Here is a 136,380-nt window from a genome sequence, read left to right on the forward strand (position 1 = left end):
CCTGAAAAACTTGTCTGCCCTCCCCCCCCCCACCCCGCACCGCCCCCCAGGCTAGAAAGCCCAAGGGGCAGGTTGGACAAGATTCCTGTCCAGCCCCTCCCGCCACAGGACAAAACCGGCAGCCCCAGGGGCAAGGCATCACTTGCCTCTGGAAGGGAAGCCCCAGCCGCCAGCATCCATTCCAGCTCCCAGCCCAGCTATGGCATCCCTGCTACCCAGCCGGACCTTGCCCTTGACCCTGGTCCTGATGGTTGTCCTGGCCCCCGGGGCTGCAGGTCTCTGCCATTTGGGGGGAGGGGGTCTGGGCCTGGACGGGGGTGGTGCCCCCCTGTGCCTTCCAGACTCAGAAAGAGGGGCTCATCTGGTCAGTCGGGGGTGGGGACTGGCGATGGCAGTGACTGGTCATCGGTCATTGAAGCCATCGGCCACTGAGCCCAGTGCACACTCCTGTCCTTGTCCTGGCCCAGGAGGCAGAGCGGCCTCGGGAAGGCTCCGAGGCTGGGTAGGGGTGAGGCTGGGCCCACTGGATCTGCAGGTTTGTAGGGTAGCCAGCTTCTGCAGCCCGCGCCTGCCACCTGGCGGTCGGACCAGCAAACGTCCGTGTTCTGCCAATGTCCCGCAGGGTGGGAGAGGCAACTAAGGGGGGGGGCAGGTCTGACAGTGGGGGCCAACTAACTTCCTCCTGGTACCCCAGCAGTCTTCAACATCTCAAGCCTCTCCGGCCTGCTGTCCCCGGCGCTAGCGGAGAGCCTGCTGGTTTCCCTGCCCCCCTGCCACCTCACAGGGGGGAACGCCACCCTGATCGTCCGGAGAGCCAATGACAGCACAGGTCTGCCCCCCTGTCCCTGGCGCCCCCCCGCATGCCTGCTCCCGCACGCGCCTTCCCTCGACCCACCCCGCTGCTGGGCCCACACTGTCAACTGCCCCTTCTCCTCGGGGCCTCCAGAAGCCTGACCGCCTTTCACCCCGATTCCCCCGCAGTGGTGACATCCGGCTTTGTGGTGCCCCCCTGCCGTGGGCGAAGGGAGCTGGTGAGTGTGGTGGACAGCGGGGCTGGCTTCACGGTCACCCGGCTCAGGGCATACCAGGTGACAAACCTGGCGCCAGGAACCAAATACTAGTAGGTGCCATGTCCAGGCCTGCGCCCTTGGGGGAGCGAGGGGTGCCGGGTCCTGGCAGGTGGCGGTCGTGGTGGGATGTGGTCACCCTGGGGATGTGGTCATAGCTAAAGGCTCATGAACGGGCCTCTCCAGCCAATCAGTGATTCTCTCTTATGGATGTTTCTCTCTCCCTCTGCCTTCCTCTCTGAAATCAATAAAAATATATTTAAAGAATAAAAAAGAGCAGGCCTCTCCCAGAGGAGGCACCGTGGAGGCAAATGGGGAGACCTGGCTGATGTCCCTCTTCTCCCAAGTCCCAGACGCCCCCTGAGGATCCTCTCTCCTTTCTCTCCTAACCCTCCCCCCAAAAGCGTCTCCTACCGGGTGCAGAAGGGGACAGCCACTGAGTCCAGCCGAGAGGTCCCCATGTCCACCCTTCCGCGTGAGTAACCCACTCCCTCTCAGCTCCAGCCGCAGACCCCCCTGGCCCTTCCCAGCACCGCCAGCCCCCCTGGGGCTCCCATGGCGCCTTTGCCCCCCTCTATCCTAGCACCGAGCCCTGGGCATTTTATTTTATTTATTTATTTTTAATTGATTGATGAGCGAGAGAGAGAGAGAGGCATTGATCTGTTGTTCCACTGATTTATGCACTCATTGGTTGCTTCTTGTATGTGCCCTGACTGGGGATCAAACCCGCACCCTTGGCGCATTGGGGCAGCGCTCTAACCAACTGAGCCACCCGGCCAGGGCCAGCCCTGGACATTTTCACTGTGTTGACTCATCTTCCCGCTGAACTGAAGGTTCTCTGGAGGGGGACCGGGTGCGATTGATTTCTGTAGCCTCCGTGAGTGACGTGAGTGGCGCAGGAGTTGCTCCCTAGACGGTTACTGGGTGGATGTCTGGATCCCTGGGATGGCCATTGGACGCTGGCTGAATAGGCAGATGAAAGGGCGCCTGGCGGAATGGCTGGAGGAGGCAGCAAGCTGAGTGCCCTCAGACCTCCCGGCTTCCCCCCGCAGGACGCAAGGGGGCCTCCATTGGGCTGGGGATGGCCCGCACGGGGGGCATGGTGGTCATCACGGTGCTGCTGTCCGTCGCCATGTTCCTGCTGGTCGTGGGCTTCATCGTGGCCCTGGCACTGGGCGCCCGGAAGTGAGGAGGCCGAGTGGGCACAGGGGGCTCGGCCAGCAGGTCAGCACTGGCCAGCTCTCCAGTCCAGAGCGGGGCCTTTGCTCGAGACAAGCCGCCTGTTCCGTCCTCACCACTGGTCTGGCTCCTCGGTGCCTTCGCGCCCCTCGTCCCCCTCCCTTTGCTCCACCCCTTGTCTCCAGGCCTCCCTTTCCCAGCTCTCCCTGGCCTCTTCCTCACCCTGCTCCTGTCAGAACGGAGTTTCCTCCCCTTTCACTTCCTTAATTGCCTCCAACAACAATTCCGCCCCCCACCCAGTGCACTGAGCTCCGACAATAAAGTGGCTCAGTTGGTTGGGCATCCTGTGCCCCAAAGTCCCAGTCAGGGCACATGCCCAAGTTACGGGCTTGATCCCCAACAGGGGGTGTACATGAGGCAGCTGATCCATATTTTGCTCTCACCTCTCTCTCTTCCTTTCCCTTTCTCTCTGAAATTAATAAAAAATATGTTTAAAAAATAAATTAATTAAATTGGCTGCTGCCTCTGCTGCACATGTTTCCCGTCTGCGGCCCCCACTTTGGCCTGAGGCGACAGATTCTGCGTCCAGGCTGCTCGGCGCTTCCAGGCCCCTCCCTGCCCCATAGCTCAGCTCCTGAGGAGACAGGAAGGGGCCAGAGGAGGGAACTCAGTAGTCAGAGTCCTCAGACCCACACCTAGCTGTGGGGCTGTGCACCCTCCGCAGCGAGCCCCCAGCCAGGGGCTGGTGCGCCATGAGGGGACCTGTGGGTGGGTGGCACGGGTGCCAGCTGGCAGGGACAGGGGAAGCGATTGGAGGCTCTTACTAGGGAGAGACAGAGGGCCACCAGGAGGCCAGTCCTGGAAGTGGGGGATGGGAGAAGAGGCTGGAGTGGCTCTAGACCAGTGATGGCGAACCTATGACACGCGTGTCAGAGGTGACACGCGAACTCATTTTTTTGGTTGATTTTTCTTTGTTAAATGGCATTTAAATATATAAAATAAATATCAAAAATATCTTTGTTTTACTATGGTTGCAAATATCAAAAAATTTCTATATGTGACACGGCACCAGGGTTAAGTTAGGGTTTTTCAAAATGCTGACACGCCGAGCTCAAAAGGTTCGCCATCACTGCTCCAGAAGGAGGGAGCAGACGTATAACCTGGGGGACAGAGACAAGAGCAGGACAGTGTGGTAACTGAGGGAAAAGAGCAGTTACCTCATTCACTTAAAAACATTTTTTAATCCTCTCCGGAGGATATTTTCCCATCGATGTTAGAGAGAGTGGAAGAGAGAGGGAGAGACAGAGAGAGACATCGATGTGAGAGAGACACATCCATGGGTTGCCCCCTGTATGCTTGTCGACCAGCTCCAGGGCCGGGGAGGAGCCTACAACAGAGGTACCTGCCCTTGATCAGAATCGAACCTAACCCTTTCGTCTGCAGGCCAACGCTCTATCCAGTGAGCCACACCTGAAAAGGAAAATGGGGTGGGGGTGGGGGGTATACCCTAGTTCAGCATCTGGTTAAAACTGTAGTCTTACTCCCCCACTCTGACTGACCTGGGTGGAGCTACAGAGCCTAACCCCAGGGCCCGCCACAGCTGACGTGGGTGGACTGCGGGGATCCTCAGGGGCCGCCACAGGAGGCGATATACAGATCAGAGCCTCCCAACCAGTCCAGTTCAGGCTGTGGATCCAGAATTCCCCTGGACCTGCAAAGTAAAGGTTAAACTTTCCTCCCTCAGAGCTGGCTCATCATTCTCCTGTGCATTCTGCCACCACACCCTGACCAGGAATCGAACTGTGGCTTCCTGGTTCATAGGTGAATGCTCAACCACTGAGCTACACCGGCCAGGCCAGAAAACAAATTTCTCAATTGATTTTTATAGAAATAGAGGGAGGGAAGGAGGGTAGGAGCGAAGACATAGATTTGTTCATTTATTTATGCAATCAGTGGTTGCATTACTGTATGTGCCCTGACATGGGATGGAACCTGCCACCTTGGTGCACTGGGAGGACAGTTCAACCACTGAGCTACTCGGCCAGAGTCAAAACCAAATTTATATAAAGGATATCACTGGGCCCTGGCTGGCTTGCTCAATGGATAGAGTGTTGGCCTTCGGACCAAAGGGTCCTGGGTTCGATTCCACTCAGGGGCACGTACCTTGGTTGCAAACTCCTCCCTGGCCCGGGCGCTGATCAGGCTCACACAGGAGGCAACCAGTCGGTGTGTTTCTCTCACACTGAGGTTTTCTCTCTGTCTTTCCCTCTCTTCCACTCTCTCTAAAAACGAATGGAAAAACACCCTCGGGGAAAGATTAACAACAACAAGAAAAGGATATTATTGCGACAATGTTCTCATTTCTGATTTCCTGGTTATGTAAGCCAATATCCTTGTTTTTAGGAAATACACACGGAAGTCTTTAATGGTAAAGAGGCATGATATCTACAAATACTCTTTTTTTAAAAAAAATATTTTATTGATATTTTACAGAGAGGAAGGGAGAGAGATAGAGAGCCAGAAACATCGACGAGAGAGAAACATCCATCAGCTGCCTCCTGCACATTCCCCACTGGGGCTGTGCCCGCAACCAAGGTACATGCCCTTGACCAGAATCGAACCTGGGACCCTTGAGTCCGCAGGCAGACGCTCTACCCACTGAGCCAAACCGGTTAGGGCTACAAATACTCTTAAACAGCTCAGAAAAAATACTATATATATATATATGTATATATATGGAAAGAAAATTAAATGTGATTAAATGTCAGTAGTGTAATTGCTAAATTACAATATTTAGGTATACAAGAGTTTTTATAGTATTCTTAGGATTTTTCTATAAATTTTAAGTTATTAAAAACAAAATTTAAGCCTGGCCAGCGTGGCTCAGTGGTTGAGTGTGGACCTATGAACCAGGAGGTCAGGGTTCGATTCCGGTCAGGGCACAGCCTGGGCTGTGGGCTGGATCCCCAGTGGGGGGCCTGCAGGAGGCAGCCGATCTCTGATTCCCTCTCATCATTGATGTTTCTCTCTCTCTCCCTCTCCCTTCCTCTCTGAAATCCATAAATTTAAAAAAGCACCATTTAATCCCATCTCCACGATGTTCTACAGACTCGATCTCGGATAAGCCTTAAAACCAACCGGAACTTGTAGGAAGTTAATACTGTCTCGGAGTCATTCTTAGACGAACTCAGCAGAGGGAGGTTTGTGCAAACGCAGCGGGAAGGGGCGAGCGCAGCGGCCGCAGCGCAGGTGCCGTGGGTCCGGGGGCGCGGGCCGAGGCCGCCCCGACCCAATCACGCGCGATTGGAGGCAGCTGCGCGGGCCTCGGCCTCTTCCCGCCCACGGGCCGGGCTGCTCCGAAGGTGGACCTGCGGCTGCAGCGCCTGGACCTCTGGGCCGGCCTCCACGGCCAGGTCCCGGGGCTGCGGGACTGGGACATGGGCAACGAGTGCTTCCTGGCCAGCACCACCGCGCACCTGCCCCCCGCCGAGCAGAACCGTGAGCCTGCGGGGGTCCGGGCGGTGGGGGGTGGGGCAGGCCAGGGGGCCCGCTGTGGGTCCGTCGGGCGAGCCCACACTGCCTGGCGTGGGGGCCGCGCCCTTAGCTGGAGGCCCCCTGCCCGGAGCCGCCCCGGGCGCCTGCGCTCGGCCCGCCCGACGGGACCTTCCAGGCCGCCCCCGCCCTGCCCCCGGGCGCACATGGTTGGCCGCGCTTCTCCCGTGAGAGACCGTGAGGACGGTCCCGCCGTGGCTGGGTCCCGCCTGGGCCCACGGTCTGGCGCTTAGAGGGCTCCCCACTGGCCGAGGGCAGGCCGGCGTCGGGGTGCAGGGAGTTGAGGCGACCACCTCCCGGCCCGGTGCGCCCTGGCCACCTGTCGGGGCCAAGGACTGGGACTCACCGGCCCCCCGGGGTCACCGCCCCACCTGCCCTGCCCGCCCTGTGTTTGCCCAGCCGAGGCGGTGGTGTTAGGCCCCGTCTCTGGACCAGCTGTTCAGCATTCCTTGTTACCCTCATTTACATAATGCTCATCGCCCCCTTACCATCTTGTGTCCTTTCTGTTTTCTGTGAAGACTCGTCCTGGTCCTCTTCTTGCTGTGTCCTCATGTGGTAGAGAGAGGGGTTTCTTTTATTTTTAATCTATTTTTATTGATTTCAGAGAGGAAGGGAGAGGGAGAGAGAGAAGCATCAATCAATGATGAGCGAGAATCAGCCGCCTCCTGCACGCCCCACTGAGGATGGAGCCCACAGCCCGGGCCTGTGCCCTGACGGGGAATTGAACCGTGACCTCCTGGCTCATAGCTGAGCCGCGGGCCGGGGGATATCACATGTCTTTGGAGAGCTATTCAGGTTGCTGACTAGACCTGGTCCCCTGTGTGTGACGGTTGTGCAGTAGCCTACCCTCTGCAGATGCTCACTCTGCACTTGAGGAAGGAGACCGATCGCCTCCAGCTCTTCGCCACCATAGAGCAGTGCCGATGGCCGTTCCCTGTGGTCACTGATCCGAGGAATATTCAGCGAGCGCCTCCGATTTGCTAGGCACAGCTCCTGATCCATAATGAAAGAAAGGGACCCGCTGCCATGGAGCTTCCGTTCCCCTGGAACAGACAACCCACTGGCTATGTGCTCACTCGTGTGTTAAGAGGTGATGCCTGGGAGAGGGGAAAGGACACGGTAAGAAGGGCTCGGAGTGGGGGGCAGGGAGGTGGTGGCAGCTGCAGTGTAAGCAGGGCACCAGGTTGGCTTCATTGGGAACATATTTGCGCATCGAGTGGAAGGAGGTGAGACGGAGCCAAGAGAACCACATTTAGAGGGAGTTTCCCAGGCAGGAGGAATCGCCAGTACAAAAGCCACTAGGAAGGAATATGCCTGGAGGGTGTGAGGAGCAGTGAGGAGGCCCGTGCTGCTGGGTGAAGGAAATGAAGAGGAGGCTACGGGTGTGGCCTGGAGACTAGGAAGAGCTGCCTTCCCCTTTAAGGACATCGGGTCGACTGTGAGTGAGGTGTGGCATGTTTGGAAGGTTTGAGCAGAGGAGACAGTCACCAGCTCATGAGCGTGTGACCTGTGTGGTTGCATAGGATGACTATACTTAATTCAGTGTGCTGCTGTAACTGTCGAGATTTTTAATAAATTTTTTACAAGGAGCTCTGCAAGTTATGTAGCTGATCTGGCATGGTCTATAGTCTGAGAAGATCACTGTGGCTGCTGTGCTGTGGGTACACTGTACACATAAAGAAACTGGGCGTTCGCTGGTGTGGCTCAGTAGATAGAGCATTGGCCTACAGCAGCCATGGGCAAACTACGGCCCGCGGGCCGGATCCAGCCCGTTTGAAATGAATAAAACTAAAAAAAAAAAAGACCGTACCCTTTTATGTAATGATGTTTACTTTGAATTTATATTAGTTCACACAAACACTCCATCCATGCTTTTGTTCCAGCCCTCCGGTCCAGTTTAAGAACCCATTGTGGCCCTCGAGTCAAAAAGTTTGCCCACCCCTGGCCTACAGATTGAAGGTCCCGGGTTCAATTCTGGTCAAGGACACATACCTCAGTTACAGGCTAGATTCCCAGCTCTGGTAGCAACCATTCGATGTGTCTCTCTCACATCGATGTTTCTCTCTATCTCTCCCCATCCTTTCCACTCTCTAAAAATCACTGGAGCCCAGCTGGTGTGGCTCAGTGGTTGACTTTCTACCTATGAACCAGGAGGTAAGGGTTCAATTCTCGGGCAGGGCACATGCCCTGGTTGCAGGCTCTATCCCCAGTGTGGGGCATGCAGGAGGCAGCCAATCAATGATTCTCTCACCATTAATGTTTCTCTCTCCCCCTCCCCCTGCTTTGAAATCATTAAAAATACTTAAAAAAAAATAAACTAAATGGGAATATGCCCTCAGGTGAGGATTAACACACACAAAAAGAAAACAAATTATAGGATCGTAGAAACCAGGAGACTAGTTACTGGAAAGCTATTATTTTATTCAAACAATAGATGATGCTAGACTGGACAACCAGGATGGTAGTAGAGGATGTGATGAGAAGGTAGACCAGCTAGGTCTAGGGTAGAGGGGATGTGTGGTGTGAGAGAGGTTAGAGGGTGCTTCCTCCCAAGTGTTTGGCTAAGTAAGTGGAAGAATGGAGTTGCTTTCTACTGAGAGAAGCTTCGGTAGAACAGGCTTAGGGAGAAACTAGGAATTCTGTTCTGGACAGGCTGAGCCGAAATGCTTTTTCCATATCCAAGTAGAAATGTTGAGTAAGAGGTAACTATATGTCTGGAGTTCTGGAGGTGTGGACTGCAGGTATGGATTTTGAAAGTCTGGTATAGAGGTGAGAAGAGAGAAGGAACAAGGATGAGCCCTGGGGCCATCACATTGTAAAGAGATTGGAGAGAAGAGAGATAACCAGCAAACCCCGAGGAAACGACCATGGAAAATCCAAACGGAGACCTTGGGAAACCACTCACACCGGAAGTGAGTGTTCCGAGGAAGGCGTGGCTAGCTGAGAGGAATGCTGCTGGGGCCTGCTGAGCGGTGGGCTGACAATTGGATCTAGCACAACAGAGCCCGGCCCATGTGGTTCGGGGAAGCGGTGGAGAAGCCTGATGGTGTCAACCTGAAAACATTCCAACATGGAAAGAATTTTGTGAGTTTATTTGAGCCAAACTGTCAACAACTGCCGGGAAGCAGGATCGTTCTCCGGAGAGGGCGGGTTACACCTGCATGTACACATTGCAAGCAAAGGAGGCAGGAAGGTGGGTGACATGAAATCCATTGGCAGTAGGCTAGGGAGGCGGGAGAAAGGAAAGCGGGAAACTTCTGTGATTGAATAAAAAGTAAAGGGTAGCTAACAACAATTAACATGATAACAGTGCTGGGCGTACAGCACATTAGGTTGTGCCCCAAGGGGTCCGGAAAAAGGGAAGTTACAAGTTACCCAGACACTTCAAGGGTGTGTTATCACAGAGGCAAAAAGACAGGCTCAGTGAAGGGAACGGCTGGCCTGGTCAGTGAAGATACCGGCCTAGGAGGTGACTGCCCACCATCACTGCCTTTAGTTCAAGTGTAATTTCAGACCGTCCTTTGTGGTGACTTTAGGTCCGAGTTTGCCAGCCCGCCAGGCGGCCTCCCCTGAGCTGTCAGGTCAGCACGTGGCTCCTTTCGTCCATAATAGCAATGAACCGTGTAAACAGGAAGAAGAAAGAGTGTTTCTGGCTAAAGAAACAGCTTGTAGGAAGGCCTGGGATCGAGAGTGTGGTCTGTGGGAGATGGTGGAGGACCTGGGAAGAATGTTGGACATTCTCAAGGAGTATCTTTAGACTTGGCCCGAAGGCAATGGAAAGCCATTTCAAAGCTTTACCGCAGGCTGACAAGATTGGGTTCCCATGTTCAGGCAATCATTCAAACTGTCATACGATCAGTTAAAGAAAAGAGGATAAACTGATAGACGGGCCCTTTGGGTCATGGCCTGGACTAGGATGCTCAGACTTGACCGTTGATTTGCTGTGGCTGTCCGGGACAGAGAAGCGCCAGAGCGATTTCCAAGTGCCTGGCCTGAAAGGCTGGGTAAGAGGTGGGGCCACGTGCTGAAACAGGAACCCAGGAGGAAGATGGAGTTTAGTTTTATTTATTTATTTTTAAATTGGAGTTTAGCCCTAACCGGTTTGGCTCAGTGGATAGAGCGGTGGCCTGCGGACGGAAGGTCCCAGGTTCGATTCTGGTCAAGGGCATGTACCTTGGTTGTGGGCACATCCCCAGTAGGGGAGTGTGCAGGAGGCAGCTGATCGATGTTTCTAACTCTCTATCCCTCTCCCTTCCTCTCTGTAAAATATCAATAAAAAAATTTTTTTTAAAAAAAACAGCTTCTAAAAATTAATAAATAAAAAATAAATTGGAGTTTAGTTTTAGAAATGATGTCAGACCTAGCAGCTTTGGCTCAATGGATTGAGTGTCCACCTGCAGACTGAAGGGTCCTGGGTTTGATTCCAGTCAGGGCATGTGCTGGGGTTACAGCGCGGGCTCGATCCCCAGGGGGGCGTCCAGGAGGCAGCCAATCAGTGATTCTCTCTCATCATTGATGTTTCTATCTCTCTCCCTCTCCCTTCCTCTCTGACATCAATTTTAAAATATTTTTTTAAAACAAAGAGCTAGTAGAGAAGTCTGGATAAAGATTTGAGTTTGTAGAAGGTGACCGAAGCCACAGGCGCTCATCAGGCCCTTCCGGGACAGGGCACACGGTGTGAGAAGAGAAGAACGCAAATGTGCACGAGGTCCGAGAAGGAAGGAAAGCTAGTAGAATATGGGGGCACAGCTCCCCACGCAGGGCTGACGGCCCCCCACAAGCCGCAGAGCCCAGGGCCCTGGGACCACAGTGGAAGTCCCGGCACATTTTGACCCTCTTCCGTCTGTCGTTTGCCAGTTGCCAGATACAGACTCCGTGTGGTTGAGCCACCACGACTGCCTGTGAGGAAAAGCCCCGCCCCTGATGAAGATGGTGAGTGTGGCAGTGAGTGCTCTGGCGTGGTGGCTCCAAGGCCTGGGGTGGACCCCCAACGCCGTGAGCTAAGGCGCCCAAACTGCTTTCTCTCTGCACAGGTCCAGACACTGAGCCCAACCTGTGGCTGTGGGTGAACCCCAACATCGTGTTTCCCCCTGGAAAGCTGGAGGTCTCACAGCCCAGGAAGGGGGAGGGCTTGACCAGCATACTCCCCTCCCCTCCGCTGCCCCCGAAAGAGGAAGACTGTGCCCACTGCTCAAAGGTCGATGCCGTGGAGCTGCTGCCTGCGTCCTCCAGGGAGCAATCTCCCCCTCGGCAGCAACTCCCTTCTTCCCCCAGCAGCTCGGAGGTGGGGGTCTCTGGGGTTGCAGGCGGGATGGGCAAAGGGATGATGCATCGCAGAGTTCTGGTGTTCAGGGACCACAGGGTTCATGGGCTCAGAAACCAGCTGTGCCCTTGGGTTGGGGACCAGTCCAGATGATGGCCTGCACCACGGCCCCTTCCCGCCATTGCACCCGAGGACAGGCCATGGAGTCAAGACCAGTTCCTGCTCTGTACTCCTCCAGGTCACAGAAGAGGAGGCTAAGGACCAGCACGACCGCTCCTCTGTGGCTCTCCTGTCCCCGCACAAAAGGGCCCCCCTCCAGAGTCGGAGGCTCCGGCAAGCCACCAGCCAGGAGGGGAGGCCCTGGCCCCGGCCCCCCCTCAATTACTTCCACCTCATAGCACTGGCACTAAGAAACAATCCCCCCTGCGGCCTCAACGTGCAGCAGATCTACAGTTTCACCCGGTATGTGCCGTGCGGGGCCGTGAGGAGGGGGAGGGGTGGGGCCCCTGGTCTGCAGCCTTCCAGTCCACCCAGCCCTTGGCTGCTGCAGACCCAAGAGGACAGGTGTGTTCTCAGCTCCTCCCCCAGGCACTGGTTCTGGGTTGTCCCTAGATGTGTGTCCACATATCACACGTAGGGAAGACATCCACCTCCATCCGCTCTCACATTCGAAAACTCGATTCTTTTTACATCTTAGTTCTTTTTTTTAAAATATATTTTTATTGATTCCCCCTCCGAGCTGCTGGGGGAGGAAGGGAGAGAGAGAGAGAGATAGAAAGAGATAGAAACATCAATGATGAGAGAGAATCATTGACTGGCTGCCTCCTGCACGCCCCACACTGGGGATCGAGCCCACAACCCAGACCTGTGCCCTGATCAGGAATCAAACCATGACCTCCTGGTCGATGCTCAACCACTGAGTTCTTTAAAACATAAATTCCCCTGGGTGACAAATTCTCCCACCTCCCTCTAAAGATCATCTAGTATAAAGTCTGGGTTCCCCAACAGTCTCCCCCATGCTTTCGCTGTGGACAGTACTGCTGGGACAGCTCCCCGTACCCCGGGGCACATCACGGAGAAGGGACTCACCTAGAGCTTTGGTGGTCATGCACACACGCGTGTGGGGCCTCTCAGACCCCTTCCTAGAGCAGAAGAGCCTCAGAATATTCATCCTCGAGTGGTATCCCTCCTTGACCAGGCTGCCTCCTCCAGGAGTTGGTTGGCCTAATTTACACTCGGTTGCTGTTGCACGTCAAGGTCCCCAGTTCTCAGAGGGAGGGAGGCTAGGGAGCCTAGGGAGCCTAGGGTCGGGGCAGGAAAGGGCCTCATTGAAAAGACAGGGTCTGTACCCACCCTATGCCAGGTGGAGGTTTTGCCACGGGCACAACCAGCAAAGAGCCTTCCCCTGGAGGGGGGGCTGAGGGTCCTGGCCCCTGGGGAGACATGCTCAAGGACAGGGCGGGCCTAGGAAAGCGCCTGTCCTCACGGGCCTTGTCCTCAGACAGCATTTCCCCTTCTTCCGGACGGCGCCTGAGGGCTGGAAGAACACCATCCGCCACAACCTCTGCTTCCGAGCCAGCTTTGAGAAAGTGCGGGCCAGCACGCCGGCCGGGGCCTGCCTCTGGAAGCTGACGGAGGAGGGCCGTCGCCGCTTCCAGGAGGAGGCCGGGGCCTTGTCCTCCGCGCAGCTGGAGCGGATCCAGCAGTGCATGAGCCAGCCAGGTGCGCGGCCCGCCTCACGGTGTGTGTGGGCGGCGGGGGGGGGGGGGGGGGGGGCGGGGGCTGAAGATCCTGGCCCGAGGCTGCATGTGCAAGGAAGGAAACACGCCACGGCAGGAAGGGGAGAGGATAGCAGGTCTGAGGTGGGGTGGGGGGCGGGTGCTGCCTTAGGTGGGACCAGTCTCCCTGGGACTTGGGTCCAGGGAGTTGATGGGGAAACAGCTCAGATGCCATTGGTGCTACTCACAGGCCAGCAGCCTGGGGACATGGTGGCCAGTGTCGGGCCTGGCATGAGAGATGGTGTGCAAAAGGGGCTTTTTCTCTGCTGGACACCAGGATGCAGATTCTGAGGCTCTTGAGCTCCTCACACTCAGAGAGAGACCACCTGTGAGGCTCCGGGCTCGGGGCAGCGGGCTCCTCTGACTTCTTCTCTTACAGGTGTGATGCCCTTCCTCTTTGACCTGTAAGTCCAAGGCGGAGAGGCAGCGTGTGCCGTATTAAAGTTCCCTGCAGCAGCCGTGTGTGTGTGGTCTCTGAGGAGGTGGGGGGGAGGGGAGGGGAGCTCTGAGGTTGGGAATGGGGTGCCCTCCGAGCTGATGGATGCCCCAGAGGCAATGGGCCAGTGGTCTGGTGTGCAGCAAAGGGGTCCCATACTCTTCCTCTCCTCAAAGGAAAAAAATACTTATCGTCTTTGGGATCCTGGTGCAATTCCCACCTTTCCTTTCTAAATATTTTTTTATTAACTTCAGAGAGGAAGGAAAAGGGAGAAATGGAAACATCAATTATGAGAGTCACTGATCAGCTGCCTCCTGCAGGCCCACCACTGGGGATCAAGCCCACAGTGCCCTGAGCGGGTTCATAGGTCGTCACTCAACCACTGAGCCCGAGGCTGCATGTGCAAGGAAGGAAACACGATCAGGCCTCGGTCGGGCACCATTCCCACATTTCTGGGTGATGAGGACCATCGTGGGAGATGCTAGCTCGTAGCAGGCATCCCTGTAAAAGACCCCCAAAGGCACCACCCCCTCAGGAGCAGCGAGAAAGATGAGAGGAAACACTTTCTTGGAAAAAGGAGTAGTCAGGCTCCTTTCCCCCTGAAACACTGAGGGTCCTCACCACACCCTCAGCAAAAGCCAGAGCACGCGTGGGTTCCAGTCCTTAGCAGCTGCAGACCCAGCCAAGTGTGACTTTCCTGGGCATGGGAGGCCATGCTCAGGGCTGGGCCGGCTACCGGCCTCAGGTCTGAGGGGAATAAGGGGCAAGTAAGACAGGAACGTGGTCAGCCCAGCCACGTGGCTCGGGGGTTGAGCGTCAACTTATGAACCGGGAGGTCACAGTTCCATTCCCGGTCAGGGCACAGGCCCGGGTTGCGGGGTCGACCCCCAGTGTGGCGCGTGCAGGAGGCGGCCGATCCATGACTCGCTCTCATCATTGATGTTTCTGTTCTCTCTCGCTCTCCCTTCTCTGAAATCAATAAAAAATATTTTTTAAAAAAGAAAGAGCCGAAACCGGTTTGGCTCAGTGGATAGAGCGCCGGCCTGCGGACTGAGGGGTCCCAGGTTCGATTCCGGTCAAGGGCATGTACCTGGGTTGCGGGCACATCCCCAGTGGGAGATGTCCAGGAGGCGGCTGATCGATGTTTCTCTCCCATCGATGTTTCTGACTCTCTGTCTCTCTCCCTTCCTCTCTGTAAAAAATCAATAAAATATATTTTAAAATAAATAAATATTCATTAAAAAAAAAAAGAAAGAAAGAAAGAAAGGAAAGAGGCTCGGAGCTGTATCTGGACGCCACAGACATTAGCACGGTGCCTGAAGGTAATGGGTTTCCCCAGGGCTGAGCTGACCGGTCCCATTCCCTCCTGCTTTCCCCTCGTTGCTGATAGGCCTGCACAGAAACACGGCTCTCCCTCAGACACCCATCCAGGGGCCTGGGCATCTCACCTCCTAGAGGTAGCAGGGGTGGTGCTTGAATTGAGAGAATGGCTCCCCTGGTCAAGGGCCTCCCCGGACCTGCAGGCGGCTGGGGCTGAGGCCATCTCCCCCTCGTCCCTGTGTGCCGGCCACAGCTCTGGGTCTGTTCGGAAGGACCCACCTCAGGCAGCCACTCCCTCAGCGGGCGACATACCAAGTCCCGCCCTGGCCACCTCTCCTCTACCACCTCCAGCTCCGGTCAGGAAGATGAGCTCACGATGCCTCTTTCTTCGTGCCGGAGTGGAAAACCAGGGGATGGAGCACAGCTTCATGCTGAGCCTGGCTCACAGTGGAAGCGAAATAAACAGTCCCTACTCTCCCTCCGCTTATTGCGTCATCTCGTCAGGACCCTCCCTGTTCCAGGAGGCTGGTGGGCTGACCATGGTCTGGATGACTCTGAGCATTTGACAGCTCTCAGTGGTCACCTGCACCTCAACGTGCTGGCCGTCTACCTGTGACTCCCGGCTCAGCAGGTGGCTGGCCTCCTGCACGGCATCTTCTTCACGTTTTCTCAGTTTTTCTGAACTTTGTATCTGTTTCTAAAAAGAATATATATATCTCGGAAAGAAATGGAAAGGGAGAGATAGAAACATCCATGATGAGATCCCTACTGGGATGGAGCCTGCAACTCAGGCATGTGCCTGACTGGGAATCGAACCGTGACCTCCTGATTCATAGGTCGATGCTCAACCCCTGAGCCACGCCGGCCAGACTGAACTTTGGCATCTTTTGTATGCAAAATGAGGATACTAAAAATGCAGATTTGATTTAAGATCTAAATAGAATAAGGGAAAGTGGAAGTCCTATGTCCAGCATATTAACATCGAGGACTTACAACACACTAGACATCATTGACTTACATTTCCAGGTTTAATCTGTAAAGCCGCCTTCAGGAGTATATACAATTTTTATTGTCATGTCTGTGAGTGTGATAGTCATTATAATCCTATTTAAGGAGTAACCTTCATTTCCTGTCCACTAATTCCCCCCAATCCTTTGCAGTCTGCCTCACTGTGAAACCTGACTGCCACTCCCTGGTCTCTGAAACGTGGGGTTCCTGGAAAGGCAGGGCTGTGCCCTCCCAGACCAGCATCCCTGCCTTTGAAGAAAGGCCGTTTGCTGGATTTGCACAGTCTGGCGACATACCACGTCCCACCCTGGCCACCTCCGCCTCCGCGCCAAGCTCCTGTGTTAACTCCCAGACACATGCCAGAAGTGGACACGTGCTGGGCCAGGGGCAGGGGTGGGAGTGGGGGATATGGCTGCCCAGAGGGTTTGGGGGTGTTGTGGACATTGGAAGTTAAACCCAGGAATGTCAGATGGCCTCAGGTAGGAGGCAATTTCTCACCCTGAAGAACCAACCCCCATAACTCAGGCCATTTATACTGACCTGAGCCAAGCACCTAAGCAGAAAGGATTGCATCGTTTTAATATACACGGGATTTCCCAGGAATGCAACTATTGTGTAAAATGAAGACTGTACTGTTTGGTTTGGAATTTTACCAAGAGTTGTCTGCCATGGAAAAATCACTGATAGCAAAGCAGCCCTCGCATTTAGGTCACAAGCACGACAGGCCTGTGTTGGTGAAGCTGTTTGGGTCTGTTGTACTCAGGGATTCTACATGTATTGTTGAGTGTTTCCCTCCATGTCCCGTGTGGTTCAGGGTTCAGGATCTGGAAGAGGGCCGCACGCAAATGAAAGAGACAAGACAAGAAATAATAATTTGGAAATATTGGGGGACCAGGCGGGCAGGTCCAACTCAAGGGGAAGGACTTCCACTGGTGCTCAGGCCTTGCCAACCTTTTATTGATCTGGGATACACCCATAGCTAGCCCTTAGGCCGGCAATTCCAGCAACAGGCAGACTAGCCCATCAGCAAGGATTTACATAATAATAAATGGGGAAGTTGCTTCAGCTCCCATCGTCTGGACTAACAGTGGGTGCACAGCTCTGACCTTTGCCAGGGCTTCAAGGGTCACCAGCCTTCCGGGTTCCTTGTCCACACCTCTCTGGTAGAGAAGACAATGGATGATTTCCCACAATGTATGGATAAATAAATAGTTATTATTTCAAGGTAGCCAGTATAAAGAAAAAGTATTTTCAATAGCCATTTAAAAAAATACCTCTTAAATCTAAGCTATCACTAGAAGTATGGTCCAATTTCCAACTCATGCTTTCAAATCTAGTTTATCCATTGGATATTGTAAGTTTTTCTCCCTTCATTTTTCTGTTCTATTACAATGAGAGCATTATACTGCTCCATTTATTTTACTTTTAAAAGAATCATCATATTTTCCATTATTTTTAATTTTAAATACTAGAGGCCCGGTGCACAAAAATTTGTGCACTCGGGGGGGAAGGGGGGGGCCCTCAGTCCGGCCTGTGCCCTCTAGCAGTCTGGGACCCCTCGGGAGATAACGACCTGCTGGCAGAGGGCAGGCCCAATCCCTAGGTGCAACCCCTGGTCGGGCTCAGAGCAGGGCCGATTGGGGGGTTGGGGCACCACCCCCTGTCACACTCAAGGCAGGGTCGATGGGGAGGTTGCGGCGCGACCCCCTGTCATGCACAGAGCAGGGCCCATCACGGGGGTTGGGGCTCCATACCCTGTCATGCACAGAGCAGGGCCCATCAGGGGGTTGGGGAGCTCCCTCCTGTCACGCACAGAGCAGGGCCCATCAGGGGGTTGAGGAGCTCTCCCCTGTCACTCACAGAGTAGGTCCGATAGGGGAGTTGGGGCACCGTCCCCTGTCACACACAGCAGGGCGGATCAGTGGGTTGGGGCGCCGCCCTCTATCACCCACAGAGCAGGGCTGATCAGGGGGTTGGGGCGCCGCCACTCTCACACTCAGGGCAGGGCCGATGGGGAGGTTATGGCTCTACCCCGTCACACACAGAGCAGGGCCCGGGGGGGGGGGGGGGGGGGAGGGTTGTGGCCCCGCCCCCTGTCACACACAGAGCAGGGTTGATCAGGGTGTTTGGGCGCTGCCCCCTGTCATGCTGATACCGGTGCCGGGAAGCCTCGCGGCTCCGCTGATCCCGGTACTGGGAGGCATATTACCCTTTTACTATACAGAGTAGAGGCCTGGTGCATGGGTGGGTGCCAGCTCGTTTGCCCTGAAGGGTGTCCTGGATCAGGGTGCGGGCCCCCACTGGGGTGCCTGGCCAGCCTGGATGAGGGGATGATGGCTGTTTGCAGCTGGTCACACACCCTTCAGGGTGGGGGTCCCCACTGGGGTGCCTCGCCAGTCTGGGTGAGGGGCTGAGGGCTGTTTTCAGGCTGGGGGTGACTGAACTCCCAAACGCTCCTTTTTTCCTTTCCTTTTTTTTTTTATTCTGGGCCAGCTTCAGCTTGAGGCTTGGCTCCAGCTCTTAGGCCTCCGCTCCTGAAAGTAGGTTTCTGGCCTTTGCATACAATGTTGCGAATCTGCTGGCTGAAGTCCGGCGGTATTTGTTAAAATGTTTCAAACTGCAGGCTCAGAGGCCTGCAGCCACAGGCGGGGAACGTTGGTTTCCTCCGTCACTGAGGCAACCAAGCCTCATGTTAGTTTCAAGCTGCCTGGCTGCCAGCCGCCATCTTGGCTGACAGTTAATTTGCATATCTCGCTGATTAGCCAATGAAAAGGGTAGCGGTCGTACGCCAATTACCATGTTTCTCTTTTATTAGTGTAGATATTTTTATTGATTTCAGAGAGGGAGAGGAAGAGGGAGATAAAAACGTTAATGCTACCCTGGCCGGTTTGGCTCACTGGATAGAGCGTCGGCCTCGGGACTGAAGAGTCTCAGGTTTGGTTCCAGTCAAGGGCATGTACCTTGGTTGCGGGCACTTCTCCAGTGGGGGTGTGCAGGAGGCAGCTGATCGCTGCTTCTCTCTCATCGATGTTTCTAACTCTCTATCCCTCTCCCTTCCTCTCTGTAAAAAATAATAAAATATATTTTTAAAAAAACATACATTAATGCTAACCAAGAATCATTAATTGGCTGCCTCTTCAGGCCCCATGGCATGTGCCCTGATCTGGAATCCAACTGTGACCTCCTGGTTCATAGGTCGAGGCTCAACCACTGAGCCATGCCAGCCAGACTATATTGCTCTTTTTAAAAAATATGTATTTTATTGATTTTTTACAGAGAGGAAGGGAGAGGGAAAGAGAGTAACATTGATGAGAGAGAAACATCGATCAGCTGCCTCCTGCACACTCCCCACTGGGGATATGCCCGCAACCAAGGCACATGCTCTTCACCGGAATCGAACCTGGTTCCCCTCAGTCCACAGGCTGACGCTCTATCCACTGATCCAAACCGGTCAGGGCTGTATTGCTCTTTTTAAAATTATATGTGGCCCGGCTGGCATGGCTCAGTGGTTTAGCATCAACCTATGAACCAGGAGGTCACAGTTCGATTCCTGATCAGGGCACATGCCTGGGTTGTGGGCTCGATCCCCAGTGTGGGGTGTGCAGGAGGCAGCAGATTAATGATTCTCTCTCATCATTGATGTTCCTTTCTCTCTCTCTCTCTCTCCCTTCCTCTCTGAAATCAATAAGGATGTATTTAAAATAATAATAAATAAAAAAATAAAATAATATGTGTAGGTAGGTTATTTTATCAGTAAGATTCATTTCAGGGTGGTAAAGATGGTCTTACAAAATATTGGCTCAGCCTGGCCAGTATGGCTCAGTGATTGAATGTCAACCTATGAACTAGGAGGTCAGGGTTCAATTCCTAATCAGGGCACATGCCTGGATTGCAGGCTTGATCCCCAGTGGGGGTGTGCAAGAGGCAGCTGATCAATGATTTTTTTTTAATTTTTTAAAATATATTTTATTGATCCTTTACAGAGAGGAAGGGAGAGGGATAGAGAGTTAGAAACATCAATGAGAGAGAAGCATCGATCAGCTGCCTCCCGCACACCTCCCACTGGGGATATGCCTGCAACCAAGGTACACACCCTCGTCCGGAATCGAACCCGGGACCCTTCAGTCCCCAGGCCGACGCTCTATCCAGTGAGCCAAACCAACTAGGGCTGATCAGTGATTCTTATCATTGATGTTTCTCTTTCTCTCTTCCTCTCTAAAATTAATGAGTTTCATGCTAAATGAAATAAGCCAATCAGAGAAAGACATGAATCACATGATCTCACTCACATGTGGAATATAAGTAACAAAATAAACTGATGAACAGAGGGGACCCAGAGACATGGGAGCAGGGAACAGAGTGTGGAATTTCGGAGGGAAGGTGGGGGAAGGTGGGTGGGTGGGAGGTGATCAACCAAAGACCTTGTATTAATATATGCATAACCCATGGACACAGACAGTGGGGTGGTGAAGGCCTGGGGTGGGGGTGGGGGTGGATAAAAGGGGACATGTGTAATAATTTCAACACTAAAGATTTTTTTTAATTGGCTCAATTCCTAGGGTGTTGAGGATGATGGGAGAGAGAACCAGGAAACCAAGTCATGTTTTCCACCAAGCCCCTGTTTCAGAGGCACCGCCCGCACTGACGCTGGCACTCAGTGAGAACAAGGCAATGGAGTAAGTCAGGTTTGTGTCCAAACCCCAGAGCCTAGGAAGTAAGAGTGCAGTTTGCTGTGAATTGTCACTCGCAGCTTCTCTAACAGGCAGCAGCTAGCTCTGGAGGAGCGGGGAGGACTCCTCAGGGGAGGGTAGCACTGGGTCTGGTCTCCAGGTCTAGATAACAGCTAGTACTTCAGAAGGGCTCAGAGCCAGCCCTGCCCTGCAGGAGGTAGGGTGGGTGGGACGGGGGGTGGGGGGGGGGGGGAGATGATGCTTCTAAGAGGCACAAGGGCATGTCAAGGAGGTGGGAAAGAGCAGGGAGGGAATGGGAAGAGCAGTGGCTGGTGCCAAGGAAAAGAACAGACACACGCAGACCCCTGTCAGAGCAAGTGGAGAACTATCTTTCCCCAATCTGCCTGCGGACGCTTTGCGCTGATTTTCTCCACCTGGACTGTCCGGGTGCTAAGTTCTTTGTTTTTGGTTAATCCTCACCGGAGGATATTTTTCCCCATTGATTTTTAGAGATAGTGGAAGGGAGAGGGAGAGACAGAAAGAGAGACATCGAGGCAAGAGAGACACATCAATGGGTTCACTCCCCCACGTACCCCCACTGGGACCCGGGATCGAGCCTGCTACCGAGGTACATGCCCTTGACCGGAATCTAACCCGAGGCCCTTCAGTCTGCAGGGCAACGCTCTAACCACTGAGCACACCGGCCAGGGCTGGATGCTAGTTTTATGTGGCATCCCCTGGAAGAATGCGGGGAGGGCCCAGGGCATCAGTGCCGTTCACTCTGGGCCAGAACCCAGCACTCTGCCACCAGAGCCGCTCTCCTACTCCCTGGTCTATCCCACTCCCACGCAGGAGAGGGCATCAGCTGCTCTGTCCACTTCATCTGCACTCTGCACATCCCCATCCCCGTCCACGTTCTGGCCAATGTCTGCTTTAAGTCACAAGTGCATCCAAAAGAGCGACAGTTCCGCAAGAAAGAACCACACAACACAGCCTTTGTGGGGAAGTGATGCTGAGAAAAATCTGCCATCCCCCACTTCACCCCCATCGAATTGTATACTCCTACCCTCACGTCCTGTTTTCGCTCATTCAACAATGATTTGTTTTCAGTTTTCAATGTGCCAGGCCCTTTGCCAGGTGCCAGGGACATGGTGAAACCCAAAATGGGTCCTCCCGCTGTTTTCATCCAGGCTGAAGCTGGGAAGAAAAGGTGTCAAGGACAGTGGGAAATAATTGAAGAAATGATATAACCTGTTTTTATTTTAAAAATCATGCTTAGCCACTTGTCCAGTTGGTTGAAGTATTGTCCTGTGCACCAAAAGGTTTTGGGTTCGATTCCCAGTCCCTGGTCAGGACACATACGGGAGGCGACCAATCGATTTTAAAAATAAGATCCGATCTAGCCACTCACTGACAGTGGCTTGTAGGGTGCCAACACAGGAGCAGGAAGACCTGCGGAGAGTTGCTTGCAGTAGGCCAGGTGTGCCTGGGCAGTGGCAGTGGAAATGGAGAGAAGCATGCTGATTTGATGATGAATCTTGGAGGTAGTATTGACTGGATGCTGGAAGAGAAAAAAATGACTCAGGTTTTTTTGGTTTTGTTTTAATTTGTTTTTATTGATTTTAGAGAGAAAGGAAGGGAGAGGGAGAGAGCGATGGAAACATCAACATCCATTGGCTGCCTCCTGCATGCCTCCCCGCCCCCAGGGGGAAATCAAGCCCGTAACCCAATCGTGTGCCCTGATGGGGAATCAAACCAGTGGCCTCCGGGTGCAAGGATCAAACACTGAACGACACTGGCCAGGCAAGACTCAGATTTTTGGTTTGAGTAATGGGGTGAATGAAGAGAGAAAACCTGTAAGAGCAGCAGGTTTTTAAGCAGTTTTGTTTAGAATCTGAGAAATCGGGGTGGTTATGTCAAGTAGGTAATTGTTACTAGTATAAGTCAGAGTTGAGACGATACAGCTGAGCTGAAGGTATAAATACATTTGAGAGTCATCAGGATATAGATAGTATTTATAGAAAGATATCCACAATACATTTTTGGAGTAAAAAAACAAACAGCAAACAGTATGCTCGATATGGTTTTAAATGTGACAGAAATTACTGTTCATAGTAACTTAATTCAACAAACATGTATAGAAGACCACTTTATGTTAGTTTCAGGGATTCAGACATGAACAAGGCAGGTTCCCACACTTGAAAAGCTTTTCTCTTTGTCTTAAAGAACTTATATTGGCCTACCTAGTTTGGCTCAGTGGAGAGCATTGGACTTTCAGTTCCCGGGTTTGATTCCAGTCAAGGGCATGTACCTTGGTTGCAGGGCTCCTCCCTGGCCCAGGCCCTGGTCAGGGCGCGTGCAGGAGGCAACCAATCTACATGTTTCTCTCACATCGATGTTCCTCTCTGTCTTTCCCTCTCTTCCACTCTCTCTAAAAGATCAATGAAAAAATATCCTCAGGTGAGGATTAACAAAAAAAGAAAGAAGAAGAACTCTTATTGATTTTACTAATAGAAAGGGAGGAAGGGAGAGAGATACATCCATTGGTTGCCTCCTGTATGAGCTGCAGGGATAGAACCCACATTCTAGGTATGTGCCCTGGTTGTTCTGGTACATGGGATGATGCTCCAACCAAGCCACACTGGCCAGGGCTAAACAATTTATCGATTTGAAGTGTATAATTCAATATTTTTAGTATATTCACTGGGTTGTACAATCTTCAACTTAAGTTTATTGGATTTTTTTTCATTTATACTATTTATTATATAAAACCTAAAAGCCTTGGCAGGATTGCTCAGTTGGTTAGAGCCTCACCCCGATACACCAAGGTTAAGGGTTCCACCTCCAGTCAGGGCACATACAAGAAGCAAGCAATGAAAAGCATAAATAAGTGGAACAACAAGTTGATGATTTTCTCTCTCTCTTTTTCTCGCCCCCCACTCTCTAAAATCAATTTAAAAATTTTTAGAAAACACAGAAAGTCTTATTAGAAAAAAATTACATACAGACAACTATATTAATATGTTGGTGTATTTTTCCCAATATTTTTTCTTTTGCACAGTCTTTTAAATGAATATTGTTTTTCTGTATACCTTTTTTCTTTTTTTTCTTTTTTTTTAAATTAAATCTTTATTGTTCAGATTATTACATTAGTTACTCTTTTTTCCCACCATAACTCCCTTCCACCCAGTTCCCACCCCACCCTCCGCCCTCACTCCCCACCCACTGTCCTCATCCATAGGTGCACGATTATTGTCCAATCTCTTCCCTCACCTCACACCCCTTTCCCCCCCAAAGAATAGTCCATTCCCTTTCTATGTCCCTGATTCTATTACAATCGCCAGTTCATACTGTTCATCAGATTATTTATTTTCTTGATTTTTAGATTCACTTGTTAAAAGATGTGTATTTTTTGTTCATAATTTGTATCTTTACCTTTTTCTTCTTCTTCCTCTTCTTAAAGGATACCTTTCAGCATTTCATATAATACTGGTTTGGTGGTGATGAACTCCTTTAGTTTTTTCTTTTTTTTTTGCTTTTTTTATTTTTTATTTTTTATTTTTTTTATTGATTAAGATATTACATATGTGTACCCTCTACCCCCCCCCCCCCGCTCATCCCCTCACCCCCCCGTTGTCCGTGTCCATTGGTTAGGCCTATATGCTTGCATATAAGTCCTTTGGTTGATCCTTCCCCCTTGCCCCCACCCTCCCCTACCTTCCCTCCAAGGCCCGACAGTCCAATCAAAGCCTCTCCGTCTCTGGATCAGTCCTTGTTCATCAGTTTATGTTGTTCATTATATTCCACAAATAAGTGAGATCTTGTGGTATTTATCCGCTCTCCAGTTCCATTGATGCTGTGGCAAATGGTAAGAGTTCCCTTTTCTTCTTCCTCTTCTTAAAGAATACCTTTCAGCATTTCATATAATGCTGGTTTGGTGGTGATGAACTCCTTTAGCTTTTTCTTATCCGTGAAGCTCTTTATCTGACCTTCCATTCTGAATGATAGCTTTGCTGGATAAAGTAATCTTGGTTGCAGGTTCTTGCTATTCATCTCTTTGAATATTTCTTGCCACTCTCTTCTGGCCTGCATGGTTTCTGTTGAGAAATCAGCTGACAGTCGTATGGGTACTCCCTTGTAGGTAACTGACTGTCTTTCTCTTGCTGCTTTTAAGATTCTCTCTTTATCTTTTGCTCTTGGCATTTTAATTATGATGTGTCTTGGTGTGGTCCTCTTTGGATTCCTTTTGTTTGGGGTTCTCTGCGCTTCCTGGACTTGTAAGTCCATTTCTTTCACCAGGTGGGGGAAGTTTTCTGTCATTATTTCTTCAAAAAGGTTTTCAATATCTTGCCCTCTCTCTCCTTCTGGTACCCCTATAATTCTGATGTTGGTACGCTTGAAGTTGTCCCAGAGGTTCCTTACACTATCTTCATATTCTTTGAATCTCTTTTCTTTTTTCTTTTTCGGTTGGGTATTTTTTGTTTCTTTGTATTTCAAATCTTTGACTTGATTCTTGGGATCCTCTTGTCTGCTGTTGGATCTCTGTAAATTATTCTTTATTTCAGTCAGTGTATGCTTAATTTCTAGTTGGTCCTTTTTCATGTCCTCCATGGTCTCACTATACTCCTTGAGGGATTCATTAAATTTATCGGCGGTTTCCATAAAATTCTTGACAAACCTTATAAACGTGGCCTTGAACTCTATGTCCAGTCATCTGCCCTCCTCCGTTTCTGCCAATTGTGACCTGTTTCTTTGTCTCCGCATTTTGGCTGCTTCCCTGTGTTGATAGAGTGGCCCTGCGCGCCAGGTGTCCTGTAGGGCCCAGTGGCTCAGCCTCCCCAGTTACCTGGGGTGGACACTCTTGGTGCACTCTTTTTACCTTGTTTGTTGTAGGATCACTGGGAGGAATTGACCTCCAGGCCAATTGGCTGTGGGAAGCAGCTGTGTCTGAAGTGGGAGAATGGACCCCCTCTGACCACTGGGTACAGTGGCTCCTGGGTCTAAGGAGGTGCTAATTCAGCCCCTGCCTGAGGCCACACAGCTGGAGGAGCCACGAAGAGGCTCAGCTGTGAAGCAATGCAAGCCGCTGCGGGGCCTTGGGCCTTCTCTTGGAAGTTCCGGGTCTGCCTGGCTGGGCTGTAGTTAGGTACATTGACATGCAAAAGCCTCTGCCGCAGCCTGGGTGGGACGGGGTCTCAGGGAGTCAAAAGGGCAGAGAAAGAAGCTATGGCTGATTCTCCACACCCGGAGTCGCGTGTCTCAGTGTCCCGGTAACGGCTGCAAGCACCTCCGAGGGAAATCCGCCCTCAAGTTCGCCCGCTGCCGCCTGACAGAGCAGCCTCTCCCTGTATGAGTCCTGGGTCCCCAGAGACTTCCCGGAACCGGAGTTCAGAGCAGTCGGGAGCTTGTGATTCAAAAAGACAGCCACGTCCTCAGGTGCCACCCCCTTTCTGCTCGCGCGAGCCGCCGCCGTACTTCTGCACTCAGCCTCCGCAGCTCCTCTGGCTCTCAGCGTGCTTTTCTTTTCTTCTAGTTGTAGAAATTACACTCAGCCAGCCTTCCTGTTGTTCTGGACGATGTTTGCTCCGTCCTTTGGGATATTTTTCAAATGTTGTGGGAAGCGACTATTTCCCGGTGTTTATCTATGCCGCCATCTTAGTTTCTCCAAGACCATACCCCCTTTAGTTTTTTCTTATCTGTGAAGCTCTTTATCTGGCCTTCACTTCTGAATGATAGTTTTGCTGGATAAAGTAATCTTGGTTGTAGGTTCTTGGTATTCATCACTTTGAATATTTCTTGCCACTCCCTTCTGGCCTGCAAAGTTTCTGTTGAGAAATCAGCTGACAGTTGTATTGGTACTCCCTTGTAGGTAACTGACTGTCTTTCTCTTGCTGCTTTTAGGATTCTCTCTTTGTCTTTTGCTCTTGGCATTTTAATTTTGATGTGTCTTGGTGTGGTCCTCTTTGGATTCCTTTTGTTTGGGGTTCTCTGCGCTTCCTGGACTTGTAAGTCTATTTCTTTGACCAGGTAGGGGAAGTTTTCTGTCATTATTTCTTCAAATAGGTTTTCAATATCTTGCTCTCTCTCTTCTTCTGGCACCCCTATAATTCGGATGTTGGTACACTTGAAGCTGTCCCAGAGGCTCCTTACACTATCTTCGTATTTTTGGATTCTTTTTTCATTTTGCTTTTCCGGTTGGGTGTTTTTGTTTCTTCATATTTCAAATCTTTGACTTGATTCTTGCGATCCTCTGGTCTGTTGTTGGGAGTCTGTATAATGTTCTTTATTTCAGTCAGTGTATGCTTACTTTCTAGTTGGTCCTTTATCACAACATCGAGGGTCTCATTAGATTTCTTGAGGATCTCACTACATTTATCGGCAGTCTCACCAGTCTTTTTGAAGATCTCACTGCATTTATCGGCGGTCTCACCAGTCTTTTCGAGGGCCTTATTAAGTTTATCAGTGGCTTCTAGACAGTTCTTTAAAGACCTTAAAAGTGTGGTTTTGAACTCTATATCCAGCAGTTTGCTTTCCTCCAATTCTGTCGTTTGTGTCCTGTTTCTTTGTCTCAGCATTTTTTATGCTTTGCTGTGTCGATAGAGTTCCTTTCTGTGCTAAGTGTCCCAATTACCTGAGGTAGACACTCTTGGTGCACCCCCTTGTGGGCTTTGTGCACAGTCTTGTTGTAGTTAAGCCTTGATTGTTGTAGGTATCACTGTGAGGAATTGACCTCCAGGCCAATTGGCTGTGAGAATCAGCTGTGTCTGCAGTGGGAGAACTTCTGTGCTGGAAACACCCCTCTGGGGCTAGACTTGCTTCAATGGGACTTTGGTGCTCACTGAGTCTTCCCCTTGAGTGTGTCTTTTACCGTTCCACAGAGCTGCAAACTGGATGGTCCCACTCTGACCTCTGGGTTTCCTGGCTCCTGGATCTCTAGGGAGGTGCTAATCTAGCCTTTGCCTGAGGCTATCCCGCAAAAATCTCCCTGCAGGGCTTGGGCGGGGCGGGTCCCACGGGATCAACAGGGCGGGGTTAGCAATTATGTCTGCTCTCAGTCTTGCCCTCAGAAGCTCTGCTTCTCAGTGTCCCAGTAATTGCTGCAAGCCCCACGGAGAGAAAGCTGCCCTAGGGTTCTGAGCGATGCCAGACAGTCCTGCTTCTCCCGTATGAGTCTGGGTCCCTAGAGACTCGCCCGGAGCTGGAGCTCAGAGCCTGAGACTCCCTCCCGATTGAAAACAACAACCACGCCCTCAGCCGCCAGCCCGCTCCACATGCACTCCGCACCTTAGTATTTTACTTCAGCACTGCGCCTCCTCTGAGTCTCGGTATGTTTTACTCTTTTCTCCTAGTTGTAGAACTTCCACTCAGCCAGCCTTCCTGTGGTTCTGGATGATGTCCGTTCCGTCTTTTAGTTGTATTTTTGAAGTGGTTGTTCGAGGCAGCAAACTCCGATGTTTACCTATGCCGCCATCTTGGTTTCTCCCCTTTTTTCTAATACCATAGTTTTATATCCCATTTTAAAATTATAAATACTTACCTACATTGCTATAAACATTTTTTATAACTGTTAAAATTTACTGAACACATTACCAGTCAATGATCTATTACCTAAGTGATACTCTGAATAACCTAAGAGATTATTCTCTGTTGCTATTTTTGGACATTCAAGCTATTTCTAATGTTTTGCTATTGTAGATAAAGTTTGATATCTTTTCTCTTTTCTGTCATTTTCTCCTTTAGTATTTTATCTTTAAAATAAATTTCTGAGAATGAGAATCACTCTGTCAAGTGATGTGAAGCTTTTTAAGGCTCTTTATGCAACGCTTTCCCCAGAGGCTGAGCTGAGCCTCGGTCATGAGTACTGAGAGTGCCAATTTCACAGCAGCCTCATGAGAATCATGTTTTTTTTTTTTTTTTTTTTTTTTTTTTTGTGGAAATTTATTGAAGAACAAGTACAGACTCCCAAGTGGGGAAGGGGAAAGAATCTCACAGCACAGACTCCCACCTTGGGAGGGGGAAAGAGTCCCCATGTTTTGTTTTTAAAGTCTTTGTTAATTGTTGCTTTAACTTTACATTTCTCTTATTTCCAGCAATGTTGGGCATTTCGTTATATTTGTGCATCAGTTTTGTTTCTTCTTCTGGGCATAGTCTGACGTCATTAATAGGGGTTTTCTAAAAACAAAGAACCCATTCCAGCTTCTTTTTTTAAAAAAAAAAAATTGAATTATGTAAAGTTGACTGTGTATATACCTGCAGACACTGTAGCCCACCAGGTGAATACTCCGTACTCCTAACAAATCTGAGGGATTTGTGACTCTGGGCCACTTCTGCCTGCTCATCCTTTAAGTCAGGTCTGCGCTAGGCCCCAGGCTTCTGTGGAGGAACTCTGGAGTGGAGGTCAGGACCTGAGGACTTCAGCCTTGAAAAGAAGCAGCTCACCTTTGGCCTACCCTAGGGCTTAGGAGCAGGACAGACAGGATGGCTGCTGATGCTAAGAGAAGGGTTTGCAAAGAATGAATAAAAATTTCACTGGACTGACACGTGTACAGCTTGAAAATTCTGCTCACCCTCAGGAATGATTTTTTTTTAAAAATATATTTTATTGAGTTTTTACAGAGAGGAAAGGAGAGAGATAGAGAGTTAGAAACATCGATGAGAGAGAAACATCGATCAGCCGCCTCCTGCACACTCCCCACTGAGGATGTGCCCGCAACCAAGGTACATGCCCTTAACCGGAATCGAACCTGGGACCTTTCAGTCCGTAGGCTGAAGCTCTTTCCACTGAGCCAAACCGGTTTCGGCCTCAGGAATGATTTTGTAACCTTTACAGTTTCCGCTTCCCAGGAGTGATGCTCACAACGCCCCTGGACATGGCTGTGATCCCGTCTTAGACCAGCCGTGGGCAAACTACGGCCCGCGGGCCGGATCCGGCCCGTTTGAAATGAATAAAACTAAAAAAAAAAAAAGACCGTACCCTTTTATGTAATGATGTTTACTATGAATGTATATTAGTTCACACAAACACTCCATCCATGCTTTTGTTCCGGCCCTCCGGTCCAGTTTAAGAACCCACTGTGGCCCTCGAGTCACAAAGTTTGCCCGCCCCTGTCTTAGATGATGGCCGCCCTTAGCTTGTGCTTGGGCTCAAGGTGCTGCCTCCCGTGCTTAGCACCCCTGCAACCTTACACAGTTCCTTCCTTGCCCAGCCTCAGTTCTCCTGCCTGTAAAATGCCCATAACAATAGTACACCGCAACCCTGGCCCGTAGCTCAGTTGGTTGCGTGTTGATCCCCAGTCAGGGTACACACAAGAAACAACCAATTTCGGTCTCTCTCTCTCTCTCTCTAAAATCCTATATAACAAAACCCTAATATGCAAATCAACTGACCAGCTGATGACACGCACTGACCACCAGGGGGCAGCTGCTCAAGCAGGAGCTGCCCCTAACCAGCTTGAGTGCCCCCACAACCCCCAGAGGGAGATGACACTATGGCTGGGATGGGTGTGTGTGTGTGGGGGGGGGGGGGGGTCATGGGAGGGGAGGACCAGCCAGCAGGTGGTGCCAGGCCACCAGGCCGCCAGCCAAGGCGGGTGCCAGCGGGATACCCCCCACCCCATTGCCCTGCCCGCTGGTCACCCCAAAGATGGCCCTGATCACCAGCCAGGCCTAGGGACCCTATCCTATATATTGGAAACAGTCGCTTAGATTTAAAAATCAAAACCTGGTAAGGCTACTCTAACACTGAGAAACAGGATGATGCAGCGATGCCACGCATGGACTCTGGCTTGCACATGTTGTGGTCAGCCCTGATTCTGTCGTTTATAACTGTGAGACAAAGCCAGTTACCTAACTTCTCTCTGCTTCAGTTTTTCCACCGGTAAGATGGGGGAAATGGTACTACTGCCTCAGAAGGATCATGTTATGTACTACTTTTTATAATCAGGGCCAAAAAATGCAGCTGCCCATACAGCAGCAACATGCCTTTCACCTGCGTGAAAAGTATGGTCACGGGTGCGTGCAGCGTCCCTGATTGCGAGAGGGGGACTGCAAGAGGGACGTCCCAGGCCGGTTTAGGCCCGACATCCCCCGGGGGTCCCGGACTGCGAGGGGCGCAGGCCAGGCTGAGCATTCCACGCACCGGGCCTCTAGTAAGTAAACAGGGCATTCTAAGAAACAGCGGCAGCCATACAGGGTTCCGTGAGGGTCACTGAGGCAGTTCGGGCGGAGCGCTGGACCCACGTGAGCACCGTGCATTACTAGGCCAGGTCTGCTGCGCCGCCCAATAGGGGCGTCAACACCCCGACGTGTGTGTGGTTTCGCCCGCAGTGCCGCCTGCTGGCGAGCTCCTCCCCGCACCCGCACGCCATCCCCTTTCCCCGCCTTTTGTGGCTCCTTTTTCTGGCGGCTTCCGGGCTGGGCGGCACCAGGGGCCATTGACGGCCCACAGCGCATGAGCGGAGGGGAGCCGGGGGGAGGGCCGCGCAGTCGCAGACGGGCCCGCCCCGCCCCCAGGGGTGAGGGGTCACGGGTTGCGTAGGACCCGCAGCGCATCGCTTTCCCACGCCCTGGGCCGATGGCGCCCGCGCAGCGCTGCCCTCTGTGCCGCCAGACCTTCTTCTGCGGCCGCGGGCACGTCTACAGCCGCAAGCACCGGCGGCAGCTGCAGGCGGCTTTGGACCGGCTCCTGCCCCAGGTGCGGGCGGGCGGCTTGGGGACGGGCGGGCAGACCAGTGAGGACCCGACGGGATTGTTGGCGTCTCGCTCGGGGGCCCCACTCGGGCTCCCACTTGGCCTCCTCCGGTCATCCCGCCTCTCCCGCAGGTGGAGGCCGCCCGCAAGGCCGTCCGCTCGGCGCAGGTGGAGCGGTACGTGCCCGAGCACGAGCGGCGCTGCTGGTGCCTGTGCTGCGGCTGTGAGGTGCGCACACACCTCAGCCACGGGAGCCTGACGGTGCTGCACGGGGGGCTGCTGGAGCACCTGGCCAGGTGAGGTCCGGCCGGGGGCCTCCGCGGGCCTGTCCGCCTGCACACGTCGGGGGAGGATCCGACCCGGGGGATGGATGGCCACCCTTAGAGGTAGCCTCCCCTAGGCTAGGGCTGCAGGGTCCCAGCGGTGTGGGCGGTCTCGCTGGGAAAGCCAGCAGGGCGCCAGCTCGAAGTCACCCCCCCCCCTCCCCCCCGTCGCTCACCTCCTCAGGTTCTCGCATTGTTATTTGAGGACGGAGACCGGACATCTAGAAGATGTGACTATTTCCCTGCCAGCCTTGCCAGATGTCAGCTGGCATTACTTACCTAGCGCCTGGCTAATATCTGAGCAATAGTCTATAATCTATCATTGAGATTATCCATATTCTCTATTCCCAGCCCAGAGCATAAGAAAGCAACAAACCGATTCTGGTGGGAGAACAAGGCTGAGTTTCAGATGAAAGAGAAGTTTCTCATCTCCCCTCAAGAGTATGCGCAGTAAGTCGCTGCTTACGAAGGATGAAGTGGCAGAATGTGAATTCTCTGGGCCTGTGCCGAGTACTAGAGCTTCCTCTTAGTAGGAAAGTTTAGTAAAGAATGTGTAAGTGTCTGTTGTCTCCTAGGACTCATTACTCTAGGTACTACATTGGACACAAAAGAAATAAGACACGTCTTTGAGAGGTGTATGATCTAGTTGGGGATGGGATTTAGCAACTAGAGAACAATAGGTAGTAAAGGTTGACTCTAAACAATTAAGTGTGGCACAGTGAATACAAGTGCCCACCCAGTACCCACTCTTTTTTTTTTTATATTTTCTTATTGATTTCAGACCCAGTACCCACTCTTAATAGTTTTAGACTCTCTCAGCCTCTGGGGGACCCTTAGAAACGGAGGTGCAGGAAACTGGTCAGCCCAGAGGGAGTGTGAGTGCTGGCTGCCTCCAGGAGAGGTCACAGGCAGCCGCACCACACCACTTGTATTGGGACCATATTGAGATTATGGACATGGAGCCCTTACAGAAAAACTCATGATACCTCTTGGTATCTATTCCTTTCTACTCAGTGTGGAGGATAATGAGGGAATGATCAGAAATGCTTAAATCCACCCTAGCTGGTTTGGCTCTGTGGATAGAGCGTCCGCCTGAAGGGTCCTGGGTTCAATTCCAGTCAAGGGCACATGCCCAGGTTTTGGGCAGGATCCCCAGTAGGGGATGTGCAGGAGACAGCCAATCAATGATTCTCTCTAATTATTGATGTTTCTCTCTCCCTCTCCCTTCCTCTCTGAAGTCAATTAAAAATATATATTAAATAAATAAATCAATAAAATAAAGACCCAACACTTAAAAAAAAAAGAAAGAAATGCTTAAATCCCACTACCTGCTTTCACACCTGTGGTTCAGACCAGGCGATGGGAATCTGAGGCCAAAAAGCACTCACGTCTCATTACCCAGCCACATAGGGTTTTTGAAGGATAGTTAAGCAGAAAAGTTTATGATTGAGAATTATGAGGACAGACTCTTGGAATTTAAATACTAGAGGCCTGGTGCACAGGATTCATGCACTGGTGAGGGGCATGGCCTGCAGGGATTGGGCACTGTGGGAGCACACTGACCTCCAGGGGGCAGCCCCTGCATTAAGCACCTGCCCCCTGGTGGTCAGTGCATCATAGCAACTGGTCAACTGGTCATTCTGCCATTCAGTAGCTGGGCTTTTATTATATAGGAGGATAGTTTTGACTTTTAACTGTATAAATTTTGTTGTTAATCCTCACTTGATATTTTTTGCATTGCTTTTCAAAGAGGGTGGGAGGGAGGGAGAGAGAAACATGGATGGCATATCACCTGTTGCCTCCCGCACGTGCTCTACCAGAGGGCAGGGCGTGAACCCCCAACCCAGACACATGCCCTTGACTGGGAATACAACCTGCAACTCCAGTGCATGGGCTGATGCTCCAACACTGTACCACACCAGCCAGGGCTAATCTTATACATTTTAAGACCACACATAAGACTAGACAAGGCCGAGCCTGACTGACCAGTAATGATAAAATGAGCCACTTTTAGGTTTAGACAGTTTATTATATAGAGAGCAAAGGGAGTAAGCCCAGAGTGCCAGCCTCCCAGGTCCTTGTCCAGCTTGCCAGAAAGGACCACGCTGAAATAGAAAGGGCTGGGGGACCTCGGCATGAATGTGGGGAGTGGCTGGGAGCCAGGTGTCCGCTGAAGCTGCAGCTGCATGGCTCTCAGGTTGTAGCTCTGCTCTGAGAGGGCAGGGCAGAAAGCCTGGACCTCATCAGAACCTCATCGGAACCTGGGGGTTGGTGAGAAACTCTCATGGCAGCCTCCCAGGGAAGAGAGGCTGGAGATGGCCTCAGTGCCTTCCAGGCCTCCTGAACTCTTGTGTTCTGGGATCACACAGGCATTCAGTCAAGGCTGACAAACTGCAGTTCAAGGCTTTGCCTGTGCGGCTACATGCAGGGCTGCTAGGGCCCCATGGGAGAGCTGTTCCTCCACAAATTAAAATTTCATTTAGAGCCCTGGCCTGTTTTCTCAGTGGTTAGAGCGTTGGCCCGCACACCAAAGAGTCACGGGTTCGATTTTTGGTCAAGGGCACATACCTTGGTTGCATGTTCCTGAGCCCCAGTAGGATATGTTGCGGGGGGGGGGGGGGGCAGTCTGTTAATGTGTCTCTCTCACGTTGATGTTTTTGTCTCCCTCCTCCCTCCCTTCCACTCTAGAAATCAATGGAAAAAATATACTTGGGTGAGGATTTAAAATTTTTTTTTCCAGTTAGAATACAGATCCTAAAGTTGATTGCAAAGACAAATTTCCCTAATTATAAATCAAATTGATAACAATCACAAAAGAATAAGAATTCAAGTAACTTTAAAAAAATACATATTTTTATTGATTTCAGAGAGAAAGGGAGAGGGAGAGATAGAAACATTAATGATGAGAATCATTGATTGGCTCCTCCTGCACACCCCCTACTGAGGATTGAGCCCACAACCTGGGCATATGCCCTTGCTCGGAATCGAACCTGGGACCCTTCAGTCCACAGGTGGGACTATCCACTGAAACAAACCGACTAGGGCTCAAATAACTTTTGTACACAACTTTCTGACTGTACATCTTAGAAGGATATTTTCTAAGGACTAAAGAACTGAAAAGAAATCTTGAGCTGTGCTTAGTAGTTTTACTGTTAATAGTAATATTGGTGTTCTGATACTTTTGTGTGTGTGTTGTAGGATAAAGTAACTTTAAATACAGTTTACCCTTGAACATGGGTTCAGACTGCATGGGTCCACTTATACACGTTTTCAGTGGACCAGCGTAGATCAAACCCATGTTGTTCAAGAGCCAGCTCCCCAGTTGCGAGTGCGTATGCTGAGGCCCAACTGTAGTCATACCTGGATTTCAACTGTGCAGGAGTTGGTGCCCTAACCCCCATGTTGTTCAGTAGTTAACTGTGCATTGATGTTGTTGGGAGCGGGGATTTCAGTATGGCAGCAGGAAGAGACCAGTAGGATGGAGGGATTTGGTTGGGAGGTATCAGTATGAATTTTTATTTAAGGAAATCGGAGCTCTGCCCTCTGAAAGAGCTGACACCTGTGGAGCAGTAAGAACTTGACTAACACTCAGCTCCTTCTTTCTAAATACGACTTTCCCTGTAAGAAACCAGCTCCCATTGGAGAACAGCTGATTTCAGGCTGGAGCAGGGAAAGTACACGGTGAGCCATGGAGTGGTCCAGAGGACAAGAGCTGGTTTGAAGAGGGTCTCAATAGCCACATATGGGATAATTTGAATATCAAAGAGTAATTGATTTTCATGAATGTGGTAATGGTTTCATGGTTCCATAGATGCCCTCAAGAGATGAATGCTGAAGTATGTAGAGTTGTCTCATGATGTCTAAAATCCATTTTTGCTTTGGCAAAAAAATGTGTGTATAAAAGAGAAGTGGAGCCAGTATGAAAAAATGTTAACAGTGAGTCTGGATGAGAAGTGCACAGGTGTTCATTGTACTATTTTCTTTCTGTGAGTTTGAAATTACTAAAAATTTAAAGAAAACATTATCTACTGAGGATCGTTTCACAATTGGCAGGGCCTGAGGTTCTGGGCTGACTTGCCCTTTTTCCTTTTAGATTCAAGAAATCCATGGTAAAAGGTTTGGATTCCTATGAGGAAAAAGAGGACGAGGTGATCAAAGAGGTAAGTTAAAGGGACCCAGCCCCATGGTCTTGTACCCATCTAAGCAACCTTTCTCCCACAGATGGCAGCTCATATTCGAGAGGTGGAGCACAGCCGGCAGGAGGTGGTTCGGTCCATCTTAGAGGTTGGTTTCCCATGGAGAAGCCAGAGCAGTATCCAAATCCACTGATTCCTGGTTCTCCCAGGTCCAGCATTTCACCTATCAGCTCTAAAACTCATGGACTCCATGCTTCACCTGCTCTGGTTGAATTCCCTTACCTGTCCACTAGGGGGCAGGCCTTATCAGTGGAGAAGATGTGGGCAGGGCTGGGAGACGGAGGGGGAGTTTGCAAGATGGGCAGTACCCTCCATATGCCAGTTTGTTTCCTGCTGGAGGGTGGGAGCATGGCCTAGGTAGACTCTTAAGCATCCTAGACACATTTATTTTTCCTGAATCAAACTCAGTCTCAGGCAGTGCCAGACCCAGAAGAGGGCTCTTCGGCACCTGGAAGCTGGAAAGGGACAACCAGGTAAGACTGGAGGGGAATCTTGTTGAGAGTTTGACCTGTTAGAGACTCTATATCACTTTTATATATATATACGTACTAGTAGCCCAGTGCATGAAATTTGTGCGGGGGGGGGGGGGGGGAGAGATGGGGGGCAGATCCCTCAGCCCAGCCTGCACCCTCTGTCATGTTCTGGGACCTCGGCTGCTCCGGGCCTAGGCACAGGCCTACAGGCTTGGGGTGGCCTGGCTCCTGAGGCCCCATTTTTATCAAGAGAACAAAGTTGGAGTTACAGCCCTCACTGAACCCAGTACAGTGCGTCTGTGCATACCACTGCCTCGTTCATGTGCCTGCTTCACCCTACTGAATCACTAACATCTTGAGGACATAGCTCTCTCTTATCCTGTTTTACCTTAAGTGCCTGGCCTGGTGCCAGGGACCTGGGAGTGTTTGCTGAGTGAGTGAATAAATAAGTGAATGAGTGAATGAATAAGTGAATGAGCAAGCGGCTATGGAGTGGGAACCCGGCTGCCTGGCGCCCGCCCCGCTCCCTGCGACCCAGGCCACCAGCCACTCCTTCAGCAGAGGCCGGGGCAGGCAGGAAGCTTGGCTTCCTCCGTGGGTCACCTGGGACAACCCAATGGCCGCCGCCATAGTTGTCGGGTTAATTTGCATATCGCTCCAATTGGCTGGTGGGCATGGCTTGAGTGTAGCGAAGGGATGACTAATTTGCATGTTTCTCTTTTATTATATAGGATTATTGATTTCAGAGAGGGAGAGGGAGAAAGAGGTAGAAACATCAATGATGAGAGAAGATGAGAGAATCGGTGATTGGTTGCCTCCTGCACGATCCCTTCTGTGGATCAAGCCCGCAACCTGGGCATGTGCCCTTGATTGGGATCAAACCTGGGACCCTTCAGCCCACAAGCTGATGCTCTATCATCGAGCCAAACCAGCTAGGGCAGCATTCTGTAACTTCTGGCTGGGATATGGGAACAAATTGCATCTTTGCTGTCCTCATGATCAAGGATCTCGTTTGCCAGCCTGGCTCCTGTTTGTCTTTTTCAGTCAAATAACCTCCACCTCACAGTGGCCCTCATACTCGGACCTGCCACCTGCCCCAGAACTTGACTGGATGGAGACAGGACAACCTCTGACGTTCATTGGTCATCAGGTACAATGGACAAGCAAGCCAGGAAAGCACAGATGCCCCTCAGCTCCCAAGACACCCATCTCTCCCAGGTTTCCTACCTAGTCTGCACTGCAGGGTTTTCTTGCCACATTGTTTTCTAGTAGTGTTTCTCACCCTCCATCCACACCTGTTGTCCCCACCACCACTTAGGAGTACCAACACCCAACTTATATCATCTGGAGAAGCCACTGGTCCAGTTTATTACCTTCCCAGGTGTCCCACAGGCATCTGTAATTAACCCCCTCCTGCATTTCCAATAGGCTTAGATGCAGATCCTCTCCCCTCCATCTTCCAATCCTATCAAGTATGTCCATTTGACTTCAGTACATTGGTCTCCTGAAATAGTTCCTAGCCCTCCCCCCTGCATTCCTGTTTCCGACACACACAAAATCATCGCATCACCTGCTGTCTTGTCTTTTTTTCTAATTTCAGAGAGGAAGGGAGAGGGACAGAGATAGAAACATCAATGATGAGAGAGAATCATGGATCGGCTGGCTGCCTCCTGCACACCCCATACTGGGGATGGAGCCCACAACCCAAGCATGTGCCCTGACTGGGAATCAACCCAGTGACCTGGTCAATGCTCAACCTCTGAGCCACACCAGCCAGGCCTGTCTTTAGTCTTTACTCCAGCTGTACTGTGCTCTTCCTTTTGTGCACATGCAGTTGCTGTTGCCTTAAACATGCTTTCTTTTCCTCATCACCTAGTTACCTCCAGGTTTTAGCTCAAATGTCACACTTCCTGGAAGGCTTATCTGAAATCATCTCTTATAAATGGACGTAGTACCATGTAAAAGTCTGTGAATGTAACTTGTGCTTATTCTCTTTCCCAACATGTATGTTGTGAGAAAAGGGTTTTGTTTACCTGGCATATAGCAGGCACATCTTCTCTATGAAGACCATGAGTCTCTTGTGGACTGGACTTGCAACGGTTTACTGTGCTCTTAGGAATTAGCATCAACAGGGCACAGAATTAGCATTGTGGCACTGGTTCCACCCACCTCCTACAAAGCTTGCCCTTTCTCTAGCTGTGAGTATCCTATTATCTCTTGGCTTTCTATATCTAGGATGTTTGTTTTTTTTTCCACTTCCAACTACAGGACACACCAGGACTTGGTAACATCCACTCAGGTAAGTTTCTCGAACTGTAAGAGGTAATTTTTAAAAAAAGCAAAGTTGAGTGGCTTCTTGGCCTTCTGGCTAAGATCAAGTGTAATAACTGTGTTTTTCTTGAGAAACATCAATTTGTTCCTTATGCATTCATTTGTTGATTCTTTTTTTTTTTTTTTTAAATATATTTTATTGATTTTTCACAGAGAGGAAGGGAGAGAGATAGAGAGTTAGAAACATCGATGAGAGAGGAACATCGATCAGCTGCCTCCCGCACATCTCCCACTGGGGGATGTGCCCGCAACCCAGGTACATGCCCTTGACCAGAATCGAACCTGGGACCTTTCAGTCCGCAAGCCGACGCTCCATCCACTGAGCCAAACCGGTCCCGGCTCATTTGTTGATTCTTATATGTGCCCCAACCGGGATGGAATCCACAACCTAACCAACTGAGCTACCCTGCCAGGGCATAGTATCTATTGTCGACCAGTTTAATAGAGATACATCCTTTATCTGAGGACAATATATCAGATGGACTTTTGGAGCAGGGAGATGGAATAGGAACTTGCTCCATCCACTCCATGCATCAGCCTGGTATTGCACCAGAAACGGTCCACCAGGAGAAATAAAGTTGATTAAGATAAAGGACTAACTGCAATCTAGCTCTCCATCAATAGATAAAGGGAGAAAGATGTGATGTGTGTAGCAGCAATAAAAAAAACGAAAACTTGCCATTTGGACCTAGAGAATATTATGCTGAGTGAAGTAAGTCAGAAAATGACAAAGACCATACAATCTCATTTATATGTGGAACCTGAAAAAAAAACAAGACAGAAGCAGACCCACATAGAACAAGCTGATGATTTCCAAAGGGTAGGGGGTCAGGATCGGAATGAAAAGAAAAAGAAAACCATCTGCTGAAGGGCTTGGATCCTGAATATATCTAGAACTCAAAACTCAGTAAAGGCATATAAAAAGATGTTCTTCAGAATGGCTGCATGAAAGACTGGGCATGTACTGGGAGAACTTACTCATTGCTGGTGCAATGTAAAATGGCACAGCCACTTTGGAAAACAGTCAAGTAATTCCTTAAACATACATTATGATCCAGCCATTCCAAGAGTAAAGAAAGGCTTATACACAAATGGTCATAATAGCCCCAAATTGAAAACAATATGCCTCAACAACAACAAAAGGAACTGTTGGTACATGCAGCACAGGTCATTCTCAAAGTAACTAACAGGTCTTTTCCAGGTGCCACACCGCCCTGGATGGCCCAGGATGAACACAGCTCTGGGAACCAACAAATAGGACCTTCCTATGAAGAATTTCTTAAAGAAAGTGAGCAATCTAACTCAAGAATGGCAGTGGGGGCTCTTTAAATCTTCCTACTCAAATAAAATCATGTACTTATCACTGTAGAGGAAAAACAGAAATTGAAGAAACTCCCTCCAGACAGAGTTGGGGCCAACTTTGACCACAGCTCCAGCACCAGTGCAGGTTGGCTGCCCTCTTTTGGCCGGGTCTGGAACAATGGACGCCGCTGGCAATCCAGGTATGGGTCCAGGGTCAGGACCCCAACCCACCACCACCCCTTTGGAAATGTCATCCTTTTGCCCTGTTAACCCTTCATTTCCTTTCAGGCATCAATTCAAAACTGAAGCTGCAACAAGGAACAAACAGCAGTCAAAGAAAATGGTTTCATAAGGCTTAGAAGCCACGTCAGCAAGTCCAGCCCCGCTACTACCTTTTGTGACTGCCTCACTTAGGAAAAAGACATACCCACTCACTGATTTAATAAAGGTTTATTTTTCAAAATGTACAGCCGATGAGATCTGTAAAAAAAAAAAAAAAAAAAAATTAAAAAGCATCAGTCTACAGCAGCCGTGGGCAAACTGGCCCCTTTGCAATGAATAAAACTAAAAAAAAAGACCGTGCCCTTTTATGTAATGATGTTTACTTTGAATTTATATTAGTTCACACAAACACTCCATCCATGCTTTTGTTCCAGCCCTCCGGTCCAGTTTAAGAACCCATTGTGGCCTTCGAGTCAAAAAGTTTGCCCACCCCTGGTCTATAGCCTTATAAAGAGGACACGTACTTCCTGCACCGTGAGCCCCTGGATTCTTGCTCACCTGTTGTTCATGCATCTTCTCCAGCAGCCGGGGCGTCCCCACCTTTGGTGTTTCTGGTGTAAATCACTTGAGCTCTGTGCTTTGAGACTAGTTTAATAAGTCCTAAGGAGAAAGAAGAAGACTTTCATATAGCAGTGCTGTTATACCCCTTCCTAAAACAGAATTGCTGAATTTGAGCATGAATTTAGTAACAGACATGCCTACATTCTGGGTGATAACCTAATTAGGGACCCACCATCTGCTCAAGATGGCCACCCTCACAGCACTACTTCCATATTAGGCACTACACATAGTGCCACCAAACTGCCTCGAGGGCTAGAGCACAAAAATGACATGTCAGAATCATATTACCACATTATCACCACTGGTTAGCCTAAGCCTTTTTTTTTTTTTTTTTTTTTTACAAATTCCAGTTGAAAGATTTAAGGTGGCTAACATGGTCATGACATTTACTGTGCAACCCAGCTGCTGTGGTTGAGCATCGACCTATAAACCAGGAGGTCACGTTTTAATTCCGGTCAGGGCACCTACCTGGGTTGTGGGCTCCATCCCTAGTGTGGGGTATGCAGGAGGCAGCCCATCAATGATTCTCATCATTGACGTTTCTCTCTCTCCTCTCAAATCAATAAAAATGTATTTTAAAAATAATGTGCAAAACCACTCCAGTGCAATATTCCCCTCTCACCTTTACTAAGGAGCTCCTGAAGGGCTGCCCTGGCCAAGGAGCCCCGAATCTTCAGCCTCTCAGAGACCACAGCTGGGGTTATGAGCTTGTAGTTGGGAACCTCCTTACAGAGCTTGTCATATGTGGCTTTGTCAAACAAGACCAGGTTATTGAGCTTGTCCCGAACTTTGCCTTTGGACCACTTCTGCTCACAAAAACAAAAAGGAAGGAAGGGTAAGTGCTCCTGGTAGAATCCCCCTCGCTTTCCCAGACAACCCCGCCAGAAGCCTCTGTATTGGCAGGGCTGAGAGGGTGACAGGACTGAGGTTCCTGGGCCTGGAAATTCACAATATGCAGAAACTCTACAAAGTTAAGATTCAAATAATTAGCCAGGATATAAGGTAAAAGGGACCCTGGTAACCTTCAATGGCATCACATAAATTAGACTTTGGGGTAGAGGTTGAGTTCCACCGGACTCTTCAGAATGTTACACGCGACGCACCAGAACAAATGTCTTGAAGCACATTTGAACTTCCAAGTAGCATGCACCACACCCCGTTCTTCAAATGAGGAGGAAAAGCGAGGATGGCGGCAGGCGCCTCAGCTCTGGCAGTCTGACTCTACACCCCACAATGCTAAAAGCCATCTGGGACGGGCGCCTGTTTCCCTTACTCTTAAGAGGGCTCACTCCTACCTTCTTTTTGGCCTTGCCCCCGGACTTGTTCACGGGGTCCTTGTCTTTCTTGGCCGACTTTCCAGCATCTTTCTTCTTCTTGTCGTCCTTGGGCGGCTGTTGAAAAAAAATGGGGATACCGCCGGCTCCTAGCGCGGCCCAGACCCCCACTACCGCACCCGATCCGGCCCGGCCCGGTCCCCAGCGGAGCACGTGGTGAGCGGGGCCGCCCGCCCCAGGCTGCAGACCGCAGTCCCAGGGGTCCCTCCCGCGGAGCCTCCACCGCGCGGACACAGCGCCGCCGGCGTCCGGGCCGCAGCGCCGGACTCACCATCGCGGGACTCGGAGAGCAGGGATGCGCTGCTGCCTCGCCAAGATGTCGGCCCGAGAGGAAGCGCTGCTCCCCACCAGGCGCAGAAGCCGTCCCCGCCGGCGAGCGCTTCCGGGGCAAGGGGCAAGGGGCGGGGCCCGCGGAGGGCGCCCGAGGCCCCGCCCCTCAGTGGAGCCGGAAGCGGAAGCGGGCTGAGCCGCTGGGTTCTGATTCCCGTGCATGACCCAGCCAGCCTCGTCGATCTGTGCGGCTGGCTAGGAAGCAGCCGCTGCTCAGCCCTGGCACTAAGAGCTGGAAGGAGCCGGAAAAGCCGTTATCAATCCAGGCAACTAATTTCCGGCGTCGCGCCCCCGCGCGTAGCCTTAAGTGCGCAAGCGCAGCCGGCGGCGGACGGGGAAGTGAGGGCGGGCGGGTCCAGTGACTGCGGTCCCGCCAGGCCGCCCATTGCCCGGCTCGCCGCCGCGGCGCAGCGATGGCCATTTTCAGTGTGTACGTGGTGAACAAAGCCGGCGGCCTGATTTACCATCTGGACAGCTACGCGCCACGAGCCGAGGCTGAGAAAACGTTCAGTTACCCGCTTGATCTGCTGCTCAAGCTACACGACGAGCGAGTGCTAGTTGCCTTCGGCCAGCGCGACGGCATCCGGGGTGATCTGGGCTCAGGAGGGTGGGAGGGTCCCGCGGCGGTGGCCTGGGGCTGGGCTCGGGAGGGGGTCCCGCGGCGGTGGCCTGAGGCTGGGCTCGGGAGGGGGTCCCGCGGCGGTGGCCTGAGGCTGGGCTCGGGAGGGGGTCCCGCGGCGGTGGCCTGAGGCTGGGCTCGGGAGGGGGTCCCGCGGCGGTGGCCTGAGGCTGGGCTCGGGAGGGGGTCCCGCGGCGGTGGCCTGAGGCTGGGCTCAGGAGGGTGGGAGGGTCCCGCGGCGGTGGCCTGGGGCTGGGAGGGGTCCCGCGGCGGTGGCCTGGGGCTGGGAGGGGGTCCCGCGGCGGTGGCCTGGGTCTGGGAGGAGTCCCGCGGCGGTGGCCTGGGGCTGGGGTCGCGCCCCTGTTCCCGTGGCCGAACCCACTGGATGGGGCTTCGTTGACCCTCGCCGCTCCTCTGCAGTGGGCCACGCAGTGCTGGCCATCAATGGCAAGGACGTGAACGGCAAGTACACGGCCGATGGCAAAGAGGTGCTGGAGTACCTCGGCAACCCTGCCAACTACCCCGTGTCCGTGCGATTCGGCCGGCCCCGCCTCACCTCCAATGAGAAGCTCATGTTGGCCTCCATGTTCCATTCGTAAGTCCTCCAGCCCTGCCCAGTGCCTCCTGCCCGCCCTGGGCTCCTAGGCTGGCGGGTTGGTGCTCCGCGGGCAGGCGGTCTCCTGAGCGGCAGCGCTTACCTTTCTCTACTTTTAAGTCGCTGATTCTTGTGTTAGGAAAAGAACCACTGACTCAGTTCGGCCAGGTTTTAGGTAGTACTGGCATTGGTGCGTGTCGCTTAAGTCAGCTTCTCTGAACCTCAATTTCGCCATGTTCATAGTAAGGCAGTTGATCTAAAAGATTTTTAGGATCTTTTTCTGTTCTCAATCACAGTATGAGCTGTGGTGGGTATGCTAGCCTCGGGTAAGTAACATTCCCATTGTTAAGTTTAATTGATTTCAGAGAGGAAGGGAGAGGGAGAGAGAGATACTAGTAGAAACATCAAGGAGAGAGAATCACTGATGGGCTGTCTCCTGCACGCCTCCTACTGGGGATGGAACCCACAACCCCGGCATGTGCTTTGACCTGGAATCGAACCCTGACCTCCTGGATCACAGGTCCACGCTCAACCATTGAGTCACATGGTGGGCCCCAGTGTTAACTCCACCCAAAGTTCTTAATGTAAAATGTTGTATAGCAAAGTATGGATATACAATAAGTCCTCACATAACCTCCTCAGTGGGTTCTGCAGCAGTAAGCAAAAGGAGGTACAGTTGACCTTGAACCACAGGGGTTTAGGGGTGTGAGCCCGACACAAATAACTTTTGACTTCCAAAACAACTACTGGCATCCCTTGGTGTCTGCAGGGGATTGGTCCAGGGCCCCTGCAGACACCAAAATCTGTGAATTTTCTAGTCCCTTGTATAAAATTGGGTAGAACAGGCCCTGGCTGGGTAGCTCACTTGGTTAGAGCATCGCCCAGATGCCAAGATTGAAGGGTCAATCCCCATCAGGGCACATACAAGAATCAACCAGTGATTGCATAAATAACTGGAACAAATCAATGTTTCTTTCTCCATCCCTCCCTCTCTCTAAAAATAAATCAATAAATAAAACAGCATACAACAATGAAGACAGTTGGCCCTCTACATCCAGGAATTCCCTGCTATGGATTGAAAATACTATTTTTGATCCAGAGGTGGTTGAATCCTTGTATTTGAAACCCTGGGATAGGAAGGCCGACTATATATTTTTTGGGAAAAATTGTGCATAAGTGGACCTGCACAGTTCAAACCCATGTTGTTTAAGTGTCAACTGTATCATGAAACCTGTTTTGCCACAGGTCAATTGATATGAACAAAAGTTCCTACAGCATCTCATCAGTTAAAATAAACGATGTTATTTGAGGACTTGCTGTAAAATCCTTGCAGAATTCTAGTGAACTTTAAAGAAATTTTGTTCCCGCTGCCCGTTCTGCCTGCCTCCAGCTGTAATGTGAACTCCTCAGCAGAGAGGATCACTCCAGTGGGAGGTTTGGGGAAGCACTCCTCCCTGACAGCAGTGGGTGCATCCCCAGCTTTGCCTCCTTTGCAAATAGGCTGTTCGCAATCGGCTCCCAGCTGTCTCCTGAACAGGGCAGCTCAGGCATTGAGATGCTGGAGACAGACACATTCAAGCTGCACTGCTTCCAGACCCTGACAGGTATGCATCTCCAGATAGGCCAAGGGGATGCAGTGGGATGGGCTGGGGAAGGGATTGACCAAAGCTTTGGGAAGCAGTGGGATGGGGGTGGCTTTTCCTCGGGCAGTGGCATGGACACATCTGTTTGTTTTGTGAATCCAAAGCTAGTTAATATTTAATCTGACGCTGATTTTGTCCACACCACCCAGCATACTCAGCCCTGGTTATCTTGTGCACACGTAAAACTCACCTTAATGTTATCTCATGTTGCACACATTTTGGAAGGTGTAAGTGTTGTTTCTAAATGAAATTTGAATGCCAAGTGGTGACCTTTGGATCATGAGTTCCATTGCTTCGCTCCCTTTTAATGCAGATAATTGAAAATTGCCTGAGTTTGTCCCCTGCCTGGCACTTTCTGCTGAGGGACCCCCAATTCCAGAAGTAAGTGATAGAGCTAAAACTCAAAGCCTCATCTCAGTCAGCTGAGTGATGCGATAAAGTCACTTCAACTCTTGGTCTCACTTATGGATTTAAAATCTTGCCTTTCTGCTCTGTGGAGCAATTAGGGATAAAACGAAAATGGGCTGATGAAAGTGCTTTGCAAAACTGAAGTGCTGTACAAACACAGGATGACGTTTGTGCCTTCTCTACCCTTTGGTAACCATTCCTGGCCCCTCTCCAGGAATCAAGTTTGTGGTGCTGGCAGACCCTAGGCAAGCTGGAATAGACTCTCTACTCCGAAAGATTTATGAGATTTATTCAGACTTTGCCCTCAAGAATCCATTCTACTCCCTGGAAATGCCCATCAGGTAGGTAGTCCCACTCCCCAGATCAAGTTCTTGCCCCAACCTGTGTGCTCTTCTCCAAAGTCACTTTGAAGTATAATAGGGCTTTTTAAAAATAAAACGAGCGAGTGGCCTTTTACTTATTTAAGAAACCAATGACTTTTCCTTGGAAAGTATGTCCTTCAAGCAGGCACTTCACTGGCTCTGCCTCTGCACCCACAGTGGGGAGAGGGCCTTAGCCTCGCACTGCATCCTTACATGTGCCTCCTGGGCCTGGTGTAGGTGTGAGCTGTTTGAACAGAACCTGAAGTTAGCCCTGGAGGTGGCAGAGAAGGCTGGAACTTTTGGACCTGGGTCATAGGCTGAACCTGCAACGATGCCCCACCCCGCCGCTGCCTTCCTAAATTCTGAGATCCTGTAGCAGGGGTCTTACTGCATCCTCTCCAGTGGGAGTCCCAGGCACCTTGTTAGTACACTTGAAAGGGAGCGGGGGAGGGGGGCTGAGTTCGATGAGGGTACTAATCCCTGAGCCTTCCTACTATTCTCTTTCCCGTACCTGTCATGGTCCTACTTTCCACTACAGATTTTACTTATGGAGGAGGTAGGCCCATAAGTGCTGTAATAAACAATCCTTTGATCTCAGTGTTTGCGATCCTAATTGATGGTTTTGGGGGAAAGGCCCAGGAGGGGAGACAGAAATGATAAGGGAATTCTGGGGAGATATTCTAATAAAAAACAAATGTGTTCATTAAATGAATGAACATGGGGCCTTGGATCTAGTTTCATAATTGCTACTGACTTCCTAGGGTGATGATAGTGGTGGTGATGATGATGGAACATTTTCAAGTGTTTACAGCCAGGCTTTACTGCATTGCTGCTTTCTCATTTAATCCTCACTCAAGCCACAGGGGCTCGGCTCTGTGACAGACGAGAGGTTCAGTAGGTGCTCTGTGCTGGAGTCTCAGAGCCAGTTACCGACAGCTGAGGCTTTCTGACTGCACTCAGCCACTGCCTCCCTCCACCCCTTTAATCTGCGTGAAACCCAGTAGCTCCACCTCTGAAGTGGTCACAGAATTAAATATACAATGTTAAACTGAGGCGAAGGAGACAGAAACTCACAGGAGTCCGTGTCCGCTTTCCCATTCTAGTGAATTAGGTCTCACTTCTGGGTGGAAAGAGCAGGCCCCAGAAGGGTATTTCCAGAGAAAGCTGCCTGGTTTACATATTCCTTTTTTTTTTTTTTTTTTTTTTTTTTTTTTTTTTTTTTTGAGAGAGAGTGGAAGGGAGAGGGAGAGACAGAGAGAAATATCAATGTGAGAAAGACACATTGATTGGTTGCCTCCTGCATGTACCCCAACCAGGGCCAGGGAACCTGCAACCAAGGTATGTGCCCTTGACTGGAATCGAACCTGAGACCCTTCAGTCCGCAGACCGACGCTCTATCCACTGAGCCAAACCGGCTAGGGCTACATATTCCTTTTGAAAGGACAGACTCACTGTCAGTGTTTAGTATCAAATCTAGCTTTAATCTTTTGGACCTGGGTCATTGGCTAAACCTATAACAACTCTTCCTACCCTCCCACCCATACAGGGGGCGAGGGGGGGGTGGTGGTTCCCAGGATAATGGTGAGAGTGAGGGTCTCTCTTCCCCTGGACCCTGAGGAGCTGGCAGTAGCAGTTACCCCCGCTGAGAGGCCTTAGGGTAGAAGGCAGGGTCATGGTGGCCTGCAGGTGCAGGAGAGCCTCACCCCTGGTGGGGACGGACGGGACAGGATGGGGGCAAGGCAGGGCCCAGGAGAGAAGAGTGTAGGAGACTCCCTGGCTATAGGCGTTTCCTGTTTGAAGGCAGAAAATAGAAGCTAATGGAGTCCTAGAACAAAGGTTATCTTTTAAATAGAGCATAGGACAGGGAGCTGGAATCTCATTAGCCATTGATCATTTCCAGTGCCACCTGGGCCAGGGGAAAGGAGCAGAAGGAAATCAGAGGTGCAGTGCCAGCCAGAGCAGGCCCCTCCCCTACCAGCCTGTGGGGCGAAGAGCCAGGTGCGAGAGGGTGCTCTGAAACCTGCCCTCTCACTCGGCCTTCTTGGGCACTCGGCCCATCTTGGTGCGGATGTTTCGCAGGACGAAGAAGGCAGCTGTGCTGGCTGTGCAGATCACTTCCGCCACCCAGAAGGCTGTGCTCCAGCTGTAGTGCTTGGCAATGGTGCTGAAGGGCAACCCGGCCAGAAAGCCACCCACTGCCAGGGAGGAGGAGCGAAGAGCAGAGTCATTTGTGAAACGAGTCAGTGGGGCGCCCCCAGCCTCTAACTGGCCCATGTGGGGGTGAGGTAGAAACTAGAGGGTATCGCTTACCATTGGCCATGAGTCCCACAATGGCATGGGAGGTGCCACACAAGTTGGGAGGCGCACTCTCATTGGCAATGACTCCAAACAAGGCAATGGGACCATAAGAGGAGAAACCGAACAGAGCTCCCAACACCAGGATCCAGAGCTGTGAGGGAGTGCAGGGCAGCATTGAGAGGCTGGGCACGCCCACCTTCCTCACCAGAGAGGAGGCGGTGACCCCTCACCCCACTCCCAACACTGACAGTGCAGAGCCAGAGGAGTGGCTGCCACGCTGAGTGGCCCTGGGGCCGGGTGGGTGGGTGAAGGCGGTACAGGAGCCATGCCTCTGAATGAGACGCTGGCTCCTGCGCGCTGGACTGGCTGGGCAAGGCAGAGTGGGTAGTACAAAGGTGAGAACAGAAAGATAAGGCACCTCGTGCTCCTTAAAGCCTGTGAGCTCAGCGAGAGGGTGAAGAGCCAGAGTCCAGAAAGCGACATCCTGAGGAGCAGAGGGAGGAGGAGAAAACCAGAGCAGAGTCAGGAGGGAGGGCACCGAAGTGCAGAGGAGAGGAGCTGAGGCACAAACAGAACCAGAAAGGGAAACAGCCAGAGAGTGAGTCCGTGGCCCTGGCTTCCTCCTCATTCCGTGCCTGCCCTGGCCCAGCCCCTTACTTACCTTGGGGGAGTCACTGGTCACGGTTACCCGGAAGAGGTACATGGACACTGTCATGCCCGCCATCATCAACAGCAGCAGGCCATGGCGTGGGTTCCCATGGGTGGACGGCCCTGCCTGTGGAGACAGCCCCAGCAACGTCAGGCCCCAGACCCTGGACTCTGACACAGGCCTCTGCTGACAGGTCTTTAGCAATCCCTTCACTGGGACCTCCGACGTTCTGAGGCCAAACTCCACAAGTCCCTTCCTCCACTCAGGCCAGCTCGGGACATGTGCTGGCAAACAGCACCACCCTCCCCAGCCCATTGCTGGGGCTGTGAGAAGCTCACTGCTAGGCTGAGAGAAATTCTGACTCACTTTGACATGTTAAAACCCTTTCCCATCTGGCTAGTGTTGCTCAGTGGTTGAGCATCGACCTATGAACCAGGAGGTCACGGTTCAATTCCTAGTCAGGGCACAGGCCTGGGTTGTGGGCTTGATCCCCAGTAGGGGGCGTGCAGGAGGCAGCCAGTCAGTGATTCTCATTGATGTTTCTATTTCTCCCTCTCCCATCCTCTCTGAAATCAAAAAATATATATATTTTTATTTTTAAATATATTTTAATTGATTTTTTTTTACAGAGAAGAAGGGAGAGGGAAAGAAGAGGGATAGAGAGCTAGAAACATCGATGAGAGAGAAACATCGATCAGCTGCCTCCTGCACACTCCCCCCTGGGTATGTGCCTGCAACCAAGGTACATGCCCTTGACCAGAATCGAACCTGGGACCTTTCAGTCTGCAGGCCGACGCTCTATCCACTGAGCCAAACTGGTCAGGGCAAATATATATATTTTTAAAAACCCTTTCCCCATGGGCCTGATTTCCACATCAGCCTAAACCAGCACATGCCAACCTGACTGTGCCCCGGGGCTCCCACCTCTGGTGCCTGTCCCATTCTGGCTGGGAAGATTATTGATTTCAGAGAGGAACGGAGAAACAGAAACATCAATGATGAGAGCGAGTCAGTGATTGGCTGCCTCCTGCACGCCCCCTACTGGGGATCGAGCCTGCAACCTGGGCATGTGCCCTTGACCGGAATTGAACCCAGGGCCCTTGAGTCCACAGGCCACTGCTCTATCCACTGAGCCAAACCAGCTAAGGCTCTGGCTGGGAAGATTTAGAGGGATCCTCCTCCTGTCCCTTCTGCCCACTCACCTTCGCCATGGCCCGGTCCGACAGGTAGCCAGCGGCAATGCTGCCAACAAGGCCCCCGACCTCCAGGGCACTCATGTAGGAGCTACCTGCAGTGGGGTTGTGGGGAGAGGGAAAGGGTGGGTGTTGCACATTGGGGTTGTCCCAGAGGGTCCCCCAGGGTGACTGGTCACAGCTGCCTGCATAATGCCCAGCCTCAGGGAAAGAAGAAAAGGAGGTGAAGGGAAGCCGGGCCTGCATTGCCCACCCCCTGCATTGGTTTCTGCCCTATGCCCACCGCTGTCCCAACACTCCTCTTACCCACAAGGGCTGACTGTCCTTTCTCCTGGATAAGGAAGAACTGGCCCCAGTCAGTGCAGCAAGTCTTGACTCCAAACACCACCAGGTAGCCAGTGGAGAGCACCCACAGGTAGGGGGACAGCAGCAGCTCCTGTAAGGTACTCTCCTCCTTCATGGAGCCTGGGGGAGGAGGCCAGGCCTCAGGCTCTGCTTCTGCTGCCCACCCCCAGGAGCGCCCACCACTCATTAACCAGCCACAGAAACAGAGTTCATCCAGAACCCAGGGCCAGCAGAGGCCCCCTCACCCCTGCTCTGCCCTCCCCTCACTGCAAGCCTCAGCCAGTGAACGACACGGGACCAGGGCGGATGGAGGAAGGCACCCCAGCCACTTCAGCTTAGGCTGCTGCCCAGGACAAAGAAGCCTGGCTCTGTTGTGAGGAAGGGTCAGGGCATAATATGAATCCTAGCATTCATGGGTTCTGCCATTTATCTGATAATTGTGTTTAGAATGGAGTTTTATCTACTGACTCCCTAGCTCTCCATCACCATTCCAACCCCTACAACCATTAGCTAGCACAGGCCAGGCGTACAGCCAATCCTCAATGAAAGTTTGCCAAATTAGGGCAAAAGGGGTTGGCCTAGGTGGGTGCTCACCCTTTTTGCCCTTGGAGGGGGTGGGGTCCAGGTTGCGGAGTCCAACATCGGCAGGTTCATTGTGGATGAGCAGGAGACAGAGGAAGGAGACAACCACACACAGCGCCCCCGACAGGGCCAGCGTGCTGCGCCAGCTGTAGCTCTGGGCCAGAATGGTTGCCAGGATGGGGCCCAGCCCTCCAGCCAGGTTCATGCTGGTTGACAAGATGGCCCACCAAGTGCCAAACTGAGATGGCTCAAACCACTGTGGGGTAGAGGGGGACAGAGTAGGTGTCCAGCCTACAGTCCACGCAGAAGGAGGGGATCAAGTGGGACAGACCCAGAAGCTCACGTTACAGGAATGAGGGAGAGGGTGCTTCTACTTGGCAGGGCCATATCCCTCCTCTGCCACCTGATCTCACCATGTCAGGCTCCTAAAATACCTTGACAAGCGATAGGAGCCAGACTGACACTCCTGAGAAATGCTGCGGGTGGAGGTGGAGGTGCCGCTCCCCAGGCTCCTCGGATCCTCAGGGCCAACTGAGACCGGCTCCTTGGAAGGAGGCACTCACCTTCCTGAGGACCTTCCCACACGGGGGCCAGCCCAGGCCCTGCGCCAGGCCATTGAGGAACCAGAGGGCAGCGAAGGCAGACACTGTGGAGCTCCGTGAAAAGACTACGTTGACCAGGCCGACCAGGAGCAGCCCCGACGAGAAGAGCCAGCGCGCGCTCATCTGGTCCGACAGCACTCCGCTCACAAACTTGCTGATGGCGTAGGCTGCCGACTGGCTGCTGGTGATGAGCCCTGCAGGGAAGGGGCAGGGAGCAGGAGAGGTGGGAGAAGCTGGGGTGAGGTGGGCAGAGGTGCTGGGCAGGGTGAGACAGCTTCATTCCAGGAGCACGAGGAGGCCCTGTGCCGGGACCCTGACCTGTGCTGGGACCCGCCACTCCCCCTGCCTCCTGTCAGCGCTACCCCGGCTGACCCATGACCTTTCAGCCTCTTGGAGAGTTCCAGCGACAGCTGTCTGGAAGCAAGAAGGGGCAGGACAGGCGCACCCTCCCTGGGACTCACATCCGCTTGATTCCCCCTCACCCTGGGTGCCAACCCCCGGCCTCCGGCCACTCTGCTGCCCCACCTTTGAACATGGGGCGAAGGCTTTGGAATGGAGCCAGGGACCATCTTCCTCCCGAAAGGTAACCTGCTGGGCTACACGAGGCCATGGTGCCGAGTCCCAGTTCCCTGCTCACAGCGCCGAGGCCAGATGGGCAACCAGACTCAAAATCCCCTGAACACATTCAGCATGAGCAGTGCCTCTGGGGGTACACGTGGGTCACAGGCACACAGACACCTTAGGTTAGCAGCCTGCCTCAGACATGCACGGATCATACTCAGTCCTTCACCCACACCGTGTACGTGGCTCTCCGCCTCCATCCGGCACGTGGAGACTGTGACCTCACCTGTGCTGTGCCGATGCTCCACACACATCACAGGGCTGTACACACCACACTGCCACACACTCATCTGGTCCGGCGGGCCCTGTGGCCCTGGCCCACCACCTGCTCTGAGCGCTCACCCAGGTCATCCTTGTCCAGAGGGACCTCCTCCACCAGCGAGGGCATGACAAAGGAGAAGGTCTTGCGGTTGAAGTAGTACAGGCTGTAGCCTCCGAACATGGCCGAGAAGATCACAGTGCGATAGTAGCCATAGCCCTGGGCTGCCATGGTGGAAGCCAGCGAGCCCTGCTGGCCAGGACAGGGAGCCTCTGACCACGGCTCCTGCCTGCAGCTCCCTCCGGGCCCAGATCTGCTGAGCTGGGCTTTTTCTGCTCCCTCCTCCACCTAGACTCCCAGGCTCTCTTTATAGCCACCTTCTGGACAATCATTAAGCCTGGGGCAGCTCCTAGAGAACCCAGTGTCCTGAGGGAGACAAGAAAACAGATTGACGGCCAAGCTGTGGGGGCCGGAGGCAGTGCCCGTGAGCCAGGCCAGCACCCTGTGTCCCCAGGATGTCTCCTGTTCCCTGCGCTTCCTTGTTCCTCTGCCTGTGCAATCAGCGGTGATTAAAGGCTCGCCCTAATTACTTCTGTCTGCAAGCGCCCAGGGAGGCGGTGAGAGGAAGCGGCCAAGCAGAGCAGCCCTCTCCTGCCTGCTCCCATTCATTCCGCAAAGGGTTACTTAGGGTCTCCTGGGTGCTGGGCCCTGCCCTGGGCGCTGGGTGAGTTTCTACACACCCCACCCGACACGCACCCAAACAACACCACCTCCAAGGCTTACAGAACTGACCTCGAGCCCTGTCACCCGCAAAGCTTAGCAGCCGCGGGCAGAACTCTGACAGCTGCAGGGCTGTAAGGAGGACTTCCTAGTGCAGGACTCACAGTGTCGCCCCGCAGGCCTCACTGGGGCTGGAGTGGTAGGGTCACTCAGCGGCCTCCGGTCCCCTTGACCCTGTGACGCCGGTAGGTACGGGTGCGGTTCCCGTCGGGCTGGCAGGGGGCTGCAGCGGGGTGCGCACCCACGGACTTCCAGCGGCAGTGCCGAGCGGCCCCGGAGCCACGCAGCCTGCCCCCCGCCCGCCCCGCCCCCTCCGCTTTTCCGCGCGGCTGAAAAGCAACTGGAGCAGAAGGCGTAGAGCCAGCGGAGCAGAAGACCTCACCGAGGCCCCGCGTGGGCGCCCGGCGGGCTTCCGGGAAGGAGAGGCGGGCGCTCGCACCCGCCCAGCCCATGACCTCAGGCTGCGCCGCACCCCGACCCCGGCTGCGATGGGATCGGACCGGGTGTGGGAGCTGCGGAGGTGCGGAGGCTCAGCCTGATGCACGTAAAGGAGTCGGCGCGTGCCGGTCCCGGGCGGCGCCTCCTTGGTCCCCAGAATCAAGAATTGTCCCCCCACCTCCCCAGCCGCAGGAACAACTCGGGTTGTAGCGGAAACCGGTGCGACCTTTGTTGGGGCTCCAGCAAAGGAGCCGAGGCCCTGAGATTCCCTCTCCAGCTCCGCCTGCAGGAGCCGCCGCACCCCGCGCACCACCACCTACCAGAGCCCGCGGGAGTCGCCTTAGGACCCAGCGGGCGGAGTGTGCGCCTGCGCCTGGCGAGGCGGGGCCTCGGAGAGCCAAGTCCAGTCCCCAAGGTCCAGACTTAACCCCGCCACTCACCGTCCTTGGGCGAGGACGCGCTCCTTAGGCCTGGACAATTCTGTTTTCTTTTCTTTAAACGTATTTTTATTGATTTCAGAGAGGAAGAGAGAGGAAGAGAGAGAAACATCAATGATGAAGAGAATCATTGGTTCTGCCTCCTGCACTGGGGAGCCCGCCTGCAACCCGGGCATGTGCCCTGACTGGGAATCCAACCCTCCTGGTTGTTAGGCCCACGCTCAACCACTGAGCCATGCCAGCCGAATTTGCATTTTTATGCACCAATAATGAACTCTCAGGAAGAGAAACCAAGAATACAATCGCATTTACCATTGTAACAAAACAAAAAAATAAGGTACCTAGCCCGGCCCACGTGGCTCAGTGGTTGAGCATCCACCAAGAGGTCACCAGTTGGATTTCCAGTCAGAGCACATGCTGGGATTGCAGGCACCATCCCCAGTGTAGGAGCATGGAGGAGGCAGCCAGTTGATATTTCTCTCTCATCGATGTTTCTATCTCTCTATCCCCCTTCTTTCCCTCAATTATATATATATATATATATATATTAGAGGCCCGGTGCACAAAAATTTGTGCACTCGGGGGGGAGGGGGGGGTCCCTCAGCCCGGCCTGTGCCCTCTCGCAGTCTGGGACCCCTCAGGAGATAACGACCTGCTGGCTTAGGCCTGCTCCCGGGTGGCAGAGGGCAGGCCCAATCCCTAGGTGCAGCCCCTGGTCAGGCTCAGAGCAGGGCCGATTGGGGAGTTGGGGCGCCGCCCCCTGTCATGCACAGAGCAGGGCGATCGGGAGGTTGTGATGCCACCCTCAGTCATGCCCAGGGTAGGGCCGATTGGGGGGTTGGGGCACTGTCCCCTGTCACACTCAAGGCAGGGTCGATGGGGAGGTTGCGGCGCCACCCCCTGTCACGCACAGAGCAGGGCCCATCAGGGGGTTGGGGTGCCACCACTCTCACACTCAGGCAGGGCTGATGGGGAGGTTATGGCTCTACCCTGTCACACACAGAGCAGGGCCCATGGGTGGTGGTGGTGGGGGGGGGGTTGGGGCGCCTTCCCCTGTCACGAACAGAGCAGGGTGGATAGGGAGGTTGTGGCCCCGCCCCCTGTCACACACAGAGCCGCAGGGTGATCAGGGGGTTTGGGCGCTGCCCCCGTCACACTGATCCCGGTGCCGGGAGGCCTCGCGGCTCCGCTGATCCCGGTGCTGGGAGGCATATTACCCTTTTACTATATAGGGTAGAGGCCTGGTGCATGGGTGGGTGCCAGCTGGTTTGCCCTGAAGGGTGTCCTGGATCAGGGTGGGGGTCCCCACTGGGGTGCCTGGCCAGCCTGGGTGAGGGGATGATGGCTGTTTGCAGCTGGTCACACACCCTTCAGGGTCGGGGTCGCCACTGGGGTGCCTGGCCAGTCTGGGTTAGGGGCTGAGGGCTGTTTTCAGGCTGGGGGTGACTGAAGCTCCCAACCACTCCTTTTTTTCTTCTTTTTTTTTTTTTTTATTCTGGGCCAGCTTTAGCTTTGAGGCTTGGCTCTAGCTCTTGGGCCTCCACTGCTGAAAGTAGGTTTCTGGCCTTTGCTTACAATGTTGCGATCCTGCTGGCTGAAGCCCGGCGGACTAAAGCAGGTTTCTGGGGTTTTGTTTAGCTTCTATATTTGTTACATAGTTGCTTAGAGTTGCAGCTCAGAGGCCTGCAGCGGCAGGCGGGGAACGTTGGAGTCCTCCGTCACTGAAGCAAGCAAGCCTCATGTTAGTTTCAAGCTGCCTGGCTGCTGGCCGCCATCTTGGCTAGCAGTTAATTTGCATATTGCCCTGATTAGCCAATGGGAAGGGTAGCGGTCGTACACCAATTACCATGTTTCTCTTTTATTAGATAGGATATATATATATATATATATATATATATATATATATACTAGTAGAGGCCCGGTGCACAAAAATTTGTGCACTTGGGGGGATGGGGGGTCCCTCAGCCCGGCCTGTGCCCTCTCACAGTCTGGGACCCCTCAGGGGATGACCACCTGCTGGGTTAGGCCCGCTCCCCAGGGGATTGGGCCTAAGATGGCAATCAGACATCCCTCTGGCAGCCCGGCAGCCCTCGGGGGATGTCCACTTGCCAGCGGGGAGCCGGCCTAAACTGCAGTCGGACATCCTTAGCGCTGCTGAGGAGGCAGGAGAGGCTCCCACCACCACCGCTGTACTGGCAGCCATCAGCCTGGCTTGTGGCTGAGCAGAGCTCCTCCCATGTGAGAGCGCCTTGACCACCAGAGGGCAGCTTCTGCATTGAGTGTCTGCCCCCTGGTGGTCAGTGTGTGTCATAGTGACCAGTCATTCCCAGTCGTTCTGCTCTTAGGGTCAGTTTCCATATTACCCATTTACTATATAGGATAGAGGCCTGGTGCATGGGTGGGGGCCGGCTGGTTTGCCCTGAAGGGTGTCCCGGATCAGGGTGGGGGTCCTGCTTGGGTGCCTGGCCAGCATGGATGATGGGATGATGGCTGTTTGCAGCTGGCCACACCCCCTTCAGGGTGGGGGTCCCCACTGGGGTGCCTGGCCAGCCTGGATGATGGGATGATGGCTGTTTGCAGCTGGTCACACCCCCTTCAGGGTGGGGGTCCCGCTTGGGTGCCTGGCCAGCCTGGATGAGGGGATGATGGCTGTTTGCAGCTGGTCACACCCACTTCAGGGTGGGAGTCCCCACTGGGGTGCCTGGCCAGCCTGGATGATGGGATGATGGCTGTTTGCAGCTGGTCACACCCCCTTCAGCGTGGGGGTCCCCACTGGGGTGCCTGGCCAGTCTGGGTGAGGGGCTGAGGGCTGTTTTCAGGCTGGTGGGCGACTGAAGCTCCCAGCCTCTCCTTTTTTCTTTTTTTATTCTGGGATTAATTTACCTTCTATAGCTGTCACTGGAGCTGAGAGCAGGCTCCAGCTCTGAGGCCGTTGCCGGCTGAAAGCAGGTACCTGGGTTTGTTTAGATTCTATAATTGAAACTCTGCTGCCATCACTGGCCACTCTAAGCTCTGAGGCCAAGCTGGCTGCAAGCAGGTTTCTGGGGTTTGTTTAGGTTCTATAATTGCAACATTGTTTCATCCGGAGCTCAGAGCTGAGCTGCGGCAGGCGGGGAACGTTGACTTCCTCCATCACTGGAGTAGCAAGCCTCATGTTCATGTTCACTTCAGCTGCCTGGCTGCCGGCCGCCATCTTGGCTGGCAGTTAATTTGCATATCTCGCTGATTAGCCAATGGGAAGGATAGTGAAGTTATGGTTAATTACCATGTTTCTCTATTATTAGATAGAATATATACATATACATATATATATATTGAGTGGCCAGATTATTATGACCACCTGACGTTTGTAGGCAAATTAGCTATAATTTTGCGCTGAAGTTGCTTGAGGGCCAGATCATTATAAACGTCTGAATAACACAACATACCAAAGTATTGTTGTTGATCAAGTTCATCATATCATGTTGATGGCGTATCCCAATGGAAATGGCTTCTTCCAACAAGACAATGCACCAAGCCATGGTGCTCATATTGTGCAGGAGTGGTTTTAAGAACATGAGGGAGACTTTACCTTGCTTAGGTGGCCCCCACAATCACCAGTCTCAATCCAATTGAGCATTTGTGGGGCGAAGTAAAAAGAGCCATCAGGGCCCTAACCAGTTTGGCTCAGTGGCTAGAGCGTTGGCCTGCAGACTGAAGGGTCCCAGGTTCGATTCTGGTCAAGGGCATGTACCTTGGTTGCGGGCACATACCCAGTGGGGAGTGTGCAGGAGGCAGTTGATCAATGTTTCTAACTCTCTATCCCTCTCCCTTCCTCTCTGTAAAAAATCAATAAAATAAATTTTTTTTTAAAAAAGAGCCATCAGGCAGCACGTTCCACAACCATCAAATCTCACAAAACTGGACAGTGCTATTCATCAGGCATGGTGTCAGATTCCTCGCATCACCTTTCAACATCTCGTGGAGTCAATGCCGAGAAGAATCGCCGCAGTATTGAAGGCAAAATGTGGCCCAAGGAAGTACTGATGGGATGGTCATAATAATCTGGCCATTCAGTTATATATATATATATATATATATATATATATATATATATATATATATGATCTTATATAACTCAACACTAGGAAAACAAACAATCTGATTTTAAAATGGGCAAAGGAGCCCTAGCCGGTGTGGCTCAGTTGGTTGGAAGCATTGTCCCGTACAGCAAAAGTTGGTGGGTTTGATTCCGGGTCCAGACCCAGGCAAGAGGCAACCAATCAATGTTTCTCTCTCTCTCTCTCTCTCTCTCTCTCTCTCTCTCTCTCTCTCTCTCTCTCCTTTCTATCTCTAAAATCAATTTTAAAACAATAATAAAATAAAAAATGGTCAAAGGACCTGAATAGGCACTTCTCCAAAGAGGACGTGCAGGTGGCCTATAGACATATGAAAAAATGTTCAATGTCACTAATCATCACAGAGATGCAAATTAAAGCTACAATGAGGTATCACCTCATACCTGTCATAATGAATACCATCAATAAATCAACAAACAGCAAGTGCTGTCGAGGATGTGGAGAAAAGGAAACCCTAGTACACTGCTGGTGAGAATGCAGACTGGTGCAGCCATTATGGAAAACAGTATGGAGTTTCCTTATGACCCAGCAATCCCACTTCTGGGAATATATCCTAAGAAATCTGAAACACCAATCAGAAAGGATATATGCACCCCTATGTTCATAGCCAGTATCTAGAAACAGCTCAAATGCCCATCAAGTAGATGAGTGGGTAAAAAAAGATGTAGTACATTGCCCAGCTGGCATGGCTCAGTGGTTGAGTGTCAACCTATGGACCAGGAGGTCATGGTTCGATTCTTGGTCAGGGCACATGCCCTGGTTTCCGGCTGGATCACCAGTAGGGGGCATGCAGGAGGCAGCCTATTAATGATTCTCATTATTGATATTTCTATCTCTCACTCTCCCGTCTTCTCTGAAATAAATAAAAACATAAAATTTGTTTATTGTCCCGGTGCACAGGACAACACCCAATCAACTGAGCCACAGCAGCCAGAGCTTAATTTGGCCAGTTTTTTTTTAAATTTTAATATATTTTATTGATTTTTCACAGAGAGGAAGGGAGAGAGATAGTCAGAAACATCGATGAGAGAGAAACATCGATCAGCCGCCTCCTGCACATCTCCCAGTGGGGATGTGCCCGCAACCCAGGTACATGCCCTTGACCAGAACCGAACCTGGGACCTTTCAGTCCGCAGGCCGACACTCTATCCACTGAGCCAAACCGGTTTCAGCAATTTGGCCAGTTTTTACAGAAGAAATTATGCCTCTGATCATTTGATCCTATCTATGTAAAACTAGATTTTTTTAAAACGTAATATGTGATCAAAGTGAATTTTCTCCCTAAGGCTTAAATAAAGAGAAAGCAGTTTCCCATTTAAAAAAGAAAAGAAGCCCGGCCAGTGTGGCTCAGTGTCTGAGCATCAACCTATGAACCAAGAGGTCACGGTTCCATTTCCGGTCAGGACACATGCCCAGGTTTCATCACTAGTTTTACCATGGTTAATTGGAAATGGTTTCCGTCCATCTAATTCATAGAGATGCCTATCTACATGAACTAATGCAATAAAATGAAGGTCTACTTTTTCATCTATATTTGGTGCCTCAGTCTGACCTTCATGGGCACTGGTCTCCTGAGTAACTCGAATAGCGTCATAGTTCTCCAGGTATCTGGCTCGTTCTTCAGGGCTCATGCTAAGGAGTTCAGGATCCATTCCATATACATCAACAAATTGCCATTTAGGATGCAGACCTAATTGTTTGAGAAACTGGTTGGTGACCTCGGGGTTGGCCTCCAGCGGCAGCCAGCGGTGTCGCTCCATGGCAGCTCCGCCTGGCCACTCACCAGCTCTGACAGCCTTCGCGGTCACCCTGAATCCATTTATTAATATGGTGGTTGCAAATGGGGATTTTTCTCAATATATTATTCCTTCTATATTCATGAGTTGATAATCTTCTGTAAAGAGCTTGTCTCCCTCCCCCTCCTCTCTTTAAAAAGACTAGTATTGCCCAGCTGGGTATGGCTTAGTGATTGAGTGCTGACCCAGGAATCAAGAGATCACCGGTTCGATTCCCAGTCAGGGCATATGCCCGGGTTTCGGGTATGGGCGAAAGGCAGCCAATCAATGATTCTCTCTCATCATTGATGTTTCTATTTCCCTCTCCCTCTCCCTTCCTCTCTGAAATCAATAAAAATACTTTTAAACAAAAAGAGCAACGACTTAAAAGAAAATTCTTTAAAAAAAAAAAAAAAGAAAGAAAGAAAGATTCGTATTGTCCTAGCCAGTTTGGCCCAAGAGTTGGAGCATTGTCCCCCAGACTGAAGGTTCCTGGGTTCAATTCCAGTCCAGGGCTCATACCTCAGTTGCAGGCTCAATCCCTGGCCCTGGTTGGGGCATGTGCCAGAGGCCAATCTATGTGTCTCTCTCACACTAATGTTTCTATCTCTCGCTGTCTCTCCCCCTCCATTTCACTCTCTCTAAACAATGAAAAAAATGTCCTCAAGTGAGGATTAACAACAACAAAAGATTAATATCATTGTATTTGGTGTATTATAATCTGTGGCCACTATAATCTACATTATTTCTCAAATCTATACTAATAAAAGGGTAGAGCCAGCGGTCCTGGATTGCAAGAGGTATGTCTGACTGCCAGTACTCGGACATCCCCAGAGGGGACCCGGATTGGAGAGGGTGCAGACTGGGCTGAGGGACCCCCCACACCCGTGCACAAATTTTGTGCACCAGGCTTCTAGTTGTCTCACATTTGGTCAGTGGGAGTCCTTATATGTTTAACTTTTATTTATTTTAAAATATTTTATTGATTTCAGAGAGGGAGAGAGAGACAGAAACATTAATGATGAGAAAGAATCCTTGATCAGCTGCCTTCTGCACATCCCCTACTGGGAATCGAGCCCACACGTCCAGCATGTGCCCTGACTGGGAATTGAACCATGATCTTCTGGTTCATAGGTCACCACTCAACCACTGAGCCACACCAGCTGGGCTTTTAAATGTTTTCTATCATTCATGTTATACATTATTATTAGCGTAAACTTGGAAAAGACCAAAAAGAAGTTTCATTTTTTTTAAAATATATTTTATTGATTTTTTACAGAGAGGAAGGGAGAGGGATAGAGAGTTAGAAACATCGATGAGAGAGAAACATCGACCAGCTGCCTCCTCTCCTGCACATCCCCCACTGGGGATATGCCCGCAACCCAGGTACATGCCCTTGACCGGAATCGAACCCGGGACCCCTCAGTCCGCAGGCCGATGCTCTATCCACTGAGCCAAACCGGTCTCGGCCAAAAAGAAGTTTTAAATGCCAGTTGAAGATTGCCACTTATAATAGAGCATTTCTGATTTTATTCTTTTGTGTATATATATGTGTGTACATATATATCTTAGAATATATAAATATAATCTTTCCCATTGACTTGAAGTTTTCCATTTATTTGTCAGCCTCTCCAACTACATAAATTCCATGAGGATAGACTATGGTCCCTTTACCACTCTACATAGGTAGTGTTTGGTTCAGAACAAATACTCTGTAAATTAGTAGATGAGCAATCACTCAGATCATATAAACATTTTATATATTGATTTTTTTCTGTTATTACATAAACATTTCTAAAAATATATTTTTATTGATTTCAGAAAGGAATGGAGAGGGAGAGAGAGAGAGATAGAAACATCAATGATGAGAGAGAATCATTGACCGGCTGCCTCCTACAAGTCCCACACTGGGGATCAAACCCACATGTGCCCTGACTGGGAATTGAACCATGACCTCCTGGTTCATATGCTCAACTACTGAGCCATGCTAGCTGGGCTACACAAACATTTTTACAGACTTAAGGACTTTGAGCTGAGGAAAGTGAAACAATCAAAATGCTATTTGCTACAAATTAGTTTGCCATTGAGGAGCAATAGATGGAAGCAAGAGCATAAAGTGGACAGTGAACTTTCTAGTAGAGAGAGACAATGGGAATATAGAATCTTGCCTCAGCCACTGCTGATGTTACTAGTTGGCTAGAGGGGAAGGGAGTGGATCCCAGAGTTGACATCAACCAGATCTAGAAAGTCTGGAGGAGTTTCCCTCAGCCACAGTTTAAGGGCAGAGACACCTGATAAGGGCCCTGAAAATTGCCCAGAAACAGAGTTTAACAGTGCTTCACACCTGCAGTACCAACTTAGGTACAATCAAACCTCCTTTTAGCCACAGCTTATGTTGTTATTTGCCTATCTTCTCTTATTTAAGTTCCCTAAAATAAAATATGAATTATATAATCCACTTCAGCATAGCTATGAAAATGAAGTAAAAAAGTTGAAGAGGAGGAGGAGGAGAAGGAAGAAGAGGAGGAGGAGGAGGAGAAGGAAGAAGAGGAGGAAGAAGAAGAAGAAAAGGAGGGGGAGGGGAGGGGAGGGGGAGGGGAAGGGAAGGGGAGGGGGAGGGGGAGGGGGAGGGGAAAGGGAAGGAGAAGGAGAAGAAGAAGGAGGAGGAGGGAAGGAGAAGGGGGAGGGGGAGAGGGAGGGGGAGGGGGAGGGGGAGAGGGAGGGGAAGGGGAAGGAGAAGGAGAAGAAGAAGAAGAAGAAGAAGAAGAAGGAGGAGGAGGAGGAGGAGGAGGAGGAGGAGGGGAGAGGGGAAGGGGGAGGGGGGAGGGGAAGGGGGAGGGGGAGGGGGAGGGGGAGGGGGAGGGGCGGGGGAGGGGGAGGGGAAGGGAAGGAGAAGAAGGAGGAGGGAAGGGGAAGAGGGAGGGGGAGGGGGAGAGGGAGGGGAAGGGGAAGGAGAAGGAGAAGAAGAAGAAGAAGAAGAAAAAGAAGAAGAAGAAGAAGAAAGAAAACATTGTAAAACATCTTAATGATCAAGTCATAGTAGGGACTCACATGCTAGTTTTCTCACTCTCTATTTCCCAAGATATAGAGAAATAAGGAAAGAAAATGAGATGACATCACAAAAAAGCAAGACAGACTTTACTAAGAGATAATAAAAGCTAATGTGAATAAATGTAAATCAGCCCAGCTGGTGTGGCTCAGTGGGTGAGCATTGATCCATGAACCAGGAAGTCATGGTTCAATTCTGGTCAGGACATATGCTTGGGTTATGGGAGTTGCGGGCTCAATCCCCAGTAGGGGCCATGCAGGAGGCAGCTGATCGATGGATGATTGTCTCTCATCATCGATGTTTCTATCTCTATCTCTCACTCTCCCTTCCACTCTCTGAAATCAATAAAAACATTTTAAAAAATATATATTTTATTGATTTTTTACAGAGAGGAAGGGAGAGGGATAGAGAGTTAGAAACACCGATCAGCTGCCTCCTGCACACTCCCTACTGGGGATGTGCCCGCAACCAAGATACATGCCCTTGACCGGAATCGAACCTGGGACCTTTCAGTCCACAGGCTGACGCTCTATCCACTGAGCCAAACCAGTGCTGGCAATAAAAACATTTTTTTAAAAATAGAAATAAATAAATGTAAGTCATACTGGATGCCTGAAAAAAAAGCTATCATTTTGATACTGTCAAAATGTCAATCTTTTCCAAGTTCTTTTGGAGTTTTAGAACAGTTCCAATCAAAATTTCAATAGTATTTCTTGAAAACTGGACAAAATTATTTTAAAGATCATCTGGAGGAAAAAATAATCATCAGAATGAGAAGCTTGACAAAAAAAAAAGTAAAGAGGAGCATTTCCATTACCAAATATAACAATTCTAAGGTTATGGTAATTGTATGGTTTGCAGTGGTTCTCAACCTTCCTAATGCCCTGACCCTTTAATACAGTTCCTCATGTAGTGGTGACCCCCAATTTCATTGTTACAAATTGAACATAATTAAAGCATAGTGATTAATCACAAAAACAATATGTAATTATATATGTGTTTTTTCCGATGGTCTTAGGCGACCCCTGTGAAAGGGTTGTTCAACCCCCAAAGGGGTCGCGACCCACACGTTGAGAATCACTGGTTTAGAGTATAGACAGTCATTAAAGGAACAAGATGTACTAGAAACAGACCCTTGCATAAATGATTTTTACTACGATAAAGAAGATATGCTAGCCAGCATAACTCAGTGGTTGAGCATCGATCTATGAACCAGGAGATCATGGTTTGATTCCTGGTCAGGGTATCCTCAGTGTGGGTGTGCAAGAGGCAGCCAATCAATGATTCTCTCTCATCATTGATCTATCTATCTATCTCTTCCTTCCTCTCTGAAATCAATGAAAAAATATATTTTTTTAAAATAAACTATATTAAAAAAAATTAACAGTGGAACACGGGGAAATTCCTGGAAAATGGATGATAGATTCCTAGTGTGTGTTTGGAGTATGAGTGGAGGGTGGTGGAAGGAGCACAGAGTGACAGAGGACCATAAACCAGTGATGGCGAACCTATGACACGCGTGTCAGAGGTGACACGCGAACTCATTTTTTTGGTTGATTTTTCTTTGTTAAATGGCATTTAAATATCCTATATAATAAAAGGATAATATGCAAATTGACCCTAATAGCAGAACGACTGGGAATGACTGGTCACTATGACACACACTGACCACCAGGGGGCAGACACTCAGTGCAGAAGATGTCCCCTGGTGGTCAGTGTGCTCTGCTCACCCAAAAACCAGGCTGATGGCTGCCAGCATAGTGGTGGTAGCGGGAGCCTCTCCCGCCTCAGCAGCGCTAAGGATGTCCGACTGCAGCTTAGGCCTGCTTCCCGCCAGCAAGTGGACATCCCCCGAGGGCTCCCGGGCTGCCAGAGGGATGTCTGACTGTCAGCTTAGGCCCAATCCCCCCCGGGGAGCGGGCCTAAGCGAGCAGGTCGTTATTTCCTGAGGGGTCCCAGACTGCGAGAGGGCACAGGCCGGGCTGAGGGACCCTCCCCGCCCAGTGCACAAATTTTGTGTGCCAGGCCTCTAGTATAAAATAAATATCAAAAAATATAAGTCTTGCCCTAACTGGTTTGGCTCGGTGTATAGAGCGTCGGCCTGCGGACTCAAGGGTCGCAGGTTTGATTCCGGTCAAGGGCATGTACCTTGGTTGCAGGCACATCCCCAGTAGGGAGTGTGCAGGAGGCAGCTGATAGATGTTTCTCTCTCATCGATGTTTCTCTCTATCCCTCTCCCTTCCTCTCTGTAAAAAATCAATAAAATAGCCGAAACCGGTTTGGCTCAGTGGATAGAGCGTCGGCCTGCGGACTGAGGGGTCCCGGGTTCGATTCCGGTCGAGGGCATGTACCTGGGTTGCGGGCACTTCCCCAGTGGGGGGCGTGCAGGGCGCAGCTGATCGATGTTTCTCTCTCATCGATGTTTCTGGCTTTCTATCTCTCTCCCTTCCTCTCTGTGAAAAATCAATAAAATATATTTAAAAAAAAAATCAATAAAATATATTATAAAAAAAAAAAATATATATATATATATATATATATATATATATATATATAAGTCTTGCCGAAACCGGTTTGGCTCAGTGGATAGAGCGTCGGCCTGCGGACTGAAAGGTCCCAGGTTCAATTCCGGTCAAGGGCATGTACCTGGGTTGCGGGCACATCCCCAGTGGTAGATGTGCAGGAGGCGGCTGATCGATGTTTCTCTCTCGTCGATGTTTCTAACTCTCTATCTCTCTCCCTTCCTCTCTGTAAAAAAAAATCAATAAAATATTTTAAAAATATATAAGTCTTTGTTTTACTATGGTTGCAAATATCAAAAAATTTCTATATGTGACACGGCACCAGAGTTAAGTTAGGGTTTTTTCAAAATGCTGACACGCTGAGCTCAAAAGGTTCGCCATCACTGCCATAAACTGTGGATAGGAAATAGGGAAGGGGAGAGTTTTTAGGTCTGTAACTCGCTCTCCCTCAATATTACATCATTACGTGAGACAGTTCATTGCTTGCCCTTATTACTACTTAAGGGCAGAAAACAGCAACCAGTTGAATGTCAACAGGTTGGGGCATCAACTTTCAACATAGGTACAGGCAGACGGCCTGGATCCTAGCATTTACTCTGCCACTTCAAAATCTGAAAGGCAAAATGCTTCTAAGCTAGCAAGAGAGCTCTCCAAAAGGGAGTTGTACCGCTGTGGATGATTTTAACATTTGAAAAATCTTTGATCTATATCTCATACAGAAGCCCAATTCTTCAGGGGGGCATATGCTAGGACCTGAGCATTAGCCCTTCCTCACAAGTCTGCCAGCCAAGATGGCAAATATCCCAGGGGAATATGAGCTCAAGGGGGAAAGTCTAGACAACTTAAGGAAGAAATCATTATAAGAATGAATTAAACAAATTGAACAGCCTATAATAGACAAGGTACATTGGTGGGACAAGGAGTTAAAATCAACATATTAAAATAACCCCAAAATATTTTTTTAAATATTAATGAAAATATTAGAAAAAACAAGGTCATCAAGGATGTTTTGCTTCTAGTAATTTTTCAGGTCAATCCTCCTGCCAGTAACAATAAAGCTGCTGATCAAATTGTGAAATAAGTGCTGGAAGATATCAAACAGCAACCAAAGCACCAAGTTATCAACTGACTTTTGCTGTTAGCTGTTATACAGCAAAATTGTAACCCAACTGAGCAAGTGGGCTCATTGACCACCACTCAACAGAAAGACCAAGTTCTGATGCAATGGTCTTTTGCAGAGAAAAGGATTTAATTATAAGGTAGTCAGATAAGGAGACAGGAGACAAAGTTCAGATCTTTCTCCCCAAACAAAGGCTTGGGATGAGTTTTAAGAGGTGAGAGTAAGAGGTGTTATACATATTTTAAGTTCTGATTTTTTTAAAATTTTACTACAAAGATTTAATTTATTTTTTTAAATATATTTTATTGATTTTTTGACAGAGAGGAAAGAAGAGGGATAGAGAGTTAGAAACATCGATGAGAGAGAAACATCGATCAGCTGCCTCCTACACATCCCCTACTGGGTATGTGCCCGCAACCAAGGTACATGCCCTTGACCGGAATCGAACCTGGGACCCTTCAGTCCGCAGGCTGATGCTCTATCCACTGAGCCAAACCGGTTACGGCCAAAGATTTAATTTAAAATCACAGTGTCTCAGCCAGGATACCCACCATTAGGGGTACCTCCAAGTCCAAAGGCTTCAAGGGGCTCCTCCAGGCTCAGCAGCAAGGAGCTGACAGGGTAGCAGCTATAGTTCTGGCCCCTCAACTTTCCTCCTGAGGGTGACGTCCGCTCAAGTGCTCACTGGGGCAGGCTCTGGTGCTGTCGCGGTCACAGGCTCCTTCTGCACTAGTTCAGGCTCATCCTCACCATCATGAGGTGGGTGCACCAAAACCTTGTCTAAGATGCCAAACTCCTAGGCACCATGGGGCTCATGTAGCGGTCTTTGTCCATGGCTGACTCAATCACCTTTAGGCTCTGTTTGGTGTGCTTGGCATAGATGCTGTAGAGCTGCTTCTTGAATTTATGATCTCTTCTACCTGAATGGTGATGTTTGTGACTTGGCCCCGGGCACCCCCAGAAGGCTTGTGGTTCATGATGTGTGAGTTGTGGAGTGAGTGGCACATGCCTAGGGTGCCCACAGCGAGAAGCAGGGAGCCCATGCTGGTGGCCTGGCCAACGCACCACGTGAAGATGGGGTTCAGGATGTACTGCATCCTGTCGTAGATGGCCAAGCCCAAGGTCACTATGCTGCCAGGTCTGTTGATGTGCATGTGGATGGGCTTCTTGTTGCTCTCAGATTGCAGGAGCAGCAGGTGCGCTATAACCAGGCTGGCCACACTGTCACCGATCGAACCCATAACACACACATGATGCGCTCTCTCAGCAGCTGTGAGTAGATGTCATAGGCACTCTGGCTGCAACTCTGCTCCTCCACGATGAGAATGAGCGTAATAGCTCCACTGCACGGCCAGACCCAACTTGGGTTCCGCTGTGTGGGGATGAGGGTGGCGAGATGAGGCCACAACGCTGATGTCTCTGAGTCAGCAAGTGGGTTGGCTGGTGGTTGGCTGATCTAAGATGGGCTCACGTAGTCTGGCATGTTCCAGCAGAATAGCTTGGTTTTAGTCCCATGGCAATTCCCAAGGAAAGGGTCTGAGACAGAATCAAAGCATGCAAGCCTCCTGAAGCCTAGTTCCAGAAATGGTATATTATTGCTTCTGTGTCTTCTATTGGGCAAAACAAGATATAAGACCACCAAGATTCAAGGGATGGCGAAACAGACTCCAGCTCTATTGGGAAGAGCTGAAAAATCACATTGCAAATGTTGTAGATGAAAAATTGCAGTCTTTATTTTTATTTTTATTTATTTTTTAAAATATATTTTATTGATTTTTTACAGGGAGGAAGGGAGAGAGATAGAGAGTTAGAAACATCGATGAGAGAGAAACATCGACCACCTGCCTCCTGCACACTCCCCACTGGGGATGTGCCTGCAACCAAGTTACATGCCCTTGACCGGAATCAAACCCGGGACCTTTCAATCTGCAGGCCGAAGCTCTATCCACTGAGCCAAACTGGCCACGGCTATTTTTTATTTTTGATAAACCTGCCATACACAGCAAGATCCCAGAGTGAAGAGAAGCACAGAGAAGTGAGCCTACTATTTGGTGCTGTTTGCATCACCAAGGCATTTACCAGTTCAGAAGGAGCTGCTGGGAGGAAGAGAAGTTCAGCACAGCTTTCAAAGGTCTGCTAGGACTGGGGTAACAAAAATTAGAGTTCAAGGCCCACCAAGGAGAAGGCACTCTGAGACATAGCCCAGGTATTGAGGGCCTCTGCAGGACTGTATTTTAGAAATGAGGATAAGCATTAAATATACAATCTTCACAAAGACTACAATCCAATCTGCCGGGAGCCGGTCCATCCTTGCTGTTTCAAAGGACCTGGCATATATGGCATACTGTTCTTAATATGTTTGCTCACCTTCTTGGCACTATGTGTTTTAACCAAGGTCTCTGAGAAAGGTTGTTTCCCCAGGTAGGGATTTTCCCCTGAAGTTAGGGAGGGAATAAAACCTCTTAACTAAGTGCCAGGCGGGTAATTAATCACTTTAACTATGAACAATCATGCTTAAACTACATAATCTTTACTCCCTGGAATGGAGATAAGATACGCCCTAACCTTTGTAATAGAGATTGATAGGATTGGAATCAACTGGTATAAATACAGATGTAACAACACAGAACTTAGAAGACAGAGAGAGAGACAGAACCTAGGCACAGAACCTACACAGAACGTTCTCTAGAGACAGAAGAACTTCGCTGGAGAGAACATGGCAAAAGATCCTGGACATAAACTGGCCTCAGAACCTAGAGACAGAACCTAGCGAGAGAACATGGCAAAAGATCCTGGACTGAACCTGACTACAGAAATTGGCAAGAGAACCTGACTAGAACCTGGTGACTGAACCTGGCTGGAGAACCTGGACAGAACCTGGCTGGAGAACCTAGCGAGGGAACATGGCTACAGAACCTGGCTGGAGAATCTGGAGAACCTAGCAAGAGAACATGGACACAGAACCTGGCTGGAGATCTAAGCAGAACCTCTCTGGAGATCGAGACCAGAACTTGGCTGGAGATCCTGGCTAGGCTGCTGATCAACTGAACGCTGTCTCTGTGTCATTCCTTCTTCGCCGACTCCGTCTACGCCTTTGGGAACCCCTGGACCTGCTGGGGTTGGACCCCGGCATCAGCTGAAACCCTGGTTGGATTAAGGCAGCAGTTCTCAAAGTGTAATCTTCAGACGCCTGAGGTTTTTTTAGGGGGTCAGGGAGGTTAAAACTATCTTTATGATAATACTGAGCTCTAATTTGATTTTTTTTTAGCATATTAACAGCTGCACCGATGATGTAAAAGCAAATGGAATATTCAGTTGTTGGCCCCCTGGTGTGAATCAAGACATTGACATGAAGCCACACTTTGCTTTCTTCACTACCACACACGCAGAGTTTAAAAAGGAAAAGGAAAAGGCCAATCTCACTTAAGACTCTCCTTTATTAAGCAGGAAAAATAATTGACTTTATTAATTTTGAACTTGAGCACATATCTTTTTAATATTTTTAAAATATATTTTATTGATTTTTTACAGAGAGGAAGGGGGAGGGATGGAGAGTTAGAAACATCGATGAGAGAGAAACATCGATCAGCTGCCTCCTGCACATTCCCTACTGTGGATGTGCCTGCAACCAAGATACATGCCCTTGACCAGAATCGAACCTGGGATCCTTCAGTCTACAGGCCGACGTTCTATCCACTGAGCCAAACCGGTTAGGGCACTTTTTAATATTTTGTGTGATAAAATGTGAAGTAAGTATTCCAAGCACTTCTGCTGCTTATATATAGAAGTACAATGGCTGTCTGAGAAAAAGCACTCATGCAATTGAGTTGTGAGCTGAGCACAGCCTCTCCTTTCATGGAACATTGTTTTTACTTGAAAGAACAACTGAGAGACAAGCTATGGTTCCCAGCTATGGGTATTTGGCAGACATTTTCTCCAAAATGAACAAAGTAATCCTGTCATGTCAAGGAAAATAACTGATAGTATTTGTTGCCAACATTTTTAAATTTCAGCTTGACATCTTTCCACTATTTTTGGTTGTTTGTTTGTTAATCCTTATTGAGGATATTCTTCCACTTAGAGACAGTGGAAGGGAGAGGGAGAGACAGAGAGAGAAACATCAATGTGAGAGAGACACATGGATTGGCTGCCTCCTGCACACACCCTGACGAGGGCCTAGGATCGAGCCTGCAACCAAGGTATGTGTCCTTGACCAGAATCGAACCCAGGACTCTTCAGTCTATTGTCCAACACTCTAGCCACTTAGACAAGCCAGCTAGGGCCAGCTTTCCACTCTTTTATCATATTTCCAACAAGATCAGTGGTGATATTACCAAATATCATTTTTTGGTTTTGTGTAATGGAACGTGTTAACATTTGCATAATTCAGTGAACCAACATTTTCCAAATGACCAATGCATGAAATTAAAAAAGCATGCATTTCCCTGGCTTGTGGTCACGTGTGGGAAGCAACCAATGCTAGATGTTTCTCTCTCTCTTCCCCTCCCTCCCTCCCACTCTTTCTAAAAAATCAATGGAAAAAATATCCTTGGGTGAGGATTAACAACAAAAAAAGCACGCATAGGTAAGAGATCCAAAGTGCAAGATAGACCAATAGATTTACTTTTTATTTATTAATTTGGAGAGAGAAAGAGAGAGACATCGATTTGTTGTTCCACTTACTTATGCATTCGTTAGTTGTTTTCCTGTATGTGCCTGGCCAGGGATGGAACCCAAAACCTTGGTGTATCCAGGCAACACTCTAACCAACTGAGTACCTGGCCAGGGCTAATGTCTTTTTTTAAGCCAGGCATTATAGAAATTTCCAAACAGAATAAACAATCCTAATGCTCTCAAAACTTTTAAAAAACAATTATCTTTGGTCTAGCTTCAGCACCCATGCCGGCCATTTCCCGCCTCACAGCCGGGGTCTCCTCACAGCCTGGGTCTCCTCACAGCCGGGGTCTCCTCACAGCCGGGGTCTCCTCACAGCCTGGGTCTCCTCACAGTTGGGGTCTCCTCACGGCCGGGGTCTCCTCATAGCCGGGGTCTCCTCACACCGGGGTCTCCTCACGGCCGGGATCTCCTCACAGCGGGGGTCTCCTCACACCGGGGTCTCCTCACAGCCGGGATCTCCTCACAGCCGGGGTCTCCTCACACCGGGGTCTCCTCACAGTTGGGGTCCCTCACACCGGGGTCTCCTCACGGCCGGGGTCTCCTCACACCGGGGTCTCCTCACAGCCGGGTCTCCTCACAGCCTGGGTCTCCTCACAGTTGGGGTCCCTCACACCGGGGTCTCCTCACGGCCGGGTCTCCTCACAGTTGGGGTCTCCTCACGGCCGGGGTCTCCTCACAGCCGGGATCTCCTCACAGCCGGGGTCTCCTCACACCGGGGTCTCCTCACAGTTGGGGTCCCTCACACCGGGGTCTCCTCACAGTTGGGGTCCCTCACACCGGGGTCTCCTCACGGCCGGGGTCTCCTCATAGCCGGGGTCCCTCACACCGGGGTCTCCTCACGGCCGGGGTCTCCTCATAGCCGGGGTCTCCTCACACCGGGGTCTCCTCACAGTTGGGGTCCCTCACAGCCGGGTCTCCTCACAGCCTGGGTCTCCTCATAGCCGGGATCTCCTCACACCGGGGTCCCTCACACCGGGGTCTCCTCACAGCCGGGTCTCCTCACAGCCTGGGTCTCCTCATAGCCGGGATCTCCTCACACCGGGGTCTCCTCACACCGGGGTCCTCACAGCCTGGGTCTCCTCACACCGGGGTCCCTCACACCGGGGTCTCCTCACAGCCGGGTCTCCTCAGGGCTAAGAGCCGCCTGGTGCTCAGGGGCCGCCTGACGCGCGTGGGCCTCCCCTGTGCCCGAGCTGCGGCCGTGACTCTCGCTCCATAGCGCTTCCTATGGGGCCTCCTGAGCGCGTGGCATTGGCCGGGACACCACCGTGGACGAGCGGACCTGGGCCGGAGCGGAGTGCACCGCCCACGGGCTCAGGTAGGCCCAGCGGCCTGGCAGGTCCGCAGCCGCCGGGAGCGCCTGGGGCGGCGGAGAGGAAGGGCCAGAGCTGCCTGGGGCCTACCCCGCGCCTCAGGCCTCCATCTGGAGGGCGGAAGCGCCCACCTGCAGGTGCCAGGGGCGGTGGCAACTGGTCTGGTCCACGTGTTGGGCGGTCGGCGCCATTAGCAGTGTCGGAGGGATGGCGTGTGCGCTCTGGGTTGGTGACAGGGCCTGGCCCTGCTTTCATCTTGCATTCAGGCGTCTGAGGAAGTGAGTGTCAGGTTTCCTTGGGTTTGTTATTGCGGCGACGGTGACGGAGAGGACAGAGGGACCAGGCGTCCTCGTCCTCGGGGAGGCGCCATCGCCAGTGCTGTGGGTTTGTTGGTTGTCCTGGCTTTGTCTGTGGTGACCTTTCTCTCGAAAACCTTTTTTCTTCTTCAAATGGCTTGTTGGTTTACATGAATTTTTTATATGGTCTGGAAATGAACCTTGTTAGAAATATTATTTTCGAGCGATGTGATCTCTATATTGACGTATTTTACCAAATGTTTTCTGTTTGTATGGGATTAGCCAAAGTGTCCTTGTGTTTTTTGGACTTTTCGTTCTTGTTCAGGAAGGTGACATTAACTATGGTATATGTGGTCTTCTGTAAAACAGCTTTGTTTCACTTGAGCCTTTTATACAGTTGAAATTTATTTTTTGCCTATGATTATGGGATAAAAAAAATTTTTTTAAATTATTTCACATAGGTAACCAGTTTGGCCAGAATAATTTATTAAATGGTCCAGTTCAAAGCCAAAAAGAACCACACAATACCACGTGGCAGTGAAAAGGAGCAAAACTATTGATACATATCACAAGTGGGATGAATTTCTGGAGAACTGGGCTGAGTGAAAAAAAGATAAAGCGAATCCCCAAAGTTTACATACTATATAATTCCATATATATAACACTCTAGAGTGTGAGTCTAAAATGCAACATTATTTTGTTCTGTATCCTGACAGTATCAATGTCAATACCCTGGTTGTGATCATGTACCATAGTTTTGCAAGTCATTTATTGGGGGACACTAGGTAAAGGGTAAATGGATCTCTTTGTATTGTTACCTAAAATCCATGTAAATCTATGATTATCTCAAACTAAAAAGGTTAATTTAAACAACAACAAAAAACATTTTTTAAATATATTTTTTATTTATTTCAGATAGGAAGGGAGAGGGAGAGAGATAGAAACATCAATGATGAAAGAGAATCATTGATCCACTGCCTCCTGCACACTCTCTGAGAATGTTCCCTTGACCAGAATCGAACCAGGGACCATTCAGTCCACAGGCCGATGCTCTATCCACTGAGCCAAACCAGCCAGGGCTGCAAAAACTTTATTGTTTCTACTTGGTCCATGGCTTGGGAGACAGCTCCAGAGTGGTTAAAAAAACTGCCTCAGCCTGGCTGGCATGGCTCAGTGATTGAGTGTCAACCTATGAACCAGGAGGTCAAGGTTCAATTCCCGGTCAGGACAGATGCCAGGATTGCGGGCTCCATCCCCAGTGTGGGGCGTGCAGGAGGCAGCCTATCAATGATTCTCTCTCATCATTGATATTTCTATCTCTTACTCTCTGAAATCAATAAAAATACATGTATTTTTAAAAGCTGCCTCATAGCTGCTGGGAGAGGCTGAGAGAGAAGTCCCAACACAGGGGATGCCGATGGGCCCCTCAAAGGCTGGTGGGCTCTGGAGGGTCCTTGTAGTACTTGAGAGTAAGCCTTTTTGAAGAGACACTAGCCCATCCCAGAGTGAGGGACAACCAGCCTGGGGAGTTTAGGCAGGTAGTTGTCCATCCTCTTGACTTTCACCTCCTCATTTAGGAAGTGGCTCTCCAGGAAGCCATAAAGATGGGGTCTATGAGGGCAGAATCCAGGGCATGCAGACCCAAAGGGCCTGGTTCAGGTTGTCCTATAGAGCCATGGCAGCTCCCATGGCCTGGTGGATTCTACCCCATTCATCTTGGGACAGCTTCTGTAAGCCCTGGAAGAAAGCATGGCCACCAGGCTGGTTCTGCTTCTTCTAGAGATGCTCAGCGCCCTTTTACTTCTTCTTGGTCAACTCGCAGAAGTGGCCCAAATCCTCCAAAGTCACACCGCTGCCATGGAAATAGAAGCCAAGAGAAAGAAGGAGGCCTTGGAGGCCAGGGGATGCAGGTTGCCCAGGCAATTGACAACATTCTTCATCTCAGGGGAATAACTGTGATGAATCTGAGGACTCAGGGTTGGTCAGCAATAAGGGGCTAAACACACAACACAAAATGGATTTGTCTCGTCCCAGAGTAAGGGGACAGCTGAGAAGAGTTCCAGGAGGTTGCAATTGGAGAGAAGGTTGGAAGATGGAGAGTCCCCAGGTCTTCTCTGTCCAAACACTGTTGAAGCATGAAGCAAGAGACAGACCTGCCAGGACCACTAGGCAGGCTGTGAAAAAGAAATTAAGAAAATAATCTCTTACAATAACCAAGTAGGTGAAAGGTCTGTACACTAAAAACTACAAAACACTGATGAAACAAATTGAAGGGTAGGGTCAGGGTGGAGCGAGTCAATGCGGGGAGGGGAAGGGCACATCGGTATTTCTACTTTCTTTTTTTTTTGGTATTACCACTTTCAACAATAAAGATAATTTTTTAAAAAATATATATTTTATTGATTTTTTACAGAGAGGAAGGGAGAGAGATAGAGTTAGAAACATCGATGAGAGAGAAACATCGATCAGCGGCCTCCTGCACATCTCCTACTGGGGATGTGCCCGCAACCCAGGTACATGCCCTTGACCGGAATCGAACCTAGGACCTTTCAGTCCGCAGGCCGACGCTCTATCCACTGAGCCAAACCAGTTTCGGCGATAATTTTTTTAAAAAGAAAAACAGCTCTAGTTGGATTGGCTCAGTGGATAAAACGTCCGCTTGGGAACTGAAGGGTCCCGGGTTTGACTCCGGTCAAGGGCACATGCCTGGGTTGCAGGCTTGATTCCCAGTAGGGGGTGTGCAGGAAGCAGCTGATCAATGATTCTCATCATTGATGTTTCTATCTCTCCCTCTCCCTTCTTCTCTGAAATCAATAAAAATATATTTAAAATAATAATAATAATAATAATAATAATAAATATCTTGCCCTGGCCAGTTTTTTTTTAAATAAATCTTTATTGTTCGATTATTACAGATGTTCCTCTTTTTTTCCCCCATAGCTCCCCTCCACCTGGTTCCCACCCCACCCCATGCCCTTACCCCCCCCCACTGTCCTCATCCATAGGTCTAAGAATTTTGTCCAATCTCCTCCCGTACCCCCCCTTACCCCCAAGAATTGTCAGTCCACTCCTTTTCTATGCCCCTGCTTCTATTATATTCACCAGTTGATTCTGAATAATTTTTAGATTCACTTGTTGATAGATATTTATTTGTTGTCACTTTGTTGTTCATAGTTTTTTTAAATTAAATCTTTATTGTTCAGATTATTACAGTTGTTCCTCTTTTTTTCCCCCATAACTCCCCTCCACCCAGTTCCCCTCCCACCCTCCGACCTCACCCCCCCCCCCCCACTGTCCTCATTCATAGGTGCACGATTTTTGTCCAGTCTCTTCCCGCATCCCCCACACCCCTATCCCCCACAAGAATAGTCAGTCCACTCCATTCTATGCCCCTGATTCTATTATAATCACCAGTTTATTCTGTTCATCAGATTATTTATTCACTTGATTTTTAGATTCACTTGTTGATAGATGTGTATTTGTTGTTCATAATTTGTATCTTTACCTTTTTCTTCTTCTTTCTCTTCTTAAAGGATACCTTTCAGTATTTCATATAATACTGGTTTGGTGGTGATGAACCCCTTTAGCTTTTTCTTATCTATGAAGCTCTTTATCTGACCTTCAATTCTGAATAATAGCTTTGCTGGATAAAGTAATCTTGGCTGTAGGTTCTTGGTATTCATCACTTTGAATATTTCTTGCCACTCCCTTCTGGCCTGCAAAGTTTCTGTTGAGAAATCAGCTGACAGTCGTATGGGTACTCCCTTGTAGGTAACTGACTGTCTTTCTCTTGCTGCTTTTAAGATTCTCTCTTTGTCTTTTGCTCTTGGCATTTTAATTATGATGTGTCTTGGTGTGGTCCTCTTTGGATTCCTTTTGTTTGGGATTCTCTGCGCTTCCTGGACTTGTAAGTCTATTTATTTTTTTTAAATATATTTTATTGATTTTTCACAGAGAGGAAGGGAGAGAGATAGAGAGAGTTAGAATCATCAATGAGAGAGAAACATCGATCAGCTGCCTCTTGCACATCCTGTGCCCACAACCCAGGTACATGCCCTTGACCGGAATCGAACCCGGGACCTCTCAGTCCGCAGGCTGACGCTCTATCCACTGAGCCAAACCAGTTTCGGCAAGTCTATTTCTTTCACCAGGTAGGGGAAGTTTTCTGTCATTATTTCTTCAAATAGGTTTTCAATATCTTGTTCTCTCTCTTCTTCTGGCACCCCTATAATTCGGATGTTGGTACGCTTGAAGCTGTCACAGAGGCTCCTTACACTATCTTCGTATTTTTGGATTCTTTTTTCATTTTGCTTTTCCGGTTGGGTGTTTTTTGCTTCTTCGTATTTCAAATCTTTGACTTGATTCTTGCGATTCTCTGGTCTGCTGTTGGGAGTCTGTATAATATTCTTTATTTCAGTCAGTGTATGCTTAATTTCTAGTTGGTCCTTTATCACAACATCAAAGGTGTCACTAGATTTCTTGAGGGTCTCATTAAGTTTATTGGCAGTTTGTAGAAAATTCTTGAAACACCTTAAAAGTGTGGTTTTGAACTCTATATCCAGTAGTTTGCTTTCCTCCATTTCTGTCATTTGTGACTTGTTTCTTTGTCTCTGCATTTTTTATGCTTCGCTGTGTCGATAGAGTGGCTTTCTGTGCTAAGGGTTCTATAGGGCCCAGTGGCTCAGCCTCCCCAATTACCTGAGGTGGACACTCTTGGTGCACCCCCTTGTGGGCTTTGTGCACAGTCTTGTTGTAGTTAAGCCTTGATTGTTGTAGGTAACACTGGGAGGAATTGACCTCCAGGCCAATTGGCTGTGACAATCAGCTGTTTCTGCAGTGGGAGAACTTCTATGCTGGAGACACCCCTCTGGGGCAAGACTTGCTTAAATGGGGCTTTGGTGCTCACTGAGTCTGCCCCCTGAGTGTGTCCTTTATGGATCCGAGGAGCTGCACTCTGACCACTGGGCACACTGGCTCCTGGATCTCTAAGGAGGTGCTAATCTAGCCTCTGTCTGAGGCTACCCAGCAGAAGCCAGCTGTGAAGCAATGCAAGATGCTGTGGGACCTTGGGCCAGCTGCAGTTTGTTAAGTAATTTTCAGATTGCAAAGAGCCGGGCCTTTTATATGCAAAAGCCTCTGTGCATGGCTTGGGCGGGGCGGGGTCCCAGGGGATCAACAAGGATCGTAATGAGAATGCCAAAAAAATGGAAAAGGACCAGTCAGAAATTAAACATGTGACTGAAATTAAGAATATTATACAGAGATCCAACAGCAGACTAGAGGATCCCAAGAATCAAGTCAAAGATTTGAAATACGAAGAAGCAAAAAACACCCATCCTGAAAAGCAAAACGAAAAAAGAATCCAAAAATACGAAGATAGTGTAAGGAGCCTCTGGGACAACTTCAAACGTACCAACATCCGAATTATGGGGGTGCCAGAAGAAGAGAGAGAGCAAGATAATGAAAGCCTATTAGAAGAAATCACGACAGAAAACTTCCCCTACCTGATGAAAGAAATAGACTTACAAGTCCAGGAAGCGAAGAGAACCCCAAATAAGAGGAATCCGAAGAGGACCACACCAAGACACACCATAATTAAAATGCCAAGGGCTAAAGACAAAGAGAGAATCTTAAAAGCAGCAAGAGAAAAACAATCAGTTACCTACAAGGGAGTACCCATATGACTGTCAGCTAATTTCTCAACAGAAACCATGCAGGCCAGAAGGCAGTGGCAAGAAATATTCAAAGTGATGAATAGCAAGAACCTACAACCAAGATTACACTACCCAGCAAAGCTATCATGTAGAATTGAAGGTCAGAGAAAGAGCTTTACAGACAAGAAAAGCTAAAGGACTTCATCACCACCAAACCAGAATTATATGAAATGCTGAAGGATATTCTTTAAGAAGAGGAAGAAGAAGAAAAAGGTAAAGATAAAAATTATGAACAAGACAACTAAAAGAAGAAACGGACATCATCCAGAACCACAGGAAGGCTGGCTGAGTGGAAATTCTACAACTAGAAGAGAAAAGCATACCAAAACTCAGAGGAGGTGTGGTGCGGAAGTAGAATACAAAGGTACGGAGGTGCATGCGGAGCGGGCTGGTGGCTGAGGACATGGTTGTCTTTTTCAATCAGGAGGGAGTCTCAAGCTCTGAGCTCCAGTTCCGGGTGAGTCTCTGGGGACCCAGACTCATACGGGAGAAACGGGACTGTCTGGCATCCGTTGGAACTCGAGGGCAGCTTTCTCTCAGAGGTGCTCACAGTGATTGCCAGGACACTGAGAAGCGGGGCCTCTGAGGGCAGGACTGAGAGCAGCCATAACTGCTAGCCCCACCCTGTTGATCCCATGGAAGCCGACCCCCCCCCCAAGCCCCGCAGGGAGGCTTTTGCTGGATAGCCTTAGGCAAAGGCTAGATTAACACCTCTCTAGAGATCCAGGAGCCAGGAAACCCAGAGGTCAGAGTGGGACCATCCAGTTTGCAGCTCCGTGGAACCATAAAGGACACACTCAGGGGGCAGACTCAGTGAGCACCAAAGCCCCATTTAAGCAAGTCTTGCCCCAGAGGGGTGTCTCCAGCATAGAAGTTCTCCCACTGCAGAAACAGCTGATTGTCACAGCCAATTGGCCTGGAGGAAAATTCCTCTCAGTGATAACTACAACAATCAAGGCTTAACTACAACAAGACTGTGCACAAAGCCCACAAGGGGGTGCACCAAGAGTGTCCACCTCAGGTAATTGGGGAGGCTGAGCCACTGGGCCCTAGAGGACACTCAGCACAGAAAACCACTTTATCAACACAGCGAAGCATAAAAAATGCGGAGACAAAGAAACAAGTCACAAATAACAGAAATGGAGGAAAGCAAACTACTGGATATAGAGTTCAAAACCACACTTTTAAGGTTTTTCAAGAATTTTCTAGAAACTGCCGATAAACTTAATGAGATCTACAAGAAATCTAATGAGACCCTCGAGGTCGTAATAAAGGACCAACTAGAAATTAAGCATACACTGACTGAAATAAAGAATATTATACAGACTCCCAACAGCAGACTAGAGAACCACAAGAATCAAGTAAAAGATTTGAAATACGAAGAAGCAAAAAACACCCAACTGGAAAAGCAAAATGAAAAAAGAATCCAAAAATACGAAGATAGTGTAAGGAGCCTCTGGGACAGCTTCAAGCGTACCAACATCCAAATTATAGGGGTGCCAGAAGAAGAGAGAGAACAAGATATTGAAAACCTATTTGAAGAAATAATGACAGAAAACTTCCCTTACCTGATGAAAGAAATAGACTTACAAGTCCAGGAAGCGCAGAGAATCCCAAACAAAAGGAATCCAAAGAGGACCACACCAAGACACATCATAATTAAAATGCCAAGAGCAAAAGACAAAGAGAGAATCTTAAAAGCAGCAAGAGAAAGACAGTCAGTTACCTACAAGGGAGTACCCATACGACTGTCAGCTGATTTCTCAACAGAAACTTTGCAGGCCAGAAGGGAGTGGCAAGAAATATTCAAAGTGATGAATACCAAGAACCTACAGCCAAGATTACTTTATCCAGCAAAGCTATCATTCAGAAGTGAAGGTCAGATAAAGAGCTTCACAGATAAGAAAAAGCTAAAGGAGTTCATCACCACCAAACCAGTATTATATGAAATGCTGAAAGGTATCCTTTAAGAAGAGGAAGAAGAAGAAAAAGGTAAAGATACAAATTATGAACAACAAATACACATCTATCAACAAGTGAATCTGAAAATCAAGTGAATAATCTGATGAACAGAATGAACTGGTGATCATAATAGAATCAGGGGCATAGAAAGGGAATGGACTGGCTATTCTTGTGGGGGATAGGGGTGTGGGGGATGCGGGAAGAGACTGGACAAAAATCATGCACCTATGGTTGAGGACAGTGGATGGGGAGTGAGGGAGGAGGGTGGGGTGGGAACTGGATGGAGGAGAGTTATGGGGGGGAAAAGAGGAACAAATGTAATAATCTGAACAATAAAGATTTAATTAATTAAAAAAACACACACAAAAAACCCATGTATTTAAAAATGAAATTTACTATGATTATTGCCCTGGCTTATGTGGATTGGTGGTTGGCATCCCCCAGTAGACCTAGGAATTCCTGGTTTGATTCCCAGTCAGGGCACATGCCCAGGTTGCAGCTTGGTCCCCAGTAGGGGGCGTGCAGGAGGCAGCTGATCAATGATTCATCATTGATGTTTCCATCCCTCTCTTCCTTCCCTTCTCTGAAATCAATTTAAAAAACGTAAATACAGCCGAAACCGGTTTGGCTCAGTGGATAGAGCGTTGGCCTGCGGACTGAAGGGTCCCGGGTTCGATTCCGGTCAAGGGCATGTACCTGGGTTGCGGGCACACCCCCAGTAGGAGTTGTGCAGGGGGCAGCTGATCGATGTTTCTCTCTCATCTCATCGATGTTTCTCACTCTCTATCTCTCTCCCTTCCTCTCTGTGAAAAATCAATAAAAATATTAAAAAAAAAAACGTAAATGCAGCCCTGACTGGTTTGGCTCAGTGGATATAGTGTCGGCCTGTGGACTGAAGAGTCCTGGGTTCGATTCCGGTCAAGGGCATGTACCTTGGTTGCAGCACATCCCCAGTAGGGGGTGTGCAGGAAGCAGCTGATCAATGCTTCTCTCTCATCAATGTTTCTAACTCTCTATCTCTCTCCCTTCCTCTCTGTAAGAAAATCAATAAAATATATTAAAAAAAACAACAACAAAAAAACAAAAAACAAAACATAAATACAATAAATAATATAAGGCCGAAACCGGTTTGACTCAGTGGATAGAGCGTCAGCCTGCGGACTGAAAGGTCCCAGGTTCGATTCCGGTCAAGGGCATGTGCCTTGGTTGCGGGCACACCCCCAGTGGGAGATGTGCAGGAGGCAGCTGATTAATGTTTCTCTCTCATCGATGTTTCTAACTCTCTATCTCTCTCCCTTCCTCTCTGTAAAAAATCAATAAAATATATTTTAAAAATAAATAAATAAATAAATAACATAAGAACAAACTCTTGTGCTCGCAACTGTAAACCTTTTCCCAACTCTGTACATGCAAACTCTCTGTACTATCTGCTCAATTTATTAGTGAACCTAAAAAATAGTCTATTAAAAAGATTTGTAGGCCCTACTCAGTTTGGCTCAGTGGATAGAGTGTTGGCCTGAGGACTGAAAGGTCCTGGGTTTGATTCTGGTCAAGGGCACATGCCTGGGTTGTGGGCTCAACCCCCTATAGGGGACATGCGGAAGGCAGCCAATCAATGACTCCCTCTCATCATTTATGCTTCTCTCTCTCCCTCTCCCTTCTTCTCTGAAATAAAAATATATATTAAAAAAAATTTTTTAGGTTCAAAACTTTTCTGACCTGTTCAACCTTTAGAGAAAATTATAACCTTAATAGTCATTATTCAACTGCTTAAACATGCAAATGACTGACTGGAGTGATCTTCCTTTGGTAAAATAGGCTCCATCACAACTGATGGACAATCCAAATTAATTGTGCTGTGAATGGGAAATCTTGTGTCAACATTCTGTGTCAGAGTAGTAACAGCAAGAACTAATAGCTCAGAATTAAGTTCAAACCTAGGTGAGGCACTAACACCCCTAGTTCCTTGGACAAATTACTGAATCGCTATGAATTCTTGATTTGTAAAATGCAGTTATTTTTAAAATGGAAGTTACCTAAAAAATAAAAGTGACCCTTGCCGGTTTGGCTCAGTTGGTAAGAGCTTTGGCTTTTGGACTGAAGGGTTCTGGGTTTGATTCCAATCAACGGCACATACCTGAGTTGTGGGCTTGATCCCCAGTAGGGGGTGTGCAGGAGGCAGCCGATCAATGATTCTCATCATTGATGTTCCTATCTCCCGCTCCCTTCCTCTCTGAAATCAATAAATATATATATTAAAAATAAATAAAATAGTGGTCCAGAGAGAACCAAGATGGCGGCGTAAGGTACAGACCTGTGCGTGCTGCCTCCCACAACAACATTGAAACTACCAACTATAAGACAAACAGCTATCATTCAGAACCATGGGAAAGCTGGCCCAGTGGAAGTTCTACTACTGGAAGGAAAGAAAGAAGAGCATTGAGACTGAGTAGGATATGCAGAGGCGCCAAGAACAGAGGTACGGATGAAAGGGCGAGTCGTCATGGGGCCTGACCACGCTGCTGGCGGCCTCGGGCACCGACTCCCCAGCCCACGGCGGGAGCCCGGCGCAGGCTGCCACCCGCCCGCCGCCCCCGGACCGGACCCACGCGGCAGCAGTGGCGGCAGGGTGGGGCGAGTGCCCTCGCCCGAGGAGATGGAGGAGGAAGCGATCGCCAGCGCCCCCGGAACGAGACGGAGGACGTGAACTTCCTGTCTGGGCTGGAACTGGTCGATCTGCTAGACCCCCGGCAACCTGACTGGCCCCTGGAGCCCAGGCTCAGCTCGCCCTGGGGTGGGGGCTAGGACTGCGCCCTCCATCTTGCCCTGGGTCCTCCATTTTTGGGGTGGCCGCCATGTGCTCAGGAGAGTGCCTTCTTCCCAGAAGCCCAGGCCCCTGCTGGCCACGCCCAGGATTTCTTTACCCAACTCGCTCCTGGCCAATCGGCGGGGCCCACAGTCCCCTCCCCTGCCCTTACTATAAAACCCACCATCCCATCAGGCCTCGCTCTCTCAGCCACTGGGGCTTACCGTTGCATCGGTGAGTATGGCTGGGGAGCCGAACTAGTTCGAAATGAAGGACTCTTTACTTTTGCATCGGACTCGCTGGCTCCCTGGTGGGCTTTTTGGGAACCTTGAAATCTGGGCACAACACGGAGTCGCACGCCAGGCGGACTACTACTGGATGTGCGGTTTTTTTCAATCAGAAGGGGTTACAAACTCTCGAATCCACTGAGCTTGTTTGGGGCGGGATCCTGAGGTCCCAGACCCCTACGGGGAGAGGCGGGACAGCCTTGCAGCGGATCGGAGAGCGAGGGTGGCTTTCTCGCAAGCTGCTCTCTGGCACTTGGGGTCGTGGAGACGCCATTGCTGTTTGCTCCGCCCTGGTGATTACCTGAGACCCCGCCCTACTCAATTTATATCCCCACCCAAGCTGTGCCAGTGGCACAAAAGGAACCACCTGCGCTTTCGCAGCCCAACCCAACAAGCTGCAGATTTCAACTCCTCGCATACATAAGGGACACACTCAAGAAACAGAATCAGGTTCGGAGGAAGACGGAGCGAGACCCGGCTGGGCCGGCGACATGAAACCGCTGTACCAGCAAACACACAGGCAGGTCCACCAGATCCAGTCTCACATGGGATGCCGGGAGATGGCAGACAGGCAGTCTGTGCACTTAGTAGAAAACGAAATCCAAGCAAGCATACCAGATATTCAGCCACCAGGAACACCTGGAGATTTTGTCCAGCAAGGAGCCGCCCAACAAAGGACAGAATGCCAAACTTCGTGTTGACTTGTTAAAGTATGATGTCCAGCACCTGCAGACTGCTCTCAGAAACTTCCAGCATCGGCGATACGCAAGGGAGCAGCAGGAGAGAGCGAGAGGAGCTTCTGTCTCGCACCTTCACCCCCAACAGTGGGATGCGGCCCCCCCTGCGAGGCTGTGTGAGGCTGAGACGGCCCCTGCAAGGCTGTGACGCACCCTGCGAGGCTGTGACGGCCCCCACGAGGCTCCAACGGTCCCTGGGACGCCAGCGGAACTGCGCGAGCCGCCCAGATGGCTTCATCGACAGCCCGCGAACCAGCACGCAGCCCCACGCACAACTATCACCCGAAGGGCGAGAGGGGCAAGAGCAGCTGCAGTGTTGCTTTCTCCTCACTTTTGGTAGCGAAAATCCTCATTTTAAACGTAAGAGGACACATTATTTTAAAAAGCCGTTACGTGGCTCCATACCCTTTCTGAGTAGAGCGTGAACAAGTCATGAGAGACCTTTCCAAACACAGGGACACGTTGTGGATGGAAATAGCTACATTTTCCATGTGTATGACCTTTGACCCCGCAACATAAAGCGTACACCTATGGATGAGGACAGTGGGGGGGGGGGGGGTAAGGGCAGAGGGTGGGGTGGGAACTGGGTTGAGGGGAGCTATGGGGGAAAAAGGGGAACTGTAATAATCTGAACAATAAAGATTTATTTTAAAAAAAAATAGTGGTCCACATGTCAGGAGACAAATAAAATCCCAATTTTGTCTTCCAAAAAAGAACATATATGATCGCAACTAATTCCAAAATGTTAATGTTTCAGTGATAATTTTAATTTATTATTCAAGCTTCTAACTTCCAAATTTTCTATAATATCCATTATTTATATTCAGTAAATAAAGTTTTAAAAACCACAGCACAAAAATTGTAGAAAATAATATTTTATTGAAAGTTTCTCAATTAACAATGGAGCAAAAGTACAATTTGACTCAAATCCGCCCAACCAGCCTCAACTGCTATTGAAAGAACTCAAACACACAGGACAGGGTGGGACCCTTAGGTTTCATTTCTGCCAATGTGGCAAAAAAAAGGGGGTGGGGGGGACACACAACCAGGCTCCCCTCGATCTAGGAACTGAGGTGGCAGCCCTGGCTCCTGCTACAGACAGAACGCTGGAGACCAGGCTCCCAACATCAGCCTAGTGGGTAAAGGCCTCTCCCTTCACCCGCAGGCCTGCCTCAGAGAGGTGGCGTTTGTACATTCACGCCATGTTCTCTCCTTCCCTAGGTCTTGGGATAGGGACTCACAGTAGAAAGCACACTTTGGTCAGCCCAAGGGGTCAGGGGGTTGAGGGAAAGGCTGTCTGGGAGGGCAGAGGAGAAAGGGGGGCACATAGTCAAGGGATATGGAGTACCAGGCTAGTGCGAAGAGGCAGACTGACAGTGCTTACAGGATGCTGGCATTCCTGGCCGAGTCCACAGGTGGGAGCTACAGGGCTTTCACAGGGCTCAGCCCTGGAGAGGTGGCTGGATTCCCTTCCCTTTCTCCGTCTACGCTGGCCACTAGGTATTGGGCGTGCAGGAGAATCGACTTAGATTTATCTCAGCAAGTTTAGACGGAAGGGCTTTGGGCAGGAGGCTGCCCAACTTACAACTGCAAACCAAGGAAACCCGAGGAAGAGGAGCCAGTGAGCATGGAGGTTTAGGGAAAGAGAAGGGCGGAGAGGAGAAAAGAGCATGAATAGGCACTCAGAGAGCAAAGGTGGGAACCAAGGCTCTGCAGACACTGGCTGCTGTGTGACCTGGATTGCCTGTGGAAGGGAAAGGAGAGCAGGGGTGACGACAGAAGACGGGGGACTCTAATAACCAAGGACATCCTTCCTTCCACTACCAGGTCTGCCAACACTGACGACCATTCTCTTACCTACCCACAAATTTTAAGATAGAAGAGTGACTTTTCCCAATTTGGGGCCCGGGTAGATACAGAACCAGGGGATAAGACTGGGGAACAGAACAATTTCAACTGTAACCACAGAACTACTCTGGAAGAAACTGGTGAGATAGATGTCTCTTCCTTCCTCTATCCACACCTTCAGTCACAGGTGCAAGAAAGGAACTTAAGCCTCTGAGGACAGGACTAAACCCTCCCCCAACCCGCGATGTTTAATAAATAGTGGTAGGAGAAGGGGATGGGAAGGAATGTGGAACTGGAAGGTGGGGGTTATAGCTCATCATTCTTCAGAGCGGGCCTCTGTCCTGTAGGCTGCTGCTTCTGTTCAGATTCTGTTGGGAGTTGGGGAGACAAAGGAACAGCAGCAGATGAAGTAGAGGTCACTGGCCCCAGTTCTGTGCAGGTATTTCCCCCAGACCCTACTCGGCTTCCTGGCACCTCCCACTCCATCCTCACCTGCTTCAGAGCCTTCCAACTCCAGAGGCCCCGTGTCTGCCGGCTCAGATCCTCCTGCTAAGGGAAGGAACAGTTTAGTGTCTGCAGAAAGAAAGAAAGGGCTAAAGCGGTGGTTGGCCAACTTTTTCTGTAAAGAGCAGAGAGTACATATTTTAGGATTTGTAGGCCACACTCAGTCTCTGCAATTTTTTTTTAATAACCTCATGGCTGTCCAAAACCAGGCTGTGCCTGCCCATTTGCCAACCCCTAGACTAAGCAATGTCCATATTCCCAGTTTCCCCAACTCACGAGTCTCTTTCTCAGGTTCTGAAATGGGCTTTGCATCTTCAGTCTGGCCTGAAGGAAAACCAAGAGTAAAAATGTGATTCCAGAGGGAAAGGCTTTCTTCTGCCCAGCAGCACCTGGAGCCAGGTACCCTGCCTCACCTGGTGGGTGGATGACCCTCTCCCCCTGGTCATTGGCACTGGCATTGAGTGGAGGTTCTGCCCGGGTTTCATTCTTATCCTTGGGCTTGGGCCGGGGCTTGGCAAACTTGGCCTTGTTGAGCAGATACTGCACCTCACGGTCCAGGGCCATCATCTTGGCTTCGATGTCTTTAGAGAGCAACACTGGCTTCTCTGTGGTGGGCAGCTTGGCCTGCTCGGCCAGCGTTGCATTCTTCCAGGCCTGTGGATGAGGCCAGCACAGCTCAGAGCTAACAATGGAGATAGCAGACATCTCTGTCCCAGATGACCCACAACTGCCTCAGGTTCTTCCCTTGGACCTCATCACTCTGCCACCTTTGGTCATCAGCCCCACACACGTAAGCAAACTCCTTAGAATGGCATTCAAGGCTCTCCACAAGGGAGTCTCACACTACACATTTTTGTCTCATATCCTATTGCTTTGTAATTCCAGCTGAACCACTTGATTGTTCCCTTCCCTTTTAAAAAAGGTATTATTTTTTACTGATTTCAGAGAAGAAGGGAGAGGGAGAGATAGGGACATCAATGATGAGCAAGAATCATTGATCAGCTGCCTCCTGCATGCCCCCTACTGGGGACCAAGCACCATAACCCAGGCATGTGCCCTTGACCAGAATGGAATCTGGGACCCTTCAGTCCACAGGCCGACTGTGCGCCAAACCAGCTAGGGCTGATTATTCCCTTCTTGTCTCTTCACTTCCGGGCTCTGGTTCAAAAAATGTCCCCACACACCCAAAAGTTTCTTCACATGACAAATCCTTCTCACCTATCCAAACCCCGGGCCACTCTTGGAGTCCACCTCATGCCCTCGCTCCTCAAGCAATCCTTCTCTAACCTCACAGGAATGGGCCCTGTTGCTCCTCCAGTTTGACCACTCCTGGCTCTAACCCTTGTTTAGGACAATCAGACATGGCCTCAAATGCAACATCTTTGCCTTCCTAACTAGCTGCTAAGCCAGGGGGCAGAGGCCTGCCGAGTCTCCATTTCTCCACACCCCCATGCTGCCTAGGAGGGCACGCTTTGCCAGGTGAGTACCCAGTTAAGTATTTACACAGGGATTACCCAGGTCTCATTGATGACTCTCTCTAAGGTTGTCATCTCCACCTCAGTGAAGATCTGGTCCATCTCTGGGATAAGCCGGGCCCCTCTGGAAGCCAGAGGAGAGACAATCAGCTCAGGAGGAAGTGGGGCCTGGGGAGTGGGCGTGGGTCATGGGAAATTGAAGGGAACAAGGTCAGTGGGCGTGGCAAGACTGAATAAGGAAGAAAGGGCTAAGGAGCTGCTCACTTGAGGAACATGCTGGAATGGTTGAGGAGATTATCAAGGGCAGACAGCCGTTCAGGCCACTTCTTACGCTCTTCCACCCGAAAAAACAACCCGTGGCACAGTTTCCTCAGCTCAGCCAGCTTCTCCTTCAACATCTGACGGAGAGGGGTTGAAAGGATAACAGGACAGCCCTGAAGCCAGCCCCACAACCTTCCGTATGGCCTCATTCCCTGGCTCTTCTGACCTCCTCCGACCCTGGAAGGAGACTCCCATCCACCCACCGTATCCTGGGAGACCCCTCACCACTGTGGTGGCCCCAAAGCCTTCATCCTCCAGCCAAGTGGAAGCGGCACTGAGTCTCCCGGAGATCTCCTCACGCTGCTGCTCCGTGGACACTTCCTGGTACTCGGACTGGTATAGCTTGTCCTGGGGAGGTGCACCCAAGGGCAAACATGCAGCCAGCAGAGGGCGAGACTGGGTCAGACCCTCCCAGACACAGGGCCCAGGGCAATCGTGACTCCCACCCTACCAACCTGGGTCTCAAAGATGAATGCTTCCAAGCTGTTGGCAGCTTGCTCCCGCTCCTGCTTCTCTAGATCTCGGGCTGTCAGGTCTTGAAGTCTGCGGGACAAATGGAGAGATCGCAGAGGGAGAGGCATGCACACTGGAGGCACCACTGTGCATCCTGCCCACCTCCGAAGGCACACACCTACACCCACAAACATACACTCAGTCTTGACTTACTTCTGTGCCGAGCGGGCCAGCTCGTCCTCGGACAAGTCAGGTAGGTCCAGTACAACCAGCTCCACCCCGACCTCCTCGACCATCCTCTGCTTCCGGGAAGGCTTCTGCTTCTTTTCCTCCCCTGGGGCTGGAGGGACACCCTCAGGCCTTGCTTCCCTCTTGTCACTTGGCTTCTGTGGAGAAAGATGAAGACGTCAAGACAAGCTCAGACCCTTCTATCTCCACAGCCAGGGATCCAGGGGAAGAGAAACAGGCAGAGATCTGCTCCCTTCACCTCTGGGTCCAGCCTGGAGCTTACCTGGGCCTCAGACTTGTCCCCATTTTCTTTGTCTGTAGCCTTTTCTCCCTCAGAGGCCACACTGCCCTTAGGCTCAGGGGGTGGGGGCAGAGAGGTGTCCTCCACTGGGGGCTCTCCTTCCTCCCGGTGCTCCGCTTGCTCTCCAGGCTCATCCTTGCTCCCCTCAGCAAGGCTTTCCTCTTCCTCCTGGAAAACAATCACAAGCCACAGAGGACAGTCAGGATCTCGGGAGAAAGACCAGCTTCCCAATGCCAGGCCTCATGGCTCTGAAGAGATCTCAGTGTGAAGACAGACAGGACAACTGCAGGGAGACAGGCACTGCACTGCTTCAACTGCAGCCACCTGGTCAGACGAGAGGGTCTGGAGATGAGGGAAGTGGGCTGAGACCCTGAGCACAGAGACAACTCAGAATGCAGAGTAGGGTATGCTTACCTGTCATGGGCTAAGGAGAGGGAGAGCTATTACACTAGGCAGTTGGGACACCCACCCACTCCCTGTCCCACATACCAGCTCCCAGGCTCTCCTGGCTCCATTCTGGGCTTACCTGAATGGTGCTGGTACCATTCTCCTTGGAATCTACTGTGGTGCCTCCTCCAAACAGGCTGGAGATGGTGTTGCCAAGTTCTAGGGGTAAGAAAGCCCAAGGACTCAAAGGGGACCCTAGCAGTGACCCTGCCTCCTCACTCAAAGGCAAGGCGTGCTCAGCTCCCCAACATGCACAAAAGTATCCCCCCCCCCCCCACACACACACACACACTCGCACACACGCATCTCACTGGTCAGAGTCGATTCTTCTTCTGGGCTGTCTTCCACCAGTGTCTCAAACACAGACTCCACCTGAAAAGAGGGTTCAAGAGGAAGAAACACATGTGCTTTTGCCACGAACCTCCTGCCTTGGTAAGTCTGTGATGCACATCTATGACTCCCAGCTGTGCTGGCTTATTCTCCCACCGACCTTCTTCTAAGGGCTCTTGGATCAAGCCCCCGGCCCCACTTGGATTATGGGTCCTCTGAACACAGGTCCCTTTTTGCCCCGAGCCTGCACTTCTCCATTGGGCAACAGAATGGCCATTGTTTCCACACTATGTATGCTCAGAAAGATCTTAGCCCTCAGAATTGTTCTTCAAAGCTGGGTTGCTCAGCTACTGTACAGACCCTGACATTTACAATGCCCATAAGCATTTACAGGCTATAAGAAAGGCTACACCACATCCCTGCCTGGTTAACTTCATTTAAAGCCACTCCGAACCCTTCTCGTTTCTCATATTCTAGAAAGGCTGGGAGGCTGGGCCTCGCCAGCACCCCTGTGCGTACCCTGTCCAGGCTGAGCACGCCGCTCTCATCCAGATTGAAGTGAGCCTTGATGCCCTTGGACTCATGGTTGGGGTACTTCCTGAAGCTTTCGCCCACACCTTTGAGCTTCACTGTGGTTAGATTCTGGGAGCCAAACACCCTGGTTGGGAGAAAAGAGCAGTTCAGGGGAACCCACTCAGCCTGGCACAGGATGCTGAGGCCTTCCCCTAGGACACACTCAGGAGGAGGGCAGCACCCTCTAGAGAAGATGCTTACCCCAACCCCAACCCTGGGCTAGCCCTGTAGCCCCCGGTCCTCCCCCCGCCCCAGCTCCATCCTGCCCCGCCCCAGCCCCTCACCGAAGATCCTCAGGCCCCAGGAAGCCCAGGTCACCATAGTTGATGTGGAAGTTGAAATCATGGCTGTAGCGGTTAAAGGTGATAACTTTTCGTTGAGGGTAGGGCCCCATCCGGGAGAAAAGAACACGCTTATTGTGCTTCAGGCTGCGAACGCCAGCCTCCTCGTCCACCTCCCTGGTGAACTCAACCTACACAGCAAGCAGAGGAGGCACAGGGAGAAGCCAAGAAGTTCGGGGATAAGGGCAGGTGAGAAACATCGGCTGGCAGAAAAACAAAGAAACGGACTGGAGTGGGCAGAAGGGGAGCTCACATGTGGAGAGGGGAAGGACACTTGCCGCCAAGCACGCAGGCTAACTCACCAGGATAGGGTAGATCACCGCATCTCGGACTATGAACGGCTTCACCTTGAAGGCTTTGCTGAGCGCGGCTGCCTGGTACACAGCGCCCATGGCGGCTGCTTCGTCTGCATTGATGTTCTTCCCTAGCTCCTCCCTGTCAAAGTCCCGGGCGTCAGGACCGTCTATTCTGTAGCTCCCAGCCTGGCCTCCCTCCTCTCAGCCCTGCAGTCCTAGCCCCAGACTCACTTGCCCACAGCCTTCAGCAGCACCTCCTGAACTTTGGGGACCCGAGTGGCCCCACCCACCAGGATCACCTGCTCAATCTCATCCTGCAGAGGGAGAAAGAATGTGAGATGGGATAGCAAGTAATGGACTCCCTCCTCAGCACTGCCTCTGCCTCTGATGTTCCTGCTCCCTCCTCCCACCACCTAATCACCACTATCCCACCTGCCTCCTGCCCCAGGCCCGCCTCCCACGCCCCACTCACCAAGTTCATTTTGGCACTCTGGAGGGCCTGCTGCACAGGCCCAGGCACCCGCTCAAATAAGTCTGCACACAGCTCTTCGAACTCTGCTCTAGTCACCTTTGCCTTGAAGTCCACGTCATCCATGAGGCCCTCAATCTGGAGAGGACAGGCATGTCAGAGTTCTCGCCCAGGCCCTGCTTCCTGGGCGGGCAGGCAGGAATCAGGGAACGGGACTTCCCAAGGATGGCAGGAGGCATGGGGAGAAGGGCTGGGCCACGCCAGGCACAAGTAGCCTGGTGCTAGGCAGTGGGTCTTCCACCCTCTGAGTGAAGAATATTGCCCTCAACCAGCGACATGTGGGCACCTGTGCCATGTGGTCAGCGTTGGCACTCAGGACAGTTTTGACTCGATTAGCCTCTCGCAGCAGCTTGGCCATGGCACGGGGGTTCTCCCTCACGTCCTTTGCGCTCTGGCCCTTGCGCTGCTCATTGAAGAGCCCAGCCAGGTGCTCACGCAGCCGGAGCTCCATCTCCAAGCCTCCCAGAGTGCGGTCAAACCTGTTCAGGAAAGGCAACAGGAGCAAGTAGGAGCAGCCTCCCAAGGACCCCTTCACCTACACAGGGACCTGACTCTCCCACACGGAGACACCTCAGTGACAGTTCACCCGCCCATTCATTCAACTGCATTTATGAGGCATCAACTATGTATTTGTCTCTGGGGATGTAATTGTGAGAAGAAAGATAGGGTTCCTGCAGACAAGGAGTATACAATCTAGCAGTCAAATAAATGTGAAATTTTAACCACTCCACGTGTTTTAAAGGAGGCAGACAATGCTGTTAGAATCTATAATGAGCAAGTTCAGCTATTTCGAGATGTTGGAGAAAGTTCTGTGAAGAAGTGAGCTTAAGCTGAAACCTGAAGGATGGTTCAGTTAACTAGTGAAGAGAAAAGGCATTCTAGACAGGAAACGGCCTGGGAAAGACCCTGAGAGCATGGTCAATTCCCAGCGAGGGCAAGTATGGCGAAAGCTCCAAGAGCAAGAGGCTCGGGTTTAGAGACAGGCGCGCTGGCACAGCCTTATAAGCCCAGGTAAAGGCTGAAGCCACTGAAGGGGTTTGAAGCAACATGTTATAATCAGGTTGGCCCTTTGGAAACAGCCCTCCAGCTACAATGTGGAGGGGAACTGAAGGAGCCCACACTGGAAGCAGGCCTTTGGGATGCTCTAAGTTAGAGGTGACGGTAGCCTGAACTAGGACGGTAGTAGTAGAGATGGACGGAAAAGGATGGGTTCAAAAAATAAGGTAATGACAGTGGTAAGTTATTAAGTAAACTGGAATGGTAAGACAGCGAATGGACTGAATCTGACATCCTACATATGGCCTACAGCCTTGTGTCTTAGAAGTCAGTAGGTTCCCTGCCTTTCAACCTTCCCAAACTGTCCTCCCTGCCTCCATCCTCCCGTGCTTTTTGGCAGAAGTACCCTACAATGATTGACAACACCGTAACCAGACAGCATTCCTGCAAGGAGCAGGAAAGTGAGGCAACTGCCCCTCCAAGCAGACCCCCCGACCTGGGGGTCTCTCAGCAAGCAGCCTTCCTCCCAGAGCCCACCTACCCGACTCCCTGGATCTGTAGCTGTGGCTGCATCCCCGCCTCCTTAGTCTTCACTGTCTGGTAGGTCACGATGGTGCACACAGTGCTGCCTGAGCCCATGTCATAAAACATGATGTTCTACAGAGACATCAAATCAATCGTCACAGGAACTTTATCCAACTCCAGGGTGCCTGCCTGCTCCCATGGGGCTGCACCAACTCTCAGCTAAAGGCCCAATGGCTCCATCCAGCTGGGGTGGCTCTGGTTGAACGTCGACCTATGAACCAGGAGGTCACGGTTCGACTCCCAGTCAGGGCGCATGCCCGGGTCGTGGGCTCCATCCCTAGCTTAGGGAGTGCAGGAGGCAATCAATCAATGATTCTCTATCATCATTGATGTTTCTATCTCTCTCTCCTTCTTCCTTCCTCTCTGAAATTAATAAAAAAAATATATTTTTTTTTTTTAGTGGAAAAATAAAAACCCAATGGCTCCAACAGGGGCTGAGCAGAGTAGGTCTGTGCTAACAAATGCAAGATGTGGCCTCCATCCTCAGAGCAAGTCACCCTGCAGTCTGGTCAGAAGTTCCTCCCTGGCTTACCTGGGCAGTGGTGTTGATGTCTTTCCGACGGAAGACACCGTAGCTGAGGGCGGTGGCAGTGTTGTCATTGATGAGCTGCAGCACTTTGAGGCCAGCCATGCGAGCAGCTTGCAGCACAGCTCGGCGCTCGGCCTGATTGAAGAAGGCTGGCACGGTGACCACTGCATCCTTGATGGGCTGCTCTACAGAGGGCAACAGAGCAAGGTTCCCACCAGCTCCGTCCCTTAGGCGAGGGTTGTCCAGTCTTGGAACAACTGGCATGTTGGACTGGACGGATAATTCTTTGTGGTGGAGGCTGTCTTGTGCATTGTAGGGTGTTTGGCGGGATCCCTGGCCTCTAATCACTCACTGCCAGTGGCAGCTCCCCAGCTGGGTAACCAGAAATGTCTTCAGACAGAGCCAAATGTTCCCTGGGAGACAAAATGGCCCCCATCTGAGACCCTAGGGAACCTGGCCACCACTGGCCTCATCCTGGCTGCTCACCTGCAAAGTCTTCAGCCAGGGAACGGGAGTAATTGAGAACCATGCCCAGTACCTCCTCAGGTGAGAACTGCAGCTGCCTGGGGGGAGGAGGGGGGAGTTAGAGGCGAGGACAGCCAGGCAGGAAGGGAAGCCGCTTCCCCAGCAGAGCACTCACGGGCTGATCTGGAAGCGCACAGTCTGCCTCTGCGGGTCGAAGCCCAGCTCATGCTCTGGGAACCGCTCTCTGTAAAGGGCCACGTGGGGGTTACCCTCCTGCTTCCCCAGCAGCTGCTGGAAGTAACGCAGCGTAGCCTTTGGATTCTTGATGGCCTGGGAGGAAGTAAAAAGGAGCAGAGCATTAGGCTCCAAGCCCGCCACCACCTCCCTCGGACATCAGAGTTGATAAGGGCATGGCCTTGGTCTGTCACCTCCTCCCCTCCGCTCACCACCTCTGGGAAGGCAGTGGGCTGCCAGCTCACCATGCTTGCTGCACTGTCTCCAAAGAATCTTTCATTTTCCTTCAGGGTCACAGTCACTGGGGTTTTCCTCCGGGATTCTCTGAGGAACAGACATTGGGCCCAGGTTCCCTTAGCAGGGTGTGGCCACAGGAGCCGCAACACACACTCACTCACTCACACACCTAAGTCTGCTGTGGGCACTTGGAAGAACACAGCAGCTTAGAGCCCACAGTTCCCACCCCCCACCCCCCGAGGCACTGGGGCTGCCTCACTTGTTCAGGACAATTTCCATGGGAACTCCAGGTTTGACGATGGCCACCTTCATGGACTCGCTGCCCAGGTCCACGGACATCACTGCCAGCATGTCTGAAAGGGAAATCCATCTGTCAGTTAGTCCCTCTTCCCCTCCCTTCCTGAGGCGCCTCTCATCAAAGCGCACACTTTTCCAAGGAGAAGGTGAGGTAGTAAAAGACATAAAGGAAAGGCCTGGGTCCTCATCGGCCCTTCCCCCCATGTCTCCTTCACCCTTCACTCATCTATTCCTCCTTCCATCCCGCTGCCGGGTACACACCACTCAGTGCCAACAGGTCCGCCAAGAGCAGAGCCATCAAGGCCCAACCAGCTCGCCTCCTCTGCGTCCTGCCCATGGCTGCCATTCTGCCCCTGGGGAGTAGAAAAACAACCCTTGTAACTGGATGCTCTGAGACGCTTTAAGGTTCATACCTACTCCATTCGCACCCGGGGCAGAGCAGCCTGCATGCCCTCCTCTCCCCCCATGAGGACGAAGCCTCCCATCACGCCCGGAAGGGCCCAAAGCCCCAGGTGAACCAGCAAGGACAGGACAGGGGCCCAGACACTTCCTACTGCACAGGCAGCAGCGGCCGCCCCGCTGACGGGTCCTGCCGTCTGACACCGGGGCTGTGGCCAGAGGACCCGGCCCCGGCTCCACCACCTCCCCGCACCGGCGCCTTCCCACACGGGAGCTCCCCGCCAGACGGAAGGCCAGGCCGGGCCTGGAGGGAACGAAGAGGCGGTGACGTTGAGGGAGGCCGGGATGCTCGAGGGCCTGCCTACTCCTCGGCATCCCTTCGGGTCGCGCCCCAGCCCGCCGCCGCCATGGACGCTGTGCGGGGACGTCAGGTGCCTCGCTCAGCGAGTCCGGCGAGCCCGGAGTCCACCTAAGCCTCACCCGGCCAAGGTGGCGGCTCCCCGCGCCGGGAACCGGTCCCTGCCCACCCCTAGGGCGTGGGGGCGCCCCAGGACCAAGCCGTGGGGGCCAAGCGCCCCAGTGTCCGTGCGGCCCTCGCTCCCACTCCCGACCCACTCGCAGAGCCGGCGCGCTGCCTCCCACCCCACCCCACCCCACAGCCACCTCTACCTCGGCCTCCGCTCCAGCGGGCCCAGCTCCGGGACAAACGCGGCGCGGGCAAACCACGAGGCCGGCAGCGCGCCCCAGCCCGCGCCCTTCACGACTCCCCTCGCTTTGCAAACTGTTACATTAGCCACCGACCTCTCCGCGGCGTCTCGCGCACCAGCTGCCCGGACGCGGCGCACGCTCATTGGAGCCGCCGCCGCGCCGCCCTGCGCCGCGCGCCGGGCCCCGCCCCCACCGCCCGCCGCGCGCTCCCATTGGTCCACGTCTAGGCCCGCCCCTCCTCTCCATTGGACCACGTCCTTTGCCCGCCCCTCCGCCACCGCCCCTCCTGGTCCGCCGCGGCGGCCCAGGGCAGAGCCACGTGCTGGCCGACGTCACGGGCCAGGCGCCCGCCCGGGTGCTCGCGGGACCTCTCCAGCCGCGCGTGGGTGCCTGGCTGCCGAGTGGGGAGTGACGAGGCCTGGCGAGTGGGCGCTCTTCTTCCGGTCACCGGGGCGTCCCTGGCGCCGAGTGGGACTGGCCGGCCTCTGTTCTTAGCCTCGCCGAAGTGGCGCTCGCCGCCGGTTGGTATGGAGCTGCCCTGGGTTTGGGGTAGAAATCAGAGCGGCTGCGCTAGGGTTCAGCCCCTCGTCAGCCCCCTTTGTGTCACCGAGGGGGGAGCAGAAACACCCAAAGATATGTGCGCGGGGGGTCGGAGATCGCACCCGCATTAGCGGCAGAATTTGGCCTAAGCCCCATTTTGTAAGAGAAAGAATATCCCAACACCACATACCTCTTCTTTGTGAGGCTCTATTGGCGGAGCGTGTGTGCACCCCTCCTGTTTCTGTTCCCTTGAATCTTGTTCATTAAAGCAGGTCCGGCCGGTGCTGGGCGGTCCTCGCGCCCTGCTCTGCCCCTACAGCGCCCGCCCGCAATGTGCGCAGGCCTTGAGAGCGCACATTTTTCACTGTTTCCAGTTTTACTTGAGATGAGCGTGCTTTTCTTTTTTAAATATATTTTATTGATTTTTTTACAGAGAGGAAGGGGTAGGGATGGAGAGTCAGAAACATCGATGAGAGAGAAACGTCCATCAGCTGCCTCCTGCACACCTCCTACTGGGGGTGTGCCCGCAACCGAGGTACATGCCCTTGACCGGAATCGAACCTGGGACCCTTCAGTCCGCAGGCCGACGCTCTATCCACTGAGCCAAACCGGTTAGGGCGAACGTGCTTTTCTTAAATGTTTTCGTCTTTCCCGGCTTTGACGCCTGGCCTTCCTTCACAGAAGCCCTCCTGAGAACCTGGCTGCCGGCCAGGACTCGTTTAAGGAACTTTTATGTGTTCCTTTCCCTACATTTTTCATGAGGGAGACAGAGTAGTCGGGTGTCAAGGCTTAGAAGATAATTCTACTGGCAGTGCCAAGGGAGAGGTCTAGTTTTCTTCCCTTCAAGAATAGTGCAGTCTTAGGTAGAAGAGAAATTGGGCCCCAGCCGGTGTGCTCAGTGGATAGAGCCTTGGCCCACGGACTGAAGGGTTGCGGTTGGATTCTGGTCAAGGGCATGTACCTCGGTTGCAGGCTTGCGGCAACCAGTCAATGTTTCTCTCCCTCTCGTCTCTCCCTTCCACTCTCTCTAGAAATCAATGGAAAAATAAGTTATTTTATTAAAAAAAGATATTGGTAGAAATAAGGAGAAATTCACTTAAATTTTTTAATAATTTTTTATTGATTTCAGAGAAGAAGGGAGAGAGAGGGAAACATAAATGATGAAAGAATCATTGATTTGCTGCCTCCTGCACGCCCCCTACTGGGGATCGAGCCCACAACCTGGGCATCAAGCTCACAACCCGAGCATGTGCCCTTGACTAGAATCGAACCCGGGACCCTTCATTCTGCAGGCTGATGCTCTACCTATTGAGCCAAACTGGCTAGGGCTTGCTTAAATTTTTAACACAACTTAGTTACACAAATACAATCTTGAAAAAGACTCAGATATTCCAGCTAAAGCTAAATCCCTTTGATACCATCGGCAACCTCTCTCTCTGGAGGCGGATTCCTGTTATCAGTGCAGTGTGCAGCCTCCAAGGCCTTTTCCTCTACTTTTACATACAGATCATGTCTCTTGAAACTTGTAGGTACTGTTCTTTTGTAAATGGTAAAATTTTACATAATTAAATTGTTTGGAACTTGCCCTTTTGGGGGGTAACTAATAATTATGTAGCATTTTCCATATCTGTATCATTGCTGTTGCTCAGTGGTTAGAACATTTGATAGTGGGTGTTGTTTAGCTATAATGATGGACATATAAGTTGCCATTTCAGTTCCACAGAAAAAGACTTTATTTCTCAATAACTGACTCTACTCTTGACCATCTGTCCTGTATGGTAGGTTTTTTCCCATCCATTTCGAACAGTACACATTTTAACATCTCTTGGGCCTCTGTCATATGTAAGCACTGTGTTCTGTACTGGGATTGCAGGGATGGGATGACCCTGTCCTTTCCTTTGGAGAAATCAGACTATCAGGAAACAAATTCTGTATTTTAATGGTTTCATGTAGTTAAAAACCCATTGAATGGCCCTAGCCTGTTTGTTCAGTGGTTAGAGTGCCGGTCCTTTGACCAAAGGGTCCATGTTTGATTCCCGGTCAAGGACACATACCTCGGTTGCAGGCTCAATCCCCAGGCGCATGCGGGAGGCAACCAATCCATGTGTCTGTCTCACATATGTTTCTCTCTCTGTGTCTCTCCCCCTTCCTTCCACTCTCTCTAAAAATCAATGGAGAAATATCCTCAGGTGAGGATTAACAACAACAAAACGATTGAATGGCTGCAAATTGGGAGACTTGGAAAGGTAGCTTCCCCTGCCCCTAAGTGAGCTGTCAGCCCAGAACGCCCTTGGTGGGAGCACAGCTTTACTGAGCAAGGGCTTTGACCTGTGTGTGTGTGTGTGTGTGTGTGTGTGTGTGTGTCCCCTGGGAGGTGCAGCAGGTGCAAGTGCTCTGGGGAGTCACCTGTTTTGTTCTCTGACTAGAGAGGAGAATAGCGTTTGTAAAAAAATAGGGAAATGTTTCATGTAAAACACCTGATTTAGGTTGACCAAAGCAGCTGAATCCACTGGTTCTTGTCCAGAATAACTTGTTAATAACATTTGAGGCCTACATCCCTTCCCCATAATGTTCAGAAATCTAAGGGAAGTTGCTGTCCTGCAGGACCTGTGCCAAACTGACAAGAGTAAGATGAACTCAGTTAGCAAGGGCATATGCATACATTATGAACCATGCCCGTCACGTAATGGGCTGAGGGTCATATTGTTCAGGGCAAACATCCTCCTGGTCCAGATTTTAAAAAATTAGCTGTCACCCAGCAGCTTCATGCTTAGGTTTATATCTAACAAATGTAGACATGTGTTCACCAAGAGACGAACAGTTTTATTTATAACGGCTGGAAATTGAATACTAATGCCCACCAACAGTTAGATGGATAAAAAAGTTTTGGTAGATTCACACCATGGAATTGTACATAGCAATGAAAATGAATGATCTGCTATGACACATGACAACATAAGTGAATGCACAAACATAATATTGAATGAAAGCCAGGAGCCAGCAAGTACATATTTTATGTTTCACTTCTCTAAAGTTTAAAAACAGGCAAAATGAAGCTGTAGCAATAGAAACTGGGATAGTATTTACTTTGTGGGGAAGGAGTGTTTAGAAGTGATTGGACAGTTAGGTTGTTCCTTTTTGCTATTATAAAATTATAATCAACATCTTTATGACACATGTTTATGCAAATGAATCCATTATCATCTACTTAAGATAAATCCCTAGAAGTGAAAATGCATGCTTAAATTCATCTTTTTAAGCATTTTATACACACTGCCAAGTTGCTCTCCAGAAAGGCTTGCCAATATGCAGTGAATGACAGCCCCTGTATCTTTAACACTGGAAAGTCTTGGTATTATGAATTTGATAGGAGATGGGGTGGGAAGTGAGGAGTCAAGGATTGGGAAGATTTTTTGGCCTGCATTGAATGTCTCCAGAACAGAGAAAGCAAGACGTTGAGGATTCTTGAATTCTGTGACTTCATGATACCATAGAAAATTATCCAGACTTGAATGGTCTAAAAAAATAATTCAGTTGAGCACCCAGAATACAGGGCTTTGGAGTTTGACAGGCCTGGATTTGCCTGAGAACTCCACCACTGCCTGCCGATGTGACTCTAGGCAAGTTGTTTAGCTTCCCTCAGCCTCGGTTTCCACTTCTTAATAGAGGCATGATGGTACTTGCTTCACAGGTTTGGTGAGAAAATTAAAGAAGGGGAGATATGACGACAGTTTCGCTCAAATAAACTCACAGAAATTTCCCCCAAAAATTAAAGAAGGGGGTATTGTGCTTAACACAGTGCTTGGGACATCCTAAGCACCAAATACACATTAGTTAACATTGTTTTTCTTACTAGTCTAGAGAGATAAAACTAAAAGTTGATATTGCAGTGTTAAAGTCTTGGTTAAATGCTTTGCCAAGTTCATGGGGAATTTTATTTACTTTTTGTAGGCTGGATTTTTCACAATCAAAAACCAACAAGTTGCTTTTTTGTTCTTTTTGTATTTTAATATGTTTTTATTGATTCCAGAGAGAGGAAGAGAGAGATAGGAACATCAATGATGAGAGAGAATCATTGATTGGCTGCCTGTAACCTGGGCATGTGCCCTGACCTGGAATTGAACTTGGACCTCCTTTTAAAAAATGTATTTAAAGTACTGGAAGTACTAGCCATTGCGATCAGACAAGAAGAAGAAATAAAAGGCATCCAAATTGGAAAAGAAAAAGTAAAAATGTCCTTATTTGTAGATGACATGATACTGTACATAGAAAACCCTAAAGACTCCATCAAAAAATTATTAGACTTAATAAATGAATTCGGCAATGTAGCAGGATACAAAATGAATGCCAAGAAATCTCAGGCATTTCTTTTTTCTTTTTTTTTAAATATATTTCATTGATTTTTCACAGAGAGGAAGGGAGAGAGACTGAGAGAGTCAGAAACATCGATGAGAGAGAAACACCGATCAGCTGCCTCCTGCACATCCCCCACCGGGGATGTGCCTGCAACCCAGGCACATGCCCCTGACCGGAATCGAACCCAGGACCTCCCAGTCTGCAGGCCGATGCTCTATCCACCAAGCCAAACCGGTTTCGGCCTAAGGCATTTCTTTACACCAATAGTGAACTTACAGAAAGGGAGACTAAAAAAGCAATCCCATTTACCATCGTACCAAAAAAATTAAGATACCTAGGAATAAACTTAACTAAGGAGGTAAAAGACTTATATGCGAAAAACTACAGGACACTGAAAAAAGAGAGAGAGGAAGACATAAACAGATGAAAGAACATACCGTGTTCATGGATTGGTAGAATCAACATCATCAAAATGTCCATACTACCCAAAGCAATCTATAGATTCAATGCAATCCCCATTGAATTACCAACGGCATATTTCACAGATCTAGAACGAATGTTCCAAAAATTCATCTGGAATAAAAAGACCTTGAATAGCTGCAGCAATCCTGAGAAAGAAGAACAAAGTAGGTGGGATCTCAATACCAGATATCAAACTGTATTACAAAGCCACTGTTCTTAAAACAGCTTGGTACTGGCACAAGAACAGACATATAGATCAATGGAATAGAATAGAGAACCCAGAAATTGACCCAAAGCACTATGCCCAATTAATATTCGACAAAGGAGGCAAGAGCTTACAATGGAGTCAAGACAGTCTCTTCAATAAATGGTGTTGGGAAAATTGGACAGATACATGCAAAAAGATGAAACTAGACCACCAACTCACACCATACACAAAAATAAGCTCAAAATGGATAAAAGACTTAAAGGTAAGATGGGAAACCATAAAAATACTAGAGGAATCCACAGGCAGCGAAATTGCAAACATATGCCAAAGGAATGTCTTCTCTGATAATGCTCCTAAGGCAATGGAAACTAAAGAGAAAATAAACAAATGGGACTACATCAAAATAAAAAGCTTTTGCACAGCAGAAGAAACCATCAACAAAACAAGAAGACCCACTGCATGGGAGAACATATTTTCCAATGATATCACAGATCAGGGTTTAATCTCCAACATTTACAGGGAACTCATGAAACTTAATAATAGGAAGATAAACAATCCAATCAAAAAATGGGCAATGGCCGAAACCGGTTTGGCTCAGTGGATAGAGCGTCCGCCTGCGGACTGAAGGGTCCCGGGTTCGATTCCGGTCAAGGGCATGTACCTGGGTTGCGGGCACATCCCTCATAGGAGGTGTGCAGGAGGCAGCTGATCGATGTTTCTCTCTTATCGATGTTTCTAACTCTCTATCTCTCTCCCTTCCTCTCTGTAAAAAATCAATAAAATATATTTAAAAAAAAAAAAAAATGGGCAATGGACCTAGATCAGCCGTGGGCAAACTACGGCCCACGGGCCGGATCCGGCCAGTTTGAAATGAATAAAACTAAAAAAAAAAAAAAAAAAAAGACCGTACCCTTTTATGTAATGATGTTTACTTTGAATTTATATTAGTTCACACAAACACTCCATCCATGCTTTTGTTCCGGCCCTCCGGTCCAGTTTAAGAACCCATTGTGGCCCTCGAGTCAAAAAGTTTGCCCACCCCTGACCCAGATAGACACTTTCCGAAAGAGGACATACAGAAGGCCAAAAGACATATGAAAACATGCCCAAAGTCACTAATTATACGAGAGATGCAAATCAAAATGACAATGCGTTATCATCTCACACCTGTCAAAATGGCTATCATCAACAAATCAACAAACAACAAGTGTTGGAGAGGATGTGGAGAAAAAGGAACCCTTCTGCACTGCTGGTGGGAATGCAGACTGGTGCAGCCACTGTGGAGAACATTATGGAGCTTCCTCAAAAAACTAAAAATGGAACTCCCATTTGACCCAGTGGTCCCACTTCTAGGAATATATCCCAAGAAGCCAGAAACACCAATCAGAAAGGATATATGCACCCCTATGTTCATAGCAGCACAATTCACCATAGCTAAGATTTGGAAACAGCCTAAGTGCCCATCAACAGATGAGTGGATTAAAAAACTGTGGTACATCTACACGATGGAATACTACGCTGGGGTAAAAAAGAAGGAACTCTTGCCTTTTGCAACAGCGTGGATGGAACTGGAGAGCATTATGCTAAATGAAATAAGCCAGTCAGAGAAAGATAAATACCACATGATCTCACTCATTTGTGGAATATAGAGAACCACATAGACTGATGAACAGGGACAGATCCAAAGACAGAGAAACAGCAATCAGACTATTAATCCCCAGAGGGAAAGTAGGGGAGGGTGGGAGTAAGGGGAAGAGATCAACCAATGGTCATGGACAACAGGGGTTTGAGAGCATGACCGGGGGGGGGGGGTGGAGGTTAATGGGGGGGATGAGGACACATTTGTAATACCTTAACTAACAAAGAATTTAAAGATAAAAAATATATATTTAAGAAAATAAAATAATTTAAAAATTTTATTTTTTTATTTCAGAGAGGAAGGGAGAGGGAAAGAGAGAGAGAAACATCAATGATGAGAGAGAATCATTGCCTCCTGCACACCACCCCCCAACCCCACTGAGGGTCGAGCCTGAAACCCAGGCCTGTGCCCTGGCCAGAAATGGAACCCTGACCTCCTGGTTCATAGGTCGACACTCAACCACCGAGCCACACCAGCCAGATGCTAGTCAATTCTTGATTCTGAGTTGTGATCTCTAATTTCAAGCTAAAAATTTGAATTGCTTCTGTATCTTTAGTCCCTTCAGAACTTGAGTTCTCTGTATATAAAACTTTAATTTGTACACATAACCATTTACTGTGCAGTTTGCCTGCTTATCTTCCTCACTCTCCTGAAGTTCCTGCATTCAGACAAGTGGAACTAAAAGACAAACCCTGGTGTATGTCCTGACAAGTGGAGCTGAGGTTCACACCCCAGCAAGCAACCTAATTGAAGGTTAGGGAACTGAAAAACTTGTTTTATTTCCAAAGAACTTTGATGTGTTTGCCCAGAGTCACTTTAACCTCTCTGATACTCCATTTCTCATCAAAGATAATGATGTTCTGCAGGTGATTGCTGTGAAGAGACCATGAAAAGTGAAAGCACTTTTTTAGATACAATTCACTACACGAAATTAAGGGCTGGTTACTGTCAGTCCATTTTATGTCCCCTGTGATGGTGGTTGAGCTCCCTAAAGGGCCTTATTGCCCAGTGGGCATGGCTCAGTGGTTGAACATCAACCTATGAACCAGAAGTTCACAGTTCAGTTCCTGGTAGGCCATGTGCCCAGGTTGCAGGTTGGATCCGCAGTGTGGGACTTGCAGGAGGCAGCCAATCAGTGATTCTCCCTCATCATTGATGTTTCTATCTCTCCCTCTCCCTTCCTCTCTGAAATCAATAAAAATATATTTAAAAAATAAAGAAAAGTGTTTGGGGGAGTGCAAAAACAAACTTCACAAATACCACATGGCCACTTTTTTTGACATACATACTTTCAAAATGACTATGTCACTTCTGTATATAGCCCTTTGTGATACACAAACAATACACCTTCAGTTTTACACGTGACCTGTTGGTTTTGACGGATTTGGGGATTGTGGGTGGCCATGGAATATTTTAGACACAGCAAGTTGTTAGATCACCAGCTCTCAGAGCTGCCACTTGCAGGTTTTTTGCTGTGTTCTGTTTATGTCCCATGCCCTGCCACTATGAAAAGGGGAAGAAAGCCCAGGTTCTTGGGAATTCCCACCCTGTTGGGATTTCCCAGCTTCTTTAAGAAACATATTTTAGCCCTGGCCTATAGCTCAGTTGGTTAGAGCATCTTCCTGGTAAACCAAGGTTTCGGGTTCGATCCCCAATTAGAGCACATACAGAATCAACCAATGATGCATAAATAAGTGGAACAACAGGTGAACGTCCCCTCCCTCCAAAAAAAGATAAATAAACACATGTTTTAAATGTGTATTATAAGCTATATACTCTAACAGAGGGACACAAAAATGAATATAAGAAACTGGCTATGGTGCACAGTCTGTATCTGGTGACAGATACAAACTTTTAATATTGCTCTTCTTCTACAGTTGAAAAACCAGTTTCAGACATAGTAGTTCATTTATGTCTCAAAAGATCTATCTGTTTGTTCTTATGCCAGTACCAGGCTGTTTTAATGGCCTTGTAGTATAGTTTGAGATCAAGCATTATGATCCCTCCAACTTTGTTCTTTTTTCTCAAGATTGCTGAGGCTATTAAGGGTTTCTTAATTCCATATACATTTTTGGAATACTTGTTCTACTTCTGTGAAATGCCGTTGGTATTGAATAGGAAGTGCGTTGAATGATAGATGGCTCTGGGTGGTATGGACAGCTTAATGATGTTAGCTTTTCCAGTCATAAGCACGGTGCCTGCTCCACTTATCTGTATCTTCCTCTATTGTTTCCTCAGTGTCCTATCGCTTTCCAAGTGCAGGTCTGTTACTGCCATGGTTAAACTTATTCCTAGGTGCTTTATTTATTTTTTATTTTTAAAATATATTGATATCAGAGGAAGAGAGAAGGAGAGATAGAAACATCAGTGATGAGAGAGAATCATTGATCGGCTGCTTCCTGCACGCCCCCCACTGGGACCAAGCCCGAAACCCAGGCATGTGCCCCTGGTCCCTATCGAACCTGGGACCCTTCAGTCCGCAGGCTGACGCTCTATCCACTGAGCCAAGCCGGCTAGGTCTAGGCACTTTATTTTTTATGTTGCAATAGTAAATGAAGTTGTTTTCTTAATTTCTCTTTCTGATAGTTCATTATTGGTGAATAAAAATACCACCTTTTTTTTTCTCACCCGAGGACATGTTTTCACTGGTTTTTAGAGAGAAGAAGAAACATGGGGATGAGTGCCTATTTGTACCAGCCTGATGGGTGTGATTGGTCGCTTCCTGTATGCGCCCGTCACCGGGATCGAACTCCCAACCTAGGCATGTGCCCCCACTGGAAATCAAACAGGCAACCTTTCAGTGCACAGGACACTCCAATCGGGGCCAGGGCGCCACCGAATTCTGAGTATTTATTTTGTGTAGATATTCCTCATCTTGATCCCTCAGTGCCTGGGCTTTTAAAATATTTTTTAAAATTAATTTCAGAGAGGAAGGGAGAAAGAGAGAGAGAGAGAGAGACAAACATCAACACATCAATGATGAGAGGATCATCCATTGTCTGCCTCCCGCCTCCGACTGGGGATCGAACCCGCAGCTGAGGGATGCGCCCCGACAGGGTATGGAACCTCGGCCCCCTGGCTCAGAGGTCGGCACCCAACCACCGAGCCTCGCCTGCCGGCAAGGGCCAGCTCTTAAGAGCATTTCAGCCAGCGCAGTCTCAGGCCGCAAATGGTAAAGTGCGGGTTTCAAGGGGTGGGCGGGGTGGCCGCCCTCCTCCCGCGGCCCCGCCCTCCTCCGCGGCCCCGCCCTCCTCCGCGGCCCCGCCCTCCTCCGCGGCCCCGCCCTCCTCCGCGGCCCCGCCCTCCTCCGCGGCCCCGCCCTCCCAGAGGCCCCGCCCACTCTCCAGCAGCGGGAAAGCTCTCCCTCCGCTCCCGAGCGCCCGGGCCTTCAGGCTCCAGGAAGCTGTGAGTCATGTGATTCCGGGCGCCTCTCACGTGACCTCCGACTGGAGGCCGGGGCTTGGGCCAAGATGGCGGCCTACCTGCAGTGGCGGCGCTTCGTTTTCTTCGACAAGGAGGTGGTGAAGGAACCGCTGGGCAGCGATGGGCCCGCTCCCGGGCCCGCGCCTGCCGCTGGGCCCGCTGCTTCCAAGCTCCTCTGCCTCCCTCCTGGCATCACTGTCTGCGACTCAGGCCGAGGGAGCCTTGTCTTCGGAGATATCCTTCCTCTGGCGCTGTCCCTCCCGGACCCCTGCGGAGGCCCCGCGGGGACGGAATCGGCCCCTTGGAGGGTTCGTGCCGCCTGCCCCTCTCCTGTCGGTGGGCGCCGGGTGCCGTCTGTGGTCTGAGGGCTGGAAGAAGGCCATTCTCTCACACGCCAACTGAGTCATCCCCGGCAATCGTTGACGCTCCCCAGGCTTCAACTTCCTTATCTGTAAAAGGGTGTAAAATGCCGGCTTGCAGTAGAGTTATTTTAAGATCAAAGAAAGGGTGCAGGTTGGCTTTCAAAGATGAGTATGTAAGGTGTCGCTGTCTCCGCTGCCCATATGGGGGCGGCAGGTAAATGAGAGTAGGAGTTTGCTGCTTTGTTCTTCACGGTGCTGCTTCCAAACTCTGGTCTCTAGGGAGCCCAGGAGATAATATGGACAAATCCATGAAAATTTGAAGAGCTGCATGTATGTTAGTTGTTATCTGGCTTCTGGTCTAAATGTAAGTCCCCGTGGAGAGGAGGCTCCTTGACTGCGCTGCACATATGGAAGGTCAGGTCTGGTTCTTGTCCCGCTCCCTCCAGCTTTCGGGCTTCCAAGCCTACAAACTACGGGTGACGCACCTGTACCAGCTGAAGCAGCACAACATTCTGGCATCTGTGGGTGAGGATGAACAGGGCATCAACCCCCTGGTGAGTCCTGGGAAGGTAGCGGGAAAGACCCAGAGGTCTGGGAATGTTTGTTTGCTGGAGGGTGCTTAGCATTCATCCATCTGAGATCTGCCCACAGGTGAAAATCTGGAACCTCGAGAAGAGAGATGGTGGCAATCCACTCTGTACTCGAATCTTCCCTGCCATCCCTGGAACAGAGCCCACTGTCGTGTCCTGTTTGACTGTCCATGAAAATCTCAATTTTATGGCCATCGGTAAGCGCAGAGAGGGCAAAGCTAAAGCTCCAGGATTCTTTTTTCTTTTTTTTTTTGGAAAGACACTGTTTTAATTACACCGACGGACTCTGGGAAGTAATTTCCAGATCAGAGTCCAGGATTCTTTGTAGATGTTTTTCAGAGTTGCTTCTGCAGCTCATCGTTATTGTTTTCATGGGACCACCTTGTTCTGAGATATTAGGATTTGGAATAGGAAAGGATTTAGTTTTGTTCTTTGAAAAATGAGTCAGTGAGTACCCATGTCCATGTTAACCATTGGAGAAGCTGGGTATGGAGAGAGATCTCATCACTTCTGAGGAATGCTTCAAGTGATCGTCTCCCTCTGTGCTTCCTGGCCTTGCAGCTTCAGTGAAGTCGTTTCCTGCTCTTGTACAGGGTTCACGGATGGCAGCGTTACCTTGAACAAAGGAGACATCACTCGGGACCGGCATAGCAAGACCCAGATTTTGCACAAGGGCAACTACCCTGTAACTGGACTGGCCTTTCGCCAAGCGGGAAAGAACACTCACTTGTTTGTTGTGACGACAGAGAACGTTCAGGTATGACCAGGATTCCACTGTTAGGGGCAAGTGAGAAAGGCTTCTTTCTCCGTTGCTTAGGGAGCTATCATAGGAGCTGATGAGAGGTAGGATTCTGACATTTGTCATCATGTAGCCTCGAGTCATTTGCTGAGCTTATTTCTTCATTTGAGAGAGTAGGAAGAGTTAGAGCTAGGAAAAGAACTCTGGGCTTGTAAGAAAAGACCTGAATTTTTTTTCTAACTAACTTGTGAAGTGACGTTGGACAAGTTGCTTTACTTCCCTGGATCCTGTTGCTCCTAATTTATAACAGCCTACTCTCAGGAATAGTCTTTTGATAAAATAATAAAAGATTGTATTTCTCTTACTTGCAGAATTCCTGTAGCAGATAGTGACTATATACAGGAGGAGGAAAGGTGGTCTCTGCTTATGTATTTAGTAGATGGGTGATGGCTAATGGAGAAGGCAAGCGACAGGGAAAGTCTTAGGGGGCTGAGAATGAGAAAGAGTTAGTACGGAGATGGGAATACCTTGGGGAAGGCTTAGATGCCGCCGTCCCAGAGGGTGCCTGATAACCCCTTTCTTACTTCTCGAAGTCCTATATAGTTTCTGGAAAGGACTGCCCTCGTGTGGAGTTGGATACCCACGGTTGTGGCCTGCGCTGCTCTGCCCTAAGTGACCCTTCTCAGGACCTGCAGTTCATTGTGGCCGGGGATGAGTGTGTCTACTTGTACCAGCCTGATGAACGCGGGCCCTGCTTCGCCTTTGAGGGCCATAAACTCATTGCTCACTGGTTCAGAGGCTACCTTGTCATTGTCTCCCGTGACCGGAAGGTTTCTCCCAAGTAAGAACTCCAGGGAAAGGGAAAGGGAGAGGGCTGTGCTTGATCCCCAGAATTGACCTGATCTAAAAACCCTACTACCTGGATCCTGTCAGTCTCCTACTTCGGTTTTATGTAGATTGTGCTTACACCTAGAATCAGTTACAATGTTTACACTGAAAAATGTGTTGTGCTGCAGACATTTGTTGAGCAGTCCTGATGCCCTAGAATGTTCCAGAGAATTTTGGACATGGTATTGATTTTTGTGCTCTTTAGTAAAAATAAATTGGGGCAGAGGAAGGAGGGATTAAGTAGTCAAAAACACTGTCTCTCCCCCTTCCTCTCTCCCTAAAATCAATCAATAAAAAAATCAAAGTGGCCATTGGAAAGGAAATAGAGGGGAAGCTGAGGCAGAGAAGGTACAAATGTCTGGTGCTTTTTCTTTCCCACACAGGTCAGAGTTTACCAACAGGGACTCACAGAGCTCCGACAAGCAGATTCTCAACATCTATGACCTGTGCAACAAGTTTATAGCCTATAGCGCTGTCTTTGAGGATATAGTGGATGTGCTTGCTGAGTGGGGCTCCCTGTACGTGCTGACGCGGGATGGGCGGGTCCACGCACTGCAGGAGAAGGACACACAGACCAAACTGGAGGCAAGGCCACCAGGTTCCCAGCGCTGGCCATAGGCACTCAGATACTGCTGTAGGGACAGGCTCCCAAGACACGTTGGCCAGAGTGTATCCTTCTCTTTGGGTCATAGCCTTACTCAGCTCCCTTGGGGTAGAAGTACAAGGTAAATGGCCTGGGACGAGGCTTTAGAGCAAGCATGTCAAACTCGCAGCCCGTGGGCCACATGCAGCCCATAATGAATATTGTTGTGGCTCAGCCAATATAATAGTATGTAAGAAATGTTTTAATAGAAATTTCTTAATTTTTACAATATCCTGTAATACATAATTATTAATAACGAACTATAACTGACTGATTGCTATAATCGTGTTGCATTCATTTCCCTTACACTGGCAGCGAATATTTTAGCAGCCAGTGGCCACATTATTAGTCTTGTACTGACTTGTTTGGTGTGCGCAACAGGAAATATTTCACTTTTGGAGAACAAGAAAATAGGTTTATTTGCTTATTAATTTGTGCAGTTACTCAGTGTCTGGTAAGTTAATGTTCAAGAAAAAATATTAATTTTTATTAAAATGTTCTATTATTTTATGTTAATGATGACTCATTTATTTCAGCCCTTTGTATCCAGCATGTCTCTATCGAAACAAACCTAGGTTTCTTTGAAAATTGAAGCTGTAGTTTTTTTTGCAGCCACATACACTTCAATCTTGTTTATTTGGCCCGTGTTAGCCTTTGAGTCTGACATGCTTGCTAGAGGGAAGTAATGGCTAGGAGCCTGAGCCCACTTTCAGGGTCCACTCTCTGCAAAGAGCCTCAGGAGATAACCTGATGTTGGTCTTGGGGGTATCAGGTCTCACCCTGCTAGGATTTAGGCAGATAGGAACTTCAGGACTGTCTGGCATGTGTGTTGTGGGTTCATTCTGGGGAGGTGTCACCTCAGGACTGCATCTACCAATTTTCCAATCTCTTTCCTTCCAGATGCTGTTTAAGAAGAACCTATTTGAGATGGCGATTAACCTGGCCAAGAGCCAGCACCTGGATAGTGATGGGTTGGCCCAGATCTTCATGCAGTACGGGGACCATCTCTACAGCAAGGGCAACCATGATGGGGCAGTTCAACAGTATATCCGGTCAGTCAAAGGGTGCTTAAGGGTTTTTAGCTCTGAATGCAGAGATAGGCGGCCAGATAGGCTAATACCTGTGCTCGGGGGAAGGAAACGGACTCCACCAGGAACCTTCCTTTTTTTCTGCAGAAACTGTGATGCCTTGAGGGAGAAGACAATATGTGGAAAGAGAATGTTTAGGGTGAAATATTACATGACCAGTATGCAATTGAGCTGATGAACACCTATTATTTTAAACTGCAGTTTGGCCTTTGTTAATATTCATTTTTACCTAATTCTCCCACACATTCTTTCCTTGGTATTAATTCTTGGAATTTCCTGCCCTAATAAGGGGTGTTAAGACCCTTTCTAGCTTCTTTCCCAACTTCTCTAGAATTCCTGTTTTCAGCCAACTTTAAGAATTAGTACTCTGGAGGCTTGATACTCATGTGGTCCACAGTCTAGCAGCATCAATATCACCTGGGACTTCGTTGGAAATGCAGGCTCTCTCGGGCCTCTCTGCAGACTTGTTGAAAAAGAATTTGCATTTTAAGAAGATTTGCAAGTGCCCGGCTGGTGTGGCTCAGTAGTTGAGTATCAACCCATGAACCAAGAGGTCCCTGATTTGATTCCCTGTCAGGACACATACCCAGGTTGCTGGCTCGATCTTGGTGCGGGGCATGCAGGAGGCAGCTGATTGATATGTCTCTCTCATCACTGTTTCTGTCTCTTTATTCCTCTTCCTTCCTCTCTCTCAAATCAATAAAAAATATTTTTTTAAAAAGGAAGATCTGCAAGTGATTCCTATGCATGTGAAAGTTTGAAAAGTACACTGATCCAGATGCTTCTTTATGCATGTGTCTCCCTAGAACCATTGGAAAGTTGGAACCATCATATGTGATCCGCAAGTTTCTGGATGCCCAGCGTATCCACAACCTGACTGCCTACCTGCAGACCCTGCATCGGCAGTCCCTGGCCAATGCCGACCACACCACCCTGCTGCTCAACTGCTACACCAAGCTCAAGGACAGCTTGAGGCTAGAGGAGTTCATCAAGGTGCAGGCGGGGGTCGGGGGGTGGAGCAGAAAGGGTATCCCTTGAGGCCCCCACTGAGCACAAGGTGTCGCCCCCAGGGCTTGCCCTTCTTCAGCAGGATGTAGGGAGAGGAAAGAGCTGACTTTATTTGGGGACCAGGAAGGACCCTCTGGCCTATAAACTGGGAAGAGGAATAGCGTTTCCCGCCAGTTCTCTCCTGTCTCCCTTCTTGCTTTATATTGCCAGAACTTCCCTCAGTATCTAAGCCCAGGGAAGTAGTAGTGGGGTACCCCTTTGTCCCCAGAGGAGTCCCTCTAAGTCAGTGATGGCGAATCTATCACACGCGTGTCAGAGGTGACACGCAAACTCATTTTTTTGGTTGATTTTTCTTTGTTAAATGGCATTTAAATATATAAAATAAATATCAAAAATATAAGTCTTTGTTTTACTATGGTTGCAAATATCAAAAAATTTCTCTATGTGACACGGCACCAGAGTTAAGTTAGGGTTTCTCAAAATGCTGACATGCCCAGCTGAAAAGGTGTGCCATCACTGCTCTAAGTAGTAGGGGCAGAGGAAAACTTTGGCTCTTAGGAACTTTTTGAGAGGCAGGGGAGCATACTATTTTAAAAGTGTGGACTTTATTATTATCTTAAGAATCTGGTCTTGAATCAGACGCATGTGTCCTGTCCTTTCCCTGACCACACCCTCTTCTGTGCGTGATGCTGTCTACCGTTCCCGGCAGACAAAGAGCGAGAGTGAAGTCCACTTTGACGTGGAGACAGCCATCAGGGTGCTGCGGCAGGCTGGCTACTACTCCCACGCCCTCTACTTGGCCGAGCACCATGCACACCACGAGTGGTACTTGAAGATCCAGCTAGAGGACATTAAGGTAGGGGAGACGCTTTTTTCCCCTTCATTTTCGTGGAGGTGTTTTCATGTGTGTGTTTTTGTTAATTCTCACCGGAGGATATCTTATTCATTGATTTTTAGAGAGAATGGAAGGGAGGGAGGGAGGGAGGGAGACAGACAGACAGACATCCATCAGTGTGAGGAGAGACACATAGATTGGTTGCCTTCTGAACTCAGTACCCAGGCTGATGCTCTAACCACTGAGTACACAGGTCAGGGCACTAGGGGAGACTCTTGACTCATAGTTCTGTTCTTTCTCTAGGACGTTGGGAATGATGACAGTGCTCTCTCCTAGTGGGTGAGACAGGAACATGCCCTTACTCTGCCCTTTACATCTCCACAGAACTACCAGGAAGCCCTTAGGTACATTGGCAAGCTGCCTTTTGAGCAGGCAGAGAGCAACATGAAGCGCTATGGCAAGATCCTCATGCACCACATACCAGAGCAGATGACCCAGTTGCTGAAGGGACTTTGTACCAACTATCGGCCCAGCTTTGAAGGTCAAGGTGACAGGGAGTCACCAGGCCGCAGGGTGAGGCCCTGGGAGAATGGCTGTTGGACAGCAGGGATCACCTTTGGGGCATCTTAGGTACCAAGCTCACTAACTCCACCGCCTTTCTCCTCCATTGCCATCTTAGGCCAACTCAGAGGAGTTCATCCCCATCTTTGCCAACAACCCACGAGAGTTGAAAGCTTTCCTAGAGCACATGAGTGCAGTGCAGCCTGACTCACCACAGGGCATCTACGACACACTCCTTGAACTACGACTACAGAACTGGGCCCATGAGAAGGATCCACAGGTGAGGCCTGGTAAAAACTGCAGGAGGTACTGGAGAAAAGACAGTTCTTCCATCTTCTGTGGTTGCTTTGGCTGCCTTCTATAGACCAATAACACCTCACCATTGGTGGGCAAATGGTCCTCAGTAAGAAGGAGATTGGACTGAGGAGAAGAGATAATTGACTTGCCTTCCCCCAAGAGGCCTTGTGATTTTTTTCCCTTATGTCCAGCAGCTCTCCTCTCTCCTGCCCCAGGTCAAAGAGAAGCTTCACGCAGAGGCGATCTCCCTCCTGAAGAGTGGCCGCTTCTGCAACGTCTTTGACAAGGCCCTGGTCCTATGCCAGATGCACGACTTCCAGGATGGGGTCCTGCACCTCTACGAGCAGGGGAAGCTGTAAGTTTGGGGAATGTCAGGGAAGCGGGAAGGGTCCAAGTAATTTTCCAGGGACAGCCCCTGAGGTGTGCCTGACCTCGCATAGGTATCAGCAGATGATGCACTACTACATGCAGCATGAGCAGTACCGGCAGGTGATCGAGGTGTGCGAGCGCCATGGGGAGCAGGAGCCCTCTCTGTGGGAACAGGCGCTCAGCTACTTTGCCCGCAAGGAGGAGGACTGCAAGGAGTACGTGGCAGCTGTGCTCAAGCATATTGAGAACAAGAACCTCATGCCACCACTTCTAGGTACTCGGGAGGACAGGGTGGGTAGGTAGGTGCCAACTGCTGAAAATCAGGGGCACTGGGGCAGGAGCACTTCAACCCTGTCCAGTGGGTACTGCTCGGTTCATTGTTTCCTCCTGGACCCCAATCTCAGTGGTGCAGACCCTGGCCCACAACTCCACCGCCACCCTGTCTGTCATCCGGGACTACCTGGTCCAGAAACTGCAGAAACAGAGCCAGCAGATTGCACAGGACGAGCTCAGGGTGCGGCGGTATCGAGAGGAGACCACCCGCATCCGCCAGGAGATCCAGGAGCTCAAGGCAAGGTACTGGCATCTGGACAGGTGGAGGGGTCCAGGGGATAACCTTGTCCTTCACAGGGTGTCATTAAATGCTTTCAAAGACAAAAGATTATACAGAGTGTGTTTGAGCATTTCATGCTTGAAGATATTTTATTGGAGGAATTCCAAAAACGATCGTTATTGCGCTTTGGAGGATATTATCTAGTATAGGTACTTTTCGTTCTGTATTTGCTTCTCTATATTTTACATTTTCTAAACACACATCTAAACACACTTCTAAGTTGTGTAGTTAGAAGCCAGTCAGAAGTAAAAACTTTGCTTTAGAAAATACAAAGCCCTTACTGGTTTGGCTCAGTGGATAGAGCGTCGGCCTGCGGACTGAAGGGTCCCAGATTGGATTCCGATCAAGGGCATGTACCTTGGTTGCGGGCACATCCCCAGTAGGGCGTGTGCAGGAGGCAGCTGATTGATGTTTCTCTCTCATCGATGTTTCTAACTCTCTAGCCCTCTCCCTTCCTCTCTGTGAAAACATATATATAAAAAAAAAAAAATACAAAAAGTAGCCTGGCCAGTGTGGCTCAGTTGGTTGATCATCATCCTATGGACCAGGAGGTTGCCCGGTCAGGGCACATGCCTGGTTGCAGGCTCAACTCCCAGTAGTGGGTGTGCAGGAGGCAGCCGATCAGTGTTTTTCTCTCATTGATGTTTCTCTCTCTCTCCCTCTCCCTTCCTCTCTCTCAAGTAAATAAGAATATCTTTTTTAAAAGAAAAACAAAAGTGATTATATGTATGTATAGTAGACATTAATGCTAACTCTTTAAATATTATTTGCCCTTAATATTGTAAAATGTTTATTAGAGAACAATCCCACAAATATTTACTGAGGCCCTATTATGTTCCAAGTACTGTTCTTTTTTTTTTTTTTTAATATATGTATATTTTTAATTGATTTCAGAGAGGAAGGGAGATGGAGAGATGCTCAACCACTGAGCCATGCTGGCCAGGCCCAAGTACTGTTAGCAGCACAGTGGAGCTTACATTGTAGAGGTAGAGACAGACAGTTAACATATTAAATAAGCAAAATGTTATAGTATGTTAGATGGTGTTAAGTTCAAAAAAGAAAATTGAGGAAAGGAAGTAAGGGTGAGGAGTGTGTGTGTGTGAGAATTTCTAAGGTGTTCGGGAAAGGCCTCTCTGAAAGGGCCACATCTGAGTAAAGACCTGAAAACAGTTTTGTAGCAATTGTGAGGCTGAAAGAGAAAAGTATCCCTTGGGTGGCTGGGCTTCCTGGAACATGCTGAGACACTGCAGGCCCAGCACTGTTGCTTTCTGACCTTCATAAGGTGGTAAGGAGAGCAGGGCCTGGATCTCTCTCCTTAGTGACTCCAGCTGCCTTCTCTCTCAGCTTGGCTGTGGGCCCTGCCCTCACTTGCTGGGGTCCAACCCCAGCAGGTCTAGGGGTCCCCAAAGGAACAGTATGCCATATATGCCAGGTCCCTTGAAACAGCAAGGATGGACCGGCTCCCAGCAAATTCCCCCTTTTTTATTTTTTAAAAGCAGGCATTAAAAAGAAAAACCCCAAATGCTTTCTTGTATCCATTTTAAGAGTAGGATTGGCGCTTTCCACTATTACCTGAGTCCTGATCTATCACCCCAGGGAGAGCTTGCCAATCCTGCACTTTCCCGGGGTGGAAAGGCTGCAGTGGGGTTAAGGATAAGGCTCCTTGGGCCTGCCTCCTCCCATGCCTTTACATTTACCTTTCCTTCCTCAGAAAAGCATGGACATACTTCTTGTATAAAATGTTCTGTCTGACTGGGAGTAACCTTAATTCCTCTGCTAGCAAGCATATGTGTTAAAAGATCAATACAGAGTCTTATTTCTTTAGACTCAGTATGGCACATCTTCTTAATCTAAAGATCAATACAGAGTCTTCTTTCTTTGGACTCAGTATGGCACATCTTCTCAATCTAAGAATCAATACAGAGTCTTCTTTCTTTGGACTCAGTATGGCACATCTTCTCATTCTAAGTTCTGTACTATCCACCTTCTTACCCTACTTATCCTCTATAGGGGGGTCTGCAGTACCCTGGTGGAGTCCTATCCGTCCTGAGTGTGGGGTTCTCATTGGGGGGGGGGGGGAGGGGGCTTACCTAGGGGAATCCTGTTCCAGGGGTTCCCAAAGGTGTGGACGGAGTTGGCAAAGACTATCCACCCTCTTCCTACGGTGGAGTCCTATCCATCCCGAGAGTGGGGCTTACCTAGGGTCCCTGTTCGGGCGCCAGATGCTGGGGTCCAACCCCAGCAGGTCCAGGGGTCCCCAAAGGTGTGACGGAGTCGGCGAAGAAGGAATGACATGGAGACAGCGTTCAGATGATCAGCAGCCTAGCCAGGATCTCCAGCCAGGATCTCCAGCCAAGTTCTGGTCTGGATCTCCAGCAAAGTTCTGGTTAGGATCTCCAGCCAGGTTCTGTGTCCATGTTCTCTTGCTAGGTTCTCCAGCCAGGTTCTGTCCAGGTTCTCCAGCCAGGTTCAGTCACCAGGTTCTAGTCAGGTTCTCTTGCCATGTTCTATCCAGGTTCTGTAGCCAGGTTCTGTCTCTAGGTTCTTCAGCCAGGTTCTCTCGCTAGGTTCTGTCTCTAGGTTCTGTGGCCAGTTTCTGTCCAGGATCTTTTGCCATGTTCTCTCCAGCGAAGTTCTTCTGTCTCTAGGTTCTGTGTAGGTTCTGTGTCTAGGTTCTGTGTCCTGTTGTCTTGTTACATCTGTATTTATACCAGTTGATTCCAATCCTATCAATCTCTATTCCAAAGGTTAGGGCGTTTCTTATCTCCATTCCAGGGAGTAAAGATTATGTAGCTTAAGCATGATTGTTCGTAGTTAAAGTGATTAATTACCCGCCTGGCACTTAGTTAAGGGGTTTTATTCCCTCCCTAACTTCAGGGGAAAATCCCTACCTGGGGAAACAACCTTTCTCAGAGAGGTGACCTTGGTTAAAACACATAGTGCCAAGAAGGTGAGCAAACATATTAAGAAAAATATGCCATATATGCCAGGTCTCTTGAAACAGCAAGGATGGACCGGCTCCCAGCACTCACTGTTTGCCACTCCTTTCTGGTCTCCCTTGCCTGTAGTCCGAAGATTTTCCAGAAGACCAAGTGCAGCATCTGTAACAGTGCCTTGGAATTGCCCTCAGTCCACTTTCTCTGTGGACACTCTTTCCACCAACACTGCTTTGAGAGTTACTCGGAAAGTGATGCTGACTGCCCCACCTGCCTCCCTGAAAACCGGAAGGTCATGGATATGATACGGGCCCAGGAACAGAAACGCGACCTCCACGACCAGTTCCAGCACCAGGTTGGAAAGAGTGGCTAGATGAGTCGGGAGCACTGCAGGGGAGCCCATTTGAGGAAACAGGCACTTCAGTTCTGATTCCTTCTTCTTTCCCACAGCTCAAGTGCTCCAACGACAGCTTCTCTGTCATCGCTGACTACTTCGGCCGAGGCGTTTTCAACAAACTGACCCTGCTCACTGACCCTCCCACGGCCAGGCTGGCTGGAAGCTTGGAGTCTGGGCTGCAGCGGGACCTGCTTGTGCACTCCAGGAGGGGCACTTGAACAGCTTGAGGGCAAGAGGGGGGTGATAATGGAGGCCGAGCAGCAGGAATACAGGACTGAGGCAGAGCTAATGCCCAGGAGTCAGGCAGGCATGTCCCGGCCTCTGCTGTGATAGCCTTCAGGACTGAAGGGGATTTTTTTCCTGCCTTCTCTTTGGCCAGCCCACTGTTTTTCCTGTTAACTTTCTGAGCAGCGTTGATTATTCAAACCCTGGGGGAGGGCACCTCAACAACCTCCAAGTATAGGCAATAGCTGCTTTATTCTCCATCCGAGAGCACCAGTCTGTGCTTGGGTCCTTGCTCCCAGAGCCTATAGATAAATGATTTCAGCCCTGGCCCGTGTGACCCGGTTGGGTGTCATCCCATACACAGAAAGGTTGCTGGTTTGATTCCCAGTCAGGGCACATGACTGGTTTTGGGTTCATTGCCCAGTAGGGGGCGTGCAACAGGCAGCCTATCAGTGTTGCTCTCATTACTGTTTCCCTCCCTCACTAAAAAAGCATTTAAAAAATGTTTTTTAAAAACTGATTTCGGGGTTGATAAAGTTATTCTGGGGACTCGCTGATTCTTTACTGTAGAATTACTTCTCTTCCCCTGCATTCCTAGAGCTCCACGACCCACTTCCTTCACAGACCGCTTTAAGACGTTCAGTAAATGGGCGGGGCCTGTGGCATCTTGTAGGGTCCCGCTTACTGAAGAGCCGCCGCAAAATTCCCAGGACTGAGGCCCCCCAAACAGTTCTGCTCTCTAGTCTGACTGGCTCTGTGGTTCTTTGGACAAAATACTTAGGTGGGAAGCAGGTTCTGGTAAGAGCCTTGGGCCTAAGTCTGCCTTCACGGAAGGTACTCGGTACCGGAGGACAAGCAGCATAAAAAGGTCTGCAAAGGGGAGCAGGGGGTTCATCTGGGCTCAGCCACTGACCATCAGCGCTGCGCGCAGAACTGTGGAGGCGGAGGTAGAAAGGAGCAGGCGGGAGGCTGGGTTTCAAACCAGGAAGACGGGCAAGGAAATCGCCGTCGGCCTCAGCTGGACCGAGTAGGGGCGGCACCGCAATGGCCCCGTCTCTGTCGCAATCCTAATTCCCGCCCAGGGCAGGCACCGCCCCTCCGAGGGCGGGCGCCGGTAGTGACGTAGCCGGGCCAAGTCGGCGCCGCGGACGGAGCGCAGGCTTTCCGTGGCGCCCGTGCCCGCCAGCCGGTGCCGCCGGCTTCCCGAGTTCGGAGCCCTGCGCAGGCCCTGCTGACCGGGCACTGCCATGTCTGCCCCCAGCCACGCGGCCGCGCCGGCGGTGAGTCCTGAACCCGTGACCCTCGGGACTTCGGTGTCCAGACTAGGGATGCAGTGATTGGCTTCGGGTTACCACCCTCTGTGTCGTCTATTGGTCGGAACTACTGTCCGTCTCCCCCCCTCTCGGGCCCGCCCCATAGCTGTTAAAGGGCCAGTCGCTGAGCCGCCCTTTGGAAGGAGAGGAAGTGGGCGGGCGGTGCGGAAGGGGTTAAGAATGGAGGCGTTGTCCCCTCCTGCTGGGTCCGGGTGGGAGTCCTCCAGGGCTGGCACCGGCGGGTCTAGGTTCAGGTGGCCCAGACCGAGGAAGCTCGTGCGCCGCAGTAGCGCCCAGACCGAGAAGACGGGCCGTTCCCCGGGATCCCTTCCCAAGGGCCGGGCCGCGGTGGGGTCCCGCCATCTTGGGAAATGTTCCACGTGCATCCCGAGGGGAGAGCACGCCCCCAGTCTCAGAACTGCACACACACATCCAGGAAGAGCACCTTCTTCCCTTTTAACGTCTCACCAGTCACCCAGCCCCAGCCTTCTCTCCAAACCCAGCTGCGCCCGGCGGTGTGGCTCAGGGGTTGAGCGGGGACCTCTGAACCAGGAGGTCACGGTTCCATTCGCGGTCAGGGCACATGCCCGGGTTGCGGGCTCAGTCCCCAGTGTGGGTTGTGTAGGAGGCAGCCGATCAGTGATTCTCTCTCATCATTGATGTTTGTCTCTCTTCCTCTCCCTTCCTCTCTGGGATCAATTTTTTAAAAAAAGCTGCAACATACCCCTGGGTCACTACCCTGGGGGCGGGAGGGGAGCGCCCTCGCCCTCGCCCTCGTGTCTCCCTATCCCCAGCTGCTCCGCGGGAGCTCTGGGCTGGTGCAGATGCGACCTGCAGAGCCGCTGGAGGCTGCTGCCAGCCTGAGATAAGAAAGAGATGGGCAGCTGCTTATCTGCCGCTGCCCAGCCTGCTAGTGAGTAGAGGATTCCTTGCCACTGCAGACATTCCTGAGCACTGGACTGGGAGTAGAAAGGTCTGGATTCCAGCTCCAGCCCTCTGCCCATTAGGAGCTGTGTGACCCTGGACAAGTCACATCACCCTTTGGAGCCTGGCTTTGCTGTTACAACATGGTCCCAAAGACGTCTGCCCTGTCCACCTGATATGTGGCGGTGAAGATAAAAGTGGTAGCTCTAGCATATACATGCTAAATAAACCAGTTTCGATGGAATCATTTAACTTGACTATGTTGTGCAGACTCAATGAACTTAAGGGATTGCCTGAACCTAGCAGTTCTGGGACCTTAGATGTCTTTCTGTGATTTTCCTGCAGCCCAGAATTAGTGGCCATGTTTAGCATTCCAAGCCTAGCCTAATTTCTCAGACTCCCCCAGGGTTGGTTTTTGTTTGTTTAATGTTTTTTTATTGATTTCAGAGAGGGAGAGAGAGAACCATCAATGATGAGAGATTCATTGATCAGTTGCCTCCTGCACAACCCCAATTGGGAATCAAGCCTGAAACCCCAGGCATGTGCCCTGATGGGGAATTGAACCATGACCTGCTTCATAGGTCGATGTTCAACCACTGAGCCATGCCGACCGGGCCAGTGTTTGTTGTTTAGAGAAGAGATAGGAATGGAATATACTGCAGTCCAAGACCAACTAGCTGTCACCTACTCCTCAGGTGCCGCCTAGCGAAACAGCTCCCTGGGCTAAAGATCCCAGAACAGGGAAAGGTGGAAGTATCTACAGTGGCAATTGTCAGGTCTAGAAAGAAATAAGGTCTCAGGCTGAAGAACCCAGTTCTGCTTGCTTGGCACCGAACACCTTTGTCCTGGAAGGAGAGTGTGTTGAGTTCTTGATTTGATGTCTCAATATTTCCTTGTTGGTGAAACCACAGGTAGAACTCCAGGTGCATGTCTCTTAGTCTTATAGAACATCAAAGACAATTGATAACCTGGGTCCAAAACTCTTCATTTTATAGATGAACAAGAAAGTACTGAAGGGGTGATGTGCCCCAGGTCACCCAGCCAAGAGGCTGAGCAGGACTATACATCAGGTCTGTTGACCTCAGTCCCTTGTGTAATCATTCGATCGGATTAGGGGGTTCATGGTTTGACAGCTGTTGGATAGCTCTTGGATCTAGGTGGCACTGACGCTTAATGCCTGTTCTGCTGTGGATGCTTGAACTTGTCCTCAGTGACTCAGCCTATGTGGCCCCAGCTGCCCTGCCCCTCCTGCCGCAGTTCCCACCCTCTCTGTGGCCACGTTGATGGCCCTTATCTCTTTGCCCACCTGGCTCTGTGCAGCACTCCACTGCCGTGGCCAGGATGGGCTTGTGCGTTCAGCGTCCTGGTTAGTGCAGCAGTAGCAGATCCTACTGTCGTTTCCTTCTGGTCTCTGCTTCTCTGGGTCTGTGAGGAGAGCAGAAGGTACCGGGGACAGGAAAGGGACGGGCCTTGGGTGGCCGCTGGCCAGGGGCTGAGATTCCTTTCTTCCAAGCCAGTGATCTGTTTCTTGGACAAGGTGTTGAGGAACACAAGGAACAGAGGGACTGTGACCTGGGAATTTTTTTTTGCAGGAAGAAAACAGCCCAAAGATGAGAGTGATTCGCGTGGGTACCCGCAAGAGCCAGGTGAGTGCAGGTACTGGGTGGAGATTTGTGGGAAGAGTCTGTGTGCACAATATTATAAGTTGGGGGGGCCAGCAACTCAGGACTGGAGGAAATGGGGTAGCTGGGTGTTAGAATTTTATGCACAATGGCAGATTGCATTCTGTGGAGAGAGAGTCCCTGGGCTGGGGAAGTTGTTGGGGTGCAGAGGACTCCCAAACCAGACCCCTCTCCTCCCAAGGTGGACATTCAACACCTTCTTTGAATTCCAATCCCTTCAGGATTGTCTTGAACCTATGAGAATCTGAGCTCAGGGCAGTGGCCAGGGAAGGACAGGACTAATGCCAATTTCTGCCCCTAGCTGGCGCGCATACAGACGGACAGCGTGGTGGCAATGCTGAAAACCTTAAACCCAGGCCTGCAGTTTGAAATCAGTGAGTTTTCCGGACAGTAACGGAAGTAATGGGAAGCCCTCACCTGCTCTGGAGGGGAGAGCACAGTGCTTCCAGCTTTGCCTGGGACCACAGCCTGGTCCTGTTGCTGCCAAGAAATCTTGGCTACTCCCAGTTTGGAAGACTCCTCACCCCTCTACCGGGGCTAGCCTGGCATTTAATGTCTTTTGCATTGAGCCTATTTATTTACTTATATTTGTTAATCCTCACCCAAGGGTATTTTTTTTATTGATTTCAGAGAGAGTGCAAGGGAGAGGGAGAGACAGAAATATCAATGTGAGAGAGACTCATCGATTGGTTGCCTCCTGCATGCACCCCAACCAGGGCCAGGGAACCTGCAACCGAGGTACATGCCCTTGACTGGAATCGAACTTGGGACCCTTCAGTCCCCAGACCGATGCTCTATCCACTGAGCCAAACCAGATAGGGCTTGGGTCTTTTTATGAGGGTGTTGATCTTCCTGAGAGATTGTACATTCCCAGAGGGTTGGAGCTGGGGCTTATGTGCCCCTGTGTCTACCCTGAATCTTAGCAGAGTGCTGGGTTTAGTAGGGGCACAATGAATACTGACCCATGTGTGACTGGTTGACTCTCTCCTCAGTTGCTATGTCCACCACAGGGGACAAGATTCTTGATACTGCACTCTCTAAGGTAGTAATGCCCGCCCACCCCAACCCTTGTCCCCTCCTCTTTCCTTCTTCCAAGAGATTCATTCTCTCGCTCTTGTGTGGCAGATTGGAGAGAAGAGCCTGTTTACCAAGGAACTGGAGCACGCGTTAGAGAAGAATGAGTAAGTGAAGGACAGGAGAGTGTGGGCCCTCCCAGCCTCTGTGTGCAGCAGACCTGGGTATCAGCTAGGCTGCTGGGCTTAGACTCTTGGATAGGCTCAAGAGGGAGTCATGTGTGTGTTTTTTAGGCATCAGAAAAGGAGAGTGTCCTGATTCTGAGCCCAGCAAGATTGATGGGGGAGGGGGGAGGAGAGGAGGAGGGTGGGGAGAAAGGGAGAAGGTCTCAGGGTCCTGAGGTCTCAGGCCTGCTTTTGGAACTGCTCCTGGCTCGGCCACTGAAGTAGAGGCGGGATGGATGGAGCAGAGGTGGAAGCTGCTGCCTGGACCCTTTTGCCCCCATCCCATCTCTCTAGAGTGGACCTGGTCGTTCACTCCCTGAAGGACCTGCCCACTGTGCTTCCTCCAGGCTTCACCATTGGAGCCGTCTGCAAGTAAGTGGCCTCTGCGTCTGGGCCTGGGCTGGGGAGGGGGCAGGATAGGCAGTGAGTTAACCTTGGCTTTTCCCTTTGGGACTTGGCCCTCTGCCTCTAGGGCTGGCTCCTCTGCTCTGAGGAGTAGTAAGCATGGCAGAAAAACTCAGAAAATGCCAGTTAGTTGGCTATCAGGAAAAACTGGATATGACCTGAACTGAGACCTCTCACTCTACAACCCTCCCTCCACCCCCTAGGCGAGAGAACCCCTATGATGCTGTTGTCTTTCACCCAAAATTTGTTGGGAAGACCCTAGAGACCTTGCCAGAGAAGAGGTGAGTGGGGCCTGGCTAGGCATCTTGGTGGAATATGCACAGAAGCTGGAGGATGGGGAGGAGGAGGAAAGGAACAGTGCCTGGGATTACATCTCACTTTCCACCCTGTCTTTGAGCAGTGTGGTGGGAACCAGCTCCCTGCGAAGAGCGGCCCAGCTGCAGAGAAAGTTCCCACATCTGCAGTTCAAGAGCATCGTATCCTTTTAGAGGAGGGCGGGGCCACAGCTGGAAGGCTAGGTGGAAGGCGAGGTCCAGAGGGCCTGAGAGTCCCTAAAATGGAAATGACTTCCAGAGGAAGTGGACCATGGGGCAGTGGATTAACTGTCCTTCCATTCATCCACTCATAACCCTTTCACATCAGCATTGCCCCTGCTCAGATAGAATTTACAGTTTGGTTGGGGGGACAAACAGGCATTGATAAAACAGTGATGTTGAACAGTGATTACTGAGGGGGGAGGGAGGTGATGGGGAAGGGCTGGGCACTTCCATTTTTATGTTCTGTATTGTTTTGAATTTTACAATGAATATGTAGTGTTTTATAAAATAAAATGGTATGTGATAAGTGCTCTAATGTGCAAAGTAGGGAATTCTCTGGAAGCGTCTAACTGGAACATCTAAACACAGATTTTGGGGGCAAGGAAGGCTTCTGAGAGATCTTTGTAATCTTGGGCAATTTATTTGACCTATCATTTTCCTCATCTGTAAAACGTAGATACTAATAAATAGTATCTGGCATATAACATGAGTTAAGTGTTAGCTGCTTCCATTAAGCTGAGAACCAAAAGATGAGAAGTTGGCCAGCTAGAAAACAAAATAAGCCAATCAGAGAAAGACAAGTGTCACATGATCTCACTCATATGTGGAATCTAAGGAACAAAGTAAACGGATGAACAAAATAGAGCCAGAGACATAGGAGCATGGAACAGACTGTGGAATCTGAGGGGGTGGGGGTGGGAAGAGATCAGCCAAAGACCTTGTCTGCATCTATGCATAACCCACAGACACAGACAATAGTGTGGTGAAGGCCCGGGGATGGGGGGAAGACGGGGGACGTATGTGATACTTTCAACAATAAAGATTTAATTTTTAAAAAGTTAGGCAGCTAGAAAGTTTCAGGCAGAGAACAATGTGCATGTCCTTAGCATCTCTCCTCAGCGGGGAAACCTCAACACTCGGCTTCAGAAGCTGGACGAGCTGCAGGAGTTCAGTGCCATCATCTTGGCTGCAGCGGGCCTGCAGCGCATGGGCTGGCAGAACCGCGTGGGGCAGGTGGGGGCCATCCCCTTCCCCTCCCAGTTCATCTTTACCCCCTGCCTGTATTTAGTGGTAGCTAATGTTCTTTTTGAACACCCTGCCTCTAACACTAAGCTGGAAAGAAGTTTCAGGGAAGATTGGGAATCAGAGGCTGACTCCCTCCTTTGCCTGTCCAGGCTTTCTGTCTGATAGGGAGCCCCCGCTCACTGCAGTATGTCACTCTGTCTCTATACTTCTGCCTGTTCTGCCCCCACAGATCCTGCACCCCGAGGAATGCATGTACGCTGTGGGTCAGGTATGTTTGCCCAAGGATCTGGTTTTACAACCATGTGCATCAAAGTTCCCAGGGAGAAGCAGGCCTTGGAAGGCTACTCCATCAAAGGGCCTTGGGGAACAGTTGAAGGTGGGCTGGTTCCCACCCTTAGCTCCATTGGTCGGGAAAAGATTGGGTCTGATGTCTTAGGCCAGCGGTTCTCAACCTGTGGGTCGCGACCCCTTTGGGGGTTGAACGACCCTTTCACAGGGGTCACCTAAGACCATTGGAAAACACATATATAATTACATACTGTTTTTGTGATTAATCACTATGCTTTAATTATGTTCAATTTGTAACAATGAAAATACATCCTGCATATCAGATATTTACATGATGATTCATAACAGTAGCAAAATTACAGTTATGACGTAGCAACGAAAATAATTTTATGGTTGGGGGTCACCACAACATGAGGAACTGTATTAAAGGGTCGCGGCATTAGGAAGGTTGAGAACCGCTGTCTTAGGCTGTTCTTCCATCAGGGAGCCCTGGGCGTGGAAGTGCGAGCCAAGGACCAGGACATCTTGGACCTGGTGGGCATGCTGCACCATCCTGAGACCCTGCTTTGCTGCATTGCCGAACGAGCTTTCCTGAAGCACCTGGTAGGGCCGGTGTTCCACCTGTGGTGGAACAGGAGTTGGGAAGGGTGGTGGGGAGACTGTCACATTGATGCTCTGTATGTAATGGTAACTTATTCTTTTTCTTTTTTTTAATATATATTTTATTGATTTTTTTTTTACAGAGAGGAAGGGAGAGGGATAGAGAGTCAGAAACATCGATGAGAGAGAAACATCGATCAGCTGCCTCCTGCACACCCCCTCCTGGGGATGTGCCCGCAACCAAGATACATGCCCTTGATCGGAATCGAACCTGGGACCCTTCAGTCCGCAGGCCGACGCTCTATCCACTGAGCCAAACCGGTTAGGGCTGGTAACTTATTCTTGAATGTTGTGTATGAAGAGGACCCAGGTCTGGGCCCTTAGCCTCCTTTTAAGTGATGTCCTCACAGGCCTATGAATTTCTGGACTCTGGGCACAGGGTAGTTAAGGGTCTTTGGGGTTCACAGGGAGACCTTCTTCCTGCAGGAAGGAGGCTGCAGCGTACCTGTAGCAGTGCACACAGCTATTCAGGACGGACAGGTAAGCAGGGAAGTGGGTGGAAAGGTAGGGAAGGACTGGCATTTCTCCCTGTGCATCCCCCGTTGCCAGCAAGAGCTCTGGATTCCAAGTGGTTTCCTCTCAGGATACACTAAGGCACCTGTTTGCTTTCCCAGCTGTACCTGACTGGAGGAGTCTGGAGTCTGGACGGCTCAGAGAGCATGCAAGAGACCATGCAGGCCACCATCCACGTCCCTGCCCAGGTGCCAAGGCGAGGGTGAGGGAAGGGTAAGAAACAAGCCTGCCTCATCTCCCCTTGCGTGCTCACCAAACCCTACGTTCTTCCCTCACCCAGCATGAAGATGGCCCTGAAGATGACCCACAGTTGGTGGGCATCACTGCCCAGAACATTCCACGAGCAGCCCAGCTGGCTGCTGAGAACCTGGGCACCAGCCTGGCCAACTTGTTGCTGAACAAAGGAGCCAAGAACATCTTGGACGTCGCACGGCAGCTTAATGATGCCCACTGACTGGTCTGTGGTGGGCTGCTGCTGCCCAGGCTGGCACCCTAGGCCTCAGGGGCCTGAACTGCAGAGTCAGACTTCCAGGGACGGCCTTGCCTGCTCAGTAGGTGGGGCGCCTTCTCTTTAGAGCCCAAGCCTTTGAAATGTAATCGGCTCTGCTAATAAACCAGCTCTGAAGGTGCCTTTGTGTTGGTGGGCTTGCAGGGAAGAGGACAAATGAAACCCTTTACTCCTTCAGAGCTGGCAACTGCCCAGAGCGCTTCTGGAACCTGCTTGTTTCCGCCTCCATCGTTCTCATTTCACCTCCAACAGCAAATTGTCTCCCAGGGACATTAAAGAAGCTATCATCTTAAAAGTCCTGTTTGCTCTATTAACCAGTCTTATAACAGCGTCTCCCCTCCCCCACAGTCCCCCCCAGAGCAGAGGGACCTAAAGTCATCAATCCTACAAGGCTGCGGGGCAAAATGAAAACAGGATACATTTCTTAAAAAATCCTTTAATAAACAAAATCTGTCCATCTGAAACTTCCCAGTACCTGCTCTTGGGTGGGCTAGCTGCTGAATTCCAGCTCGGAAACCAGCGAGGCTGCGCCCGGGTGGGGTCCCCGCCCAGTGCTGGTGTCTGTCGCGGGGCGAGCGGTGAGGCCTGGCCGCCCGCCCGCGCCAGGTCCGGGCAGCCCCGCACGGGCCCAGGAGGTCGATGGGGAGCGGGTGGGAAAGGCCTGGGGCCTGGCGGCAGAGGGGACGGCCGCGCACAGGTCAGGGTCCGAGTCTCCGCCGGCAGAGCCGGGGGGAGTCCACAGCCGAGGCCGAGGCGGCGCCCGAAGCGCGCACCTCCCAGGCCGCGGTCGGCGCTGCGTCAGGGCCGCGGCCCGTCGGCCGCTCCAAGGGCAGGGCGGCCGGGTCAGCGCCGGGGAGCGGGGAGGGCGGCGGGGCGGGGGCGACTGCGGCTCAGCTCTTTCCGCGAGGCGGTGGTGGCCCTTAAAAGGGCCTTTGTGGTGGGGGCGGCGGCGGCCTCAGTACTCCTGGGAGGCCTGCGTGGCCTTCTTGCCCGCCGGCGCCTTGGGGCCCACGGCCGCGCTGGTCTTCTTGGGCAGCAGCACGGCCTGGATGTTGGGCAGCACGCCGCCCTGCGCGATGGTCACGCCGCCCAGCAGCTTGTTGAGCTCCTCGTCGTTGCGGATGGCCAGCTGCAGGTGGCGCGGGATGATGCGCGTCTTCTTGTTGTCGCGCGCCGCGTTGCCCGCCAGCTCCAGGATCTCGGCCGTCAGGTACTCCAGCACCGCCGCCAGGTACACGGGCGCGCCCGCCCCGACGCGCTCGGCGTAGTGGCCCTTGCGGAGCAGCCGGTGGACGCGGCCCACGGGGAACTGCAGGCCGGCGCGCGACGACCGTGACTTAGCCTTGGCGCGGGCCTTGCCGCCGGTCTTACCGCGGCCCGACATGCTGCGCGAGGCGGAGGAGCGGGAGCGGCGAGAAGCGACGAGGAGAAGCGGAGAGCAGACACGGAAAGGAGGCTGCCGACGCAGTCCAAACGCCGCCGCGCGCTCGGGGGGGCCGCCCTTATAAGCCTCCAGGGCCCGCCTCCGCGCCCTGCTGATTGGCTCTTTTCTCTAATAGCGTCTCTGGTTGGTTGCAGTTAAGCCTTGGTGACCCGTCTTAGCTGAGGGAGCGCGACAGCCGATTGGTCGAATTTGAAAACCTTTTGCCCGGGGAAAACGGCGAGGAGCACGGCGCGCAGCCAGCCCCGCTCCCTCCCGCAGCCAATCCGCGGGGAGCGCGCCAGATTCAAACGCTACGCCGGCAACGCAAACCGGAAGCCAGAGGGTGGAGTCTGAATCCGCCTGGAGAACCATGGGAAAGTGTGTGGAGCTGGGCCTTTTAAAAGGGTGCGCTCTCTAAGTCCCCGGCCACCCCTTCCGGTCTGGTCACTCCCTTCTCCCTCCCATACAGCGAAGGGAGTAAAATGGGAATGGGAGCCGGTGGAAGTTCCGGTCCCACACCCGAAAGCAGATCACTCTAGTCTATGGCCCTTCCTGCTACTTGAAATATCAGGATTTCAATATTTATTAAACAGGCTCTGTGGGTCTCAGTTCTTTCTGCTCACAGTCTTTTTTTTTTTTTAAATATATTTTATTGATTTTTTACAGAGAGGGAGAGGGATAGAGAGCCAGAAACATCATGAGAGAGAAACATCAATCAGCTGCCTCCTGCACACTCCCTACTGGGGATGTGCCCGCAACCAAGGTACATACCCTTGACTGGAATCGAACCTGGACCCTTGAGTCCGCAGGCCGACGCTCTATCCACTGAGCGAAACCAGTTAGGGCAGTCTTTTTTTTTTTTTAATATATATTTTTATTGATTTTAGAGAGGGATAGATAGAAACAACGATGAGAGAGAATCATTGATCGGTTGCCTCCTGCACGCCCCCTACTGGGGGATCGAGCCCACACCCAGCATGTGCCCTTGGCCGTAACCGAACCTGGGACCCTTCAGTCCGCAGGCCAACGCTCTGTCCACTGAGCAAACCGACTAGGGCTCTGCTCAGTCTTGCTAGAAGGGGTCTGGGTACTGGGGGGCGAAGTGGGTGGGGGGCGGCGGACAGGGCAGAGAGATAGGCATCTTCTTGGGGGAACGGCCTCCACCAGCCCTCCCAATGTACCCTAGGGTACCCAGGAGGAAACACACTTGGAGAGACAAGAAAAAAAACATCGCTTTATTGTCACCACTGGGAGCACCTGCACCCCCAACTTCTTTTACTAATTAGAACCCTTCATTTACAGTCTCATGTGATGTCTTCTCCCAGCCGTGTCCCTGTCAGGAGCCAGGGCTCTGCCCTAGGCCCAGCCTATTGCTTGAAGGTCGGAGCTGTGGAAACCCAACAGCCACATGTCCCCCCTCAGGGGCTGTGGCAAGTGGAAGAAACTACAGGCAGAGTCCAATCAATAGTCACTGCCCAGCATGTCAGTTATCACGGGGAAAGGAAAGGCTGGGGAGAAGGGGGGTGGGAGGGGCCTGGGCTGAGCGGCAGTCTTGGTCTAGACAGAACGAGGTTGGCCTGAGTCCTCGGCCTGAGTCAGGAGCCCTGGAGACTGAGGTGAAGGCAATGATCAGGGAGCTCAGACATCATAGAAGAGCCGGACAAGCTGGTACCGAATGGAGAAGGTGACAGCACTGCCCAGGACCTGCAAGGAACAGGGAGCTGCAATGAGAACCATGGACAGGGAGGCAAGGAGGTGCGAGCCCCGTCCCCAGCCACACCTGTAGCAGCAGCAGCAGCAGGGTGAGGTTCCTCTCATGCATGGGCCCAAAGACTTTAAGGAGCAGGTTGATGAGGGTCATGTTGTTACACTCAGTGAAGGCACCATCCTCATCCTCACTCTGGCGCACTGTCACCAGCTGCAGACTCTCTGCTACCTGGAAGGGCCGAGGTGGAGAGAACGCAGCTAATACCTATGCTTATCGAATGGGGACCTGCTTAGTGCTTCCAACTCCCCTGGGGTCGAATGCAGGCCTGGCTTCCCCACTCCCTGGATTCAGGATGGTGGCCTAAAGCCTTACCTCCTCGTTCCTGTTACCTTTAATTATGTGTGTGGGTTTTGGGGTTTTTTTTCCCCCGATTGATGTTAAGAGAGAGTAGAAGAGAGAAGGAAAGACGGAAACATCAATGTGAGAGAGACATATCGATTGATTGCCTCCTGCATGTGCCCAGACCAGGGCCTGGGCTGGGGAGGAGCCTGGAACTGAGGTTTGTGCCCTTGACTGGAACCAAACCCGGGACCTTTGGTCCACAGGCCGATGCTCTATCCACTGAGCAAAACTGGCTAGGGCATGTGTGTGGGTTTTTTAAAATTGATTTGAGAGAGAGAGGAGGGAGAGGAAAGAGAAACATCGATCAGCTGCCTTTTGCACAAACCCCAACTGGGGATCAAAACCACAACCTGGGCATATGCCCTGACCTGGAATCAAACTGGAGACCTTAGGTGCACAGGATGGCACTCAACCAACTGAGCCACACCAGCCAGGGCCCCTGTTACCTTTAGAATAAAGGTGCCCAAGAAAGACAGGCTCTTGGTCTTGAACTTGGAATAGCTCATCTCCAGTTTGCCTGTGTTGGTATTAAGTCTGCAGGGGAAGAGAGCTTTATGTAACTGGGCCTTACTGAGAGTGTGGTTATTTAATAGGATGAGTCCTGAACGTGCAGATCTTTCTGGCTCTGCTGCTTATTATATGTGATCAGAGCTGCTGTGATCATTAAATGAGATTACGTAATAAGTGTGCTCTGTCATTTATAAAATGCTAACCACGGGGGACAGTCAGCCCTTCTTTGGGCCCACTGCCTTTACACAACAAATGTCTAAGGCTGGTTTTATGCATCCCAAGCAAAAAGGCCATGATGTCCCTTTCAAGCCCCAAAGCAACTACCTGGGCACACGGTGGCGAGGGCAGGGGATGATATGCAGGAGCTGAGGCAAGGAGTAGAGAAAGTTGAACACCTGGGGCATGAAGAAGAGTAGCATGGTCTTGCTGAAGTGTCCCAAGATGCCCACCACGGCAAAGGTCATGCCAGCGAAGTAACAGAAGGTATCTCCCACAAACACCCGTGATGGGTACCTGTGTGGGGAGAGGATCTGAGCCAGTGGCAAAAGGCATTATCAATCTTTCCTCTCACTCTGGGCCCTGGGCTAGCCCTGACCCCAGTTCTGACTCAGACTCCAGCTCTCCCAGCAACTCTCCAGACCCAAGGCCCTGAACTCATCTATTCCTGTGGCTCCACAGCACTTGGACCCAGCCACTGCCGGTTAGAGAGCAATTAAGAACACGACCAACTCAAGACCCAGAAAACAATACAGGTGTGCACAGACTTCGCCTCTCCATTAGGAGATGGGTCGTGATCAGGGCCATACTTGCCACATGTTAAAACAGTTGGCCCCCATCTACAGGCCTACTTACCAGTTGTGATAGAGCAATCCCAAGGTGGTGGAAAAAAAGGGCATCATGAAGTAGAGGGAGAAGACGTGGTCGTCTCGACAATCACCTTAGAAGCAGGGAGAAAAGAGGGAAAGTGAGAGCCTCCTCCACATACCATTTCTGTCTAAGTTCTGTCTCCAGCTTTGCTGTCTACCTCTCCCAAGTCACATTCAAGAACTCACTACTGTCCAGCCAGTGTGGCTCGGGGGTTAAAGACCTATGACCCAGGAGGTCACGGTTCGATTCCTGTCAGGGCACAAGCTGGGGGTACAGGCTCGATCTCCAGTGGGGGGCGTGCAGGAGGCAGCCAATTGATGATTCTGTCTCATCATTGATGTTTCTATCTCTCTCTCCCTCCCTCTCCATTTCTCTCACTGAAATCCATTTTAAAAAAAGAACTCACTACTTCTTTTATGTCACCCGGGCAATTTTCAACATTCCAGCTCTTTCATGAGCCCTTTCTAAACTAGTTATTGCCTTAAATTGATTTAGACCGTTCACACCTAGGTTTGCATACAAGCTTTACTCCTAACTGTGTAACCTTGGTCATGACAAATTTAACTTCTCGAAGCCTCAGTTTCCTCATCTGTAAAATACAGTTAATAACACCTGTCACACAGAGCTGTTACAAAGTTTAAATGTTTTGAAAGTGCTTAGCTTTTTTGTTTTAATCCTCACCTGAGGATATTTTTTCCATTGATTTTTTTAGAGAGTGGAAGGGGGGGGTGGAGGGAAAAAAGAGAAACATCGATGTGAGAGAGGCACATCAATTGGTTGCTTCCTGCACACACCCCACCGGGGCTGGGGATTGAACCTGCAACCCAGGTATGTGCCTTTGACTGGGAATCAATCCTGTGACTGTTTGGTTTGCAGGAAGTAATTCTGAGGAAGATGCAAGGAGGCAGAGTTTTGCACTGGTCTGGGTGCTGTCAGTAGGAGTAATTCTACGAGCATCTTAGCCTTTATCGAAGTGGAAGGAGCTGAGTTAGAAGGAAGCAGCAATCACGCATGTTAGCCAAAAGAGGGGGTCTTGGTCATTGTGGTGGGGTCCCAGCGTTCTTATGGTTTTGTCTGTGCTCACACAGTTATGGAGGGTCTGGTTTTTGTCTTACTCTCACGGTCACAGAGTGACTTGGAGGTTCTGTGAAGTTATGTTCAGTAAGAGAAGACCACAGCCCATCTATTAGTGCCAATCTAGCTATAAATGACAAGGCTGCTATTTTTCTCACATTTAATAAATCTAGTTATTTGCAAAATAAATTACCTTCCCTTATCTTCTGTACTTATTTGTTATATTTTTATTGATTTCAGAGAGGAAGGGAAGAGAAATAGAAACATCAATGATGACAAAGAATCATTGATTGGCTGCCTACTGCACACCTCCCACTGGGGATTGAGCCCATAACCCAGGCATATGCCCTTGACCAGAATCGAACTGTGAACTGGTTCATGGGTCAATGCTCAACCACTGAGCCACACTGACTGGGCATATTTTTATTGATTTTTAGAGAGAGGGAGAGAAATATTGATTTGTTGTACCACTGATTTATGCATTCCGTGGTTGATTTTTGTATGTGTCCTGGGAATCAAACCCACAACCTTGGCTTATGGGGACAATGCTCTAATCAACTGAGCTAACCAGCCAGAGCTGTTATATTTTATAATTATTAACATATTGCTTTTTCCCCAAATTCCCCAAAGCCAGATATCAGGCAACTAATTCTCTTCACACTCAGTCTTCTCTCACTCTTCCCCAGTCCCACCTACCTTCCAGCTCCACCAGGTTGAAGACGATGATGGAAGCAGAAATGACTAGCGACTGGCCAGCCTCGAGGCCATTGATCCCTGCGAGGATGTTGATGGCGTTGGTGCAGAACACTGCCAGCAGCCCCATGTACACATAGTACAGGATCCCTGGGGAGAGGACAGGGAGAGAGTGGTACCAAGTACAGAATGAGGCCCTGGCCAGTTCATGGATAGAGCATAGGCCTGTGGACTGCCGGGTCCCGGGTTCTATTCCAGTCAAGGGTACAGGCCTCAGTTGCAGGCTCCTCCCTGGCCCCCCGCCCTGGTCAGGCACGTGCAGGAGGCAACCAATCGATGTGTTTCTCTCCCATCGATATTTCTGTCTTTCCCTCTCCCACTCTCTCTAAAATCGATGGAAAAATGTCCTCAGGTGAGGACTAACAACAATAAAAGTATAGACTGAGGATTTAAGGATATTCTTCTGGAAAAAGTGGCGAGGACAGGATGAAGGGCCAACAGAGAGGATCTGAGAAGACAGCCAGAGCGGGCGCACGGAGGCGGTGTCTCCCGGGGTCAGGGTGCCCGCAAGTAGGGGACACAGGAGCCGTCGTCGCAGGGCTACTCACCCAAGTCCAAATGCAGGCCCAGAATCGGACGGAAGGGCTTGGGTACCACAATGGTCGTGTTGCCAAAGTTGGTGAAATAGACCATGAGGAGAGGGAGCGAGGCCGCGGTGGGCAGCAGCAGCTTGTGGCGCCAGCGCAGGTTCAGGACGTCGTCCGCGAAGCCCAGGAAGATCATGCAGCAGATGGCCAGGAGCGCGCCTATCAGGGCCACAAACTGGGGGAGGCTGGGCAAGTCACCTCCACCGGCCCCGGCTGCACTCAAGAAGAGACCGCCCCTCTCCCCACACCAAACCCCCCGAGCCCCCCAAACCTCGGGGAACGCCCGCCCACTTACTTCATGGTGGGGGAAGGCTTTGCACTGCTCCTCCACAAAGCAGGTCAGGAAGGGGAAGGGGATGAAGCAGAAGAGGATGATGAGGAACACGGCCCCGCTGATCACTCCCTGCGACTCGGGGCTGTGGCCCGGCAGCAAGCGGGGTGGTGGGGAAAGAGGGGCGCGGTCACGCCCTGGGGCCGGCGCTACGGTAACGCACGGGGGGTGTCGCTGCTGGAGCCCCCTCCCCCTGGCCCCGTGCGGGCCAGGCTGCCCTCCCCTCGGGGCAGCTGTCCGCGGTGTGGGCGCGGCGTCCGGTTCGCGGTCGGACACCCCTTCCCAGCCCGCCCCCCGCCCGGGCCCGGGGCGCCGCTCACATCGGCTCCTGGCCCGGCTTGTTGAGGTCCTTTCCACAGAGGCGCGCGGCGATGAAGTGGCCGCGAAAGGCTGGGATGAGGGTGACGGTGGCCGCAAACCCCAGCAGCGAGCCCATCAAGTTCACCAGCAACGGCGTCGGCAGCTCCGGGAAGGCCCGCATGGTGGCCGCCCGGCCCGGCCCGGCCCGCCCCGCTCCGTCCCGAGCACACGCGACCGCCGGACTCGAGCCGCCGCGGACTCGGAGCCTCCGCAACTCAGCCCCGCCCACGGCCGTTCTCTCCGCTGGTTCCGCCCGGAAGAATCGGATTCGCGGAGCAACCTGGGCTGCTGAAGGCGGAGGCGGCCGTTTTTAATGTGGGCAGGAGCGCGGGGACAGGATTATTTTAAACGACGTCCATTATTCCGCCCGGACGGATCTGGTTCGCAGGGCAACCTCGGCTGCTGAGGCGGAGGCGGCCATCTTGACTATGGGCAGAAGAGTGGGCCGTTACTTTAAACTCTGTCCTTTATTCGAGGATGGAGTCATCACGTGGGGATTGGGAAAGCAGCGAAAGGCCGAAGCAGACACTTTCCTAACCTATGAAAGATGGACCACCCAGAGCGGAAGCTCCAGGCCCGGAAGCAAGACCAGCGACCCCTCGACCACGTGTCCTACGCCACTCACTCCGAGTTCCACGTCAGCCTGACCTCCTGGGCCTCCGCCGCTCACGTTTAAAGGGCCAGTGCCCCGCGTCG

At 50.6% G+C, this 136,380-nt stretch overlaps 11 protein-coding genes and 1 pseudogene across 33 annotated transcripts; 6 read left to right on the forward strand and 6 right to left on the reverse strand.

Annotated features, from left to right (window-relative positions):
• Positions 1 to 199: 199 nt before the first annotated feature.
• Positions 200 to 2,276, forward strand: UPK2 (uroplakin 2; the record flags this gene model as incomplete). Its single annotated transcript, XM_081099241.1, has 5 exons — positions 200 to 275; positions 698 to 829; positions 982 to 1,120; positions 1,472 to 1,542; positions 2,120 to 2,276. 5 exons carry the CDS (start codon positions 200 to 202, stop codon positions 2,254 to 2,256), a joined length of 555 nt encoding a protein of 184 aa, XP_080955367.1. The 3' UTR covers positions 2,257 to 2,276.
• Positions 2,277 to 5,683: 3,407 nt separating this feature from the next.
• FOXR1 (forkhead box R1) lies at positions 5,684 to 13,247 on the forward strand (the record flags this gene model as incomplete). Its single annotated transcript, XM_081099359.1, has 6 exons — positions 5,684 to 5,744; positions 10,656 to 10,730; positions 10,832 to 11,082; positions 11,300 to 11,523; positions 12,563 to 12,783; positions 13,219 to 13,247. 6 exons carry the CDS (start codon positions 5,684 to 5,686, stop codon positions 13,245 to 13,247), a joined length of 861 nt encoding a protein of 286 aa, XP_080955485.1.
• A 17,533-nt stretch (positions 13,248 to 30,780) lies between these two features.
• CENATAC (centrosomal AT-AC splicing factor) lies at positions 30,781 to 40,054 on the forward strand. Of its 2 annotated transcripts, none has more exons than XM_081098813.1 (11): positions 30,781 to 30,966; positions 31,095 to 31,258; positions 31,637 to 31,735; positions 35,379 to 35,445; positions 35,507 to 35,569; positions 35,890 to 35,954; positions 36,999 to 37,104; positions 38,223 to 38,253; positions 39,487 to 39,573; positions 39,655 to 39,787; positions 39,876 to 40,054. In XM_081098813.1, exons 1-11 carry the CDS (start codon positions 30,847 to 30,849, stop codon positions 39,937 to 39,939), a joined length of 999 nt encoding a protein of 332 aa, XP_080954939.1. In that variant the 5' UTR covers positions 30,781 to 30,846; the 3' UTR covers positions 39,940 to 40,054. The 2 variants fall into 2 exon arrangements, 1 of the variants encoding a protein (XP_080954939.1); XR_013996406.1 differs by having other exon boundaries at positions 30,784 to 30,966; positions 39,666 to 39,787.
• On the reverse strand, positions 39,018 to 42,215 carry RPS25 (ribosomal protein S25). Its single transcript, XM_081098815.1, has 5 exons — positions 42,036 to 42,215; positions 41,726 to 41,821; positions 41,053 to 41,236; positions 40,368 to 40,469; positions 39,018 to 40,067 (listed from the first exon to the last, which is right to left on the reverse strand). The coding sequence occupies exons 1-4, from the start codon at positions 42,036 to 42,038 to the stop codon at positions 40,375 to 40,377; spliced, it is 378 nt and encodes a 125-aa protein (XP_080954941.1). The 5' UTR covers positions 42,039 to 42,215; the 3' UTR covers positions 39,018 to 40,067; positions 40,368 to 40,374.
• Positions 42,216 to 42,411: 196 nt separating this feature from the next.
• TRAPPC4 (trafficking protein particle complex subunit 4) lies at positions 42,412 to 46,318 on the forward strand. Its single transcript, XM_081098814.1, has 5 exons — positions 42,412 to 42,682; positions 43,134 to 43,308; positions 44,809 to 44,912; positions 45,574 to 45,700; positions 45,959 to 46,318. The coding sequence occupies exons 1-5, from the start codon at positions 42,508 to 42,510 to the stop codon at positions 46,035 to 46,037; spliced, it is 660 nt and encodes a 219-aa protein (XP_080954940.1). The 5' UTR covers positions 42,412 to 42,507; the 3' UTR covers positions 46,038 to 46,318.
• Positions 46,319 to 47,181: 863 nt separating this feature from the next.
• On the reverse strand, positions 47,182 to 53,825 carry SLC37A4 (solute carrier family 37 member 4). Of its 5 annotated transcripts, none has more exons than XM_081098802.1 (10): positions 53,155 to 53,825; positions 52,354 to 52,696; positions 51,352 to 51,584; positions 50,801 to 51,044; positions 50,168 to 50,326; positions 49,871 to 49,956; positions 48,681 to 48,794; positions 48,438 to 48,503; positions 48,032 to 48,170; positions 47,182 to 47,916 (listed from the first exon to the last, which is right to left on the reverse strand). In XM_081098802.1, the coding sequence occupies exons 2-10, from the start codon at positions 52,499 to 52,501 to the stop codon at positions 47,750 to 47,752; spliced, it is 1,356 nt and encodes a 451-aa protein (XP_080954928.1). In that variant the 5' UTR covers positions 52,502 to 52,696; positions 53,155 to 53,825; the 3' UTR covers positions 47,182 to 47,749. The 5 variants fall into 5 exon arrangements, with proteins under 5 accessions (XP_080954928.1, XP_080954927.1, XP_080954930.1 ...); XM_081098801.1 differs by having other exon boundaries at positions 53,063 to 53,561; XM_081098804.1 differs by lacking the exon at positions 48,438 to 48,503.
• A 13,357-nt stretch (positions 53,826 to 67,182) lies between these two features.
• On the reverse strand, positions 67,183 to 67,992 carry LOC308525583 (ATP-dependent Clp protease proteolytic subunit, mitochondrial-like; annotated as a pseudogene). Its single transcript has 2 exons — positions 67,981 to 67,992; positions 67,183 to 67,881 (listed from the first exon to the last, which is right to left on the reverse strand). The product of its transcript is annotated as an ATP-dependent Clp protease proteolytic subunit, mitochondrial-like (transcript).
• A 17,168-nt stretch (positions 67,993 to 85,160) lies between these two features.
• On the reverse strand, positions 85,161 to 96,552 carry HYOU1 (hypoxia up-regulated 1). Of its 3 annotated transcripts, none has more exons than XM_081098935.1 (26): positions 96,491 to 96,552; positions 95,552 to 95,643; positions 95,253 to 95,346; positions 95,002 to 95,080; positions 94,698 to 94,852; positions 94,544 to 94,620; positions 94,061 to 94,242; positions 93,485 to 93,600; positions 92,234 to 92,426; positions 91,891 to 92,025; positions 91,650 to 91,732; positions 91,425 to 91,557; positions 91,066 to 91,253; positions 90,728 to 90,866; positions 90,190 to 90,250; positions 89,958 to 90,037; positions 89,414 to 89,599; positions 89,116 to 89,288; positions 88,905 to 88,992; positions 88,675 to 88,797; positions 88,393 to 88,526; positions 88,168 to 88,252; positions 87,067 to 87,307; positions 86,930 to 86,977; positions 86,642 to 86,695; positions 85,161 to 86,517 (listed from the first exon to the last, which is right to left on the reverse strand). In XM_081098935.1, the coding sequence occupies exons 1-26, from the start codon at positions 96,538 to 96,540 to the stop codon at positions 86,456 to 86,458; spliced, it is 3,051 nt and encodes a 1,016-aa protein (XP_080955061.1). In that variant the 5' UTR covers positions 96,541 to 96,552; the 3' UTR covers positions 85,161 to 86,455. The 3 variants fall into 3 exon arrangements, with proteins under 3 accessions (XP_080955061.1, XP_080955060.1, XP_080955062.1); XM_081098934.1 differs by having other exon boundaries at positions 86,642 to 86,698; XM_081098936.1 differs by having other exon boundaries at positions 86,642 to 86,698; positions 96,359 to 96,514.
• Positions 96,553 to 107,072: 10,520 nt separating this feature from the next.
• Positions 107,073 to 119,096, forward strand: VPS11 (VPS11 core subunit of CORVET and HOPS complexes; the record flags this gene model as incomplete). 4 transcript variants are annotated; one of them, XM_081098557.1, is made up of 16 exons in its annotated part: positions 107,073 to 107,333; positions 107,834 to 107,941; positions 108,039 to 108,174; positions 108,571 to 108,734; positions 109,310 to 109,557; positions 109,988 to 110,189; positions 111,148 to 111,299; positions 112,142 to 112,328; positions 113,053 to 113,199; positions 113,563 to 113,751; positions 113,858 to 114,019; positions 114,252 to 114,391; positions 114,477 to 114,679; positions 114,810 to 114,981; positions 118,087 to 118,309; positions 118,405 to 119,096. In XM_081098557.1, 16 exons carry the CDS (start codon positions 107,073 to 107,075, stop codon positions 118,567 to 118,569), a joined length of 2,859 nt encoding a protein of 952 aa, XP_080954683.1. In that variant the 3' UTR covers positions 118,570 to 119,096. The 4 variants fall into 4 exon arrangements, with proteins under 4 accessions (XP_080954683.1, XP_080954684.1, XP_080954681.1 ...); XM_081098558.1 differs by having other exon boundaries at positions 107,073 to 107,273; positions 107,807 to 107,941; XM_081098555.1 differs by lacking the exon at positions 107,073 to 107,333 and having other exon boundaries at positions 107,473 to 107,941.
• A 452-nt stretch (positions 119,097 to 119,548) lies between these two features.
• Positions 119,549 to 128,133, forward strand: HMBS (hydroxymethylbilane synthase). 5 transcript variants are annotated; one of them, XM_081098559.1, is made up of 14 exons: positions 119,549 to 119,856; positions 122,406 to 122,459; positions 122,797 to 122,869; positions 123,488 to 123,537; positions 123,621 to 123,676; positions 124,028 to 124,105; positions 124,342 to 124,419; positions 124,539 to 124,614; positions 125,575 to 125,688; positions 125,930 to 125,968; positions 126,472 to 126,591; positions 127,075 to 127,128; positions 127,263 to 127,349; positions 127,442 to 128,133. In XM_081098559.1, the coding sequence occupies exons 1-14, from the start codon at positions 119,824 to 119,826 to the stop codon at positions 127,613 to 127,615; spliced, it is 1,086 nt and encodes a 361-aa protein (XP_080954685.1). In that variant the 5' UTR covers positions 119,549 to 119,823; the 3' UTR covers positions 127,616 to 128,133. The 5 variants fall into 5 exon arrangements, with proteins under 5 accessions (XP_080954685.1, XP_080954689.1, XP_080954687.1 ...); XM_081098561.1 differs by lacking the exon at positions 119,549 to 119,856 and adding an exon at positions 122,141 to 122,179; XM_081098560.1 differs by lacking the exon at positions 119,549 to 119,856 and adding an exon at positions 122,152 to 122,256.
• Positions 128,086 to 129,141, reverse strand: H2AX (H2A.X variant histone). The gene has a single exon (XM_081098564.1). The coding sequence runs from the start codon at positions 129,051 to 129,053 to the stop codon at positions 128,625 to 128,627; it is 429 nt and encodes a 142-aa protein (XP_080954690.1). The 5' UTR covers positions 129,054 to 129,141; the 3' UTR covers positions 128,086 to 128,624.
• A 1,165-nt stretch (positions 129,142 to 130,306) lies between these two features.
• On the reverse strand, positions 130,307 to 136,062 carry DPAGT1 (dolichyl-phosphate N-acetylglucosaminephosphotransferase 1). 8 transcript variants are annotated; one of them, XM_081099004.1, is made up of 9 exons: positions 135,645 to 136,052; positions 135,289 to 135,409; positions 134,955 to 135,168; positions 134,350 to 134,496; positions 132,565 to 132,649; positions 132,037 to 132,225; positions 131,649 to 131,736; positions 130,873 to 131,028; positions 130,307 to 130,796 (listed from the first exon to the last, which is right to left on the reverse strand). In XM_081099004.1, exons 1-9 carry the CDS (start codon positions 135,803 to 135,805, stop codon positions 130,731 to 130,733), a joined length of 1,227 nt encoding a protein of 408 aa, XP_080955130.1. In that variant the 5' UTR covers positions 135,806 to 136,052; the 3' UTR covers positions 130,307 to 130,730. The 8 variants fall into 8 exon arrangements, with proteins under 8 accessions (XP_080955130.1, XP_080955133.1, XP_080955134.1 ...); XM_081099007.1 differs by having other exon boundaries at positions 134,955 to 135,178; positions 135,645 to 135,938; XM_081099008.1 differs by having other exon boundaries at positions 135,289 to 135,312; positions 135,645 to 135,921.
• Between the last annotated feature and the right edge of the window lie 318 nt (positions 136,063 to 136,380).

Source organism: Myotis nattereri (genome assembly GCF_964212035.1).
Source record: "Myotis nattereri genome assembly, chromosome: 9".
NCBI lineage: Eukaryota > Metazoa > Chordata > Mammalia > Chiroptera > Vespertilionidae > Myotis > Myotis nattereri.

Bases quoted from the DNA above. Each gene is read 5' to 3' on its own strand.
- TRAPPC4 (XM_081098814.1), top strand. From the start codon at position 42,508: ATGGCCATTTTCAGTGTGTACGTGGTGAACAAAGCCGGCGGCCTGATT. The intron at 44,913-45,573 runs GTATGCATCTCC...GCCCCTCTCCAG, and splicing joins CTGCTTCCAGACCCTGACAG to GAATCAAGTTTGTGGTGCTG. The intron at 45,701-45,958 runs GTAGGTAGTCCC...GGCCTGGTGTAG, and splicing joins TCCCTGGAAATGCCCATCAG to GTGTGAGCTGTTTGAACAGA.
- CENATAC (XM_081098813.1), top strand. From the start codon at position 30,847: ATGGCGCCCGCGCAGCGCTGCCCTCTGTGCCGCCAGACCTTCTTCTGC. The intron at 35,570-35,889 runs GTTGGTTTCCCA...AATCAAACTCAG, and splicing joins TGGTTCGGTCCATCTTAGAG to TCTCAGGCAGTGCCAGACCC. The intron at 37,105-38,222 runs GTACAATGGACA...TTCCAACTACAG, and splicing joins TGACGTTCATTGGTCATCAG to GACACACCAGGACTTGGTAA.
- HYOU1 (XM_081098934.1), bottom strand. From the start codon at position 96,540: ATGAGCGTGCGCCGCGTCCGGGCAGCTGGTGCGCGAGACGCCGCGGAG. The intron at 91,558-91,649 runs GTGAGTCTGGGG...GGACTTTGACAG, and splicing joins CTGCTGAAGGCTGTGGGCAA to GGAGGAGCTAGGGAAGAACA. The intron at 91,254-91,424 runs GTGAGTTAGCCT...CTTGCTGTGTAG, and splicing joins CGGTGATCTACCCTATCCTG to GTTGAGTTCACCAGGGAGGT.
- SLC37A4 (XM_081098802.1), bottom strand. From the start codon at position 52,501: ATGGCAGCCCAGGGCTATGGCTACTATCGCACTGTGATCTTCTCGGCC. The intron at 51,585-52,353 runs GTGAGCGCTCAG...CCTTCCCTGCAG, and splicing joins TCTGGACAAGGATGACCTGG to GGCTCATCACCAGCAGCCAG. The intron at 51,045-51,351 runs GTGAGTGCCTCC...TCTACCCCACAG, and splicing joins GTGGGAAGGTCCTCAGGAAG to TGGTTTGAGCCATCTCAGTT.
- RPS25 (XM_081098815.1), bottom strand. The intron at 41,237-41,725 runs GTAGGAGTGAGC...TTTTGTGAGCAG, and splicing joins GGGGCAAGGCCAAAAAGAAG to AAGTGGTCCAAAGGCAAAGT. The intron at 40,470-41,052 runs GTGAGAGGGGAA...CTTTCTCCTTAG, and splicing joins TCAGGAGCTCCTTAGTAAAG to GACTTATTAAACTAGTCTCA.
- DPAGT1 (XM_081099003.1), bottom strand. From the start codon at position 135,805: ATGCGGGCCTTCCCGGAGCTGCCGACGCCGTTGCTGGTGAACTTGATG. The intron at 135,410-135,644 runs GTGAGCGGCGCC...GCCGGGCCACAG, and splicing joins AAGCCGGGCCAGGAGCCGAT to CCCCGAGTCGCAGGGAGTGA. The intron at 132,226-132,564 runs GTAAGTAGGCCT...CTCCCCACACAG, and splicing joins GGATTGCTCTATCACAACTG to GTACCCATCACGGGTGTTTG.
- HMBS (XM_081098559.1), top strand. From the start codon at position 119,824: ATGTCTGCCCCCAGCCACGCGGCCGCGCCGGCG. The intron at 124,615-125,574 runs GTATCCTTTTAG...ATCTCTCCTCAG, and splicing joins ATCTGCAGTTCAAGAGCATC to CGGGGAAACCTCAACACTCG. The intron at 125,689-125,929 runs GTGGGGGCCATC...CTGCCCCCACAG, and splicing joins GGCAGAACCGCGTGGGGCAG to ATCCTGCACCCCGAGGAATG.
- H2AX (XM_081098564.1), bottom strand. From the start codon at position 129,053: ATGTCGGGCCGCGGTAAGACCGGCGGCAAGGCCCGCGCCAAGGCTAAG.